Here is a 144179-nt window from a genome sequence, read left to right as displayed (position 1 = left end):
CTTTCAATAAAGTGTGTACCGCACCACTTCAGACATAAATTAAAGAACTTGCAATGAGTATATCACGTAAAAATGGCAGCATCACGACCCATATGCAGGATAATGCCGTGTATCGGCATTGAACTTCATGATGCCACGCCACCCGTGAGTGCTTGCATTCTTTATATATGAAAGAATTTGGAGCGTTAATATATATATATATATATATATATATATTACCTACTGGCGGTCGCCAGTAGGTAGTTATAGTTAGGACCACGTTTCCATAGGAAATCCTCAACATTCTATTTTGAATAACTTTGGCGCCGGTTGACGAATCCTCGCAAATTTTTCAAAATAGGTGGGGCGCTACGCTCCGCTCCTACACTGAAAGTCTCGGGGGGATTCGTCAAGCGGGGGCTGAGATAAAAGGGGGGTCCCAAAATGCGTTTTTCCCATGCATTTTTCCATAGGACCTTTAAACACAGCTACAGCCCGAACGGCTGAACAGAATTACTTGAAATTTGGCAGAGAGGTAGTCCTCAGGTCAAGAAAGTGCCTTTTGTTGGTTTGGTGTAAATCTGTTCAGTAGATTCTGAGAAAATAGCCTTTAAATCAATATATATATCTGAGCCAGCTTACGGTGCGCTTACGGTACGCTTACCGTACGCGTACGGTGACGTGCGCGAGCGCGATTCTGATTGGCTGTTACATCTAAGTAAACATTCGAATCGGTCGAAACCAGGAAGTGGCGGCCGCCATTTTCTCTCTCGCACTGTGAGGGAGGGGCTGTAAACAAAGGCAAAAAACATATAAAGGGGCTGTTTAGACAGCGCCCATGCACATAGCCATGTTATTTGAGTCCTCAAAGATCCCCCAAGGCCAAAAACGGTAAATTTTTATTTTTTGAAAATTTCGCCGATTACGCTTACCGTACGCGTACCGTGCGCTTACGCTAAAAAATATTTTTTAAAAAAAAAGACACACTCTCTGTGCATGGCATATTATTGTCATCACTTACAAATTAAATTTAACAGATTACCTATCACAAGGAAGCGCATAATATGTCCTCCATGTGCGCACGGTGCGTAACGTGCCCACCTTGCGTGTACGGCACTAACTGCGTAAAGTGGGCGCACCGCGTGCTCACTTGCGCGACCGCAATCCACAGTGTGTAATTTCAGATGTCATCGTTGATGTCATGAGTGATGTCACTGACCATGTCATGAGTGATGTAATATGTGACGTCATCAGCAGTTTATTGTGGGCGCGCAAGTTATAGTTACCTGATCTAACTATAACGTGGAATTTCATTGGTTTTTTACGAGTGAAATGTACAGCTAACTATAACATGTGTGAAACCTATGGTTTTTTAAGTGAATTTGCAAGGTTTTGTAAATGATAATTCCTAACTATAACGTGTGTGAAACCTATGGTTTTTTCAGTGAATATATATATATGTATATATATATATTACCTACTGGCGGTCGCCAGTAGGTAGTTATAGTTAGGACCCTGTTTCCATAGGAAATCCGCAACATTCTATTTGGAATAACTTTGGCGCCGGTCGACGAATCCTCGTGAAATTTTCAAAACTAATGGGGCGCTATGTAATGGGGCGCTACGCTCCGCTTCTACCCTGAAAGTCTCAGGGGGATTCGTCAAGCGGGGGCTGAGAAAAAAGGGGAGTCCCACAACGCGTTTTCCCCATGCATTTTTCCATAGGACCTTTAGACACAGCTACAGCCCGAACGGCTGAACAGAATTACTTGTAATTTGGCAGAGAGGTACTCCTCAGGTCAAGGAAGTGCCTTTTGTAGGTCTGGTGTAAATCTGTTCAGTAGTTCCAGAGAAAATAGCATTTAAATCAATATATATATATCTGTAAGCGCGCTCCGAGCGCGCACCGTAAGCTTACCATACGCGTACGGTGCCGTGCGCGAGCGCGATTCTGATTGGCTGTTAGATCTTAGTAAACATTCGAATCGGTCGAAACCAGGAAGAGTCGGCCGCCATTTTCTCACTCGCACTCGGAGGGGTGGAGGAAAAACAAAGTTGGATATCATAAAAAGGGGGCAGGCTAGACCGCTCCTAACCACCTAGCCTTGGTTATGGTGTGCCAGAAGGCCATCCAAGGCCAAAAAATAAATTTGGAGCGTTAATATTATGCGGTAGGCACCGCCGCACTTACAGCACCCGACCGGGAGTGACTCGTTTTTGGTGCAACTGGAGCAGTCTTCTATATCGAGCAGCACCGCCGCAATCATCCATGTATGATTGGTTGACTGGAGGGATCTAGCGTATCGTCGAGTGGAAAGGAGGTTTGCGCTACGATCGACCCAGCCGATCGTGAAAGTAACGAAGGATTTAGTTGCAGATACATTTATCAGCGGCAGGTCGAGGGTACCGTGTCACGGGCGCATTTCCGGGATTTGTCACTGAACTCAGCAGTATCACCATGTTCGGTGAATCGGCACGCCGAGAAGCGGCGAAGGATATGTTTAAAACGAAGGGGCAAAGGGGAACCGAAGGGGCCGGCACAGCTGAGGCGCCGCGGCCTGTCAGCAATCTCCATAACATTCTCACGAAATTAGAAAGACTGTATGAACGTGAAACAAGAAAGTGGTTGGAGGCCACCTCTCTGCAGAATTAGGTTTCAGGGGTGTTTTAGTTAGCTGGACATCAGTGATGTCATTTGAGATGTCATGAGTGATGTCATGAGTGATGTCACTGACCATGTCATGAGTGATGTAATATGTGACGTCATCAGCAGTGCATTGCGGGCGCGAGTTATAGTTAGCTGAACTAACTATAACGGGGGAATTTCAATGGTTTTGTACGAGTGAAAAGTCCAGCTAACTATAACACCCCTGAAACCTATGGTTTTTTCAGTGAATTTCTGAGGTTTTTTAAATGCTAATTCCTAACTATAACGTGCCTGAAACCTATGTTTTTTTTCTGTGAATTTCAAAGGTTTTTTAAATGCTAATTTCTAACTATGCCTACAGAGATAGGACCTGTGAAGAAAGAAGAAAAAATGCACAGAAAGAAAAAAACAGAAGTGCAGAAAGAAGCAACAGAAGGCCTCAAAGACGAAGAAAAGTGCAGGAAGAAGGATAACGTGCAGAAAGAACAAAAAGAAGAGCAGAAAGAAGCCTTGTTGCAAAATCATCCTGTACCCCAACTTTTTCAGACGGATACTGGTGGTAACTGAGTCTGACTAACCAGTCCTAGATCCAGTGCTATGTTAAAAGACACTTAGAATACAGTGAAAACACCTACATACACTAGGGAACATTATGCGTTGGGGTCCCCCTGTGATTAGCATGACCTCCTCTGTAAGCCCCTAGTATATAATAGGGCAGGGGGATTAAAACTACCTCTTAAAACAGGCCACAGGGCGTTTTTGCACACGTTAACTCAGGCCCTGTCCCCTCCCTTCACCACTGTGTAAACACGCCCTGTGTCCGTTTTTAGTTGGAGGATTAAGTTAATTTGAATCCTGAGGGTCCCTAGGGTCCAACTAGCCCACTAGGTACCTCCAGTAAGTGCCACAGAGCTGCGTTGCAGAGAGGTGTAAAAAGTGGCACAGCCTGGACCACCTCTCTGCAATGCAGCTCAGTGGCGCTTACTGGAAGCACTTGGTGGGCTAGTTAGCCCCCAGGGGCCCTCAGTATTGAAGGAAAATTATATCCCCAATTTAAAACGTGCCATAGTGCGTGTTTGCACACGTCACCTCAGGCCCCGTGCCCTCCCTTCACCACTGTGTAAACGCGCCCTGTGGCTGTTCTAAGTTGAGAGATTAAGTCCCCTTGAATCCTAAGGGTCCCTAGGGTCAAACTAGACCACTAGGTACCTCCAGTAAGAGCCACAGAGCTGCATTGCAGAGAGGTGTAAAAAGGGGCTTGGCCTCAGAACACCTGTCTGCAGCGCAGCTCCCTGGCGCATACTGGAGATGCCTGTTGGGCTAGTTGGCCCTCAGGGACCCTCAGTATTGAAGAGGAATTAATTCCCCAACTTACAACTCGCCAGAGGGCGCGTTTGCAGAGTGCTGCAAGGAGGGGGCGTGGCCTCCGGCATGATGCCAGTCTTTTATTTATTTTAATTTTTTAAGAAGGGGGGCTGTATGGTTCCCCTTCTTATTCTAATTTATTGGCCCCGATGACCCCATCCCCCAGGGCCTGTCTCCTAATTATATTTTTTTGACCCCAATCCCCAGGGCCGGCCACTGTTTTTTATTATTTTAAAAAAATATATATTTATAGACACACCTAGGACATGCTGGACAAACCGTACGTACCTATCACCATGACGATTTGCGTGATATTCATTAAAAGGCGACTATGCATACAATAAATCCACGTGGAATGTATTTACACCACTAGTGAAGCTCTGACATGTCTGATGCCCTACCGTGCCTAATCCCGGTAGACACCCTTGTCGTTTATTTATACAAACATGGGTAGCTATTGACGGGCACATTTAATACACATGCATACCAAGCCATTCAAAGGGGATTCGACAAAAATTCGACAAAAACTATGCAAGAAACCCCCCTCACGGTTAATAAAACACACATCCACTGCCAGATGTGTAATACTTTTTATTTTACTCTCTGGAAAGGGGACGAACATCACTTGAGAGTCACAGCGCGCTCCTGGCAGAGCCCAATGCTGTGTTACACCCACCATTGCCTGCTGAGTGCCACACACCTCTGTGTTGTATTCCACTAGCTAGTGCATATGCTATGACACTCTCTAGCCCAGGTGCACTGTAACACCCCCCAGTGAATATGTCATGCCACACTTGTCTTCGCACGGGTTATATTGCCCCATCTAACGTGCCTTCCTCGATGCCTATGTTATAACGCACAGTGCTATGCCATACATATTACAATCTGGGATCCATATCTTTGTCACAGTGCATATGCAACGTTACACTCCCCAGCACATATTTTATATTACAACTTTAGAGACTAGTTAGGTTACACAACACTGCCCTGTGCATATTACACTCCAAGGCGCATATCGCATAGCACGCGCTAGTGCCTGTGCTATCTCGCACTCTCCAATGAATCTGCCATTGCGCACAATGTATTGCATATTATATTTCAAGCCCGGTTCATCTTATATCACACTTTTTGGTGCATAGTTTATACCATACACTATATCTAGTTTTCATTTTCAATCGTGCTCTCAGGACTAAGTTCTATATAACACTGTGTTCACCTACCCTTTTCACGGGTATTACATTTTGCGATAGGGGGTGGAGGGTCAGGGGGTGTTTCTGCCTAGTGAGCCCAGAGTCACAGTCACAAACGTTCTCTTCTTCCTGAATAAAAGTGAGATCATGCTGCATACTTGTTCATATTTTAAGTAGTTCGCACAGACACACGTTTTAAAAACAATAAAGTTCCTAATACTCGCCTTCCCTGAACAGTTAGCTTGTTGCCCCATCACCCTCCTCCCTATCCTCTGTTGTGTGAATCCATGGACTAGCCTCCTCCCTCCTGCCATGCATGGTCTGATGTGCTGCCACTGCCCTCAATTTAGTATGATGTACCAGTCCACTCCTCCTGCCCTCCATTGCCCAATTCTATGCCCCATCATTGACCTCCTGCTTAAACTCTGTGCTTAGCTTGCTGCCCCTATTCTCCTTCCCCCTGCCCTCCGATGGTCTTTGTGCATGCCCCTGCTCCATCCTTTTTGCCCACCATGTTCCATGGACCTGCCACTCCTATCTACTCTGAGTGTTCTGTTGAGCTGCCACTCCCCTCCCACCTGCCTAGCATTGTCAGATGACTGTAACCTGTCCCTGCCACCTCCACCCTGCCTGTCCACATGCCATGCCCCTATCCTCTTCCTCGTGTCTTACATGGTCCATTGTACTGCCACACCCTTCTGCCCTCCCTCGTCTGTTGTGCTGCAACTGCTCCTCCTGCCTGCCCCGTGCGGTCTGTTGTGAGGCCCCTTCCCCTGAACGTTCTTGTCTGTGCACAGGTCCTGACCCTCCCTTCTATCATCCATCGTCCTTTGTGCATGCCCCTGCACCCTCCTTCTTGCCCATCATATCCATTGTGCCACTAACCCTCCCACTTGCCATGCATGGTCTTCTGTGCTGCCATGGCCCCTCCTACCTTCCCTGTGTGGTCAGTTAGCTGCCCCTGAACCCCTCCCACCTTCCCTCCATGGCCTGTGTGTATGCCATCACAGTCTCACTGTTGCTCTTCATGGTGTGTCTTGCTTCTAGTGCCCATCCTGCCTGACCTCCATGGCTATCTTGCTGCTCCTGCCCTGCCCCCTTGCCCCCAGCCCTCTGTTTAAATGTGTAGACCCCTACTCCCTCCCTCCTGGCTTGTCTGTTCCATTGTAATGCCCCTGATCCGTCCCTCCTGCCCTTTATGGTCTGTTATGCTGCAGCTTTCTCTCCTGTCTGTCCATTATTGTCAGCTAGCTACCATTGCCTCTTGCCCCTCTGTTCTCTGTTGTCCATGTGCATGGTCCTGTCCCCTCCCTCTTGCTTTCTATGGATTGTTGTGCTGCACTCCCGTCCCGCATGCCCTGTGTGGTGTATTTTGCTGCTGCAAACCCTGATGCCTGCCCTGCAGGGTCAGTTTGGTGCACCCCTCCATGTCCCTCCTGTCCTCTGTTATCCAAGTCCATGTCCCTACCCCATTTCCTTCCATGATCCAATGTACCATACTTGCGAACATTTTGAACTTGGTAAGAGGGAGATTTTGAAAAAAACTGGGGTATTGATTTTCCCCTTTGAGTTACATTGAAAAAGAGGAGATTGTAGACAGGAGACAGATCAAATAAAGCCCATTTGAGCTTAAAAACATTGGACGTTTCCTGGCTGAATCGGGTCTGTTGGCATGTATGGTTGTACTACCATTGCCTCTTCCTTCTGCCCACAATGGTCTATTACATTGCCACAGCCTCTCTTGCAAGTCCTGTATTGTTGGTTTGTTGCCCCTGCCCCCCTTTCCACTGCCCTCCATAGTCTGTTGTGCTGCCACAGCCCTTCCTGCCTGCTCAGTGTGGTTAAATTGTTGCCTTTGCACCCTCCTACCTGCCTTCAATTTTCAGAGTCCGTGCCCCTGGCCTCTGCCTCTCAACAGTATCCTAATGAACAACTAGATTGCTAACATTCTATATTTATTACAAAAGTGTGGAACGCCTGACGTCATCTTGATGTAATCAAAACTGTAATACCTAGAGCATTTCCTTTAGAAATTACATATATGAGAGGGTCTTATTGGCATCAAAATTATGGGTAGTGCTCTAAAAGACTAAAATAAGGACATATTTTCTGAGTTTTCAAATAGCGACAAAGCACTTTTAAATTATTTGTTACCTTTATGTTTTTTTATCCAGTTGACCACTTGATTAAATGTTGCACTTAGGGGAGAGGATGTGGTGTTACTTCCAGAACTGCAGACTTTGCAACTGGGGAACCAGGTTGGAGTTTCTGCTTCAGCTCGACATTCTGTGATTCTGGTCAAATCACTTAGTCTCCCCATGTCTACAACCAAAATGAATTTGTTCTTGTGTGATGTAACCAATGCTCATGTAAAGCACTCCAATACCTGACAAGTCTGCACTATAAAACACTGCAAAAACACAAAATAATAAGTGTTTTGCACACTTCTGTCATTGGGCTATATTTGGGCTACATCTGGGTGATTTTGGGCTACATTTGGGCTCTTTTGTCTCCGGTGGCCATCTTGGGAGATTTATTTGTTATGAAGTTTCCTAATTTCCTCATGTACTGCAGTCTCCTCAGTAGGAAATGCTTTCAGTTTTTTACTTTGATTCCATCATGAAGGTATTCAGATATGTCACACATTTGCCATTAATTCTGAATGTTAACACTCTAGTTGCTCATTAGATCACTGTAGTAAAACTACTGTTCACCATGGAAGTCTGCTCCTGGTATTAAAAGTGCATGTTTCAGTCTGCATGTCAGAATTTTTTAATGAAATAGAAGAGGATTTGAGAAGTCACACAAAATGTGCCCCAATTTTCTTTCTTCAGCATTAATCATAATTTCTATGGCAAAATGAACCCCCTCATTGTGTTCCTTTTTAAATTAAATGTTTTAAGTGTTACCAGTTTATTCCAATCAAGATGGCTTCAGGTGTGCCATACTTTTGTCATAATGAAGACAGTAAGCGCTCTAGTTGTTTTTAAGAACACTCTGGGACATTCTGTCATGGGGCTATACTTGGGCTACATCTGGGTGATATTTGGGCTACATTTGGGCTCTTTTGTCTCTGGTGGCCATCTTGGGAGACTTATTTGTTATGAAGTTTCCTAATTTCCTCATTTACTGCAGTCTCCTCAGTAGGAAATACTTTCAGTTTTTTACTTTGATTCCATCAAGAAGGCATGCAGATGTGTCACACATTTGCCATAAATTCAGAATGTTAGCACTCTTTTTGCTCATTAGATCACTGTAGTAAAGCTACTGGTCACCAGGGAAAACTGCTGCTGGTATTGAAAGTGCATGTTTCAGTCTGCATGTCAGAATTTTTTAATGAAATAGAAGAGGATTTGAGAAGTCACTCAAAATGTGCCCTAATTTTTCTTTCTGCAGCACTAATCATACTTTTTATGGAAAAATGAACCCCCTCATGTTGTTCCTTTTTAAATTAAATGTTTTAAGAGTCACCACTTTAATCCAAGCAAGATGGCTTCAGGTGTGCCATACGTTTATCATAAGTAGGACTGTTAGCGCTCTAGTTGTTCTTTGGAACACTCTGGGAAGCTGCAGTAGAACACAAAGGAATCAACTGACAGTCTCTGCCCTTGTTGGATGTACATGTTTTACTGAGAATGTCAGACTTCATTCTCACATGACTGAGAAAGATAATGTGAATTTACAGAAAATAAGCTCTCAGTTTAGCTTATAGATCACCTTCCAAACCTCTGTGGGAAAAGCATGAGAACATATTTTTCTCTCAATCATGATATCCCAGCAGAAGGCTTTTTCACATGGTGAAACCACCTTAGAACATAACACAGTTCCTAAAATGAGTATGGTACCATCAACAAATGATTTATAATGTAACTAAAGTCTTAAAACCTTCTATTAACTGCAATGCTTTTTAATGAGGTGCTATCATGTATATTGGTCCCAAGATGGCTGCCAACACTTCTTGGATGAAGTGCTGACAGCCAATCAGATCTCAGGATGAGATGTGTGGTTAGGCTCCGCCCGCATATATATATGATTTTACTTTTGATTTTCTCAGGAACTACTGAACAGATTGACACCAGACCTGCAAAAGGCACATCCCTGACCTGAGGACTACCTCTCTGCCAAATTTCAAGTAATTCTGTTCAGCCGTTCGGGCTGTACCTTGGACTAAAGGTCCCTATGGAAAATTGCATGGGGAAAACGCGTTTTGGGACCCCCTCTTTTCTCAGCCCCCGCTTGACGAATCCCCCCGAGACTTTCAGGGTAGGAGCAGAGCGGAGCGCCCCACCTATTTTGAAAATTTCACGAGGATTCGTCAACCGGCGCCAAAGTTATTCCAAATAGAATGTTGCGGATTTCCTATGGAAACACGGTCCTAACTATAACTATCTACTGGCGACCGCCAGTAGATAATATATATATATATATATATATATATATATATATATATATATATATATATATATATATATATATATATATATATATATATATTCACTGAAAAAACCATAGGTTTCACACATGTTATAGTTAGCGGAAATTTTACTGATAAAAAACCAATGAAATTGCCCCGTTATAGTTAGTGCTGGCAACTATAACTCACGCGACCGCAATCCTCTGCTGATGCTAATACTGTATTTAGACACTTATTTGCCCATGTCTTCTTCCATACATTTTTAGCTATACATATATTACAAATATTTTTTTTTATAAAGACACATATGTCATCAGCAGAAGATTGCGGTCGCGTGAGTTATAGTTGCCAGCACTAACTATAACGGGGCAATTTCATTGGTTTTTTATCAGTAAAATTTCCGCTAACTATAACATGTGTGAAACCTATGGTTTTTTCAGTGAATTTGCAAGGTTTTTTAAATGCTAATTCCTAACTATAACGTGTGTGAAACCTATGGTTTTTTCAGTGAATTTGTACGGTTTTTTAAATGCTAAGTTACTTTACGCCATTCGAGGCGTGCGCGCCCACTTAACGCAGTGCGTTCCGTGCACGGTTTTTATCAACTTTAATAAGCCCTGTACATTTGGTGGCCTTCGGCCACCAAAAGCACAGGGGGTGGGGTCAATGTGGATAGTGTTTTTTTTATTTCGATTTTATAATTTCATGTTGCCAAAATATAGTTTTTTTACTGATGTAAGAAGCCATGTACATTTGGTGGCCTACGGCCACCAAAAGCACAGGGGGTGGGGTAAGTGTGGATAGTGTTTTTTTTATTTCTATTTTTTACCGTACGCTTACGGTAAGCGTACGGTAAGCGTACTCGGCGAAATTGCCGAAAAAAAAATAAAACCGTTTTTGCTCTTGGGGGATGTTTGGGGACTCCCTCAACATGACTATGTGGGAGGGAGTTGTCAAAACAGCCCCGTAACATGTTTTTGGGCATCATGTTTGATAAATAACACTCAGTGCGAGAGACAAAATGGCGGACGCCGCTTCCTGGTTTCGGCCGATTCGAATGTTTACTAAGATCTAAGAGCCAATCAGAATCGCGCTCGCGCACGCCACCGTACGCGTACGGTAAGCGTACAGTAAGCGTACCGTAAGCGGGCTCAGATATATATATTGATTTAAAGGCTATTTTCTCAGAATCTACTGAACAGATTTACACCAAACCTACAAAAGGCACTTCCTTGACATAGGGACTACCTCTCTGCCAAATTTCTAGTAATTCTGTTCAGCCGTTCGGGCTGTAGCTCTGTCTAAAGGTCCTATGGAAAAATGCATGGGAAAAACGTGTTTTGGGACCCCCCTTTTATCTCAGCCCCCGCTTGACGAATCCCCCCGAGACTTTCAGGGTAGGAGCGGAGCGTAGCGCCCCACCTATTTTGAGAAATTCGCGAGGATTCATCGACCGGCGCCAAAGTTATTCAAAATAGAATGTTGCGGATTTCCTATGGAAAAGGGGTCCTAACTATAACTACCTACTGGCGACCGCCAGTAGGTAATGTATATATATATAGATATATATATATGTATATATATTAATGTATAATATATATATTAACAATTTAAAATATATATTGTTTATTTAAATGTTTCTTTATTCGTTTTTGTAATTAACAGACGCATTAGCCGTCAACACATTAAGCTAATATATAAACATGAGCAGTGTAATAAAACATCGCCCGCTCTATCAGCAAAGAAAAATGAGGAATGGCAAATCATGTGCAAGCGTTGTACAAACAAGCCTAGCGTTTCCAACTAAGCATGAATAGTAAACCGAAAACTTAAATTAACAGAAGACCTTCTAGGCCTTTGTGACTATAACAACAGACAGTAGAAGCACCCTACAGGCACATCCCCGTACCACCTTTCACCCCAGTCCATATAAGAGTATAGTTTACATCACTTTCCCACCCTACCCACCCCCTCGAGGTTAAACCCTATTTCTGCCAAATAAGACCATGTTCATACGCAAACAGCCCAACACGTTTACAGGCGCTCCCCACCATTCAGTGTCCACTGCCACCACCTTGTCCAGCAGAAGAACCCCTCCCTTCAAGAGGCAGCCAGGCATTAAAACAATAGACTCAGACACTGATTTTACACTTAGGGTGGCCTGTCATCTGATTTTGCTTTCAATTTCATAATGTACATGTCCCAAATTTGAATTCCCTTTGTCTCCTATTTTGTCACTTTGCCAGTGTATTAATAGTGGCTGATTCCCCAGCCACCAACTTTTACACCTTTTTAAACACCAAGAACAAAGCCACACTGGTGGAGCCATCTGTGACTTCCAAGCCATTGCAATGCTTAATTTGTATACTATCAGTGGTAGGACTACAAACCCACTTTCCTGTCCGTTCTTTTAGGGATTGAGCATCACACCCGGCTGGCAAATTCTGGGATCCAGTTCCAAATCCTTCCCAACTAATTTGGAAATTAGCTTCAAAACTTTTCCCAATATCTGTGCCACCACTTGGCACTCTCACACCATGTGGCAAAAGTGCACCCTCTGTATAACCGCATCTAGGACACAGGGAAGATGCCCTCACAAATATACACGCCGAGTGATATAGTCCCAATGCAGGTAACTAAACTGCATAAACTTGAATCTAGAGTTCCTGGACACCTTCTTAGTGAATCCCTTGACTGCCACCCATTGTTTTGTCAATTCCAGATTCATGCAATTGGTCCATCTCTTCCATACATTAATGCAGTTGTGTGACAGTTGTGATTGCAGGCCGCTATATAACATCGTGGCGATCTTTCTCCCACTTCCATTTGTCATCAAGCACTGCAATGTTGCTCCATTACTCGGCTCCTCTGGGCCCAAAAGAGGGCGTGTCCTACGCACCATTTTGTTGTGTGCCAAGAATTGACCATGCCATACCCTCTATTTCCCCACCATTCCCTGAAATCTGTTAAGTTTTCCCTGTTCATACATGTCTCCCAGGCTGAGGAGTCCCACTTCGGACCATGGCCTACTATCATATGTAGTTGCAACGTCTTTGCATTCTGGCAATATCCAAAGATGCAACTGTGGGGTAAACAGATATGACCCGACTTTAGGTTTCATGTACCTGCACCGACAGGTACTGCTACCCTACAAAATCTGTTCATCCCGAATGCTGTCTAGGCTGACACCATCAGTCACTCCCGTACCAATTTGCGACCCGACCTAGCACATTTAACAACTCTGCCTTCTCTGGACTGCTCATGTCCCCCAGAAACCTCATGGACCATTTAAGCTGTGCTGCCATATAGTCATAATTTGGGGCACCCAGGCCTCCTGCCATTAATGGTAACTGTTTTTTATGTAGAGCAATCTTTTTCACTTGACCCATAATAGGTCCGATAGCATACCATGCAACTCCTTCAAAGAAGTTTATTTAAGCACCACTGGCATGGCCGAGAATAGGTACAGAACTTGCGGCAGCACTAGCATCTTGTCTATTGTCAAACAGCCTGGTGCACACAGTGGTGTATGCATTAAGAGGACACTGGTTGTCATGACGATGGCAGAACTCTGCTGGAGTTTATTTTTTTAGATCCTCCTCAGCATGGTACACATTAACACTTAAATACTTAGGCAGTCACTTCTTTCCATTCTAATGTATTGAGAAGCTTAGCTGTTTGCTCTACTGATTTACTCCTTCTAAGAGGAAAAATGCAGGACATGGCCCAATTTATCTTGAGGGCTGAAAATATACTGAACTATTTAAATAGATCATTAACGCCACCAGGGACTCTTGTGGTTTTCAGAAATACACAAGGGCGTCGTCCACATACAGCGATATTGCATGAAAGAAGATCCTGGGCATTATCCCCCAAGCTGGACAACCCTGGTGCAGCAGGCATGCCGGTGGCCCCCTTGCTATGGCAGAAACGATGGGGGTGAGGGGCCGCCACTGTCATGTGCCTCTACCAGTCAAAACTACTCAGATATGACCCATCCAGTTGTACCCAGGGCATCCGTCTTGAATATAAACACTGTACCCATCCAAGAAACTAGAGCTCTAATTGCATCCTCTCATGTATCGTCATATGGTTAGGCCAACCAAGAGTATCAAATACCTTTTATATATCCAGAGATACCACCACAGTGTTATGAGAAGGGATGAAACCATTATGGGGGAGTGGATCACTATCGACAGGACCAGGAGGAGCCTACTGGTCTAGATTCAGTTCAGAATATTTTAATCCTGTTGCAAAAGTTAGAATGGCCTATAAGATCAAACATCTAAAGGATCTAGCATCTAAAGGATCCTGACCCTGTTTTTGCAACACCACTATCAGTGCCTCCCTCATAGACCTCACAATGAAGCATACACTGAAGTATACCTCTCTCATAGACCTTAGCAGCTCTCCTCTTTGTTTGGCAGCCTGCTAAGTTAGCAGTATCCGGTTCACAATAATAGGCCAATAAGTGACATAGAACTCTGCAGGCACACCTTCCATACCAGGTGTCTTGTTCCTTGCCATTTGATCTATGGCACGGCATTTCAAACCTGCACGGCACTGGGAGTGACAAGTGTTATGGCCACAGCTCACCTTGACGAAGTAAGTGGGGCTACCCTGGGGGTCGGAGAGAGTTCGGATTTGGGCGCAAACACACCGCTTGAGTGGACATAGCCTGTTGCCACTCGCAATGTTACGATACTACCATGCACCATCTCGTGGGGCCAACCATACCCGGTTTTTCTCCTCAAAGGGGGTGCTATGATACATTAATTGAGCCTCCATTTACTCACCTTGTTAGTTTTTTATCCTCATGTCTCGCAGTGTGTGACTATAGGGAGCTGTCCTCTCTCCCCCGAAAGTTCAAGTTTGGATTTTAAATGAACTCGGTGAGCGTTACTATATGCATGATGGTGTTCCTGTCTCCTAGCAGCGATGCCTGATTATTATGATTATTGTTATAACCTTTATGTATATCTGAGTGTGAAATGCGCGCCCTCTCTGGGACATCAACTTTAATGTATACACACCGCTGGGCCCTTTAACTTCTCACTCCTGGCCTTTGTCGGTGTCATGACGCACATGATAATTAGCTGTTTTCATGGGGTGGGTGCACACCACCTTAGATGTTTAGTTTGTCTTTGCACAGAGGGCACTGCACAGTTCATTTGACACTTGTTTCTACTAATTTTATTTTAGGTTCCTCTTGGAGAGAAAGGTGCTCTACCACATTGTATCTGAGCAGTTACTCAGAAGGGATCATTTCTTTGTGAATCCTGATGAAAGCCGGGGTATTTAATTTTGCCGGCTGAAACATGTCGACGGGTTTGCAGAGTGGAGGGGTTGGCGACTCATTATAAGTTTCCCATAGCACCATCCACTGGTCTTGTTCTGACCATTTTACTCTGGACAGGGTACCCAATATTAAAATTGCAATAGGGATTTGCTTTGACCAGTTTTAATCACTGTTTCTGCCCCTATGTTCAGTTGTGATCCCATATCATTTTCACTTACGTGCTGTATTATCCTCCCCCTCCCTATTGCTCCACCTCCAGCGTTAGTCTGTGCGGAGGTGTGTTAGCAGCCCTATGATGCAGCATGACACAGATCGCTGTGAGTGAGGGCAGTTTTAACACCCTTGTGTGTTTTAGCCCCTACCTGTGTTCACAGCACTTATGAGTACACAGTCCCTCTTCTATATTGTGGGAATATATCCAATATTGAACAGCCTGGCCAGTATTGGCCTGGGTGGAGCACCTGGAAAAGGAGGACCCAGTGGATCATTTCAACTGAGACAAATGTTAGGATTTACCTAGCAGGACCTCTTGCACCCACCAGTTTTTTATCAATAGTTCCATATTATGGCCTGGCTTCCTTTCAAGCACTCAGAATATTTGTATGTTGTTATGCCTGGAGCATCCTTCGGAATCTTCAGCTCTAACCTTTAGTACTTTAACCTCCTGCTAAAGACCCTTGAGCTATGTCTGGTTTTCCTGCACAATCAGCCGTATGAAAGTATTAGTCGTATGAAGGTAAGAGCTGATTTATCAGTGGCGGCTGGTGCCATTTGAAAGTGGTAGGGCGTAAAATTCTTGTCGTACTGCACTGCGGCGAGCGAGCGAGGCCGAACATCCTACAAGGGGGCCCATTGGGGTTCTCCCCGAGAAAATTTTGAAAAGAGAGTGGACAAATGGTGTATTTTCAATCAAATTTGAGGAATCAGGAAGGTTAATAAAGCAATGCGATTGAATTATTTATCATTTAAGAAATTGCCAATTTTTTGAGCTATAGAGGACAATCTTTGAGTATGCTGTTATCATTTTCTGATTGTCTGCTCCTTGATTGCCTTCTCCTTAATTTACTGACACATAGAAGGTAGTGCAGCATGCTTTGGCTAAAGTAGCTTGGTTCATATTCCTGTGTAACCATAGCTGCTGTGTGCTATCACATGATGTAGCCTCGAAAGCATTCTAAGATTTTTATTGAACAGCGCGTTCCATTTTGGGGGGTTTTGCCTTTTGAGGTTTGTAATGGCAAGGAATGGGTAAAACACACATGCACAGGGGCTGAAGCTTAAAAAGCTCAACAGTGGCTCATATGGTTGCACGTGGCATTGAGGCCCATGACACCTGTGTGCACCTGCTTTATAGTTTTGTTCTCCATCAAATCCTGGGAAGTGAACCATGGAACTGAACTGATGGGGACTGTAAAGACACAAGCTCCTGCTTAATAACTTTGCTGCATTTGGGAAAGGATAGATAAAAAGGATCTTTGCCCCTTTAGAAATAAATTGAACTTTATTCCAGCTACTGGTTCAAGCAGTAATTATTCAAAGCTGTCATCGGTGTCACTATGTGTTTTAATGAACCAGTGCATGCTCCCTTGTTTTTAACACAGGTGAACAGTGGCGCAGGTCATACACAGATGTCCAAAAATACACCCATCTTCTGCAATAGTCCAAAAATACACCCATCCTCTGCATTTTGATGGCCAGAATCTATTAGACAGCTCTTTCACCGATACACCCCACCTAGGATTTTAAGATCGTCCTCCCAGGCCAATATGGTTGTACCTAAAATCAAGAGAGCCACTAGGGGAGGCAAGAGTTTTGTGGTGGCCACCGCCAAACTTTGAAATTTGATGCCTCTTAAATTAAAAACTACAGGAAATCTGACAATCTTTCGTAAAGCACTTAAAACTTGGCTGTTTAGTAATTAGTACAATTACTCGCCCTACTCCACACATGTAGTCTTGGCCTTCACTTTCTATCTCTTTTCCAAGTGGGAGTTCAGCGCGTAGACACCTACGGGTAGTAGGGCATTTTATAAATCTCGATTTCATTTCATCTAGCCTAGCTACCAAGTAGACCAATGATATATGTAACACCCTTAGTTAGTCCTAACGTTTTAGGCAACAAGGTTTTGCATGCTATGATTTTTGATTCCATACATATAATGGTAAGAGGAAAATCACAATTCCCATAATGCTCTATGTTGTTCGCTAAACCCCAAATATGTCTGAAAAAGTTACATGACATGGAACTTCACTTGGCAGCGATTCACAATTCACTGGCTTAGTGTAGTGCCCGTTTTTTGTGCTGGGCCCTTAATGCGTTCTTTGAGCACAGTGAGGTGAAGTGGCAGAAGCAGGCAGGTAGGAGACAAGCTAGGCCCCAGGTGGAGGGAGGGTGGGCACCGTCCTATCCATCTGGGGAGAATTGGGGAAGGGAAGACACAGATGCAATAAAACGGAACCGCGCAGCAGCCCTCATTCTGTCATTGCGTGTTTACCTGCAACAGAGCAGTCAGTGCCTCTGAAAACTGTGACAGTAAGCTGAGGGGGCAGGGTTTTGAAGGAAGTAATGGATGTGAAGAGGGAGAGGGGTGTCGCTGGGTGTGAACGGTTAGGACGAGACAAGAGGTAACAGGAAACTGGACGAAGGAAATAAAAGAGCGAAATGGAAGGCAGACTTAGCCCAGGGTAGGGAGACAAGGAACAGTGAGTGCAGGAGGAAAGCCAGTGTCGGAGTAAGACACAAACGGAAAGCGTCAAGTTGAAGTTGTAGAGTGACATGGGGAGTCGGAACTGATAAGGGCCAGAGTATGGGTTAGTAGATATCTGTTAAAATAGCAGGAACCCAGTCGCGGCTCGCGGGGGGTCGCGCAGGGGGGGGGGGGAATGAAATATTTTTTTTTTTTAAACGTACCTCACAGCCAGTCCGGCACTGGAATAAACTCCTTCCTCACCCCCTCCACCCTGGATACTGCTGCTCCAATAAGGGGAATCAAGTAGTACATCATGGGTTTCTCAGTCTTGGACCGGGTTGAAGGAGGAAGCTGGTTCAAGGAAGGAGGGAAATGGAACTCAGCGCAGGAAGCAGTACTCTGTACTTGAAATCCCGCCTCTTGTCATAGGGTGACTCTGTATCAACGTCATCCAGTCAGGGGAGGAGGCGGGATCTTAGAACTAGAGAAGAATGTTCTCTGAGGCTGAGCTGAGCTACGTGACTACGTCAGATCAGGGCGAGCCGAAAATCCGACCGAAGTCCTGGAAAACCAGCTGCTTCAGGTAGCGCCTGCTTGCCCTCACCACTGACTCACAGACACACTCTGCACATGCGTGACTTGGGCGATATTGAAGTCGAACGAACGTCCACCACACGTCATGCGCAGGGTGTGTGTGTGTTTGTACAACAAGGCTGGGCTGCACTGCAGTGCTAACACTGTTTCAAGGTGTCTGTCTTAGTGTCTTGTCTTCCTCCGCTCCGACCCCGATCCTCGTCCGTCCGGAGGCTGGTGGGGCAACGCCCCATTCGCCCCTATGCACCAGCCGCCCCTGTGATTTATTACTGCCCACCCTGCCCACCAGTTTCCTGGGATCAGCTTTCAATAGGCTCACATCCAGCACCACAGATTTCATATGGGCCTCGAGCATCAATTCAGTGTCTAACATAGCTTGTAATATTATGTCAAACTTTCTGGTCTGCTTGACCAACATTGACTCCATGTGGTTCAGTGAGTCAGTTTGGTGTGGGGATGGACCCCGTTTCTCCATGGTGACGTTATCGGACAGCAGCATCACCAGTTTAGGCTTACCCTTATTTGCTTTCTGCTTTAGCCTCTATAGACTAATGGGGGTCAATAGTTGAGTTACCAGGAAGCTCTTATTCCCTCTCCTCTTGTCTCTGATTAATCAGTCCCCTAGATCCCATGCCTCGTACATGGGTAAACTCGAATGGCATGCAGCACTGCTTTCTGGGGACCCAAATGATGTTCAAGTTGTTTTATGCCAGCCTCTCACATAATTAGCACTGCAGTGCTCACCAATAATATCTTACAGCCAGCACTAGCCCAGCATTAGAAGAATTCACTTGATGGGTCGCCTTATTGCTTCATGCACTGCTGAGTAAGCCCAATCCCAATCAAAGGCACTACATACATGGGGACTCTTTGCTCACTCCTGGCTCCAGCCGCAGCCACCTCAGAAAGGCGGAGTCTATTATGTCTCATGAGCTCCTGTGCCGTGCAAAGCATCCAGAGGGTGAGCAGAGGACTCCATGCGGAAGGTGCCCCATGTAAATGTGCTGAACTCGAAGCCCACGCCACTCCTTCCTGGCCCATCTCGAGCTCAATTCCCAGTGGTCTATGTCTAAACCACCAACATTTCCTCTCCCATTGACACCTCCATTGGGAACCAGAGCCCTCACCTCAATCGGCTGTCTATCCTCTGCAGCAGTAGGCAGAGCACCAAAGACGTGACTGGCACCAATCAGGGAGAGCTGCAGCCATCCATCAGCACCCCTGGTAAGGGCACTGCCCCCAGTCAACAAACCAGCAAAAAAGCTTGCTTGCTTACACTAGGGGCTTCCTCACACTGTCAATGGGATCCGATGCTGCTCTTCAATGCAGGATAATTGGTGGAGCTGGGTACGCTGTGTCAGAGCTTGCAGGCTCGAGTTCTCCTTGGCCAGCATCTTGGTCACGCTCCCTCCTAAAATATTTACTGTTAACATGGAAATTATAAAATAAAATTTTACAGCACATTAACACCTCAAACTAAGGGCCTCATTACGATGGTCTGTCACTGATTCAGAAAGGGGACCGCCCGCCTACAAGGCAACGGTTCCACACCCCGGATTAAGATGCGACCGCCACCGGTGCAGTCGCAATGCCTATATTTTGTATTGTGGCGGGTGATGCGGTCTGCAGCACCCACCGCAGTACAAAAAATAGACAGTTTACATGTCTCTGCGCTATGTGGCAGGCACCATGCGGCGCCTGCTAAATTGTGCAGGGATAATGGTGCCCCCAAGTGCTTGAGTTGAGGCCCAGGAGGAAAGGGGGGCCTGCTACGTGCCCCCAAATCTATTTCCACCAGCCATTTCATGGCAGGTTGACCACCGCTGAACGACCGGTGGAAAGGAATATCCTTATCCCCACAGAGGTGCCTGGAAGGCACTGCCACCATTCAGGGGATAGCAGGCGGTCCGACGGGTGGTCGGATTGACTCCGACTGCCACCGATCCGACTGCCATCATAATGCGGCAGTCGGATGGACCGTTCCACATGGCGGGGGGACCGCCACCGAGGGCCTGACAGTGGCGGTCTCCCCGCCATCCTAATCAGTCCTTAAATGTGTATTAAATGATACAATAATTTAAATATATTCATTTAATTTATGAATATTATTAATTTACTATTATTCTAAGAAATTACTTTAGTAAACATGGTTAACCGTTATATATTTAACTAATTTTAAAACATTTGACATGTTTTAAAGAAGCTTAAGAGTTTATTGTATTTTTAAATTAAGTCTTTACTCATAATTTAATTATAATATTTATATATATTTAAATGTTGAACTAAATTAATTTATTTGACATTTGTTCCTAAGGGGTTGTATTTTTATACCCTGCGTCAATTGTTTTCTAAGGGACTGCCTTGCACTACCAAAAGTTTGCCTTGTGTGGTGCTTGACATAATCTAGATCTGGACTGGATTACAATTGAGCCTGTTCAGGGTTCACCTGCACAGCACCTGTGTTGTGCTTGCAAAATCTATTGTAATGAAAACAAGCATTGGCATAGCCAATAGGTCTCGCCTTTGGGACCTTATAAGTGTTTCGCCATGCAACGGTTGATGTTGTTGCACCAAGGATACTGTGCTGCATAACTAAATGCTTATAAGGTTCCAAAAGCGAGACCTATTGGCAAAGCCAATAGGTCTCACCTATGAGGCCCATAGCACCTCAGCTTTGCCTCATGGGACATTTCATTAATACTGATTGTTTGTTTATAGCGCTTGGTGCTACACCACTTCATCTTTCCGAGACCATAAACAAAATGTGTCACTGTTACCCAAGTGGGCCACCTTCATTTTCTTGACCTCAGAAGAGAAGACCGAGTCAGCCCTGTGATGGCAGATAAGCTGCATATACGCTTTCGTAGAATATTTATTAACATTCTAAGGTAACTTTGAACTTTCTGATCAGGGCCATGAAGAAATCAACTCGTAAAACAGTAGTTTTCTTAGAGTTATTTTTTTACAATATTGCAGCTAGAAAATGGTGTTAGATCCCTTTTCAAAGGCACTGTACCAGTAGAGATGACCATGGAGAAAAAAAATGAAACCCTACAAAATCCATGAAAAGGACAGACAGTATGTGGTCAGCCAGTCAGTCTCCCATCAAACTGTTGACTTATACAAGATACGCCAAGAAAAATAGACATGATGAAGGCTGTAAAGATAGCTCAGTGGGTTGATATGTCTGCTCTGCAAGTCACAGGTTCAAACTCCAGCAAAGTGGGTTCAGACTTCCGCGTCCAATGAAGCTCGGATGCTCTTTAAGCACAAACAAGAGGCTTATTTGACAATGTCTGTATTCCACTAAGTTAATACCAGGACACTTCAACTTTGTTGATTGAATGTTGAATTGAACAGGGAAGCTTAGGTCTGTGGCTAGAAGCCTCAGTTGAGCTGTGTGCAGCACTACACCAATACCTAAAACCCTGTGCGGATTTCACACAGGTAAACTGAATGTGCAGCTGCCTTAAAACAGTTTGAACAATAAGCATGCAAGCGCAGAGGGTTGATCTCTGTGGCTCGAGGCACTCAAAAGTCCACACAAACATGCAATTAATAGCTCATGCGCTTTCCCGTGAACCGGAAGCACACTGACACTGGTTAAAGGCGATCCAGGTGAAAGTACTACTTTTCATTTCTAGGCCCAGTTTCTAATTTTTTACCTAGATATGGGATTATCTTACGAGCATCTCCTATGCATGTGAAGTGCCCACTATGAACTGAATGTATGCAAGCACAGATGTACAGGATCTGGTAGTCCACAAGGCATGGCTCTTTGTCACAGACAGGTCACTAGCCTAGGTAGGGGGTCAGGCCAGTTTGCCAACAATTAATCGTGCTTGGGCCCTAGAGAGCACACATGCTTCTCTTTCATTTTGTAGACAATTTGACTCACTCTCCTGAGTCTTGGTTATCCTCCAAACACTGGTAGGCAATGAAGTTTGCCAAGGGGGTGGGGCAGGGGGACTTCGGGGGTACATGAAAATGTATTCATAGCCTAGTTGTCAAAGGTCAACCGGTGCTATTAGTTAAAAGTGTGCCGATTTCATTAAGATATTAACAGTACTTTACTCGCATCTATGAGAAAATCGAAATTAACTAAACAAAATGCCAGAATGCGTGTGAGTTTTCACAATGTTTTAGACAGTACTAGTTGCTTAGTTTCATTGCAATAATTTTTGTATTTACTCTTTTACACAGCATCCAAAGTAGGTTACCTAATCCCAAAGCCCCGAGTTGTTAAATGACCCACAGAAGGGAGTGTTTTACAGTTGAGCAAATGTGTCCAAATGTAATTTTGGTGGTGCCATGGAATGATCAGACAATAAGGTACTCGATGAGCAGGTATTTAACTACACGTTCAAAATGTACGGTATTGTGGCTGTCGTTTGTTTGTACACAACCACCTCTCTGAATGTGTTTATTAACACAGAGCTCCATCTACCAGACAGTGCTCACAGAGGGGCGACTAAAGCACAGAACAAAATGTATTCATTTATCTTGAGTGTGAAGGCACCCGGAAGGCTTAGGTGCCCACCCGGAGAGGCTAGGGATCCCAGCGCTTCTTCAGACTCTGCCGTGCTCCTCTGCACCAGCAGGACACAGCTCAAAATCTGCCGCTTTTGCTAAGAATAGGTGAGGGGGATGAGGTTGGGGCATGTGGAAGTTGCTGGCAGATTTCCAGGTTATTGAAAGTGATGGTTCTGACGTGAGGCAATGGAGACTGACTTTGTCTGTTTGTCTGCACCAGTCTATTTCTCTACCATCTACCAGGCTCACTGTCATGTATCCATTCATCTCTCTTTGAGAAGTGCGCGAGCCAATATATTAATTAGCAGGTAGAGCCAGCCGGAGACGAGCCAAGCGTATACGAGCCAGTGAGCGAGCCGTGAAAATGATCGGCATGTTAATCATACAGTAAACATGATGTAAATGTGCGATAATGTCCCTTCAGAATTCGAAAAGGTGCATTTATTTAGCGCGTCACCTCAGTACACAAGATTATAGCACTGAATTGAGAGGAAGTTATTAAAAGTGCTCATTTTAAAACACTGCCGCTCCTCCCGCCCGACAACAATGCCATTTCTGAACTAAGAGGCGTCAGTTGCCATGCATACCCCGAATGTTGCCTAGAGTCTTATTATATTTAGAGTAACATTAAAATCTAGTTCATGAAACACGAGAAGATTTTGTACAGCACGCATCTTGAACTTGCATATTTCAAGGTGGCAATAATAAAGATGAAAACGGAAGTGCTGGCAGTCAAGAAAACACAAACGGGAGTGAGGGGGGGTGGGGGAGTGTGAGAAGTCACAGACTTAGGGAGGGGGCAGTGGGGTGGGGAGACAGGGAAGAAAATAGTGTTAGGAGTTAAGGGGCCAAGAGGCGGGGAAGGATACAAATGATGAATGAGGAGGGACTAACAAGACTCAAACCAATCGGAAGGCAGCATTTAAGACAAAAGCCAATGGGCAGAGAGTGGGCAGAGCTTCCACACTACAGTATATACTGCATGCCTCGCAAAACGATTGCAGCACATTCGCGCTGCAACGTTAGGAGAGACCTAAAAGAAAATAGTGTTAAGAGTAAAGGGGCCAATAGCCGTGGAAGGATATAAATGATGAATGAGGAGGGACTAACAAGCCCCAAACCAATCGGAAGGCAGCATTTAAGACAAAAGCCAACGGGCAGAGAGTGGGTGGAGTTTCCACGAAGCTTCCACACTGCAGTATATACTGCATGCCTCGCAAAGCGATGGCAGTGCATTTGCGCTGCAACGCTAGGCGAGACCTAATGAAAAGTGGCTTAGAGCCCACTTATTACTTATCTTAGCTTACCATTGGCTAGCTCTTACTTCACTTTGGTGTCCTTTCTTCTTATTGGTCAGAGGTTCCTTCTGGCATCATACTTCCTCCTGGGCTTCAGAGTCTTACTCCAAGACATGTAGCTTGGACACAGTACTTCCTCCTGTGGCCGGTGTCCTTCCACTGGCCACAGGTACTATATTTTTAATTTTACACATGCACTCTTTAGGAGTGCATGTGTCCAGTCTCCTCTCCCCCTGCGCTGCGTCCGTCCAGTCTTCTTCTTTACCATCGCCCACTCCCATGGTTTTATTCAAACCCTCCCCCAGGCTCTACTCACCCCAAAGTTATTGGAGCGGTTTATATGAGTGAAGCGGCCACCGTCCATGAGGCTCCCGGAGTGACAAGTAAAGTGCTACACTTAAATAGAGGCGTTTATTTAATCAAATGTTATCAGCCAAATACAAACCTAACCTGTAGCTGAATCCTTTGTCTGAAAGCCTCGGTAGAAGCAGGGTCTGTTTTTATCTTTTATTTTAGTTGTACAAGCAGGGTCTGTTTTTATCTTTTATTTTAGTTGTACTTTTGATTTTTGACGTGCTGCCGTTGCTGCGTCTCACTCAAGAGGAGGTAATCAAGTGCTGGTTTTATTCTTTGCATTCTTTTAGAATTTTATATGGCTTTCTTCCACAGTTCACCAAGTCCTTTTATTTGTAGTTTTAATTTGCATTGTCAAAGAGTTTCATGCTTTTCTATGCGATACAGATGTAGCTCAACCAGACCAAGGGGCATATCAGCAAGGAACGGCGATGAATAACGCAAAGCGCTTTCATCGCCGTCTATCTCTGGAATTTATCGCCTTGGTAGCGCGTTATCAACAACGCGTTGCTCCAGGGCGATAAAAATTCCAGAGCTAGCGGGGGTAATTGCAGTTTTGCAGGGAACATCGCTGGTTTTCCAGCGATGTTCCCTGCAAAAGGGCAATAACCTTGCTGATATGACCCTGTGGTCGTAGCAGCATAATCCACCCCCTATGTTATGGATGGGTAAGTCAGGATTTTAGCAGATGTTAGTTTTTGGAGAAAACAGCGGTTTTCTCCAAAAAGTAACGTCTGCTAAAATACTGGGGCATCCTTGTAAATATCGCGATGTACACATCAGCGATATTTGCAAGGCTGTACTGCCCAGTGACGCCCACTTTGCATCTCATTAGAGATGCAAAGGGAGGCGTCGGGAAAAAGGGTGCTAACATGCATGTTAGCACCCTCTTGTAAATAGGGCGATAGTTTTATCTCCGCTTTTTGGGCTTTTAAAGCCAAAAAAGCGGAGATTAAGCCCTTGTTAATATGCCCCCAAGTTTCTAGTTTACATTCTGGTATTTGTAGTTCTGTTTAGCCCATCATAAATTTAGAACTAAGGGGCATATCAACAAGGGCTTCATCTCTGCTTTTTTGGCTTTAAAAGCCCAAAAAGCAGAGATAAAACTAGCACCCTATCAACAACAGGGTGCTAACATGCAAATTTGCATGTTAGCACCCTTTTACTCTACGCTTCCCCTTCCATCTCTAATGAGATGCAAAGGGGGCGTTCCAGAGTAAAATAATAGGAGAAATGTCGCTAAGCGACATTTCTCCTATTATCAAGAATGTCGCTAACCCTGTTAGAGACAAAAAAGCAGCGCTAACCGCGGTTAACGCTGCTTTTTTACGTCTGCTAATTTTCAGACTTAGCCATGATATCCTATGGAAGGAGGATATCATGGCTAAATTTGCCTGTCCCTATCAACAAGGTAACGTGAGATTATCGCTGGGTTTCCAGCGATAATCTCACGTTAGCCTGTTAGCGTGTAGATTTTTATCGCTATTGAGATAAGCGTTGCTAATAGCACGCTATCTCAGCAATAAAAATTCACGCTAGCCGGCGATAATTATCCTCACGCTAAGAGCGCTGAGCGATAATTATCGCCGGTTGTTGTTGATATGCCCCCAAGAGTCCCAGAATTCAATTAGAAAAATGGGACTGGAAGACCTACTAATGCATGAAATAGGGAAACCTCAGATCTCCGTTGCTGCAGTTTTACTTTTCGTCCATAGATTCAGGATATGTCCCAGATACAGGTCAAAGCTGCAAAAAATAATAAATAGCTTTGTAACTGGGACCACACCAATGTGTGGGATGAATAGGATAGTTGGAATTGTGGAGTAAATACAGTCAAGTGGCTCAAAAAAGGTCACGAGTGGGAGGAGCAATTTTTGTTTTTGTGTCCCACACACATGCAGTGTGGCAAGAAGCATCCTCGAAGGGTGTTTCAAAGCTCTGAGGATGATTTAAGGCGCTAAACACACATCTGAGCAGAATATAGCATGCATACGATAATATTGACTCCCAAAGTATTGGACAATGCAAACTGAACTGACACTTTAAGAGCAGCCAGCATGTATTTCCTATGCCACTAATACTCCCTTTATCTACACTTATTACAAAGGTTTTGTGATAAATGGAAACAGCAACAATCTTACCCCATATTTTGCACTGCGAAAAAAATTGCTGATTGTATGCTAATCTTAGAAAAAATGGAACATATATAAAATACTTTTACGAAAGGTGAAACTGGAGCAAATAAAAGCTGCTTTCGCACGCGTTGATGGTGTCAAGCCGTGCACTCGTTCCTGACTGGGAAGCACAATAGTGCCTGCTCTCATTAATTGAGATTTGTGCAGTGACGCAATTGGCTGCCACCTATACCTTGCCTGACAACAGCTGTTTCGGAGTGCCTGGTGGTTTACAGAGTAATCAGAGATTAGTTTAGGCGTTCTGTCGCCGAGGAATCTTCATAGCTGGGCTGCAGTGGGTCAACAGCTTGCAAACACAACATCTGATGTGGACTGTTCCAACTCAATGGAGCCTTCCCTGCCACATGTTCATGATTTTCGTTCACAGACTGCGCGAGTTTTGGAACAGCTCAAGATAGTCCAGGAAGACAAATGTGACAATATCCGTTGTTTATACGAAAGCAATCATATCTATAGCAGATTTTTTAAATAAAAATAAATGGCACCCTTTCAAAGTTGGAGGCAAAATAAAAAACAATTATGGCTATAGTATTTACAGAAAAAATGCAGCACAACGTCGAGAAAAGTAAATAATTGATGTGGCTGTACATTAGTGCTAGCAATGTATCATGGCTGCGCGTCTGCGCAGTTAACCCTTCCTTCAAACACTGAGTCGTCCTACAGAAATGTATGCCTGGACTCGCTGGTCCACGACGTCACATGAGAGAAGGTTTATTGGTTGTAGTAAACAACAAAACCTTTCCAGGAATCGTCCTGGACACGTTTTGTGAATCTATAAACAGGCGCGTGCATAAGTAATACTTTCACATGTTTCTATGAGACAGGCCGCTGCTAGAGAGATATGTATTTACTCCCATGTGCCACCAATGCATTTCTGCACCATTTCATGATGAAGCGTGACCTCAGAATTGCTGTACCTTAATGTCTCTGACCCATCCGTACCACACCCAGGCAGTGCCTCCTACATGTCTAGGCTACAGTACTAAACCCTTTCGTCAATGTACACCAGAAAGGTCTCCCAGAATCCTAATTACAACCGCAGTGCTTTGAAACCTCATTGTGATAGGAAGCACTCTGTAGATGCTGCAATGCAAATCAATGCAATAGAAATGACTCTGAAAAAATGCCCTTGTATGAGTACCATTGTATGTTTTTCTTCACAGGGAAAATATGAACCCTTTGCCTCACACTCCATTTATTTTTAGGGCTATTTCCTGTTCATTCCCTCTCTGGGAAATTAATTTCTCCTGCCTGTGACAGGAGTAACATTTCCACAGTGAGAACAGGTCACGCTAAATTTAGGATTCCACACAACCATGTGAATTAGTGGGTTTCCCCAAACTTTCTAGGGCACCTCCACTCAGGAACACCCACTCTCTACTCCTAATAGACTGTTTACTCTGACAGGATGTTACGTCATGTTGGGGTAATGTTAAGACAAAGGAAATGAATTTATGAGTGCAACTTCACCAGCGCTTCTGCTGCACCCATTTGTCATATTTACAACATTGACTCTCTGTTGGCACATGTGTTAGTGACCCTTCTCAAGGCGGTTAAATCTACACCTTCTGACATGCATCAGTAATACATATACAATTTACAACACGAAGAACATTACAAATATGTGTCTCTCTGCTTTAATAGTGTATGTTTAGGAGGCTTGCATTCTGAGGACTTTAGCCACTGGGACAAGATTGCCCATCATCGGTTCAAGAGGACTTCAGACATTACAGATTTTAAGGACAACTTGAGGCTATGGTGCCCACTATGAGCCAGGTGGAGCACAGTTACCTCCTGGAATGCTGCGCTGCCTGATCTCAAGTGAGTCAGTTTTCCTACACCTGATTTATCGGATTGTGGTAGAACCAGATCTGATATTACTGTGCAGTAATTCAGTAACATTGTATGAAGCTTTGGCTTCAGCAGCAGTAAAGGCCCTTTCACCCTTAGTTTAATTGATTTTTTTGCTAACCCTCCCAGAAAACATCTTCCTCCCTTCCACACTTCCCCAAGTCCCCTTACACCCACAGCGCCACAGATCCCCACATCCATTTAGCAACTGGGAATTCTGTGTGGTTTTCCGACCGGAAACATCAGTCCCATGTGGTGATTCCCTATTCCATAGAGTGTAACTTGTAATTGCACAGTACTAGGATAGATTTACCACAAAGTAACAGTAAAAACACATGCAATTTTTTCGTGCCCCCAGGGCAGTGCAACTGGACATGAGGGTTAAAGTATATTATTTATATATGGAGTCATTGCATGTAAATATATTTCTAATAATATAATACTTTAAAATGTGGCCAAGGGGTCAGAGCTGCCGACTTTGGAACTGGGGAACCAGGTATGAGCTGGCGTCGGCTCAACATCCTGTGATTCTAGGCAAATCAGAATGTCCCCGTGCGTATTAAAAAAAAAGAATGTCTCCTTAGAGTAACGTAACTGGTGCTCATGTAAAGTGCTCCAATAGCTTCAGGTCGAATTCAGCTATAAAAAACTGTAAAAAAAAAAATACACAGAAAATCTGTTAAGGTTACCAACCTGTTGTACAACATTTATCGAATTTTTACACAAATCTGTGCTCAATGAAAGACTAATTGAATACATTGTTGGTTTATTTAAAGCGTAACACTTATAGAACAACGTATCTGGTATTGCTTCTGATGTGTGCACTTAAATAAGCTATTTTTAATGAATCTCTATTTGTTGTAAAGGATAAATATGATAGAAAGGTATGTACTCACTGAACTGATAATATTACACATATCTGTTACCTGATTCCATATGCTACCTGCACCTGATGTATTCAATGCAGCGCAAAGGCGTACGCCGCTTCTCCATCTTAACCCCTTTTTGCAGCATTCACATTTGGGTGTGCCTTAGGGCTTGTTCGTGCACAATGAAGAGCGGGAGAGCATGAAAGTGAGAAAACAGGAAAGGCAGACTTTCATGAGAGGTTTGCATAATTTACCGAAACGTGCGCCCCTTAAGGCATTTAGTCTCCCTGTGGGATGGAATTCCAAATCATTAGAGCCTCACATTAGGTGACTTGGACCTTTTCCACCCCTACCACGACCACCACTGCATCAGGTGTCACAGTGGAATCTGATCCTGCAATCCTGAGTATGTATAGCTCCTTGGTAACTACTGATCCACCTCAGACTGCACCCAGTGCATCAGTGGGTGATGTGCCATGTAGGTTAGAATCCAAATATTTTGTTTGCTCAATAGTTCTATGCCCCTTCTTTCAGAAGAGGGAGAGTCATGCCATTCAAGTTCCCTCTGCTTGCAGAAGACACCTGGGAGAGTAATCCGATAGCAAAGTTTGTTCTGGCCATGATGTTGGATCATTCAGACATGGTGATAAAAGGACACAAAATCAAATGTGCAGGGTCTGGACGTGGGATACAACAAGAGATCTATCTAAATTGAGAAATAACAACAGATTTTTTAAAAACACTTTGCATCAGGCTTGCGCTACTTTTTATCGTATTCTTGTGGTCGCAGCCAAACGTGCACCAGTCCAGGGAGGAACGCAGCCTAGTAGATACTGCGCTGTTTTGCTCTCTCCCGTTCAAGCAACGCCGCGTGACAGATGATGTCAGATTAGTAACATTTCAACAGCTGAACACTATAAGAATTGGAGCAGCAGTGTACGTTGTTGGCAAGAGCAGGCGCTGTGCTTGGAGTCAGAAGCTGTGCAACATTGCAACGGCACGGATAGTTATTGGGGTTGCAAGGACCAGTGTCTGCTCCTTTGTTTTTCAAACGATTCTGCAAAGCCCTTTGCACTAGTGCCTGTTATGTTATGTTATGTTAAAAAGACTTCTATAGCGCTCTGTTACCCAGAGGTGTCCTGGCGCTGTAAGCTATCCACCTGAGATTAGTCTGTGATAATGCTGATAAGGAAAGTTTAGATAAAAAGCCATGTTTTCAATTCTTTCCTAAAAGAAAGAAGCTCTGTGATCTTCCTGAGTTTAGGAGGCAAACCATTCCAAGCCTTAGCAGCGCAATGGCAGAAACTCCTACCTCCCCAGTTAGTTTTGTTAAAGCGGGGGAGGGTAACTAAATTAGCCTGAGCCGAGTGCAGAGCTCTTCCAGGAACATACCACTGAAAGGCATGTTTCAGAAAATCAGGACCAACTCCACTGAGTGCCTTGAAAACAATGCACAGTGCTTTAAACTGAATTCGTTGTTTGACGGGCAGCCAATGGAGTTTCCTGATACCCTTTCTCACAGAGACAAATCTTGGTGTCCCTGTGATCAGTTTGGCTGCCGCATTCTGTACAATCTGCAGTCTGGCCAAGTGTCTCTCTTGGATATTGATGTAAAGACTATTACAATAGTCCAATCGGGATAGAATAAATGCCGTGACGACTGTCTTTAGGCTATCTTCAGGGAGGAGGAATTACATTTTCCGAAGAGTTCTTAAAATGAAAAAACAGGAGGAGACAACCCTGCTAACTTGGTCACCAAAGGAGAGTTTGGAGTCGATAATCACTCCCAGGTTCTTAGCTCGAACCGCAGGTAGTGGGGGTGAGCCCATTTCTGCTGGCCACCAATCTGGAGTCCAGAGGTTAATGCTGTTCCCAAAAACGATCACCTCCGTTTTGTCAGCATTAAGCTTCAAACAGTTTGATGCCATCCAGGCAGAAATCTCCTGCATACAATTATGACAACTGGATCCAATCTCAGTTTCAGCCCCCCTTTTAATAGATAACACAATTTGTGTATCGTCCGCATATGAGGTCAGCTGAAAACCAAATGATCTAATCAAAGCTGCCAGCGGCGCTACATACACGTTAAACAAGGTAGGGCTGAGTGAGGACCCTTGTGGGACCCCACAGGGGAGAGCGAAAGGTCTTGATTTGTGTTTGCCTAGGTCTACTGTTTGAGTTCTTTTGGTCAAAAAAGACCTAAGAAGATCCCAAGCCTTGCCTGTAACCCCGGCCGCAGATAAACGGTCCATCAGAACCACATGATGGACCGTGTCAAACGCGGCCGAAAGGTCCAGTAAGACAAGTATGGCGGCACCTCCCTGATCTAAGGCTTTCCTGACCTCCTCAGTGGATTTAATCAATGCCGACCCGGTGCTATGTTCAGCACGAAAGCCAAACTGTGTCTTATCAAGCAGAGAGTTGGCTTCAAGGAAGGAACTGAGTTGCCCATTCATGGCCTTCTCAAGTATTTTCCCAGGAAAGGGAAGCCGAGAAATAGGCCTATAATTACAAGGGTCAGATGGGTCTAGGTTTTTTTTTTTTAAGAGGGGGAGGATAGAGGCTATTTTCCAAGCACTTGGAAAATGCCCACTGTCACAGATAGCTGCGAACAGTGGAGTAAGAACTTCCACGCTCACTTCCGGGACCTGGTGTAAAATAGACACTGGACATGGGTCCAAAGGGGAGCCAGAACGAATATCAAGAAGTAGTTTAAAAACCTCAGATCGGTTTGGGGGAATAAAACAATCTAATGTTGGAGTATATATGCTACCGCCAGATGGTTGAATTAAAACAACTTCTGCAGCTACAGAAGATATAGAGGAAAAGGAGGAAAAGATCTTTTCTACCTTTAGTAGGAAAAAAGCAGCCAGAGTTTCACAAAGTTCTGGTCTACTCTCGGTTTTAGGGCTAACAGGAGTGGTAAGTTTAACAATTGTGCTAAACAAAACCTTAGATGAAGGTCCCGCCTTCTTGATTTGATCTCCAAAATATAATTTCTTTGTTTCAAAAACCAGTTTTTTGTATTTGGAGAGGCATAGTTTATAGATCTCTTTATCATGAGTATCATATATTTCCCTCCACTTGCGTTCCAATTTTTTACATTCCAGTTTTTGTTTTTTAAGATTTTCCGAGTACCAAGGGGCAGATGGCACTATTCGTTTAAGGATACATTGTTTGCCTGGCGCAAGTTTCTGACAGGCAGAATCTATCCATTCCGTGTAAGCATTTGTGTCTGACTCCACATTAAATGATGGAGCCGGCCGTGATGATTCCAACAAATTCCCCAGTTCCAGTTTATCAATGTTTTTCCAGTCCCTAGTGATCGTGGACACCTTCGTGAAGGATCTAGAAAAATTGCGATTAGTTACTTCAAGATCAAAGAGAACCGCCCCATGATCCGTCCAAGTAAGAGGGACTGTTTTGGAATAAGTAAGGGAGGGGTTGTTTGAGAAAATCCCATCAAGAGTATGGCCTGCCGAGTGGGTGGGATCTGTCACTAATTGTTTAAGATCCCCACCGCTACAAATCTGCTGTAGGCTGATGTTATCCGGGTCGGACAGGTCTTCCAGATGAAAATTGAAGTCACCCAACACCGTGAGAGATTTGTTGCCTGCAGAATTAGTACTGAAATCCAATTTGTGTGCTTCAGTCACAGCACCTATAGACATTCACTGTGGAAGTCTTAATGCCAGCTGCTATCTCCCTCAGACATCTTTCTTACTGCTGTCAAATTCTTCATTTCTTCATGATTCGAAAGCCTGGGCACCACAGGTATCCAACCCTGCTCTTTAGATCTTTCAGACAATTGGCTTACATCTTTCAACTCGGAATACAGCCTCAGCAACACCAAGGTTAGGGTGGAAAGATCCAACTCATACTATGATAGTCAGAAATCAGGAAGACCGGCCCTACAAATACTTTTAAGTCTGGAATGCCCTTGTGAAAATCATAACATTGCTTGGTTGTCAGTGTGTTCGACTCTACAGAGCAGACAGTGAAGTGTTCCAAAGTTTGTCCTTAGAAAAGAATACGCCCTAACACGGACTGTCAGCTTTATAGACCTTATAGTATACTATGCAAGTTTACTTAAACTTAGCCACCCTCATCTGGCTACGCCGGGGAGACTCAAGGTTACTCTTACAGAAATTCACCCCTCCCCCTCCTCAGTCAAATCTCAGTCTAATTTTCTGTTGGGAAATATGGTTATCTGGAAGGGGAGATATGGTCTTCTGTGAGGAGAACAGAATCCTCCGAAGCACTGGAGCCAGGAACAAGTGATGTCTCCTTACAGCGTTGACTCCAAGATTCAGAGACCTTTCCACAAAGTCTACACCTATTCCAGCTCTGCTTGAGTCCCATTAAAACAACCACAACGGTTTGTCTTGTATAGAGATCACTGACAGGATACATATTTGTGAGTGTAACTAGAGGCTCAACTAGCTTTAGCTGACCCTGTGATGTCTGAAGCAGTGCACAGCCTCCAATCTGCTCATCAGGTGCCCCTTGATATATCAGAAATTATACATAATTGAAGAAGGCCTCTCCTGACACATCATCAGGATACACAGATCCCACCGCCTCAGTACAAGGGTATTTCAGGGAGGTTTTCGGCCAATATCTGTAAATATGTGAAGGAATGGCGTTAAGTGGAATTCCAAAAAGGAGCACTGGCTAGCATTCCAGGGACAACTACATGAATATTGCAGTTTTGTTGCAACACTAAAAAATCTTAGAATAACTCACCTGCTTTTAGAAGTATGTCTTTGAAAGGGACAAAAAGGAACTATTAATTATAAACCGAATTCTGGCTGTATATCAATTAACACAAAGCCGCCATGTTACAACAAGGATGGTGCATTTGCCTGCGACATATGAGGAAGCACATCTGCACGCACCCCTTTTTGTCTGAGAAGGATGTAGCTGTGACATTGTGTCAGCAATTCTGACTGCCCTTGCCCGTACCAGGCATTGGAAGAAGTGGCATGAAGTCCAGAGTCCGAGCTTGGCAAAAAGCAAGCTTGCCATATATAAGTATACTAAAGAAAGTCTTTGATATCAAACAGAATGAAAAGAATGTTCAGCTCATGCAAAATGTAAACATCAAATTGCATAATAGCTATTAGGCTTGTTTAGAGTAGGGGCGAGTGGAACTCGTGGAGTTTTACTCTGTGGAATTCCGTGGAGTTACATAAAACCTCTACAAGATTCTGTAAAGTTCTGCCCAACCCTAATTATGCTTTACATGAGATCAAAATGGGGCCTGACATGTCCCCTGGAGGAGTTGTATGCATCTGCCGCCTGTACCTTTTTGGCGAGTCTTGAGGGGAACATGGGATGATGGATGAATAGAGCCAATCAGTAATGGGTAATGTGGGGAGGCAGGCACAGGGCCAGTAGCGGGAGGGCTGACTCGCATCTCTCACCTGTAAGGGATCCAATCTGAGTGGTGCTTCGAAGTCACTGCTCACTCACCGACTGCTGCAGGCCCCAGAGCAGGAGATAAGAAACATCACTGCCCCCCTCAGACCTTGGGGATGCAGCCGCAGCATCCTCCAGGCAGGCCAGCCAACCAGGGTGGCAGGGCCCAGAGTCAGTTATCACTAACCTGCTAAGGGGTCCAGCGGCAATGATGGAAAGCTGCCGGGTCCTCTATTCCCATAAACGATACCACCAAGAGAAGCATTAGTAACCACCCCTCTAAGTGGGAGCACCAAGGGAAAAAGGGGAATAGGGTAAAACAACAAAGGCTGCAAGGGTAGAGCAGCACAGCACTAGATACCCTCGGGGACAACTGGCTTCACAAGAATGCCTCGGGGAACTTTTGCAACATTAGAATGCCCCTCTGTGTAAGACAAAAGACAAGAGGTATCATTCCTAGTACTCATACACACCCCAACTCATCTCCCATCTTCACAAGACTCACTCTTTCTTAGGGCTGTACAACATAACATAAAGGTGCTTACTGCCTAGTCCCAACGGCAAGTAGGATGTCCAGAACCTTCTTCAGGAACCTAGTTACATCACCAGATACTGAATCTATGTTCTCCTCCAGGAGAATAATGACGCAAATACCCACAGAAAACAGAGTCAGTAAAAGTCTTGCTGCAATAATTAAATCACCCGCAAGGCAAGAGCTCCCTGTTCAGTCACAGGAGCCGAGAAGCGGGAAGAAAAATGGTTCCGTACACAAAACCAAAGAAAACAAATGACAAGGAAAGCCACCCCTTGTCATTCAGGCAATCCGGGAACGGGACGGTAGCGTCTAACTCCAGGAGACTGGATAAGAGCCCCTTGCAAGGAACAGAAGACGCAGCTCGGAGGGTCCGCTGACGGAAAGGAGATTGCACGTGGACAGTCCGCCGGGGCAGGTGAAAGCAAAAGAACAGGAGAAGGAACACCGCACACACTCACAGTATGCCGGAGTAGGCAGGGATCCATAGGAACAAGACAAATCCGAAAATCCTTCGATAGAGCCGGTTGCTCTAAGTAGTCGTTTTGACAAGCCCTGAGTGACTGGCAAGGAGGGGCTTATATCCTGCCCTCCTTCCGCAATCATACACAGGTTTACTTCCTGCATGCTCCTGAGCCTGCTGGGAGATGTGGTCCTACCAGCATGCCCGTCTCCCAGTCACTCAGTTATACATTGGAGGTGGAATACTGGGATGATGTATGCTTGAACCTGAACCGCCCACCTGTTACCACCGTGACACGAGGTGAGGAGGGGAGAGGGCGGCTTCAACCATGGTGAGGGGGCGGTGTGAACTCTGGTGTCTCCTAGCTGGTCCCTGTCTTCATCTCACAGGCTTCCCTCATTGTGTCCTTTTTGTGGGGGAATCCGGGGGACTGAGAGCCTGTGGTGCACAAATCTCTGAGCTGAGGTGATATGCAATGAGATCTTCTCCTCATCAACTACCACTTAGGGGATTTTCTTCAGCGTCTGTGAGTCTGCATGCAGTGAGAGTGTGATCTCAGCAGCCTGTGCTGGGAGCACGGACCATATCAGCCTGAGTGTACTGCGAGGAGTCTTGCTGAGTGGCCACACCACTGGGGGCAGACGGGAGGTCACTGAGGCCTCTCTCATCACCCGCATTAAAGCATTGTTAATTAATTTATTAGTAATTCTGCTTTACAAGAGTAATGCGGAATTGCTAAATTTCTCCAATTCCGCTGGCGGAATTAAAAATTCCACCCACCCCTAGTTTATAGGCTGGCCGCCCAACAGCTTGAGAAAGGCTGGTCAATACATTTGGAGATAACCACAAGGCTAGGGGTTACTTTTTAATGAAACATCTCCCCCTGGGATGAAGGGAGAAGTTTAAGTGAAAAGAAACAATGGGGCATATTATCAAGCACGGAGTTAGAATTACCGCCGCTTTAGCGGCAGAAAACTGCCGCCAAAGCGGCGATAATGGGCTTGATAATATGCCGCAGAGAATTCCAATAGAAGCCCATGTTCACACCAGAACCTGGGCTGCTATGGGAATTCTCAAGGGCATATTATCAAGCCCATTATCGCCGCTTTAGCTGCAGTCTTCTGCCGCCGAAGCGGCGATAATCTGAACGCCGTTTCTTGATAATATGCCCCAATGTTAGTCAGTCTGACATGCCATGACAGTTTAGCTGGTCGGTCAGGATTGTTTTGTTGTCCAAAGACAAACCACCAACGCAGGAATATGTTTGCTGAATACAAAAACAATATTGTGAGTGACTGATGTGCTGTGAGCTTTCCAACAATACATGGAGGACATTGCTAGTTTTTTCCCGTTTGGTACCGCCATATAGTTTATGGCAGCAACCAGGGCCGGCTTTAGTTTATATTGTGCTTAAAAGCACCTACTGCCGCGTTCCTGGCCTTCAGCAATTTTCAGGCAACAATTAATATGTCAAGAAAACTTAGGTGATTAATGTTCTTCCGGGCGAGATCAGAGTTTTGTCTAGTTGAAGTTTTAACTTGTCGAAGTTTTGATTTATGGTAAGGTAGCACAGAGGGTTAATATGCCTGCTGCAAAGAACATGTACCATGCAGATCACAAAGTGAATGTAATGTAAACGGGTCAGTGGGTTACTGCTTTTGTCAGACTTCCTTTTGTTAAGTTTCAGATTACAGTGAGCTATTAATTGTCATCAAAGTACTGTGTGCAGACTTCAAGGTATAGATTAGAGATAATGGATTTTTTCCCCAGACTTTCATTATTCTAATGTTGCAAAAATGGTTGATTTGGGTACAAATCAGTTCTTGTTATTAAAGAGAGCCCCAATCCATTGTGTTAATTTTAAATTCAGAGTTTGTGCTTCTCCAGACCGAGTACTCTTCAACTATACTGCCTACCTGTATGTATAATATGTGACTCCACCCCTTGTTGTCCTCTGTGTTATGTAACATTTCCTATGCACTGATTTACACTCTTATGATTGATAGTCCCTGTGTAATGCGTGTGTTATGTAAAGTGCTCTGACACCCTTCACTTTTATGAGTGACGCTATAAAATTAATTAAATGCATCTGAGAGAGAGTAGTTATTGAGACTGTTAAAGGGTGGTAGGGAGGGAATCGATGGCGGAAGTGGTCATTGGGGGGGCGCCAAAAAACATTGTTGCACTGGGCGTCACCAGTGCTAAAGCCGGCCCTGGCAGCAACATAAGAAGCGAAAGACTAACATGGCACCAGAAGTCCCACCCATAGGGCGGGCATTCTGACACTGTGTCAGCTGACAGTTGTTTAGCAAAGAGGATTTCTCTTACAGCAGAGCTGGCGGAAGCTGTGCTGTCAGTCAAACCTGAATTACCGGCCTCTTAATGAGAAAGGGGATGCAAGGGGTTGGCACATTGGACATCCAACAGGGGCGGACTGAGATAAAAAATATCCCCAAGCACCAAAATAAAAGTGTCCCTTATCAGCGAAGCTGATAAGCTAAAAAAGTGATATTATCACAGAAATCAAGAGTAAAAGCAGCAAGTATGTGGCGTAACAGCCAGAGCTGCCGATTTTGGAACTGGGGAACCAGGGTGAATTTCGACATTGGCTCAACATCCTGTGATTCTGGGCAAATTACTTAATCTCCCTGTGGCTACCAAAAATGAATGTGTCCTCGTGAAATGTAACTGGTGCTCATTTGAAATGTTCCAATACCTTTTTGTCGAGTTCGTACTAGATAAGAACTGCAAAAAATAAATAAATGCTAAAATATGGCCTACACACTGGTCTATCAGACCAGCCAATCGGCACTGCCTGGTTGACCTATAGGACAGTCCGACCCTGACTGCCAACCTCAAAATAAGATTGTTGTTTAGCCATTCCACGGTACCAAACATAGTAGTTAAAGATTATATATTTCATTTCCAAGACGTTTTACCATAACTGTATTTTATGTTTTTAAAGCATTTGTACGTGTGCTTTACTCTACAATAAACAGCAATGACAAGGATAACAACCTGACACTGGATGGGAGCGTGCACTTGAGAGAATTATAAGAAAGTAGCCGTGTTTTTTTGTTTAGTTTCTTAATCTAGTCAGATTTGTGGTGTTAAACATCTGTTTTAAGTCATACTTGGATAATCCCTATTTGACAGGTGCAATTTAAGCGTATGTTTTACTTCAACAAAGCAGAAGTTGAAAATTAGTCATTGCATTATATACATTTTGCTAATAAGAGTTGCTGCATTCTTCGGCAAATAGAGTTAGATACATTACTATTATGTTTCACCCTTAGATCTTCTACAGCCCTCAAGCTATGAATTGCGCAGGAGTTACAGCGTTCTTCATTAATTTGTCACTGTTAAATCTTAAATTCCCTGAAAATTATGCCCATTGCAATCAATTACCGCCCATACAGCTAAAGCGGAGTTTCATTGCTTCCATTAGAGTCTAACACAATATTTTATGTTGCAGGGCCATCTTCGGTGCTAAATTTATTTTGCATAATGTAACATAGGTGCATGAAATTTAGTTAACGCAATTATTATCTGCTGATTTTCTTTCCACATGATTTCCTCCACTATTGGCTTCGGCGTCAAACTTTCCTTATGCCACAGTGTGGTACTCTGTGCTATTATGAAGCCATTCTGAAAGGTGTAAGATGTTATCTATGCAAATGAGCCTTCCCTCTTGCACAGTCTGCTAATTCATGTTCGCTCTAATATTTATCTTCTGCTCGCAGACGTGCTGAGCTCTTTCCTCCTTCAACTAACTCATGCGGAATGGAACTACTCCACTAAAAGGAACGATAAAACGGACTAAGTATTTTAAATACAGCTTGTTAGTTGCACACTTGAAAATGGATGCCCTGGTACTTTGTGGCCTTTTGAAAAGGGCAACTTTTTTTATAAACATATTTATTGGCAATTTGGTCGGGAAACTAGGACGTCAAAACTTACTTTTGCAGTAACTATACATCTCCCTCAGTGCATTGTAGCATGGCATTAAAATTTCAATGTAAAACATGCACTGGCAAAGTCAATAGATCTGGTGTTGGCTGCCAGCCTTCGGGCAATATTTGTTTTGTTTTGTCATGGCAAAACTTTATTGTTTGTGAATATGCTGGGACCTAATTAATCCAAAAAAAAACATTTGCTAGAGGCAGAAAATGTGTTTGCTCTTAAAAAAATAATCAAACATTTCCAAAGTACTCACTGGCACTGAATGGAACTACTAAGCAAGAAAGGAAGGAAGGAGAAAAAAAAAGAAGGAAGCTAAGAAGAAAAAGAAAAAAGAAGGTAGGAAGTATGGAAACAGAAAGGAAAAAGAAGGAAGGAAAAAAGAAAAGAGAAAGAAAAAAGAAGGTTGGAGAAGGAAGGAAGGAAGGTGAAAGGAAACAGGAACAAAGGAAAGAAGTAAGGACACGGAAAGAAAAAAAAAGAAGGAAGGAAAAAGAAAGAAAAAAGAAGGAAGAAGAAAGAAAATAGAAAGAAGGAAGAAGAAAGAAAGAAAAATGAAAAAGGAGAATAACTTAATACAGAAAGGTTTCAAATGGAAAAAAATCGGTAATGCTGTGAAACAGCAGCAGTCAGAAAAAGGAATTTACAACAACATTGTCAGGATATGGGATCTGATAAAGATGGAATGTGCACCAGAAGCGTCCTGCTATCACATCAGGATCTAAACACAAGGGCAACACTAAAGTAATTGTTAAGTAAAAACAAAAACACTAGCACTGAAGGAAACTAGTTTTTGTGTGGATGTGCTCCTTGTGACAGAACAAAATGCAGTCACTGAAAGTGAAGTTAACCAGTAGGCCGACTTACTGCTGCATGCTGTATGCTGTAGTAGGTGGAAGCAAAAAATGAATGACACAACAACAGACCAATAGATGAAGGCAGGCAGCTGAAATTCCCTCAATGTAAGTATATTATATATATTTTATTTATTTATTTTGAAAAATGTATATTTTGCGAACATTTGAACAAAAATGTAGTCGGAATTCTTGGTTTGATTCATGGGAGCAGTGCAAGTATACCACACAAAAAAATTATGGGCAATGGGTGTACTCAACTGAACTGTTAACAAAAGAACTCTACAAAAAAAAACAAATTTGGATGGAATGCAACCACCTCAAATGAAATACTCTGAAAGTTGAATATCACCTACTCGCCCCACCCAACCAGTCACCTATCATTGCAGAATGGATGAAACAACTAACAGCCCTAACTGCTTGCCACAAGTTATAGATTCAGTGAGATCAATAGGATTAACTCTCGACAAGAACCTTAACATGCGCAAGCACATCAGTGCTGCCACTAAAGGAGTGAACCTCTAAATAAACATTCAAAGAAATTTCAAACCTTTCCTCCCCCCAATGACTTCAAGTCTGCGGTGCAAGCATTCCCAGGTTGGACTATGAAAGTGCAGCCCTCTGCTGCTTGCCCAGATCCAAAACGGCTCCTCTAAGGGCCTCTCTCAACTCTGCTACCAGGCTCATCACAGGATCAAAAAGAAATAACCACATCACCCCTGATTTGAAATCCCTCAACTGGCTCCCCTACAAAGTAGGAATTCAGCAAAAAAATTGCCCACATGACCCTTGTTAGAACCGGCGGTCTCTAGTTGGCAGAGGTATACACTCCTGACAAATAGGGACCAACCAACTCTAGTCAGGGAAAGGGGATTACACACTCAGATAACCCCTGCTACCCCCTTGGTAGCTTGGCAGAGCAGACAGGCTTATCTCAGAGGCAGTGTGTTAAGCATTTATGACCACATACAGTAATAGAGTGAATACACTACAGATGGACACGACACAGAAGTCATTATAAAAATAGTATTTTTATATAAGGCTTAGCACAAGACCAAATAACGACAAAAATATACCACAGTCTTAATAAATACTCTTTGGAAGGAAAAATAATAGTTCAAGTAAGGTTTCTTCTTGGCAAATAGTTCTTTAGCAAAGTATTCTTCTGAGCACAGTTCTTTGGCAACAATGTAACCCCCACAGGAGTCACACGACGTCGAGTCTACAAGATTCCCAAGGTTCGGCGTCGACCGCGAGGAGCGCTACGTCGAGCCTGGAGTTGCAACAGACCCCACAAGTACAGTACCTTGAGAAACGAAGAAAACGATGATCCACGGCGTCGAGATCGGCGTCGAGGTCGGCGTCGATCGTGCCTCGGAGTCGGGTCAATCCGCAGCGGCGTCGAGGGATGTCGGGCCGGAGCAGCGCTCACGGCGTCGAGAAGGGCGTCGAGTCGATGCGATCAGCAGCGGCGTCGGGACGGGGTCGCTTGGAGGTGGAGCCGATACTCACTCCTCACTGGCGTTGATACCGGCGTCGAGACGGGGTCACTTGGAGCCGGGGCCGATACCCACTGCTCACTGGCGTTGCTGCTGGCGTCGAGACTGCAGATTTTCCCTTGTGTACTGGAAACAACACTTTCCAGCAATTCAGCAATTGGTGAAGTCCTTTGGCCCTGTGACTTCAGCAGGAGACTGGCACTCTTCCAGTCCTTGGAGATTTCCTAGCAAGTGTTCAGAGAGTACACACCAAGTTCCTCTCTCCTTGTTCCTTGGCAAAAATAAAGAAGCAGCTTTCAGGTTCCTCCACAGCAAAACAGCACTCTGGCAGAAAGGGGAGGCAAGTCCTTAGATCAGCAGGCTTCTTGTCCTTGGTACAGGTTTCCTTGTCAGAAGTGATCTGAGTTCTTGGTTCAGGGGTCCTTCTGTGGTAAATAATTTAATTACCGGAACTTAATTTGATGCGGAAAATTAATAATAATAGCTCAGAAAAATAAGAGGCAGAATCCGTGGTATTAGAGGTTCGGAACGGGCTTTATTCCAAGATCAATTCGAATTGATGGGCTCCATATTCCATCACCACGAAGGTTCAGGAAGTGAAGGACCATACTTTATTGACAAGTAATCATTTTTATACAATAGGCATTACAGTGAAACAGATGCAGGAGGCGTAACAATTGATAACACATACATGCGTAACTAAAGTGGGTGTAACTAGGCGTAACTTAAAGAACGTCATCAGGTATGATGTCACAATAGGGTGGTTCCATGAAAGAATTTCGCAATGTCAGCGGAAATACTTGGCAGAGATGCGCGCGCAGCAGCATGACGTGTGATTGACGTGCAACTAGGGGGTGAAGGGGACTTGACATTTAGCTCTACATGTGGAGACAGGGAGTCTGGGGGGTCAAGTCAACCTAATCCCAAATCATATCTAACATCCTATGTTTAAAGAACTATGTTATCCAAAAGGAAAGGTCTCTCGAACAAAATCTATTCTATACTGACTGTGAGTGCGTGTACAAGCGTCTAAGTGTCTACACTAGATGCGAGAGCAGAAATCTTCCATAGTAACAGGGCTATGAATTAATTGCATAAAGACAGAGAAGCCGGGCCCTTTGCTCGGTAGCTGGAAGAATGTTTACTTAAACTACTAGACAGGAATGCATTGGATGGGGAGCGGAGCAGATAATTTCGAAGGTGAAATACAGTTTTTGTCAGGCGACGGGCTGGATCAGGCACCGTTAGCCGCGCACGGAGTAGGACAAAGTTCATGGATACAGATGCGGGCTCAGACTGAAGCTTTCAGAGGCAGAAGGCAAGAAAAGGCTTGATGGCAGAATCAGGGCCTACTCGCCTGGACTGAAAAATGGGATAAATGAGCCATATAAAGTCGGTGGCCTTTCATACTTAGGAATGGAATATCCGGCCCATTCATGGCGGATCTGAAAGAGGACATGTTGACGGTGGACGCACATGTGTTTGCGTCTTCATAACTGGAACTGGAGGGATCATACATGTACTTATGATTTATACATGAAACCGTTGGGGTCCAAGATAGGGGACATAACTGATCATAAAAATCCATATTTCCACATTCCCTCCTTGTCCCCTACTTGCCCTTAAGAGATATCAATCTTCATCAATCCATTGATCTGTTCATATAGCATCATTTGTTCTTCTTTTTTCTTCTGGGAGGAATGAAATCTTGGTGGTGGAATACACGATGTGGCACACAGACCACAAATCGCTGGTCCACATTGTAGGCATAAGCAGCAACTGAATAATATGAGAAAGCCAATACCTAGGAAGGATAGGACCCTCCATCCAAAGGTGGATAATACACTCCAAAACCAACCGGACCAAGTCCAGGTGCCTGGATTCTGGTGTATCTGGCTTACAATCTTATGAAGGCGAGTTATGGCTTTATATACAGATGGCGAATTTTCTGGTATGAAAATGCAACAGCTTGATCCGATGACCCTGCAAGCTCCGCCCCTATCGGCCAGGATGACGTCAAGGACAAGACGATTTTGAAGCACAACGATCCGCATAGCAGACTGCTCTTCTGTTAAATTGCCTAAGGCGGAAATAGTTTCGTTCACTACTGCTTCAAGGGTTCTGGTTAATCTACGTATCAGCTTACTATTGGTAACTGTACCTATATAGGGAAAGAGACCTTTATTGAAATCTGTGTATTTTTCCCATGCTGTCTCAGTGTAGTCGACTATTGGGAGATCTCTCCGTTCTCTATTGTGTACTAAATGAGTATTTCTATGATAATCAGGAGGAGCTAGGAAAACAGGTGGCAAAAGGAATCCGATGTAGCAGGTACCATCCCAATCTAGAGGCAAACGTATATATGCCGTCTGACCACATATGAAGTAGGAATGGCGAGAAGCTCTAAATGTAGACTTGCCTTGATCACTGAATTCTATTACAGTGGTGCATCTACTATGGCCCATATGTATGGAACCATTCTTTCTTACACATAATTCACCTTTAACTGGAAATACTGACATGGCGGGCAAAATTGGTGCAGCTTCGGATTCGACATTCAGGATCATGAGATTAAGCGTGAAATTCCCTAATCCATATACTTCATTTTCTAGATCAGTTCCTGTTCTTTTGGGAAGTCCCTTCTTGTCAGGGTAGCAGATTTTGAGCAAAACTAAGTTCAGGTTTCCCCATACCCAGTTGTCTTGATAAACTGCAGAATTCGAATCTAGGGAATTAATTAAACTAAACCATGCTCCACAGGAGCCATTGTGTGTGAACGGATATGGAAAGAGAGGCAGAATTCCCTTATAGTTCTGATAGGGAGGGAGTCGGCCACATATCCAACAATTTGTAGCATTGCTAACCTGATGGGAATGATGTAACATACTAATAAAAGTGTTATTGCGCAGCGCAAATCTATAGGACAACTCATGCGGGGGTAATTCACTAAAAGAATGTTCAGCAGTAACATTGTAAATATGTTTAAAAATAGGATAATATATGTGCAACAATATACTTGCAGTGATTATTAATAGACTTAAGAAAAACAAAATTAATAACGTCACTGTGCAATGACTACGCAGTGATTTACAGTACGCATGTTGTTTCAACCGCCTTTTTCTGTTTCTTTCTCTATTCAGGTCTAGATAATACATGTCAGATACAAATTCGACCGATTCACCTTGGAGAGGACTTAAACAATCAAATTGTCTGACTTGTTAGACCGTAGTTTTAGTTTATATTGTTCCTTGTCATTCAGTTCAACCAAAGGAAGCTTTGAGTCAATCGGTGAAGACACGCGAGGTGTGTCGTTTACATCGGACGGTAGTCCATGAAATTTCTTGATATGACTTGAATGTATCCAGCCTTTTCGACCTTCGATCTTCACGGCTGTCCTCGTTGTTAACAGTACGAGTTGAGGCGATTTCCACCTAGGATCCAGCTGAGACTTCCGGTCAAAGTTCCTCACTAACACCAAATCCCCGGGCACTACGTCATGGGGTTTCACCTCGGTGTTGTCGGGAAAGGCTGCAGCTACCTGTGAACGACAAGATTGTAGTGCAGACATCAAGGAAGCCAGGTAATCTGTCAGCATATTACAGTCAACATCAGTTATTTTGCGTGGTATAGGCGTCCCCCACATATTTGGTGGTCTGCCAAAGACCACCTCATAAGGGGATAGCCCTGTTCGAGAGTGTGCTACCATTCTCATGTAAAAGAGTGCAACTGGTAAGGCTACTACCCAGTCGACACCTTTCTCTCTACATATTTTGGACAATCTAATTTTCAGGGTCTGATTATGTCGTTCCACGAGTCCTGCTGCCTCGGGGTGTCGGACACAGTGAAATTTCCACTGATAGCCTAACAAAAGTGAAACGTGTTTCATTAGTTCGGATGAGAACGGCTGGCCGTTATCTGAGTAGACAACACGTGGTAAGCCGTACCGTGGGAAGAATTCTCGAACCAACTGTTTGGCAGTAGTCGGGGCAGTGTAATCTGAAACCGGGTATGCCTCTGTCCAACGGGAAAGAGCACAGACAACTACGAGAACATATTTGAATCCTCGACATCGTTCCATCTGGATATAATCCATCTGGAGGACTTCAAAAGGGTGATCAGGAGGCTGAAATCCACCTTGTTCTACGGGAATGCTTTTACCTGGATTAAACTGACAACAGATCATACAGGTACGAACTTTTTGTTTAGCTGCTGCTCGTAAATGTTTGTTGAACCAAATGTGTTGAATGCTGTCTAGCATAGCTTTTTCTCCTAGGTGCGCTGGACTATGTACAGTATTAATTATAACCTGAACCATTGAATCAGGAAGGAACCACACAGATTTTTCCTTCGTCATCCATCCTTGATCCGCTTGGATCCCTCCTAATTCAGTCCATTTCTTTATTTCATCTGGTGTAGCATGTGTCTGTATGTCAATTACGTCAAGAGCGGGATCCTTAACCGTCATGCAATATGTTGGTGTCGGGACTATTGTCTTTGTCATGTCAGATGTTTGAGTTTGAGCAGTCTGTTTAGCTGTTCTGTCAGCTAGGTCATTGCCTTGAGAAATGATATCAGTAACTTTCGTATGAGCTTTACATTTCATAATTGATATTGCAGTGGGCAGATGTATTGCATCTAATAAGGCATGAATAAGGGGTCCGTGCTGAATGTGGGCACCGTGAGAAGTTAAATAACCTCTCTCTCGCCACAGCACGCCGAAGTCATGTACAACTCCGAATGCATAACGTGAATCAGTGTATATGTTGACATTTTTATTCGTAGCTTGAATACAGGCTTGTGTCAGAGCGATAAGCTCTGCTGCTTGAGCGGACAAGGTATTTATGCGATTTGTTTCAATGACTTCAGTGTCTGTTGTGACTGCGTAAGCGGCCACTAACTCTCCTGTACTTGTTCTCATACATGAACCGTCTACATACAACGTCAGGTCTGGGTCTGACAATGGGACGTCTGTCAAGTCTTGTCTGGGTTTCGTCGTGATAGTGATAACTTCAATACAATCATGTGCAAGTGGGTCTGTTCCATTTACAGGTAACAGTGTGGCAGGATTCAATGTACTACAACGTCTGATTTCTATATGTGGCTGAAACAATGTTAATTCGTAACCAGTGAGTCGTGCTATAGTCAGGTGTTGTGTTTGTGTGCGGTTCAAGAGAACCTCTACTGCATGTGGTACTTGTACTGTCAATTGGTGTCCTAGTACTATGGCATCGCTTTGTCTGATTGCTAAAGCTGTCGCTGCCACCGATTTCAGGCACGCAGGCAGAGCCTGAGCTACGGGATCTAATGTACTAGAAAAATAAGCACATGGTTTGTGTGATCCTGCTTGTTCCTGTGTGAGTACTGACAAGGCAGTACCTTCGCGTTCTGTAACAAAGAGTGTAAACTGTTTATTGTAACATGGTGTTGCTAAAACAGGTGCTTGACATAAAGCTTTCTTTAGGCTATCAAAAGCTTGTGTATGTTCCTGAGTCCAAGGGAGAACAGTCGATGTGGCTGCCTCCTGTGTTGTCAACTGAATGAGTGGTTTCGCTAGAAATGCATACTGAGGGATCCACTGCCTACAATATGAAGTGAGGCCTATGAAAGCCCGCACCTCCTTTTGTGTCTTGGGTATTGGCATGTTAGCAATTAACTGAATGCGATCTGGTGTAAGCTGCCTTCCCTCCTTGGACAGCGAGTGCCCTAGGTAAATAACTCGCTGGACACAGAATTGCAGCTTAGAAGGGGACACCTTGTGCCCCTTTTCAGCCAAAAATTGTAAAACCGTCAGTGATGTTTTTTCACATTCAGGTTCGCTTCTAGCGGTGATCAGCAGATCATCGACATATTGAAGCAGGGCAGTGTTGACTGGCATGTGGATACTGTCAAGTTCTCGTTTCAGTGCTTGGCTATAGATGCTGGGGCTTTCTGTGAATCCTTGAGGTGCGCGTGTGAATTTAAAGCTTCCTCCATTTAAACTAAATCCGAACAAGTATTGGCTTTCCGGATCTATTGGGACGCTGAAAAAGGCATTCTTGAGATCAATTACAGTAAAGAATGTTGCTTCGGAATCAATGGCTGTCAGTAATGAAGAAATGTCTGGGACTACGGGGTATTGTGGTACAATACATTTATTTAGTTCGCGCAGATCAATAACCAATCGATATACTGGCGGGGCTTTTGGATCAGTTCGTTTAAGAATCGGAATTATCGGTGAATTACATACATTGGAGTCGGTTTCCACAACCACTCCTTGGGTAATAAGCTCGTCAATGATTTGCAGTAAAGCCACTACAGCATCTGGGGGTAACTTATATTGTCGCATTCGTGGTAGTACCACTCCTGCCTTCAGTGTGACTCGATATGGTGTAATGTTCATGCAACCAACATCTGTAGGGCCTTGTGCCCATAAATGTGTGGGTAAAGTCTGCAGTCGGTCATCCATGTCTCGGGACACATAGTGCCCTTTGAAATCACGTAAAAACAATCTTACTCCTTCCGGAGAACAACATATTATAGCTCCTAGAGCTTTCAATGTTTTTATGCCTAACAGGTTTTCTGGACATGATTTAGTAAGCAATAAATCCGTAGTTCGTGTCAAGGGACCAATCGTAAGTGGAAGAGGCTGTGATACTTCGTTAATGATAGGTTTTCCTGAAAAGCCAAGGGAAATATTCTGTGTGCCTGAGAGGGGTGCCCCTGGAACTTCACTACGTTTTATTGTTGTTCGGCTTGCCCCTGTATCAAGTAAAAATTTTCTATCTTGGCCTAATAGTTCACTGTGTACATAAGGTCCTTCTTGATCTACAGGGACCTCAATAAGGGGTAAGCCAACTTCCCTCTCTAGGCTGTTTCATGAGTATCGTTGATAATCAGGATAGTCATACTGTGCGGTCTGATACATCTGTCGTGTCGTTGTTTGTGTGGCAGCAATAGGCTGCGGTGGTGGAGCTGGCATAGACTGTTGTGGAGCTGGCATGGACTGTGCATGCTGCGGGGCTCCTTGTTGGTTCTGATCCTGTCTAAGTGGTCTTGGTCTTTCTTTTGTGTTACCTATGGCGATATTATGTTTTAAAACGGGACAATCGTGTACATAATGACCTGGCTGTTTACAATAGTTGCACGTCCCTTTTACAGGACCTGCTGAAACACTGGACTGTGTCATACCCTTTTTATGAACGTCAGCTGGAACTGTCTGGGAAACTAGCATTTTCATTTTCGTGTCTTTCATGCGTCTTTGTTCATGTTCTTGTTCCTCTCTAATTCTATTGTGATGGTACTGTAGCATTTGTAACATTTGTGACGGAGTGTTACCTTGCCAGGTACTCTCGAATTTCAATACTCTATTCTTAACTTGGGGTAAGGAATTTTCAACTAACTTTGTCACAAACAGATGTGGATATGATTCGCTACTTGCTTTTATTCCACTATTTATACCAAAACATTTTTCGAATCGGGCATAGAAATCACTAGTGTCTTCATCTGGTTTTTGTTTACAGGCTGAGATTGCACCCCAGTCTTCCTTTTTCGTAGTTAATAAACGTGGCAGTACCTGTACTAGTAAACCTGGTAGTGTTTTGGTCTTGTCCCCGAGCCCTGAACCTGGACCTCGAGCTTTTTCTTCGTTTTCTAATGCTGTCCAATCTATCTTCTGGTCTCCCACCTCCCAATCCTTTTCCTTGAGTTTTTCGTAAATGCCCGCAGGCATTAATACCTTCAATATTGTCATAATGTCGGGGTAGGTATATTCTCCCATGAGTAACATATCTTTAATTTCACGGTGGAAACCCGCTGGGTCTTTGTCATGACTGGGTACCACTTTCTTCATTTCTAATAGTTCTATTTTAGATATCGGTGTGTATACAAACACACGTTTAAACTGATTGTCCTCACCTTTTATCGGGTGGACTTCGCGTAAGGGATTCTGTCTATCCATATAATACGTCGTTCTTTCCTTGATGGGCAGTGAGACATGTTCGTGACATACAAAAAGAATGTACTGCTTTCTGGATTCCTCTAATTAACTCAGTACCTGAACCTCTCCATTTGTTCGTGAGTAATTCAGTCAATATATCAGGTAAGGGACCAGGATCGGAATGTTGGCTTTTATATAATATAAGGAGTTGTTGAATCATATAGATACCAGCTAAACGCTGTTCATCTGGGGTGAGGTTCAAAAACGTATGCGCTAGTGTATCATCACCATATTTTCCAGGACTATCAACCCAGTGTACGGCTGACCTGGCTAATTCTTGTTCGTCCATAGAGTCGAGTATATGATAACCCCTTCGTTCTCGAAGTAATTTGTCAGCGGCTTGGAACGAATGTTCGGGGGACCTTAGATTTATTATAGGAGTTTGGAATTTTCTGCTATTCTCTGGACGTATCGGACGTATCGGATCAGTAGAGCATCTAGTATTATTGCAAGATCTTCCTCTACCTACATAGGCCACGGTTTCTAACTGTCCTGTGGGCAGTTCTAATTCTTCCTCGTCCTCGGTTTGTTCAGGTTCGTCTACTGCTAATCTTTCTTCGTGTATTCGTTCTATTTCTTTGCGGATCTTTCGGCACATAGCTACTATACATGATCGTTTATCATGTCTCCCCTCTGATATATTCTTACTCCATGTGGTAAGAATTTGCATTTCTTCCAGATTTACCCCTGGTCGGTCTTGATTTCTGATCACACAGTTTATGAGGAAACGTAACAGTTCCCCCTGTATTTCCACTTTTTGGTACTCCATGGCTCTGTTAATACTCTCAGGATCTCGCCCTGACTGGACAAAGTGATATATATTTTCTAAATGTGCAGTCATTCCTGGTATCTTCCCTAAATATATTGCAGCTCGTCGGATACGTAATGATGCCAGCACCATTTCGTCCCCTTTTCCGGGCACAGGGTCATATCTACAATCTATTAGAAGTTCCTTGAGCGTATTGGGAGTTACTAGTTTGGGCGTACGTTGGTGGGCTGATTCTTGAAAGGAAAGTTTATTTACTCTGGGTGGCGTGGAAAAAACGTTTGATGTAGCTCCGGTAGCACCACCTGGGGTGCTGGATGTGAAAGGATTTGTTGAACGTGATATAGCAACCATAGGTGTGGATACAGATGTAGAAACAGATGTGCTTGCCGGAACTTGTGTCGGAGTGTGCTGTTGCGGAGGTACAGACGGAGGAGGGTCTTGGCGTTGAACCCCCTCGGCAGGCGGTCTATGTGGCGCAGCATTAGCATACTCGGGAGCTGCGTCGTCTAAATAAGAGGAAAGAAAAACATCTTCTGCGGTTCTGGGATGCCCTTTGGGATGTACTTTTATCGGAAACAATGGGGGTGGCAAGTCTTTTGGTATCTCCGGAGTAGCCTTAGGTAACCCTTCGGCCAGAAGGGGATACATACCATTCATAAGGGCATTTCTTTGTCTGTCTATTTGTTCTGACTTTACTCGAGTACCTTCTTCAATTAATAGATTTTCTCGAACTTTATTTGAATTCTCCTTACTTTTCTCTTCCTGTCTGAGCGCTTTTTCTGTACGTCTATATGATTCTTTACGCCATAATTCAATGGCATCTTTCTGTGACTGTCTAGCTTTCTTTTTCCATAATTCTTCTTCTACTTTCATGATGCAATCTGCATCCCAGGTCCCAGCTGCGGGCCACCTCTGACTTTCTGGTAATTCCTTGGTGTAGTCCACCCATAAATCAAGAAATAATATGGCGTCTAGGCCATGTTTATGATACATGAAGTACCCTGGAGTGTCCCTAGGAGGAATGGGAACAGCTTCTTCGAGTACCCCTTTTCTAGTTTTGATCTGTCTTAATTTCGAAAAGAGCGGCATATTGAGAACTGATCTGATACCTAATTTTGAACACGTTTAATACAGCAAAACACAATAATGAACAGTCATTCACACCACAGTATGCAGAACGTATTTAAAACATTTAACATTTAACATTTAATGAACAACAATGATGGCCATTTAGGGAACTAGTCACTAAGCATAATACTCGATACTAACTAGGTAATTCTGAATTATATACTAGACATACTTGATATACTGCTAAACAGTACAGATACACTGCTGAAACAGTGCAGACCGGATTTGTGTACCCAAACCCGTCTTGACCGGCACAAACTATGTGCACGTCAGAACGCCTCCCCGACAATGGTACTCACCGGGTAGCTCGAAACGAAAGGCCTCGGAACTGAACTGAACTGGACTTGAACCGGACTGGACTCGACTCGAAACTTCGGGACCTCGGAAACTGGTGGGCCTCTGTATACCTCGGATCTTGCTCTCTCAGCTAGGCTCTGGTCGGGATACTTCGCACTTCTCACCGCCTCGTCTGGGTGTTGATCGCAGCCTCAGTTACCCCCGCTTGGCAGGAGGGAGATACAGGAAATCCTGTGGGTACGCGTTGTTGTCCGTCCAGCTGTGGCAGGAGACCGGGCCTGCAACGCACCGCCGGCGCGTGAGATGAGAAAGTGTCCCTATTCGGGCGCCATATATGTGGTAAATAATTTAATTACCGGAACTTAATTTGATGCGGAAAATTAATAATAATAGCTCAGAAAAATAAGAGGCAGAATCCGTGGTATTAGAGGTTCGGAACGGGCTTTATTCCAAGATCAATTCGAATTGATGGGCTCCATATTCCATCACCACGAAGGTTCAGGAAGTGAAGGACCATACTTTATTGACAAGTAATCATTTTTATACAATAGGCATTACAGTGAAACAGATGCAGGAGGCGTAACAATTGATAACACATACATGCGTAACTAAAGTGGGTGTAACTAGGCGTAACTTAAAGAACGTCATCAGGTATGATGTCACAATAGGGTGGTTCCATGAAAGAATTTCGCAATGTCAGCGGAAATACTTGGCAGAGATGCGCGCGCAGCAGCATGACGTGTGATTGACGTGCAACTAGGGGGTGAAGGGGACTTGACATTTAGCTCTACATGTGGAGACAGGGAGTCTGGGGGGTCAAGTCAACCTAATCCCAAATCATATCTAACATCCTATGTTTAAAGAACTATGTTATCCAAAAGGAAAGGTCTCTCGAACAAAATCTATTCTATACTGACTGTGAGTGCGTGTACAAGCGTCTAAGTGTCTACACTAGATGCGAGAGCAGAAATCTTCCATAGTAACAGGGCTATGAATTAATTGCATAAAGACAGAGAAGCCGGGCCCTTTGCTCGGTAGCTGGAAGAATGTTTACTTAAACTACTAGACAGGAATGCATTGGATGGGGAGCGGAGCAGATAATTTCGAAGGTGAAATACAGTTTTTGTCAGGCGACGGGCTGGATCAGGCACCGTTAGCCGCGCACGGAGTAGGACAAAGTTCATGGATACAGATGCGGGCTCAGACTGAAGCTTTCAGAGGCAGAAGGCAAGAAAAGGCTTGATGGCAGAATCAGGGCCTACTCGCCTGGACTGAAAAATGGGATAAATGAGCCATATAAAGTCGGTGGCCTTTCATACTTAGGAATGGAATATCCGGCCCATTCATGGCGGATCTGAAAGAGGACATGTTGACGGTGGACGCACATGTGTTTGCGTCTTCATAACTGGAACTGGAGGGATCATACATGTACTTATGATTTATACATGAAACCGTTGGGGTCCAAGATAGGGGACATAACTGATCATAAAAATCCATATTTCCACACTTCTCTTATACCCCTTTTTCCCTTTGTTCCCTTTGTCCAAGCAGGGCGATTCCCACCATCTCAGGTTTGTTGTGGGTGTTGCCAGGCAGAGGCACCTGGCCTATTCACTGAGCAGGGCAGAGTCCTCAGCCGCCCAGCAGGAGGCGGAGCCAGTATTGTCACTGGCAGGAGCAGGGCTATCAGTCGCCCAGCAGGAGGCAGAGCCAGTATTGTGTCAGGCAGGGCAGGCTACTCTTCCCTCACTCTATGTGTAAACGCCCCATTCACCCCACACTGACTCACTCAGACCTCTGGAGCCACCCAGCCCCTGACACACACACCAAACCAGCAGAGACCGGTAGATAGTTGGACAAGAAAATAGCCACTTTCTAAAAGTGCTATTTTCAAACATAGAATTTAAAAACCATCCATCCTAAAGGGTGTGTTATTAAATTCTGAGTTCAGGGATACTAAACTCGACTTGCTACCATGCTCCCTGAGTCAGATAGATTATAATGGAGTTAATAATCAGTCTGCCCAGTCTGGCCTATTGGAGGCAGGTAGCCCTTCAATAGTGAAAAACGAAAATGGCTGTAATTCACTATTAGGTCATGCCACACACATCAGGGCATGACCTACCTTTTACCAACAATGCACCCTGCCCTAGGGCCTACCATAGAGGTGTCTGAAATGTGGCAAAGTGAAGGTTTAGAGACTGGTAAGTAGGTTTCCTTACCAAGTCGACATGGCAGTCAGGGACTGCACGCAGGCGCTGCGGTGGCAGGCCTGAGACACATTTTACACGCTGCTTCCGTGGGTGGCACAACCAGTGCTGCAAGCCCACCAGCAGCAGTTAACTTACACGCCCTTGGCACACTCAGTGCACTAGACTAGGGACTGAACAGTAAGTCAACCAAGCCAATCATGGTAACACCAATCAATGTAACAATTTAACATAGGGAGCACTTGCACTGTGGCACTGATCAGCAGTGGCACAGTGCCCAAAGCAATAATCCAGCAAAAACATCGTAAACAGAGGAGGCAACAGAAAAAAATGGAGGAGAGACTCATGCCAATGATGCCAGGTCTAACACGTGTCCCCTCCAGCTGAAATGTGGGGAGAACTACCCTTCACCCAGGGAGTCCTCATCACTAAGGCGGAAAAATCTGGACAGACCATCAGCATTGGCGTGATCTGTACCAGGGCGGTGTTCCACCGTAAAGTCCATCCCCTGTAGGGAAATGGACCACCTCAACAGTTTTGGGTGCTCACCCCTCATCTGCATTAACCATCTGAGGGGCCTGTGGTCTGTCTGAACCCGGAAGTGAGACCCAAACAAGTAGGGTCTTAGCTTCTTCAGCGCCCAGACCACAGCAAATGCCTCACGCTCTATCGCACTCCACCTTTGTTCCCTGGGAAGTAACCTCCGGCTGATGAAGGCTACAGGTAAGTCTCGGCCCTCCTCATTCATCTGTGCTAGAACAGCCCCCACACCATGCTCTGAAGCGTCCGTCTGGACAATGAATTCTTTTGAAAAGTCGGGTGCCTGGAGGACCGGTGCTGTACACATTGCAGTTTTCAGGGTGTCAAAGGCTTTCTGACAGGCGTCAGTCCAGATCACAAGTCTCGGCTGCTTCCGGGAAGTCAGCGAGGTCAAGGGGTGCACAATGTTGCCATACCCCTTGACAAACCTCCTGTAGTAACCCGTGAGACCCAAGAAGGCTCTCACCTGAGTCTGGGTTTTGGGCGGTTCCCAAGCCAGGATGGTATCTATCTTGGGTTGCAGGGGGGCCACCTTGCCGCTCCCTACTTGGTGCCCCAAGTACACCACTGAACCCTGCCCAATCTGGCACTTACTAGCCTTGATTGTGAGGCCTGCTCTGCGCAGGGCCAACAACACTTCCTGGAGGTGGCGCAAGTGTTCCTCCCAGCTGGCGCTGAACACTGCTATGTCGTCCAGGTAGGCGGCGCTGAAATCTTCCAGCCCGGCCAATACCTGGTTAACCAACCTCTGAAATGTGGCAGGGGCATTCTTCATCCCAAAGGGCATCACACGGAACTGGTAGTGCCCATCTGGTGTGGAGAATGCAGACCTCTCTTTTGCCCCATCAGTCAAGGCGATCTGCCAGTACCCAGACGTTAGATCAAACGTACTAAGGTACCCGGCAGCCCCCAACCGATCGACGAGCTCATCAGCTCTGGGGATGGGGTGCGCGTCAGTCTTGGTGACCGAATTGAGTCCTCGGTAATCCACACAGAACCGAAGTTCTGGTGAAGCACCAGGCGCCGCAGCCTTTGGGACCAAGACCACTGGGCTGGCCCAAGGACTGCTAGAGGACTCAACCACCCCTAAGGCAAACATCTTGGAGACCTCCTCCTTGATATATGCTCTGACCTTTTCAGTCACCCTGTGCCTCACAGGAGTGCTGTCCCCAGTGTCCACATCAAGGACACACCACGGAGTGACACCAGGGATTAAGGAGAACAGATCAGGGAATTGTACCAACAGATGGCGACAATCTTGCTGCTGCTCAGGGGTCAGTGTGTCAGAGAGGACAACACCATCCACTGACCCATCTTTTTCTTTTGCACACAGGAGGTCAGGAAGAGGCTCACTCTCCTCCTCCATCCCAGCATCTGTGGCAAGGAGCATGCCCACTTCGGACCTTTCTAAGTGGGGCTTTAACCGGTTGACATGCAGGACCCTTAAGGGGTTCCTGGGAGACTTCAAGTCCACCAAGTAGGTGACATCGCTCTTTTTCTCCACAACCTCAAATGGTCCAGTCCACCTGTCCTTGAGCGCACAAGGTTCCACAGGGGCCATGACCCAAACTTTCAGACCAGGTTGAAGCTTAACCAGAGTGGCATTCTGATCGTACCACCGCTTCATCTCTTCCTGGCTGGCCTCCAGATTTGCCTGAGCAAGATCTCTGAAGCGCCGAGTCTGGTTCCTAAAGGCCAGCATGTAACTATATACATCCTGGGGAGGTTTCCTGGGAGATTGCTCCCAGCCTTCTTTGACCAGACTCAAAGGTCCTCTTACCGGGTGACCATACAAAAGCTCAAAGGGGCTGAACCCTAGAGACTTCTGTGGCACCTCACGGTAAGCAAACAGCAGGCATGGCAAGAGGACGTCCCATTTACGCCTCATTGGTTCTTCAAGACCCATGATCATGCCTTTTAGGGTCCGGTTGAATCTCTCAACCAGCCCATTACCTTGAGGGTGGTAAGGGGTGGTAAACTTGTAGGTTACCCCACACTCCTTCCACAGAGACTTCATATAATTTGAAATGAAGTTGGTGCCCCGGTCTGACACCACCTCTCTGGGGAACCCCATGCGGGAGAAAACACCCATCAGTGCCCGTCCCACCACGGGGGCCGTCACTGTGCGGAGAGGGATGGCTTCCGGGTACCGGGTGGCATGGTCCACCAAGACCAGGATAAACCTGTTGCCCATGGCTGTCTTGGGGTCCAGTGGCCCCACAATGTCAATTCCCACTCGCTCAAAGGGGGTACTGACGACGGGAAAAGGTTGGAGGGGAGCCTTCTGCTTCCGCCCACTTTTCCCACTTGCCTGGCAAGTTTGGCAGGTCCTACAATGGATATCTGAATCCCTTCTCATCTGGGGCCAATAAAAATGGGTGACAAGCCTGTCATAGGTCTTGTCCTGCCCCAGATGTCCAGCTAACGGAACGTCATGAGCCAACCCCAGTAGGAAGGCTCTGAAGCGCTGGGGTACCACCAGCACACGGGCTGACCCAGGTTCAGCAGCCTTAGGCTCGCTATACAGGAGGTCGTTCTCCCAGTAGACCCAATGTGATCCTGACTGATCACCTGTCGTTTGGGCTGAGGCCTGTTGCCTCATACCCACAAGAGAAGGGCACACTTTCTGTTCAGCACAAAATTCCTCCCTGGAGGGACCACCATCCTGCTGCCAATGGGTCAGCTCGGGCAGGTCTCCCAGTTCGGCCACTTGTTCTCCTGTCGGTTCCAGGGCATCCCCCTCAGGGTCTGCTCCCTCCTGGACCGCGGGGACGATGGGGGACGGTTTCCCGCGCCCCCTGCCTCTTCTCTTCACGGTTGGGACCTGGGACATACTTTCAGGCTCCAGGGCCCCATCAACACCCTTACTGACTGACATGGACCGGGTGGTCGCACACACCCACTCAGGCAGACCCAACATTTCCAGATGCGATTTCCTCTCCACCTTAGCCCAAGGGGAGTCCTCCAAATCATTGCCCAAGAGACAATCAACAGGCATGGCGGGCCTCACAGCAACCTGAAGAGTACCTGAGACCCCCCCCCACTCAAAGGGAACTTGAGCTACCTCACACTGACTCTGTGAGTTGTCAGCAGCTACAACGGGGTAGAATGCATGAGGGACCACCTGCTCTCTGGACACCAAGTGACACTTGACAGCTGTCACACTCGCTCCGGTGTCTCTGAGAGCTTCCACCCTATGGCCATTAATGGTCACCCACTGCCTATATTTCTTAGTGTTACTAGGCAGAGGGGCTGGAGGGACCATTTCCACGTCTCCTAAAGAGACCAGGGACATTTCTGCGGGACCCCACCCACCGGGGGCACCCATCTCCTCCACTCCCAGGGCTACACTCGCTACCTGCCGAGGGGGTGCACGCGGCGGTGCATTCGAATCCTTCATGGGACACTGGGGATCATAATAACGGTGTCCCACCTGCTTACAGGCATAGCAGGTCATGGGGCCCCTGTGAACAGGTTTACCTGTCGGGGCCTCTGGCTTCTTTACAGGGGGAGGCTGGGAACCCTTCCCTTGGTTCCCTTGGGGACTACTTTGGGGCCCTTTCTGAAACTCCCTCTGTTTACCCCTGTCCCCCCCACTCTTCTGCTGGGGACCCTGCCCACCTTTGGCTGAGTCTCCCACTGGACCCTTGTGGACCCTGGTACTGACCCAGCGGTCCGCCTCCTCAGCAAGTTTTCTAGGGTTAGATAGCTTGCTATCAACAAGGTGCTGGCGTAGCTCTGGAAAACAGTTATTAGACAAGTGCTCCCAAGCAAACAAATCATAAAGAGCATCATAACTATCAACCTTGCTACCCTTTATCCAACCATCCATGGTTCTGCAGAAAAAAGACACATATTCAACCCACGTAGTACCAGGCAACTTCTTACATTCTCTAAAGGTTTGTCTGTACTTTTCTGGAGTTAAGCCATATCTCAGCATTAAAGCATCTTTCATATGAGTATAAGACATCCTATCCTCAGCAGGAGGGCTCAACAAGGTATCTCTCCCCTCGTTTGTAAAGCGGCTCCACAACCCCGTTCCCCAATCCTTCTCAGGGACCCGGTGGGCCAATAACGCTAACTCATATGCTTTAAACCATTGGCTAATATCTTCATTCTTACTGTAATCTTTGATCACATCTTTAGGAAAATAAAACCTACTTTCTGCAGGCACAGATGGAGTGCTGCCACCAGAGGGATTCAACTCTAAACTCTTTTCTTTAAGTTCCATCTCCCTCAACATCTTCTCACGTTCAAATGCTAACTTCTCTCTCTCAAAATCTAATCTTTTGCTCTCCATTTCAGCTTCTCTCTTGCTTCTTGCATTCTCTAATTCCAACTGCCCTCCTAATTTAAGTTTTGCCATTTCTAACTTGTACCCCCTCTCCTTCTCCCTGTCTTCTAATTCTTCGGGGGAAAGGCTCCTAGAGGACGCACTACTGCCTGGAGATGACACTGGCCCACCTGTGGGCTCTTCCTCTTCCTCTTCTTCTTCCTCTTCCGGTACCACCACCGGATCAGAGGGATTTCTGGCCTCTAACCAGGCCTTCAGCGCTTTGAGGAAGTCGTCTTTCCTTGTGAGACCTGTGGTAGGAACTTTAAACTGCTTGCAAAATCCTTTTAGATCTTTTAGCGTGTAGGAATCTATCTTCTCCTTATCGAATTCCCCCACAACATTCTCCACAGGTGTAGCAGCTCCGGCATTCTCCATGGTCAAAACTGGCAGTGTTTTAAAAAAAATCGGATCCAGGAAAGCGGAGAACAAAAATAGAATATCCTACCAAAACCGAATGTGGCTGCGTTATGGTCTGCTTTCACTATGTAGCGTACACTAATCACTGCACATGAGTCATAAATGCAAAGTTCAAATCCTCACCGCTGACCACCAATGTTAGAACCGGCGGTCTCTAGTTGGCAGAGGTATACACTCCTGACAAATAGGGACCAACCAACTCTAGTCAGGGAAAGGGGATTACACACTCAGATAACCCCTGCTACCCCCTTGGTAGCTTGGCAGAGCAGACAGGCTTATCTCAGAGGCAGTGTGTTAAGCATTTATGACCACATACAGTAATAGAGTGAATACACTACAGATGGACACGACACAGAAGTTATTATAAAAATAGTATTTTTATATAAGGCTTAGCACAAGACCAAATAACGACAAAAATATACCACAGTCTTAATAAATACTCTTTGGAAGGAAAAATAATAGTTCAAGTAAGGTTTCTTATTGGCAAATAGTTCTTTAGCAAAGTATTCTTCTGAGCACAGTTCTTTGGCAACAATGTAACCCCCACAGGAGTCACACGACGTCGAGTCTACAAGATTCCCAAGGTTCGGCGTCGACCGCGAGGAGCGCTACGTCGAGCCTGGAGTTGCAACAGACCCCACAAGTACAGTACCTTGAGAAACAAAGAAAACGATGATCCACGGCGTCGAGATCGGCGTAGAGGTCGGCGTCGATCGTGCCTCGGAGTCGGGTCAATCCGCAGCGGCGTCGAGGGATGTCGGGCCGGAGCAGCGCTCACGGCGTCGAGAAGGGCGTCGAGTCGATGCGATCAGCAGCGGCGTCGGGACGGGGTCGCTTGGAGGTGGAGCCGATACTCACTCCTCACTGGCGTTGATACCGGCGTCGAGACGGGGTCACTTGGAGCCGGGGCCGATACCCACTGCTCACTGGCGTTGCTGCTGGCGTCGAGACTGCAGATTTTCCCTTGTGTACTGGAAACAACACTTTCCAGCAATTCAGCAATTGGTGAAGTCCTTTGGCCCTGTGACTTCAGCAGGAGACTGGCACTCTTCCAGTCCTTGGAGATTTCCTAGCAAGTGTTCAGAGAGTACACACCAAGTTCCTCTCTCCTTGTTCCTTGGCAAAAATAAAGAAGCAGCTTTCAGGTTCCTCCACAGCAAAACAGCACTCTGGCAGAAAGGGGAGGCAAGTCCTTAGATCAGCAGGCTTCTTGTCCTTGGTACAGGTTTCCTTGTCAGAAGTGATCTGAGTTCTTGGTTCAGGGGTCCTTCTCTTATACCCCTTTTTCCCTTTGTTCCCTTTGTCCAAGCAGGGCGATTCCCACCATCTCAGGTTTGTTGTGGGTGTTGCCAGGCAGAGGCACCTGGCCTATTCACTGAGCAGGGCAGAGTCCTCAGCCGCCCAGCAGGAGGCGGAGCCAGTATTGTCACTGGCAGGAGCAGGGCTATCAGTCGCCCAGCAGGAGGCGGAGCCAGTATTGTGTCAGGCAGGGCAGGCTACTCTTCCCTCACTCTATGTGTAAACGCCCCATTCACCCCACACTGACTCACTCAGACCTCTGGAGCCACCCAGCCCCTGACACACACACCAAACCAGCAGAGACCGGTAGATAGTTGGACAAGAAAATAGCCACTTTCTAAAAGTGCTATTTTCAAACATAGAATTTAAAAACCATCCATCCTAAAGGGTGTGTTATTAAATTCTGAGTTCAGGGATACTAAACTCGACTTGCTACCATGCTCCCTGAGTCAGATAGATTATAATGGAGTTAATAATCAGTCTGCCCAGTCTGGCCTATTGGAGGCAGGTAGCCCTTCAATAGTGAAAAACGAAAATGGCTGTAATTCACTATTAGGTCATGCCACACACATCAGGGCATGACCTACCTTTTACCAACAATGCACCCTGCCCTAGGGCCTACCATAGAGGTGTCTGAAATGTGGCAAAGTGAAGGTTTAGAGACTGGTAAGTAGGTTTCCTTACCAAGTCGACATGGCAGTCAGGGACTGCACGCAGGCGCTGCGGTGGCAGGCCTGAGACACATTTTACACGCTGCTTCCGCGGGTGGCACAACCAGTGCTGCAAGCCCACCAGCAGCAGTTAACTTACACGCCCTTGGCACACTCAGTGCACTAGACTAGGGACTGAACAGTAAGTCAACCAAGCCAATCATGGTAACACCAATCAATGTAACAATTTAACATAGGGAGCACTTGCACTGTGGCACTGATCAGCATTACATCAGAATGCACTTACATTTTCAGCAACAAATGCAAGGTTTCCGGGCCATTCACAGATACTGACCTCCTGTATTGCTCACACACTGATGGCATACCATGTGAATGACATATCTCTTTAAAGTATTATTTTACTTCTTCTCTGATGTACTTCATTATTGGGAACCACTAAAACTATCGTGTATATGAATGTATATTTTCTGCCTTCGTGATCTTCAGCTAAACTTTTCAATACTTCTTATTGCGTTTATTTAATCATTAGAATCAAATGTGTCTTCATGCATAGAACATGTATTCCACTGATAATTGGTTTCATGATTTGAAAATGCATCTGGATAGCTTTCACCTGTTCATAAAAATCAAGGGAAATCTTTACTATTCACCAAAGTGTTAAACAAAGTAATAGGCGTTGAGAAATGTAATATACCTTTAGCTTACCCAGAAGTATATGTTTGACAGATTTTAGACACACTAACTTCCTAACAGCTCGGAGGATGTACCCTTCCTCAACAGTATGGATTTTCACATTGATTTCCAAAACGCACTTTTTAGTTATGTGAATTATGCTAAATAGATGGAGACATAATGCTCTCCCAGGAATACTAGTACTCCTACGAACGAGTTCAAATGCCCTATTTTGGGAAATTCACAAACATTTCCAAAAGTATACCTGAAAAGCTTCACCGGCCACGGTTTTTCAGGTGTACTAATGGGAAAGTTATGTGGCATATTTCCTGAACAATTTAGCCTTGGGGAAGTGCAGCCCAATGTGCAAATGCTCATTTATGTTTCTTATTTTTTAGGGAGGAAAACATGTTTGCCGGTGAAGAAACCTGTTTTCCTTCATCATGTTCCAGCAAGGTTTGGGGTGATTTGGGCGGAAAGGGGAGCTACTTCAGCCCTAACATGGAGAAAGGGTTAGGTCAGAGTTTGTGACTGCCAGCACACCCACAGGTTTGTGTATCTTGACAAACATTTAAGGCAAATGACGCAGATTCGTCCACACCCACTTTACTACTCCAGATTTCACTGCAATTGCTGTTGACAAAGCCATAAATGTAAAATCATTTACACCTGTCAGGAATCCTTCAGTGAGGTATACATATTATGTTTGGACTGAGATTTACATTTAATGCCCAAAACGGGTTTGTGAATCTGGCAATCTGCCTTTAGTATTTCTGGGAGTTTTTCCACCCTTGTAAAGATTGCACTTTATTTTGATCCATGATGATTTTTTTTCAGGAGAAATTACATTTTCCAGGAAATATATGCATTTCACAAGAAACTCACACTTTCAGTTATAGATTGTGGTTTTGGACATGTATAGAACTGTTTTTAAATGCCCAGATTGTGGCATAAGTCTGCACGATTAGATTTAAATGGCAATTAGGTAATTTACAATAAAGTAGTCTAAGGAGTCTCAGAAACCTCAAAATTGCGTGGCTGAAACATTGAATAAATGTTACATACACCAAAAGGCATCAATATATATTCGAAAAATCTGGGTCTTGTCTTTGCTCTTTGCATATCTAACTTAGTTGTGATCAGCCGCGGCTCGTGGAGGGAGTTCCGTAGGGCGGTAAGGCGGGGCGGGGGAGGGGCAGGGTGGGGGGTTCTAAAAAGGTAAGTAAACAATTAAATAAATAAAACTAATTTCGTAGCGCGCGCTGCAACGCATTTTGCGATGCAGCGCGCGCTACGACATTCGTTTTATTTATTTAATTGGCTACTTGCCTGCAATTATCCAGAATTCCGGTTTTTAGTACCCCCCACCCTGCCCCTCCCCCGCCCCGCCTTACCGCCCCACAGAACTCCCTCCACGGGCCGCGGCTGGTTGTGATTGATGCTAGTAGTACCTTACCTAACTATTCTCAAATTTTCAGTAAAGGATATAAATTATACAATAGTTATATCATTTAAACTATTGTTATCTATGGATGGAAAAATGTGACTATTTTTTGTCTTTACCTAAAACAGAAACACTAATGGCAGGGGCACAGACAGCCGCGGCCCGTGGAGGGAGTTCCGTGTGGCGGTAAGGCGGGGCGGGGGGGTACTAAAAGCCGGAATATGGATAATTGCAGGTAAGTAGCCAATTAAATAAATAAAATGAATTTCGTAGCGCGCGCTGCATCGCAAAATGCGATGCAGCGCGCGCTACGAAATTCGTTTTATTTATTTTATTGTTTACTTACCTGCAATTATCCATATTCCGGTTTTTAGAACCCCCCACCCTGCCCCTCCCCCGCCCCGCCTTACCGCCCCACGGAAACTCCCTCCACGGGCCGCGGCTGGGCACAGACGTTTGAATAAATTTATTTTTGTGACTTTACTCATGACATTTGGCAATGTACCTGTTTTGGGTAATTGTATCTATTTGTCAGAAATGTGGGTATTATTTTGGAGGGGTGTGCCCTTACTGACTCAATAAACACTTTCTGGTTGAGTCAAAATATAATTCTGAGAGGATCTCTGCTCAACCCCTGGTCAGGAGAAGAAGAGCGTGAGGTACAAGGACAGAGCGAGAGGAGGAGAAGAGGAGCTTGAGGTACAAGGACGGGAAGAGAGAGGAGGAGAAGAGCAGCGTGAGGTACAAGGACGGAGAGTGAGGAGGAGAAGAGAAGAGCGTGAGGTACAAGGACAGAGCGAGAGGAGGAGAAGAGGAGCTTGAGGCACAAGGACGGGAAGAGAGAGGAGGAGAAGAGCAGCGTGAGGTACAAGGACGGAGAGCGAGGAGGAGAAGAACAACATAAGGCACAAGGACGGAAATAGAGGAGGAGAAGAGAAGCGTGAGGCACAAGGACAGAGAGTAAGAAGAGCAGCATGAGGCACTAGGAAGGAGAATGAGGAGGAGAATAGCAACAAGAGGCAAATTAAGGTTCCCCTTTTCTTTAAAAGAAAGAGGTAGGAGCAGAAAACTAATTTTTGGGAGTTTATGGAGCACAAACGAGACCTGAAGGTTTCAGAGCGCTTTACAGGAGTAGCAGTTGTGTTACAGACGGACACATTAATTTTTTTTGCTAGGCACAGGTAGATTAAGTGATTTTCCCAGAATCACAAGATATTGATCGTCTCGGCCAAGACTCAAACACAGTTCCCCACCTCCGAGTTCGATTGTACTAGCCGTTAGACCACATCATCTCCCGAACTTTGCTACTGAAACTCCTAACAGTAGTAGAAGAAGCAAGTAAGTAAAAACATTAATCCTTAAACATAAAGAAAAAAAAAACACGGCTTAACTTAGAACCATGAATTAAATGTGTGTTACCCTTTCTCTCCCGATTCTTGTACCAATCCAGTAATAAATCACTCGGTAAGGAGAGTTGTGGAATTATGTGGTCTCCAAAAACAAAACAGCAGGCCCTCTGAAGTACCAAAAGCTTCCATTTTCTGCATTTAAGGAAAAAAACGGCCCCAACCACCATGCTTTTAAAATAGAAAAAACCAAACCTGTGACCATCTCAGTTAAAAATGGCAGGCCAAGGGCATTTTTGATTTACTGCCTGATTAAAGAGGAACGAAACGGACATGATGCAAAATGTCATCAAATAAAACGATTTCCAAACATTATTCTTTTACACACCAGAAGTAAAAATATTATCCTTAAATATAATGTATGAAAATGCCTCACCTTAGAGCCAGGAATTAAATGTACCTTACCCTCTCCTCCCACGATTCTTGTACCCAAACAGCAATAAATCAGCCTGTAAGGAGAGTTAAGGAATTGTGTGCCCTCCTAAAACACCAGGCCCTCTGAAGTGGCAAACATAAAAGAAAAACGCATCCATTTTCTTCTGAATGGAAGGAAAAACGCAAAAGAAAAATGCTTATATTTTTTATGCATGTAAGGAAAAGAATGTGCCCCAACCACCATGCTTTTAGAGAAACCATGGCTTATCCTGATGAGCATGGTGGCTGAAAAGCACCAGGACAACTGTGAATTGGGCATAAAGCTCCAGCGAAATTGACGCCCTGCCCTGGAGGTTCAGGATGTGCATTAGTGTTCATGGTCGGGTAAGATTTACAGATTGACAGAGTGAGGCGTTGATTATGGATGGGTGGGTGGGGGGATAAGGTTGAGCCCACAGGCTGCCAGCCCCAGAACTCATCTGCCTTCCACTTTATTTCCTGGAGCCCCCAGCACCAACTCTCCCGGTTCGGGTTCCATTATTGCAATTTTAAAAATACAAGTTTAGCAAAAAAAGAGGTGGGCAGCAGCACAAAAGTAAAGAAACAGTCGCAACCGCCATTGTAGAACCGGTTCGGTTCCGGTATTGTTAAAGAGCCAGCAGTATTTTTAACCATCCAAGTTTGAAAAACACAGAGTTGGGCGGCTGCATAAAAGTAAACAAAGGGGCATGGCTGCCACTGTTGAGCTGGTTCCTGTTCCGGCATTGTTAAAGAGCCCGTTGAACCTTTAAACCTACAAGCGTGAAAAAACAGTGATGGCGGCCACCCATTGTTGAGGATGAAGCGCACGGCACGACATGCGGTTTATAAAGCATTTAATATAGAAAATATGTATTTGGGCAGCCATGCAGAAGAAAAAGAAAGGGTGTGGCTGCCATTATTAATAATAAATCCTGCGCACACCGCACTGTTGTTAAAAAAATATATATTTGCAGTGCAATAGGTCTCGCTTTTAAATACGAGACCTATAGCATTCCAAAGAAGTGGCACCGGGACCTCATCCAGCAGCTAAAGCCTGAGGAGTTTTGACTTCCATTTCAGAGTCTAAGAACAAAGGCAAAACATCTGACTGGGTTGAACCATGCTCCATCACTGTTGTCCTTTATTTGCTCCTAGGTATCAGTCAAGTGCAACTATGTCTGATTTTTGATTTTGTTTGTGCAATAGTCATATTGATCCTTAATAATCATCATTTTTTAGCTGTTTCATTATAATATACCTCATTTTTCTAAAAATTGGTTTGTTATGTCTCTTGTGCAGTGACTTTGGGCCTCATTAAGATGGCGGTGGGACCACCACCATTTGCCCGTCAGTGGCGGTCCCACCGCCATCAGACCCAGCCTCACAGCCCGCTGCATTTTGAAGGCGGGCGGATGGTTGGCTATTGGGGAGACCGACCGCCACGGATCTGATGGGCTCAAGGAGCCCGTTGGACCATTGGAGGGAACTGCAATTCCTCCAATGGTGGCGGTGCCTGCAAGGCGTCGCCATAGGGATTATGATGTCCCTTCCCTCCGGCCATTTCATGGCGGTTTACCTGCCATGAAAAGGAAGGGGGAAAGGGGCATTGAGGGCCCGTAGCGGGCCCATGTCCCCCCCTGGCCCTCAGCCATGGGACCGGCATGGTGCCACCAAATTATGCGGGTATATGCAAAATGTGTATTGGTTTGTACTGCGGCATGTGCTGCAGCCCACAGTACATGCCACAATACAGAAAATACACTTTGAGACTGCCTTGAAGGCGGTCACATTGTAATTCCCATGACAGGGCCACCAACAGCAAGTTGGGCGGTCCCATCCCCGGTATGATGGTGGTCGGACGAAAGGCTGACTGCCATCATAATCAGGCCCTTTATTACTGTTTTTGTACTGCTTAAATACCTTACACATTGCTTCTAAGTAAAGATTATCTACTCTTTGCCATAGATGCCCAGGGGTTGAGCTCAGGTTAATTAATGCGTTTGAGGGTTCACCATGACAAGGGTTATAGTAATTACTTGAGTTCGATACTCCCCCCATTCAACTAATACCCCAGTTTCTTACAGTGCCCTGATGTGTGTGGAATTCATGCGATGGTAGGATGTTCCAAACGTTTCCAAGCTGTTTTTCTCAATTTTACCTCATTTGTGGATCTTCTACATTGTTGTCACGGAGTACTTCATAGTGGTGTGCCCATTTTATGAGTCAGCAATGCTTGTTTAATAACAATTTATTTGTATTGGCATAGATTATTTTTTCATGACAATCTACTTACACATCTTTACCTGCATGAGACATCAGAATGTTTACAGTAACTAACTTCATGAAGTGAATTACTTGGCAGCCCTTTTGTGAGACATTTCTACTTTTCATTGTATTTTTGTGAAGTCGCAGTTACAATAATAGAGTTTACTCCTACATGAAGTGATTTTATTTTAGCATATCTTATTGTTGATCCTAGAGACAGTACAAAGAAAATTAAAGTATTATTGAGGTTGCTTTCCAAACCAGATAAATGAGAAAGTGAGCTTGTTAGAAATTCTGTATTTCACTCTTTAGTCAGGGAATCCTAATTATTTAAAATACCTTAAAAAAGATTTGCATATTTCTAACATTACTTGGTCTAATGGTCTATGATTCAGTTTGTATATACCACACGCTCGCTGAAGTTTCTTAGTGCTGGCTAAGAAATTGGCAAAGTAAGACATAGGAAGTTAATGGGGTGTTGAATATGTAACATTTAAGTTATCTTTATTGAAGCAAATCAGTTTGAGTGTATAGATAAATTGGGTTTAACTGTGCCTAGGAAAAATGATCTGGCCTCATATGTAACAATGAGAGTACTGGGGAAATTTAGAAAACAGCTTTAAATATAGTTTAGGAATCTAACGATTTTTCTGCAAACATCAGCTTATGATTTCTGAAAGTGCACACATTTTCACCTTGAATACCTGCTTTTCAATTTTAGTATACATATATTATTTCAAACAAGCAAAAGCTTCTAATTTAGTTTACTAGACTGCACTTAGGAGAGCTACTTACAGGTTGCTGGAGAGCTACTAGTCTCTCACGAGCTACACGTTGGAGAAGTCTGGACTGCGGTCCTATTAACCATGACATAAAGATGTTTATCTAAGAAAAGAAGACACAATCATATAATTTTGCAGATCCTGAAACATGCCTTGGCTACCCTTGATACTTAGGTCTTGAGAGAGAGAGATCAGAATGAATAAGTGTGCCAAGGTTGCCCATGGAAGTGCCTGGAGAAGGTGTCAGGCCCTAGTAGACAAAATATCCAAATGAATAAGTAGAAGTTGGGTTTTGCAAGGATTTAATTTTAGGAAATTATTAGTCATCCACCAATGAATAAGAGACAATAAGACATTATTGGATAAGTTGGACTTGAGCCATGCAGATGGTTGCAGAGGCTGAAAATCAACCAGGTGGCATCTACATACATGTAGAAGTGCACACCTATCTGGTGTAACCTAGCCAAGCGAAGTATGTAGATATTGAAATGGAGAAGCAAAATGAAGGAAGCCCGCGAGCCACCTAAAATCAGAGTTTTGCGCTTGGACCTAATATGAGTTAGGCAGCTACCTGAACATAGTTTGCTTTAGTATGATATGAGCCGTTTAAGGACAGAAACCGAGATGCCAATATTGATTAGCCTGGAAATCTGAATCTGATGGTCGATAATATTTAAGGCAGAAGACAGATCAAAAAGGATCTCATCACTGGCATTCCAGTCATTGATTATTCTGCGTAGCCCATTGAGGGCAGAAACAGCAAACTCAGTACATATGCTGGGACAGAAGCCCACCTGCAAATAGTTAAGGGTGCCTTATGAGAGCACTTTTTGTCTCTCAATATGTTTGTGTACTCACGTAGAGTGGCACATGTCACGTGATTAGTCACTCACCTTAAGGTATTTACGCATGCGTGTATCTTTTCATTTCTTTGCTTTATGCTCTCACATTTGACCCTTTCTCTACAGTTGTATACAATTGATTGTTTTATCTTCTCTATAGGCTTTACAGCTGGAAGCCATCTAGGTAGTGGAGTGTGGCTTCCACCACACCCGCGCAGTGGTAATTTCTTGCTACCTGTTGGTAAGAACGGAGCCCTATTTTGTAACTCTAGGTCCTGATGAATGCCCTGGACCCGCTCGGGCCAACTAGGCAGAAACATGTCGACCTTACACTAGACGGCTAGGGGACATTAAATTCCCCACTCACCGTCATTTTGTTTTTAGTATCATATAGTTACTGAGCACATTAAAAATATTTTGGTAACTATAATGATTTTTAACCTCACGTTCCACCCCATGGGCCCCCACTCTTTAGTTTAGAAGTGCATCCCTGTCTCCAGGTGTATGCCCGCCCTTCATCAAACGAAGGTTTTGGAGGGCGAGGACTGGCCGATGATGAAGCATGACACCAGGTGGTGTGTGAGGCCAGTCCATCACTTTTTGTGAGATGTCCCAACTCACAACAGTTCTACAACTGGAGTAGGGTCACACTACTCTAGGAGCAGCTTCTTGTGGTAAATATTATTAATGGAGGCCGCTAGTTCCTAGTACCCCGCGCCTCCCGTTCCCCCCCTTCACACCCTGTGGAGTTCCTCTTGTGATTGCTATTTATGTACAGCCGCTGGCTGTGGGAACATAATAGGGGTATTATTCCCTTAGAATAGGGTGATGTTCTGAGCCGCATATCCTTACGACCAGAACAAGCGGACAGACCCTTCTGTGTCTGCCCTCCAAACTAAAACAGTCTATCCTAGAGTGTGATAGGATTTCACACTTTCCTTACCCAATTTTGCACCATGGATACCGAACTCTCGTTCGGGGATGAGATTCTAGCGGAGAACCTTAACACACCATCTCTACTAGCAGAAACCATAGTCACCAACACGGTAAAAAACTCGGATGAATGGGAAGCTCTCTCTTCTAAGAAAAAAGAACAAATACGCACTGCACTTCATGGGGCGTTTATGAGAGAGTACCTCCGGAAAAACACGGCCCGAGGGGCCTCATCGTCACCAACGAACCAAGACTGTTCCTTAATAATAAGGAGTTTAGAATTAATTGGTCGAGCATAGCCTGGAAGTGCACAAAGGACTGGCTCATTCTTATTATTAACACCGCCAGACAACTGGCAGATGCCCTCCTTATCGAGATTCAACAAAGTGAGGGTAAACTTAAGGCAACGGTACAGCTTTCAGCCTTTAAGAAGAAATTTGAGGAAATCAACAAAGATCACTCTGATTACAAAGAGTACCTCACACAGTCGAAACTTACGAAACTCCGGAAGGATGTACAAAAATTCAGTAAAGAAACAGTTTACCCGTATGTCACGGACGAACACTATGACAAACCAGCCCCCCAACAACCAGGGAGGAAACAACGGTTCAGACCCACCCCCCAGAATTGGACGTTCAGCTCTGGAGATGAAAGAAGTGACAGTAGCAGTGATGAGAGCCAAGGAACACAATTCCGAAAACCTATGGGCTATCACCATCCGATGATGCAAGTTCCACAACCCCTACCTCCACCCTTTGGTTTTTGGCCACAACCATTTTACCAACCAGGGTTTGGTTTTCCACAAGGCCAACCGCCTTTTTTATTCCAGGGCCGTGGCAGAGGGAGAGGCTGCCAAAAACGAAGAAACATGAGGGTCCAATGGGAAGATCAACCACAACAACCACATGGAGTAGTAACCAGGAGCAGAGGGAGAGTGGAGATGCCCTCGACGAGCAGGGAGCAACCAACATAGTGAATATCAGTAAATACACACTTTCGCATGATGAAACAACCGTCCTTTCTAAAGGGCTGGGATTTGTTCCCACACCCCGAAACGACCCCTTTGTCTTACATATGGAATTGGCTCAATTCTTCCGGAAAATCAAACTCCGTGACTACTTCGGAGACACAGAAGAGGGCACGGAAGAAAGAAGAAAGAAAAAATCTACGGGATTGAGGAAAAAATCTACCTTCCAACCTCCTAATCATAATATTTCTTGCCACATACTTGCTTTTGAACAGGCCGTACTAAAAGACATTGAAGGCATTGACTTCCAGAACACTCGTGGGTTCAACAACCTAACTGGAAAAGAGCGCACGGCCCTTACGAATCTAAGTAGTAATAAAGACTTAACCATTAAACCAGCTGACAAAGGGGGTGCCATAGTCATCATGGACAGTGATATGTACCGAGAGGAATGCCTGAGACTTCTCTCTGACTCCAACAGCTACACCATACACAGAACTGACCCTACAGGTCCATTGATGACCAAGATCAGAATCATGGTCACAGAAGCGCTTGACAACGACTGGATCACCAAACAAGAGGCTGACTTCCTCGTAAATGAGGAACCTAGAATGCCCAAATTCTACACACTCCCGAAAATCCACAAAAACCGGACGCCCCCTCCAGGGAGACCAATAGTGTCCGGGATAGGATCAGTATTAGAACCATTGTCACAGTTTTGTGACTGGTTCCTCCGCCCTATTGTTCAGGAATCTACGTCCTACCTTAGGGATACGAAGGATGTCCTGTGTCTCCTCAGAGACCTCACGGTGGACACGACCAACGATTGGCTGATAACCATGGATATAGAAGCTCAGTATACGAGCATACCACAGAGACGCACATTGGAAGTGGTGGAAAACATCATCCTTAATAGAGAGTGGGATTTTCTAACCCCACAACATTTTGTGATGGAATGTGCTGAACTTGCATTAATGGAGAACTTCTTTGAATTCGAGAAAGTCATCTACCACCAGATCTCTGGTACTTCAATGGGGAGCACTTTTGCCCCCAGTATGGCTTGCCTGTACGTTCAACAGTTTGAGGACGACTTCATTCACAACCCACACAATCAATTCTTACAAAATCTCAGACTTTGGAAGCGCTACATAGATGATGTGCTGATAATATGGAGTGGATCAGAGGAAGAAGCAATGAGTTTTGTCCAGTGGGTTAACACCAAAGATGTACACCTTAGGTTCACCCACACAATCAATAAGAACCACGCTATCTTCCTCGATCTGGACATTACTATGAATAACGAGGGGATTTCCACAAAAGTGCACAACAAACCCACAGACAGGAATAGCCTTCTACTGTACGAGAGCTACCACCCCAAGGCCCTGAGACAGAACCTCCCGGTTGGACAATTCCTTCGAGTGAGGAGGAACTGTTCTGACACCTCCACATACAAAGAACAAGCATCCCACCTTGAGAATAAACTTGTTGCTCGCCACTACCCTAAAAAAATGGTACGTAAGGCTAAGAAACGAGCAAGGAATAACCCTAGGGAAGCCCTTCTGGAGGATATAGCAAAGGAGAACACCGAAAGAACTGTATGTGTTACAACATTCACCCCTGTCTCAAACACAGTACAGAAGATAATCAAGAAAAGATGGAATATTCTGAACAGCGCAGGAAAGCAGTGGGATCCCCCACTTTTTGCTTTTAAACGGAACAAAAACCTGCGGGACCAACTTGTTCATGCCACCATGCCAACCACAGAGGGCACGGAACAACAGAGACTTTGGGATCAACCACGAGTGGTGGGACATTTCACGTGCGGTGGGTGCGTCTCCTGCAAGCTCACTACCAACACCAAAGAAGTTAATATAGGCACAGGTAGACCGTGGCAACTCCGCAAATTTAGCAATTGCAATACTGAGAATGTTGTTTACCTTTTAACATGCCCCTGCAATCTCCAGTACGTTGGCATGACAACCAGAAAGATCAGGGTACGCATCAATGAACATTGCAGCTCCATAAGATGCAAGAAAACGAATACTAAGCTCACACGCCACTTCTTGGAGAAACACCATAAAGACACTGATCTCCGATGGACCGTCCTCGAAGTCATGAACAAAAGCAGATTTGATCTCTCTAAAGCCCTTCATATCAGAGAACAACGTTGGGTGTTCCGCCTGAGGTCCCACGAAAAGGGCCTTAACGACGATATTCCTTGGCTTCAACTGCGTAGATGATTTATCTACCCATGTACGTCTACCATCCCTGATTAGAGCCTGGCCAGCCTTTCCCCTCTGTGCCTGTTTCTATTGTCTCAGAATATTGAATTTTTTCAATGGCCACCTTCACCCCCTGCATTTGCCATCAGTGCGCCCCTTTGGGTTTTGTAAACATCGCCCCTAAGCACGCCCCTCGCCCTCTAGCACATGATCAGAGTAACTGGAGCGGCTCGTCACAACACTCACTCCATGCACGTATCAGTGACAATTTGGTCTGTCTACGAGTCGCCTTCTCTTATTTATCCATCCGAGTTGTATGCAACTTTAGCTCAGAGTGATGTAGAGGACATGGTACTGATTATTACTGTTGCCGTAAACAACCGTCACATCACCTTGACTACCCCCCACGCTCTCTTCATTGCAACGAGCACTACGGGCTTTGCATGTTAGCCCACGCCCACATCTACATCCTCCTTTGGGCTCCGTAGCACGTGATATCATTAGTCACTTTCGCGTTCCCCAGACAACTCAGGACGCGCACGCTCACACGTGACTACTTCCTTGGGCGGGTTCGCTGACTCGCTTCCCTTATTTGGGCTCACGGTACAGCCAGGACGACTTGATTGGCCAACTCCATCGGCCATTGCACAACCAGGCACCGCACTGCATGCATCGCCTTCACGGTCACTCCTGACTCCGGAAGTATCGCACCAGGAACTGCTTCACAGCCGCAATCACCTCCGGCTGATTCCTATTTTATCATTAAGCACATCATTTAAACCCGTCTTCGCAGCCTCACTTCCACATTCGGGCGGACGAGGAGCTACACCTTAGGCTGAATACGGGACGCTCTGCCTCAGACAGTAAGAGTGTGAATGTTGGTTTGTGGTTATTTAACCCCTTCGGTGGTTTCTAGTCGGAATGATTGTGGTCTCATCCTGCGTGCAGGCTTGCAAGGGTCCTTACTCGGGGTACCTATAGTCCGTTGACTATTACATTTTCTTCTCTCCTTTTAGATTGAACAGGAGTGTCTCCTCCCCTTCCCCCCATGTGGCAAGTAGTTTGTCTAACTAGGGTAAGCCTTATGAGAGCACTTTTTGTCTCTCAATATGTTTGTGTACTCACGTAGAGTGGCACATGTCACGTGATTAGTCACTCACCTTAAGGTATTTACGCATGCGTGTATCTTTTCATTTATTTGCTTTATGCTCTCACATTTGACCCTTTCTCTACAGTTGTATACAATTGATTGTTTTATCTTCTCTATAGGCTTTACAGCTGGAAGCCATCTAGGTAGTGGAGTGTGGCTTCCACCACACCCGCGCAGTGGTAATTTCTTGCTACCTGTTGGTAAGAACGGAGCCCTATTTTGTAACTCTAGGTCCTGATGAATGCCCTGGACCCGCTCGGGCCAACTAGGCAGAAACATGTCGACCTTACACTAGACGGCTAGGGGACATTAAATACCCCACTCACCGTCATTTTGTTTTTAGTATCATATAGTTACTGAGCACATTAAAAATATTTTGGTAACTATAATGATTTTTAACCTCACGTTCCACCCCATGGGCCCCCACTCTTTAGTTTAGAAGTGCATCCCTGTCTCCAGGTGTATGCCCGCCCTCCATCAAACGAAGGTTTTGGAGGGCGAGGACTGGCCGATGATGAAGCATGACACCAGGTGGTGTGTGAGGCCAGTCCGTCACTTTTTGTGAGATGTCCCAACTCACAACAGTTCTACAACTGGAGTAGGGTCACACTACTCTAGGAGCAGCTTCTTGTGGTAAATATTATTAATGGAGGCCGCTAGCTCCTAGTACCCCGTGCCTCCCGTTCCCCCCCTCCACACCCTGTGGAGTTCCTCTTGTGATTGCTGCCTTGATACTCAACATACTCCTAATTAGGACTGAAGACAAGTTTCTCTGGGATTTGTCTCAGAAACGAGAGCAAGGAAATTCATTTGAAATTTCTCCTGTCACTGGGGACAAGACAAGGATTTTTCAGAAAAGCTTTAACATCAACGATTTTCTACAAAGTTGCCATTAGGCCATTTTTGAGTGATAACTTAAAGATAATGGTAAAAATATCAGGAGTGGCAGAGATGAAGACCTTCATCCATTTAGATAGCGTACGCTTGTCCAGAGATCCCAAGGGCTGCAAAGAATCAATAACTTTTTAAAGAGAGTAATCCATGACTACGTTAAATTCCTAAACCAGCTTCTTCTAACTCTGCAACCAATAGGTCCAAAAAAGATGTTAGTCACTTCTTCTGGTGAAAAATAAAAAAGGAAACTCCTTCACCAATTTACTAGTCTTCATGTCGGATGATAAATGTCTTATTGGCTAAAATGTTAACCTTGAAACCTTTTCTGGATAAAAGCAATGGGGCAGATTTATGTTTGACTTGCGCCTCATTTACGCCGCTGTTGCGTCACTTTTGTGACGCAGCAGCGGCGCAAATCCTGCGCCATGGTGCGGGGTATTTACAACGTGATGCATCTGGGAGATGCGTCACGTTGTAAAGCCCTGCGCCACATGTAGGCGTTCCAGGGCAGGTGGGGGCGTTCCGGCGCAGGAACGCCTCCTAAAAGTGGCTGAGTGAAATCTACAAGATTTCACTCAGTCACTTTTGAGCCCATGCTGCGTCAAAACCCTGCGCCTGCATGAAGCAGGCTTAAGGATTGACGCAGCATTGTGCAGATAGGGCCCCCCCAGAGCATTGCTGGAGCAGCGTCGCGCTTGCGACGCAACTCCAGCAATGCGCCACTTTTACGGCACAGATGCGTGATGCATCTGTGCCGTTTTTGCCCCATGGTGCGCCGCATTCTAAATGCGGCGCATCCATGATGGCGGAGCTGGGGCGCAAAATAACTAGCGCATCCCTGCTGATATGCAGGGATGCGTCAGTTATTATAAATATGCCCCTATATATCAAATTGGGCAAAATTGATGATAAATAGTGCCTACAAGTGGTTTTCTGAAGTGGAAGAATGCATAACTTATTCCAGTCAAAGGGCAAGAGAGGATATCAAAACTTAAATACGACATTGTAGATCCTAAGATTCACAATTGGGTTTTTTGACTTTTTCTTTTTGCTTTGCTTCATTATTTCTCCGCTACTTCTATTACGGTGGCTTTTGTATCCTTCATCTTCATGTTCCCTTTTTGTAGGTATGGTATTCGTTTTGTCTTTTGCTACGTGTTTTTCAATACATTCTTCTATTTCTTTACTTTATTATCTGACCTCTATATTTATTCTTTCTTATGTGACTATTCTCTTCTGCCATTCCTGCTCTTGCTTACCTTTTTTCTATTTCTCTCAATGCTTTGAACTCCTTTCCTCCTTTCTTTTTTCTTTTATCTCTTTCAATGCTATACTATGTTTTGCAATGAATTGGACTTTGGTATTACAAGCTCGGATTATTCTGTTTTTGATTTCCTTACCCTACTGAATTGGATTGTTACTTTATACTGTTTTTCTTTTCCTTCCATTTTGATATCACATGTTGCTCAAATTAATCTCATGGAATAATAGGGGTCTAAACTCTCCTATCAAGAGACAGAGGGTTTTGTCACACTTGGCCAAGTCAAATGCTGATATTGTTTTCTTACAGGAAACACACCTTACGGATATTGAATCTTTGAAATTGAAAAGAGGTTGGGTGGGTGAGGTTTATTTTTCTCCAGGAGATGGTAAACAAAATGGAGTTGTGATATTATGCTGCAAATTATACCAATTACGTTATTATCGCAAGAATCAGATGTTGGAGGGAGGTGGCTCATTGTTAAATTATCATTGAAAGGTGTTCCAGATTCTCTTCTTAATGTTTATGCACCTACGGGTGGAGATGCCTCCTTCTGGCCTGGCCAGTGCAGTGAAGATAATTATTTTGGCTGGAGACTGCAACCAAGTGTTTGACCCCTTTTTAGACAGAAATTCTAAAGTGCCCTTTACCCCCAACAAGTCACATAAATCTTTCACTCACACTATAAATCAACATAAACTGCTTGATGCTTGGCGCCTTTGTAACCCTCCCACCATAGAATATTCTTTTTACTCCTCAACCCACCACACCCAATCAAGAATTGACTATGTTTTTGTTTCCCATAACATTTCGCAGTCCCTCACACAAGCAGAAATTGGTCCTATTCTCCTATCAGATCATGCACCTGTTTCAATTGGCTTTGATATACTGCCTAGAAATAACACTCCCAGAAGATGGTGTTTTAACAACACACTCCTGTTAGATCCCAAATTCACTGTAGCTTTTACCTCCTTCTCCACGGATTACTTTGAGAGAAATCATGCAGAGTCCTTATCTCTCGCGACCATTTGGGACGCCTTTAAGGTGTCAGCAAGAGATTTCATTTTAGGCTTTGTTGCGAAGCAGCGAAATTCTGCACGTAAGATCACCAAAGACCTCCTTCAAGACATTAAGGCATTAGAACACTCATATTACACATCTCACTCAGAGGAATGTTTAAAGACCCTCATCAATGCTAAATTGGAATTTAATAAAAAGTCAACAGAAGATGCCTCACTTTATTTATTAAAATCCAGCGCAAAATGTTATGGAGGTAAAAATAAGGCAGGGAAAATTTTAGCCAACTATCTAAAGATCCGCCAAAACAAATTAAACATTGATTCTATCTTCAATGAGCACTCAGTTTTAAAATTTAAAGATGATGAGATTTTAAATGAGTTCTCTCTCTTTTACAAATCATTATATTCGTCAGAAACCCAATCTACAGATCACTCATTATTGCAGTTTTTCTCTAGTATCCAAAAGCCCCAACAGGTCCCTCTGGACTTATCCCCCTTAAAATTGGATATCTCCCAGCTTGAACTTCTAAAAGCCCTTCAAAACCTCAAAAAAGAAAAAGCTCCTGGCCCAGATGGTTTCACCGTCGAATTTTATACTCATTTATCTAAGCTTCTAATACCCAAATTAAATTTACTTATAAAAAAAATGTATGCTTCAAAAAGCTCTTCTGGTTCATTTTCTGAAGCCCATATCTGCCTTATCCAAAAAGACTGTAAAGACTCTAAGTATTGTAAAAACTATAGACCTATTTCACTGGTCAATGTTGATTACAAAATTTACTCTAAAGCTTTAGCCATACGTCTCGCTTCTTACTTACCAAATTTACTAGGAAAAGAACAATCTAGCTTTGTTAAAGGGAGAGTTATTACAGACAATACACAGCTCTTTTTCGATGTCCTACCAAATCTTCACATTTTAACCATCCCTCGACGGCAATTGCATTAGATGCCGAAAAGGCTTTTGATAGAGTTAAGTCTATTTTACACTCTTAAATGGTTTGGTTTTGGTCCCAATTTTATAAATTTATTATCTCTCCTCTACTCTTATCAGCGTGCAGCAGTCTGTGCCAATGGCTTCATTTCCCCAATTTATAACTTGGGCAGAGGAGTACGTCAGGGTTGCCCTCTTTCTCCTTTCCTTTTCAATTTAGCTTTAGAACCATTTTTATCAAAATTGCGTCAGAATTCAAGTATTTATGGATTTCAAGTATCGAATGTTCACATCAAACTAGCAGCCTATGCTGATGATATTTTACTCTTTTTGTCCAAACCAGAAGAATCAATCCCAGCTTTTCTAGCGGAGGTGAAATCTTATTCTCTCATTTACGGATACAAATTAAATAATGATAAATGCGAAATATTACCTCTAACAAAATATACTTTTAGTTCACAATTCCAAGCTTCTCAATTCAAATGGAGTCCAAACCACATTAAATATCTTGGTCAACACTTTACACCTTCAATTTCAGAAACGGTAACATTATGTATGAATAAATGCCTCCAAAAGATTACAGATCTGACCTCTAAATGGCATCCTCTTTACTTGTCTTGGTGGGGTCGCCTAGACACCATAAAGATTATGCTATCGCCCATAGTTTTATACACTATTTCGAACATTCCGGTTCCCATCACCTCCAAATTATTTTAAAAAGTCAGCTCAATTCTATCTTCTTTCTTATGGAACAATAAGAAACCTTGAATGTCTTTACTAAAATTAATACGCCCTAAAATAGAGGGTGGAGTTAATTTTCCAGATTTCCAGGCTTATCAGAAAGCTTTCTTACTTCGTCAGGCCTCTCTCTGGTTGCTTGACTCTGCAGATGACTGTCCTCTCTGGACTTCAAAAGAGCGCCTGTTTTTGGCTCCCTACTCATTTTGTGAATATCTTTCTTTTTCGCGCAAACCACAATCCATTTCTACTCCTATATTAAAGCTCACTTCCAAATTACTCGATTTACCCCCTTATTCTACTCATGGTTCTAGGGATTCCTTTTTAAACTCAACAATCTGACATAATAAAAATGTGTTGATCCATAACAAACCATTCTATTGAAGGACCTGGAGAGAAAGGGGTTTGATTTGGATTTATCAATTATTTTCAGAATCAGAATTCTTGCCTTTTGGTACATTCATGCAGATATTCAATTTACCGACCTCCTTTATACATAAATATAACATACTCAAAAAAACAGTACTGGAAACTTATTCTCACTTCCGTACCATGCCCAACACCACTAATATCCCAGAATCCTCTTCACGACTTCATGCCCTGTTAATGACCACACCCAGAGCCTCTACTATTTATAGCCACTTGCAAGGCATTGATATTGATAGACAGAAAACAAAAACTGAAGAGGCATGGGAACGAGATTTTGCTGTGTTTTGGTCACCCTCACTTTGGAAAAGCATTTGGTCTAAAATACACAAAGCCTCTAGAGCCGCAAATACCATGCAAACATTATTTTTTGTTTATAACAGACTTTTATTCACGGCAGCCACTTTATGTAAAAGTTTTTAACCACTCCGGACACATGTTGGACTTGCTCTTCTCCCAATGCTGACTTATTTCATATGTTATTTACTTGTCCACAAGTACATCAATTTTGGAAGCAAGTATGGTCTCAAGTTAACTTAATTTATGGCACCACATTTCCTTTTTCTTTCATTCACATCTTCCTAGGCAGTCTTTCATCTATCTGGGATGAGATTTCACTTAATGTCAAGATTATTGATTTATTATTAGCAATTGCCTTTCAACAAATTACTGTCAATTGGAAAGATTTTTCGAAACTTTCATATAAAGCTTGGTGGTACACTGTCTGCCATATTCACAGATTAGACAATGCCTTTGTGTACCCTCCTCACATGGCTACCAAACGTGCTGACTTGTGGTCGCCTGTTACAATATATATTGATGCTAGTGCTAGACGATATTCTTTACCAAAGCCCTCTCAACCGGAGGTTCCCAAACCACTCTGACTTTCCTAATAGTTCCATAAGTCTCTTTCATGTTCCTTGAATGCATATACGTTTAATTTATTATGCTTTTTTATGTTTCAGTTTTGTATTATTAGTCCATTTCTTCTTTTATTTTCTATGTAATAAGCTTAGAACATGATGATGTAAGATTTATAGTGTATACCTTGTAGAGTCACTTTGTTTTATTTTCAATAAAATTATTTGAACTTAAAAAAAAGATACAGGATGGGGATGTACAGTACAGAAATCACAGGAATTACCGTGGAATATATGGGTTCATGTAGAGTGGGAAAGGGAATTATATGACTCCTTCAAATAATTGTTTTTACGTCAGCTTTTAAGGGTTCTTGAACATTTATCTATTGATATTCAGACAGCTCATACACTTGGAAGGAAGTATTTCAATATCAGACAGCTCTCCAAACAAGAGGCATCATCTTTTTTTTATAACTCCAGGATTCAATGTCCTGTTGAAAGTGCCTACTGCAATAAATGAAAAGGGTCATCTCCGAGGACGTGGGTGAAGTTAGAGCACAGAAATGAATAAATTAATCTACTTGAGATCTCCATTAAAATATATTAATACTAGACATTGTCTTGTACACCCATGCCTCTTCTGAGTTACTCATAAATATAAGACTATTACTTATAGTGATCCTGACAAATTTAAGTCTTATGTTTATAGTCCGAGGGAGGATGAAATAGAAATATAAGATTTTTCTAAGTAACATATTGCACAATATTTGATTATCTCTTTTTCTGAAGATTAAAGTACTATGTTCTTCTGTCTGATTGTTTTTCATCTTCTATTTGTTTCCTTTTGTTTAACCTTTCTAGATAAAATGTTATTTGTGAAGTATGTTGTGATGTAATTATATTATTTAGAATGTGTTCCTTCCCTTGGACTAATACTGGCCAATGAACTCGGATCCACTGCCAGAATTTGGGGAGATTTGCTTGGTAAGTAGCAGACTAATTACAAAAGAGGACCTGCTCATGGATGTGTCAAGTGAAAAACTTACATCAGTACCCCTTTCTCATTCAAAAACACCTATGTTTCAAATAATCATAAGGTGGCCATCTTTTTATGCCGTCCATAGATAGGGTCCAGTATCACTCAAATCTTTTAAAAAAACCTTTTCGTGTCTGTATGAAGTGCCTCCCCCACTATCCCTCTACCTGTTGTATGTAAGAAGGAAAGACCGTGTGCAAACAATATCTAATGAAAAAGGATGGCAGTGCCTCACGGAAGTAACACCATGGAAGATACGCAGACAGGTTCTCGCTTGCTACCTCACGTTCTCATCATTAGCAACTGCCACCCAGAAAACAATATCAAAAATAAAGAAATAAAGAACAACATATAGTGCTGAGTGTAAACACTAGGCTACGGTATGTGTATCCGAGCTCAGGACAATATCAACCCTTGAGGGTGAGACGGTGTCTGATCAGAACCCTCATCAAACCACTTTAACACCGAGCTAAACAACACTGGCTGTCTAGTATTTATTCCATGCTGTGTGTTTGCTCACTTAAAAAAACAATATGTTTCATTGCCTCAGAGAACTTGCGGCAATTTCATCAGGGCCAGGGTCGACTGGCCACACTGCACCTTTCGTTAAACCAGTTTTCTTTTTATCTGCACCTAAGGGAGACACAATCAACAACACGCAATCAGCCATCTCCATCGCATTAACTCGTGCTATTAAAACCTGGTGCCTGTAACAAACCAGAATATTTACCACATGGTCGCTCGCCTGTTGCATACCTTTACCCCTCTTACTGGTGGGTATCTGTTGTGTAAGAGTGTACTCGTCCACTCAATTACAGGCCGCCCGATAGCTGCGGGTGTGTAAATCTAAAGGGCAAACATCAAAATATCAAAACGTATACATCGATGTCAGTGAGCAAACAGCGTAACCAGATCCATATCATCTGCATGTTGGGTGTGACTGTTGATACCCCATCGTAATCATATCTTAGCCACTACACCGTTCAGAGGTCAGTTACTCAGCCTCCCATTAGTATCAGATAATGCCATTATCCTCGCTATTGTGGTTGCCTTTCTATCGCCATAAGGATTGCTATCGCTACATCCATCTCTACGGCACCGGGGACGGCGCATGTGTACATAGCGCTATTCCCCTTCCCTTAGCATATTAAACACCCTCAATCCACCTTGTTTACAGATAGTAGAACAAGGACCCAGCTTCTTCTCTTTCTTCATCATACGCTCACCTCGTAAGCCTGTAGTCAGGGATAGAATTCAGCCTTGAAGTACAGCTGAACGCCCTCATTTTTTATATGCGCGGCGCATTCGCGCATGCGCAGACGCTTGTTGACTGATTATACTTCTGTTGAGGGACTCAGAGGCCATATTGCGTAGGTTTTAATGTACGCGCCGGGCTGAATAACTATTCTCCCGTTTATTAATTGCTGTGAGGGTCAAATAGCTTGAATCACTCAAGATCATATTTGAAAACAATTGAAAACACATTATTGTTATGGAAAAGTTACAAAGTTTAATTTCTAAGGGAATACCTTTATTGAAGACAAGGAGATGTGTGCCTATATCAGCTGTTTATTCCATTTACGTATAGTTCTCATGTCGAAAGTGCTGGTCATACACATTATTCATATTCCCTGTTTATCTTTTTTCATACGGTCTATTTTCATGAATAATAGTGTACTATATACACATTGCTATGAAACAGGAGGCACTAGGTCCTGTACCTCTCCTATAATCCCTGTTCACAATCAGGGACAGACACTGGAGCTCTACATCGATGTCAATGTGCTAAAGTTCTTTCAACGAGCCGCGACCTTATGCCATTCAATGTAATCATTCAGCCCCTGTTGGTCCACCTTCTCCTGGTAGATCCAACGTGCTTCTTTCGTAGTCAATCTTGTCTCCATATTGTATTGATCCCCCATCAGTCTTTCCAGCACAATCCATCGCAAGTCTTTCGGACTATGTTTGGCTGTGCGAAAATGTTGCACCAGTTTCGTGGTCAATTTGCCTATTCGTAGGGTGCTGAGATGTTTTTAAAGCGGTTTGACGAGGGTTCTGATCAGACCCCGTCTCTCCCTCAAGGGTTGATATTGTCCTGAGCTCGGATACACATACCGTAGCCTAGTGTTTACACACAGCACTATATGTTGTTCTTTATTTCTTTATTTTTGATATTGATTTCTGGGTGGCAGTTGCTAATGATGAGAACGTGAGGTAGCAGGCGAGAACCTGTCTGCGTATCCTTCATGGTGTTACTTCCGTGAGGCACTGCCATCCTTTTTCATTAGATATTGTTTGCACACGGTCTTTCCTTCTTACGTACAACAGGTAGAGGGATAGTGGGGGAGGCACTTCATACAGACATGAAAAGTTTTTTTTAAAAGATTTGAGTGATACTGGACCCTATCTATGGACGGCATAAAAAAGATGGCCGCCTTATGTTTATTTGAAACATAGGTGTTTTTGAATGAGAAAGGGGTACTGATGTAAGTTTTTCACTTGACACATCCATGACCTGCTCAATTTACCCCCTAAGCTCCTTATTGTTGATGGTAAGTAGCAGAGTCAGGTACTAAACTGCACCCACAAATGCTCTGATAAAGCAACTTTGCATGCTAAAAAGCATATGACCAATTCACAAAAGTGAACTTTGAAAATGAAAAATGTCAGGCAATGAGAGAGGTGATGATTTTGGGGTTCCCCCTAATCTAGGGGGAGGACCAAGCAGATGCCCGGAACACAAAGAGCATATCATGCTGAACGATTCAGTGGTGGTCCCATCCTCTTAGGACCACCCCAAGCACAGTTTTGGGCAAAAATACAATCCCAACCAAAGGCCCTGCAAAGCATTATGGGACGAGATTAGCAGTGGGCAGTGAATATTATAGCATCCAATATCAAAATAATTCTACAAAGAGCTGCAGTAAAGCATGTAAAGATAGAGATACTTGTTATTTTACCAAAAATGTATGAGATTTCTGTTTAAGTGGGAGTCCCACAGAACGAAGTTGCGAAATTCACAGAGTTTATGTGGTATTCCGTAGTACTCCACCAATTACGCCCACCCTTACCTTGGACCCACAAGAGTTTGAAGTTTCCTGTCATCTCCATCCACAGGGATTCATGAACCATCAGAAGAAGACAGGGCAGGAAGAAAGGGGAGAGGAGATTGTGGAGGGTTGGTCAGTGGAGGGTAGGGGCACAGTGGGATTAGCCAAAACTTCAAGGTCAGACTAGCAATAGGATATTCAGAGCAGGGACCTGATGGAAGGCAGGCAATTTGAGTACCACTTAAGAAGAGACAGTGTTATTGGTAATTGATTTGCAACTGCTTAGTTGAATGTTTCCACAACTGTAGTTTGCCATAATTTTCCCTTTCCTGCAACTTAATCTTTTAGCCATTTCTTCCCTGTTTCCACTCCTCCTGCAGGTAACATGGTTTGATGTGCCCATGTACTCCAGTACGTACAGAGTTTTCTGACTCCTCTTCACTTCTGACTGAACTTGCTGATGTTTTTCTTGGCATAATTCAGTCTTGGTGTCCTCCTGTCCCCATACCATCCAAAAACCTGATGACAACCTCTTCCAGTTTCCCAATCCTCTGAGTTGCAGGGGGGATTCTCAGTACCCCTTGGCTCATTACTGCCATTCCTCTGGCAAGACCTAATAATTTCCAGATATGAATGTTCTCTATGAAATCCAATAAGCAAGATGCGGTCTACTTTTCTCGCTCGATTCCTCTCCCCCATTTTTTCCAATAAAGAGCACTGACTTACAAGCTCACTCAAAGCTCATGGCCACTTACCTCTCCTGGGGTGGAAGCTTGGAGATTTGACACCAGATTCCAAAAAGTTGTCCCATATCAAAATCAGATCCTCACAATGGCTTTCACTATTCCCCATCCTCATGTTTTATACTCAGGTATGTTGTTTAGTTTATTAAGTGTTTTTTTTATCTTCGTATACTGTTCTTTTGTAATTTTGTTTTCTGTTGCTTTCTTTTTTCACTTTTATTAAGTGTTTAGTGTTTAGTATCTCTCTTTTCTCACTATCATTTCTTAATGCATTTTATGTTACAAATATTCTTTATTTCTGGCATGGAGTCTTATTTTGCTATATTGTATTTTAATTGTGAGATGTTCAGAATTAATACTTGGAATGCAAAAGATATTTCTTGCCTCTAAAAGACAAAGGGGCACATGCATCAAGCCCGCATTTTGTGATTTCAAAATAGCGAATTTTAGCGATTCCCTATTTGGGAATCACAAAATGCTACGCATGTAGGAATATCAAAAAATGTGCGATTCCTTAACATTACCTGATAGCGTTTGGATATTGCGACTCGCTATTAGGTGTTGTGACTCCATTCATTCCTATGGGACATTAGGCCCATAGGAATGAATAGTTTTGCATTCGCTAATTGCGATAAGCAAATTGGTAATCGCAAATAACAAATGCAAATCCAAGGGTGCCAGGGTGCCTACGGCCCCCTTGAAGCACCCCTCAAAAAAGGTAAGTGTGCACATGTAAAGCACACACAAGTCCTGTGCGCTACATGGCACTTTGAAAAATGCACAAAAATGCATTTTTCAAAGCATGCATATATTACCATCAAATTGAAGTTGATGGTAATTAGCGTTTCCTAAATGCACAGTTTGCATTGAGGAAAGGCTACATGCATCACCATTAGGGAAACGCAAATTGTGATTCCCTAAATGCATTTGCATTTTAGGTAAACGCAAAAAATTGTGATCACCTAAATTGCGAATGACAAAACCTACATGCAAAGGAAAAGGCCTTTTTCCATTCACAAACGGGCCAATTCTGTGAAAGATATTTTTCCAGTTTAAGTGCTAAAGTTGCTTTTCTTCATGAAATGTGTCTTTAATAATAATAAGATGCAACTAAACTGGGGAAATCTAGTATGGGCAAAGTTGTTTGCTCCCCCAGCTCTGGGAAAAGTAATTGATATATTAATTTATTTCATAAATCCCTCAATATAAAAGTAATTTCCAAGGAACAAGTAATAGATGTTGGTGGCTCTTTCTGGGTTGTTTATGAGATAAACTATCCTTAACATTATGAAAGTGTATGGTCCCATTGGTATGGGATTTACTTTTTAAACACGTGTAAAAAGTATTATTGCATTATACTGATAATATGACTAGGTGGAGATTTTAATCCATGTTTGACCCTTTTATTGACAGGAAATCTTTTTGCAGGATTGTCCCTGAAATAATGTACAAAGCTTTAAACATGCTATCACTCAGAATAATTTATTGGATGCAGGGAAAGATTGCCATCTGAACAAATATGCATTTTCTTATTATTCTCCAGCCCATTCTACAAATTCCAGAGTTGATTATATGTTTTACAGCCCTAACCTTTCTAACTACTTAGTTAAACTGGTGATTGGCTTTATTCTTATTTTAGAGGATAAAACCTTTATCTCTGATTTTGATTTCATACCACCTTTAAATAGTAGTAATAGAAGGAAGTTCCGTATTGAATTGCTGAATAACTCAAACCTGCATGAATTACAATCATTTGCCGAAAAACCTATACGTTTTAATTCACCCCATGAACCGCCTATACACAATAATTGGGATACATGAAAGGCTTATGCCAGAGATTTCATTATTAATTATACCTTCAAAAAAGTAAATTGCTAACATGTAATCTAAAGAAAAAGTCAATAATAATTAACACCTGGAGTAGGGGTGTTTTACCTCTAAACTGAAGTCTTCATTAGATGATTTAATTGGAGTTGGAAATTGAAGTTCAGCAAGTATACCAGAGGAAAATGTTCAGAAGTCTTGTATAAAATGAAAGCAAAGTTTCATGATGATCAAAACAGAAAAGGAAAGTTGTTGGCAGATTATCTTCATGTTAAATAAGAAAGATCAATAATCTCGTCAATTATTGATGAGAATGGAATAACCAGATCTGCTCATTCAGAAATATTTGTTTTTTAGTTACATTTTACTTTACAGAAATCACATAGGCAAATCTTGGCAATAAGTTTCAAGGATATTGACAATTATTTTACTTTTATCCCAAGAAGGTATTATTCTGAGGCTGATGTATATTATTGTGACTAGATATTACTCTGGAAGAGATAAAAAATATATAAATTATTGCAATTTTTAGAAGACTAATGTAGCACTCCCACACAATATACGGGTAAAGTACCCAACTGATACAAGTTGTCAGTTCTTAATCAAATCATATATGCCTGTCCTGATGTCAAGGGAGATAGAGTTAATTTCTTCAAATGATTAAGCTGTCACATGATAAATCCAGGACCCTTGGAGTAATAGTTGTTTTTCATCCTTTCTTTATTGACGCATGATAGTAAGTTCCAAATACACGGACCAGCCAACACGTGTTTCGTCTTACAAAAGACTTTTTCAAGGCTGGAAAAAGTAAATACAAGAACTAAATGCAACCATTTCTTGTACAAAATCTTAAAATAGGATAAAAAATTCACTATACACGAAATCATAACTAAGTGTTCACCCTAATAGGTGATAGTCGGAGAAAGGAGACGTGGGTAAGAAAAGAACCAAACTTCCCAAAATCAATTGTTTGGTGTTAGAATCCAGCAGAAGATGAAAAGAACTTTGGTCGCGAAGCGTAAGTACCCTATTGAAGACACCCAAAGCCTATAATTCTAGTGGGTCAATGATGACAAGACGAAAATTAAAAGTGTTAGACGTGTGTCTTAAACAAACAAAAAATATATCTTTATGTCAAAAGGCTGACCAAAGTGCATAACTCCACCTCCAGTTGTTAAAAATGAAATACAGCTGATTTTGCTCTCTAATTCTATCATATCTTGACTTCAGCAATGCTGTTCTTGTGGGCACCTCCCAATCTGCCCGTTTGCCTCTTAAACCTGCGACATCCAGAATCCTCTCTTTATCAAGGAATCTTGACCACATCATTCCAGTCCTAATTGAGCTCCTCTGACTGACTATTGAGACATACTCAAATTGAATCTGGGATGTCTAGCCTACAAAGTAGTCCCTAAAACTGTTCTCATTGCCTGGCTAGTCTCATCATGCTATCCGGGTGGCATGAGAGACCACAGGAGGAAAAACATCCTTCTTCTGGAAATCCCTAATGTTCTAATGTTCTAACATCTTACGAATTGCATTTGTTTTTCTCTGGAGATGACTCTTTCGTCTGGAACTCTTCTGTCATCTTCTAAAGACTCTTCTCTTTGAATTGTATCTGATCCAATAACCCAACTGCAATTGGCTGCCTGTGTTCTTACAAAACTATGCTGCAGTCCACTCTCACCAATAAGCCTTATCTGCTCCCTCTTGCTCCCACATGTCTCTTCCTTTTCCTCCCCCTCTCTCTCTAGCACCACTCCCTACCATAGCCCTCCTAAACCCTTTTCCTCCTGCACTCTCTCTCTCTCTCTCTCTCTCTCTCTCTCCTTCATGTCCTTCCTCCATGAAATGTCACCCCATCCTGCTCTACCTGTTTCTAACATATTATCCGTCCTGCCCGTCTCCATTCGCTGTTCCATGTTCCTCTCTAATCTCTCCTCTTTCTTACCGATGCCATCTCTACCTCTTCTCTACACTGCTGTCCTGCCTAACCTCTTACTTGGCTTTTCACCACAGACATAGCTATTGTACCTTGTCCCTTGCACCTTTTATCCTTCCCTCATTAGCTCTTCTCCTCCACTCTCTCTCCCTTTCATCTCCTCCCTCCCTGTTATCCCTCCTGCCACTTCTGCCCCCTCACTTTCTTCTACCTATTTCCCCATGTGCTTTCCTTTACCCCTTTTTATGCACTCTATCTATGCTGTCTCCTATTTAATTATATCTCTTGGATTCTCCCTTCTTTCTTGGCCCCTGTTCCCTTTACCATTCATTTTTACCACACTCTCCTCTTTTGGAGATGGGATAGGACAGTTTAAATCATTATCTTGCCATTGGTTTGGACCACTTAGTCTTTATATTCTTTATATGATTTCCAGTCTATATTCTAATCCACATGGTCTCTTATATTGTCACATGGTCAGGCTAGGCCAGGCAGAAACACCGCCATTTACTGGCTTGCATTTCTTAAGTTGCCTTTAATTTTACACATGATGAATTTTGATATACATTTGCATGTGTGTCAATATGGGACAACATTCTCTGAATCTGCATTGCTTACATTTCTACTTCCTGGGTACATTATCATGATACCTTGGACATCTAATATGAGGGATAAAGTTCCCTTCGCAAATGTCATATTTGTTATTTGTCCCGTTGGCAACTCCGCTATCCAACTAGAATAAACAATTGTGACGAAACAGGGGTTGTGGAATAGCCACATGGGTACTGTTATTATAAATACACAATCACTACCATGTTTAGGCAGAGGAGCACACAGTTGATACAGCGAGATCACTTCACACCAGAATTCCAGCTCAGTTAGTTCCTGTTTGCCAACAAAAACGATGTCCATCTTCACACCAACACAGACTGCCTGAGGACTCATATCCACAGGTATTGGGGAGTTAGTTCACCTAGCAGGTATTTGGCAGATGACCCACCCTAGGCAAGACTAGGTTAGGGAATGCTAGGTAGGAGTTCACTATACACAGTACTTATATGTTTGCATACAGTCATATATTCACTGTCTTATCACAATTGTGGACATGTTAATCTTTTTCACTAATCTTGTAATGCTAATTGCTCTAATTAGTTTCATTCTATTGATTATCATAGTGCACATACTTAGCACAACAATCACCTGCTTCAATATATATTGAAACATTTTGCTCAGTATTTCTTGTGTACTTCTTTGGGTATGCATGAAGGTCCAAATGAAAAGGTTCTAGATATGATACTTCAATTTCCTTGGGGGATCTGGATTGTCATGTTCTGAGGTTGTACACACATTTGTTACCCTGTAGGTTTAGGGGTTTGTATGGTTCACTGTGAGCTAGCAGAACTCTAGGCCAACATATCCTGAGGGTGTGCACAGAATCAGTCTGGCACAATCCTGACATTTATGTTGTCCAACAAATGCACAGTTTTACCAAAGAAGGTACAAGCCATACGACGATATGTAAGTGATCTACACTCACCATAATTTGACTTACAGAAAGGTACTTGTCATGGATGCTCACTTTCTCCCTTACTATTTATTTTATTATTAGAGCAATTGTCTTAGGAAGGATTTCTTATAATGTCCTTAATAAAGGTTCTCAATAGGCATAATACGCTATTTAATATTCTGCTTGTGCAGATGATGTTTTCCTTTATGTTGATTACCTTCAGGAATTGCTGACTGTATTATTTGAGGGTTGTACAATTTTTCTACCTATAAGCTTGATTTATATAGATCCAAAATATTACCTTTAAATACATTTTTTTAAAACAATTTCTGCACTTGCTCTAATATTGTATCAAATAATTCTATAATTAAATATGTAGGATTATAGTTTACTAGTTCTATAAAGGAGGCAGCCAAACTGAACCTGAATTGTATTAAATACGTGATCTCTAGTTTGGATTAAAAGAAATGGTCATGGTGGGATAGGTTAGATACAGTCAAGGTGACGGCTGTTCAACTATTTTATATCCTTTATCAATGTGTTTCATTAATTGATCAAAATGTATTTTTTTCCAAACCTTTATGGAACTCACCAAATAGCAGAATTGCTTTGGCAAAATAGAAATGAATTACATAAGCATACTAGTGCAGTTAAAGTTACTACAGTGACTACAAATGGGAAGTGGACGTTCATTAGGGGTGGTGCGAGGAAGCCCAAGCAAGCAGGTAGTGAAGCCTGCAACTGCTGTTTTTGAACATCGATATCATCTCAGACAACCTCGGGACTGGCAGTGGACAGTCATGGTGGAAACAAACCAACCCCACCAGCCCACCCTTTGGCCTGTCTGCAGCCTTTAATTGTGACTTGGAGGGTTTGATGATGTTTTTACTGGACCCCAGCAGTGACAAGAGGATATGAGGTGAGCACTTGTTTGGGCCACTCTGTGAAAGTCCTTCAGTAAGGGGGGGGCTTTGCCAGTGGGGAGAGAGTGAAGGCAGCGGAGGCAGCCGAGTTAGGATTCAGTGTGGCTTGCTGCCCCACGCTCCCTTTGACCTTCTCCCTCTTTCCCTCCCTTACCAGAAAGCTGCCAAGCAAATAGCAAGCAACTGAAATCTTTGTGAGCAGTACCCAACATGATTTTTCCAACACACTAACGCTTGCGAGGGAGCCTCCTTGAAGGACCGGCACATGACTTGGTCGCCATTTCTTTTAGGAACCTCCAGGGTCTGGATAAAGAACCCAAGCCCTAGCCTATTTTTCCTGCCCTTTTTAGCTTGCCTCTACCTGCCTTGTATGTAAAGGGATCCCTGGGGCCTGGACCCACAGCATTTTTTTGTTTTGTGTCATGCTGGGGTTGTTCTAAACTATATGTGAAGATGGTTTTAAAAGTGACGGCTGTCTGCTGTTGCGATTGCTCTTCTGCCTTAGAAACCTGCAGGTGCTTCCATTAGGCAAGGAGTGTTGGAGTTGTATAGTGCACCTTCTGAGGGTAGGAGGTGAGCAGCAGCAGCCCAGCTAGGACTGTGGGGCAGCTTGCTCTACGCTGAGTGCTCCCCCACTCATCTCTGCCTGATGATATAGTATCAGGAGTGATTACTGTAGCCACACAACTTCCTCCCCCTCAAGAAGTGTGATATTATAATTGGAATATGTGGATAATAACTATAATGATGGCATGGAAATAGAGATCTGGGCGTTTGATTATGGGGAGGGCCTGTACCAAAGCCAAGTCCAATGCCCTGCAGAATAGAGCCCCTCTCATTAATGTGCTGAAAGGCAAGAACTAGATTTTCTTCCTTTGGGGTACAGAGAAATTGACTCAAGAGGAGTTGAATGATAGTACAAAACCCACTTTGGGGCAAAGTGGGGTTAATCCCCTCAAACAGCCTGCGCATTGAGCTCAGTTTTGGATATGCCAATAGTAAGGTCCCCCATTGTGAATAATTCAACATCAATACCTCAAGAGACAATTGTCTCAAAGAGAAACATTTTGCATATTGAATGGGAATTTCTCCGGAAATATATATAGAACTATGTAGGAAATGCAGGCAACAAGATAAGGATAATAAACTGCATAACCTGGTCACACATTTACTGACAATACCCACTGGCCAGCAACTTTTCAGCAGTATGCCCTCAGAACCCTCCTCATTAATTTCCCAAATATTGGTTATGTTAGACTTGGAAGTAATCGGCAAACAGTTGTGTAATTCTCCTGACCCGGAGGCAAAGGTCTCAGCTTCGCTGTTTTGTTTAGAGAGAATTTAATTTCAATTTAGATCTACTAGAAAAATTGGGGGGGTCTAACTCTATCCATAACACTGTGATTGCGATATTGAAGGTATTGATTAATGAAAAAGAGGAGAAGGGAAATGTAGCACAGGACAACCTCTGTGCGACTGGCCAAATGGCCTTTATTGGTGTGGCCTCAGAAGTAAACATAGAGGGTGACCCCAAAGATGTGAGTTCACGAGTTGCAAGCTCTGAGTTTGGCTCACAAGTAGGAAATCTACAGTTGAAAGATAACCCCAAAGAAGACTCTATGTTAGAAAGCCCCAGTTGCTCTATTAGATATATTTTTGACTCTGGTTTGGTTTACTCTGAAGTAGTGGGAAACCCAGTGAAGGCCCAAATATAGAATGTGAAGCGTTTCCCAGTTTTAAATAAAAATCTTTGCAGGAATCAAGGATGGCAGCTCTATGTTTCTCCCAACCGAGAGGGAAGAAAAGACCTAATCGACAAATTTAAAAAAAGGGTCATAAAAAACTTTGCTTCAGAGATGGGGTGGATTCCCCACAAAAACTAGAGGGCTTAAGTCAAGAGCATCAATTAGAACCTCTGGCGGTGGACCCACAATCATCATCAACTACAAGCTCCTCTATTGAGTGGAATGTTGTGGAGTTAGTAGCAGTGCCTCCCATTTTCAGACAATCCTTAATCCAGTGGCTGCTCCGTTTGTGTATTCAAGTAAGAAGAAGGGTCTCTCATCAGTACTCAACCCGGAAGTCAACTGTTTGCTTTTTTGCAACGCTAATGTTCTCATGCTACATTTTGTTCCACTTTTTGATTCCGATTTAATTTTGAATCGCGCATCCTTACTAACTTGTCTCATGGACATGAAGATATCTAACTTAATTTGTAGTAGTGACATTTCAATGGTTACTTTATTGCACATTGGGTCAGGGACCAAAACAACGATAACTTTTTATTCAAAGATAATTGCAAAAGCGATACTGCTAAATTGTAAAAGTTTGCAATGCAAAGGTATTGATGTTTGTCCGGTGTTTGAAGAAGTTAGCGGGTGGGATGAAGGTTTGGTTCAACAGCAAAGAAATGGGGGGGGGGGTTAACTCATCTTATTCCGGTAGCGGTGAACCTGAGGTAAATTCTGTGGGGCAGAAAGGCCACTTTGGACTGAATGGGGAACCGGTGTCGTTCAGGCAATTCGTGAATACTTATGATGAATGCACGAAAGATGAAATTCAAAAATGGTGCTGGTGAGTGTTCTAAATAGAGCACGCACGTCTAGTTTTTCCCTGATGCCCCATAATTAGCAATGAGCTAAAAGCCCTCTCCTGGAATGTAGTGGGAATAAAAAATAGTCGAGAGAAGCTACATTTTCTATGTTTGTTAAATGAGACATGATTTGCCTCTGGAAACTTGGTGTGATGGGGAGTTTCTTACACTGAAAAGCTAGGCCATGAAGTGTCACACAAAAGAGGGGATAGAGATTCTTCTGACTAATAAGATAAACTTGAAATATGCTTGCTATAGAGATCCCCAAAATCTCATTTTGGCAGCAACATTGTTCCATTCCAGTGGGGAGATAGGATCATTACCCCTTTTATTGGTAAATGTCTCTATTCCACCTAATGCCTCCTATGACTCGTTTGTGCGTAATTCTTTACATTTATCAAAAATTTTCAATATAAGGAACAGACCTCACACGTAAAATTGGTAGGAGACTTAAACAGAAAAAAGTCCAATCATGCTCTAAATCAATTGTGTGATGTTGAAAAGAGGAAGCATAGCACATCTCCCCATAGCATTCCAGGCTAATGTAAGAGCTGATCAATTGAGAAGCAATGACTACCTAATTTGTCAATGGGAGATTACCATCCGATTCCACAGCACAGAATACGCATAAATCACGAGGAGGGAGGCAATTTCGGATTATGTGGCTCTTGTATGCTCCTCATTCTTTTTGCTGGGTGACCTAAAAATGATTGAGTCTATTCTTAGCAATCATCACTTGGTGGCCTTTACCCTAGGAATAGACATATCTCCCATTTGTCCTTGAAAGTTCGATGGGGCCTCCTCTAAATTTGATTTAAAAAAAAAAAAAACAGGGAGAACGCAGTGGGACCCCAGAATGATTTCTATTCTAAATGCCCTGTATTTAAAGGAATCCCCAGGGCCTGGACTTGGAGTCTTTTTTAGTTTTGTGTCTTAACAATTTAGGTACTTGGGTGGGTGATGTATTTAATGGTTTTAGCATGTTTATGAAGCAGATTGTTATATATTCCACTTGAAGATTGTCCAAGGGTAATTCCAAGGCTATTCCTTTCTTGATCCTCCTATTAAATTGAGAAATAAATGGTTTAGTCAGGAAACAATATTTATTATACTCGTCTGAAAGGAACATCCGTGTGCCTCTGTTGAAGAGGTGAAGGAGCCGTCTAAAGGCTCATCTAAAAAATAGACAGGTGACCGGCTATGGGTTGATCTAAGGGAAGCCATTGTCAAGGGTCAGGTGAGAACAGTTTGGGCTTTAGTAGCAAAAGATTGTGCGTCAAGCTTCAGATCCTTTCCCTCTACAATTGAGAAAGTTAGCTGGACTCACTTTATTTCCACTTTATATGCAACAAATAGAGAGTTGGATAAATACCTTGTGCCAGAAGCAAATTTCTCCATTCATATCTCTCCATTGATAAAGGAAATTGGGCTGGACATTTGAGGAATGCATTCTTTTGCCATGATGGGTCCAGATGGTGCCTCAATTTCAGTAAAAAAATCAGGAATTAATGCTTTGGAGTGAAATACTGTTTGCAGTCTGTAAAAGCTGTTATGAGGATAGGAAAGTCCCCCTTTTCTGGAACGGAAGCATCATAGTTCTACTATTTAAAAAAGGGAGACTGAAAACAGCCAGGAAACTGTTGTCCCATGACCTTTTTAGATGGAGTTGGTAACGTTTTTAAGAAATGCTTATTGTCACAGTTAAGCACATGGGCAAAAGATAATAAAATCATACCACTTGAGCAAACAGACTTTAAGAGAAATCACGGAACCACAGATAATACAGCTGCCCTACAATTGATTAATGAGAAACATGTAACTGTCAGAGGGGAGGTGAACTTTGTGACCTTTATCGTTTTCTCCACAACATTTGATAAAGTGGACCGATCAATGCTGTGGAGAAAGTTGTCACGATTAGGTATGCCGAGCACCCTTTTGCATTTAGTAATAGCCCTCCACTCTTCTATTATTAGGTGCAGATCAGGCCTCTCAAAAGAAATAATAACACAGAATGGCCTAAAACAAGGATGCCTCTAAGCCCAGTTACTCTTTTCTCTATACATCTTGGAATACCTGCCCTTCTTACACAGAGAAGGGGTATATACCGACTGTTAGAGGAATATCAGTAGCATGTTTTTTTATATGCGGATGACATAGTAATTCTGGATCTCACTCCCAAAGGCCTTAATATTTGATTGGAGGCATTGCAACAGTTTGCCAACGCACATTATTTGAAGAATAATGTCTCTAAAAGTAAAACACTGTGCTTCCACGGCAAGAAAAAACCTAGACATGTAAAATTTCTTTGGCATCTTGGTGCCCATAAATTAGAAGTTGTGAAGTTCTACACCATATTGGAGAAAATAATGTGCTGTAATTTGAGGGATATGGATTATCTCGAAAATAACATGTGTAAAGTGCAGTCTCGGGACAAGGGTTTGGGAGCTCTCTATAGGGTGACAGGCAGAAGACATTTTCCCTATCTTTTAGAGGTCTATTGAGCTAGAATTTTTGCCTCACTGCTTTATGCATTAGAGCTTATAAATGTTGCTCAATGGGGTTTCTTAAATAAAATAGAAGGGCAAGTGTTAAGGAAGCTTACCTCTTGAAATACCTCGATTTCAGTGACAGCATTAATGCGGGAAATGGGAATGAAATCTCCTTTGCTCAGGGCCTGGAGGGGATGGTTTGCTGGGTGGATAGCCTGGAGAGGAGTGAAAAGGACACACTAAGATACTTTATGAGAAGAGTAATTCTTGTAGATAAAAAGGAAAAGACATTAGTCTACAGAAATTTCTTATATGCTGCACCCCATCTTGGACTTGACCCAAACTTGGCCATTTCACTACCTGTGTCACAGCTAAAGACTAGTCTAAAACCAGTCTCGAGGGCCTTAAGCTTACGCCGGGATAGTGAGGTGTGCCTTAAAAAAGGGCATTGCCAAAAAATAAAAGATTTGATTTTAATGAGTACAACCTTATATAAAATAAAATTTGTCTCACGGAGTGAGACGATTTTGGAGTTTGTTGCGGTTAGGCATGTTCCCTCTGAATTGTCTTACAGCTAAATGGTATGGAACCTCTGCAGAATGTAATTTATGTCAGAATGGGACTCTAGATCCAAATAATGTCTTATTTGTCTGCCCGGCTCATTTATTGTACTTTATTGTACTGTAGAAGATGTCTGAGACCTATGTTCTTGAAGTTGTCTATGCGAACATCCTCTGAAGTTTTGCAATCACTTTTCGACCCCCAATGACTTTTTTTATTGTAGAATTTTAATTTTTTTTACTGTTTTTTAAATTTGTACTAACTTTACTGTATATTCAGGATTTTTGTCTTGAACTTGTATGGCCTTAGATGAATTTCATGAATTTGAAGGTTTTTAGAGAATCCATACCTTTACTTTTTATATATAATTTTATTTAAATCTTTTTATGAGGATCTCTTCAGAGTATCGTAACATGTATAAAATAAAACTTGAACATTTTAAACTTGAGTTGAAGTTCCCTATTTTATATTTTATCACTTATACTGTTTGAAAGAATCAGGGGTTGGGTTGTTGGATTCATAGAAGAACTTACATGTATGGTTAAGATTTGAAACAGCATTTATTTTTGCATTTCCATTTGCAGGGTATCTGTTAATTTCTCAAAAACCTCCAATATGTTCTTTGCCAATTTCTAAAATCACTTGCAGAATTCTTACCTCTTTTGCTCAGGATTTTGTACCCAAAAGAGACGTTTAGTCTCACCAATTTGGTATAACAAAGATTTCAAATTTACTTATAGGATTTGATTTCTAAATATATGGAGAAATTGGAACATTCAAAGGATCCACCAACTCCTTCATGCAAACATGTTACTTCCTTTCTACAGTTATAAATTAACTACACCTTTCATAATTCTTGTTTACAGCAGTATGAAAAATTTACAGAGGCTTTAAATTATTCCCAAAATTTTCCACTAATACCGAAGATGTTATTCCTACTATTAATTCAGAGTTGTATCAGAGTCTGGCTTCCCTTAAAAAATCAAAGATTTTAATCTCTCCTTGAATCGTTTTCTTATAATAAAGTCTAAGTGTAAACTAAGTTGAAAGATAGATTTGAAGGTTGAATGGTCCATAAATTAAGCCTGGGCGAAGCACTACGCTACGCTCGCGTAGTTTGCGAAGTTCGCGCTACTTCGCACTACGCGAACTGCACGTAGCACAGTGCGAACACGCGTAGCGTAGTGTTGCGTAGTGCTGCGGTCATTTTTTGCTTGCTCGCGGTCCTCAACGTCAAGTTGGCGACCGCGAGCAAGCAAAATGACATCCCGGCAAGACTTTTTCCTTGTTCGCGATCAGCAACTTCAAGTTGGCGATCGCGAGCATGGAAAATAAACCTCCCGGCGAGATTCCCAACGCGAGGAGGTCAGGTTTCTCATTGCGAGTGGTCGCGTATGCTCGCGACCGCTCGCGATGAGAAACTACCAGTTCGCGTTGAGAAAGCTGAAGCTCGAGTAAAAATCTACTCAAGCAGCAGAAAACTACAGCTTGCACTGTGCAAGATGCCATTTTTAATGATTGCACAGTGCCGGTTGCTTGTCCGCACTGTGCAATCATTGAAAACGACATCTGGCACAGTGCGAACAAGGTACTACGCAGTTCGCGAAGTGCTACGTGTAGCTCGCGTAGTGCGAACTTCACTTTGCGTAGCTTCGCGAAGTGCTACTTCGCGAACTACGCCCAGGCCTAGAATAAATAAATGTATTGCAATGTGAGAACATTTTTAAGCATGTCTAGATAAGCAAGCATAAAAAGAGTTTAACTATCTTTCCTAATAAAGGTTTTACTACCCTATTTTTTTTAACAAGATGATTGCTTTGAACTCCAATTAGTGTTGGTTGGGAAATTTGAAAGATGGCTCATTGTGGCTTTTTGATTGTTCTAAAGTTAAATGAATGTGGTCAATGTTATGGAAGAACATTACCTGTATTTTTAATAAGCAAGATCATTTTTATGTTTCTAAGTTTTTTACTAGGTAGTCTTATTGATTATTGCCGTACTTTACCAGATAGTGGAAAATGTATTGACATTTTTATTTGATTTGCCATTCAACAAATAGCTACAAATTGGAAAAACAATTCCATTCAATCTTTTGTTGCTTGGGGGGAAGGCATTTCTTTTAACCATAAACTCGATACTTCAGAAACCTTCTACTATAGGATTTATTTTACTGATTATCTTTCTAGCACCTGTAGATATTCATCTTGAATCATATGATTAAACAGGAAATTTCGAAATCTCCATGATTTATTATGATTGCTAAGATTAATATGCTTCTAAATGTAATAATGCATTAAGTATGATTAGAATTTTTATTTTCTTGCAGTGAGTTTGACTTTATCTTTATAATATAGAAATGACACCTATGTAGGATTTTGTTCAAGTACATCTTTATTATAATTAACTGATTCATTCAAGATATAGTGTAATACTTTTTTCAACATTGTTTCCTATTCTTCAAAATGTTATCTTTTTCTGTAGCTTATTGATGTGTTAATCAACTTAATGACATTGTTTCAAACCTAAAAAAAGATGTGACTATATGTGACATGATCCTTGGCCTTTACTTCAATTTCAAGAACTCCATTGATACTTTCCCATACCACTGAAATATATTTTCCTTAGTTCTGGATAGTTTGTTGATTTCTTCTTCTAGCATTCTGTCGGCATCTACTCTATGCTCTAAAGGTGATCAAACATTTTCTAACTTTGCAGCTACTTAAAATATTGAAATGGGCAGTGTGGTCTAGATTGTGTCAGTAAGCTTTGAGTGTGTACTCTTACACCCTGGAGAGTCTCACAGTGCTACCATGTTAGCTGTAACATATGAGATCTGTATAGAGGAAGTGGGCAAAAACATTGGTTAAAGTCCCAGATGTTACCAGCTTCCTAAATTACAATGGCTTGCTTTCAAATGTATATTTGAATACAAAGTAGTTCAACAAGATGTTGTCTGCGTTCTGATGGTTCTGCCTCTTAGAATGTCTGGGATAACTAGCAGACTCCTATAGAAGGCTTTAGTAAGAGACAATGGTAGATAGTGTTAGAAGCATCTAGAGAGGATGGTAGATAGTGTTACATGCAATTGATAGATCTGGTCAAAATAGCACACCTGCTTGGGTCTTAGTTCAAAGGAAATATAAAAAAATGTAAAACCTTCAGATTCCACATGAGCAAACCTGTTGAAAGCCCCCACCATCCCTGAACACCTGCACAGCTGAGTAAAGAAAACAACAGATATGTTGTATGGATTTGAGGCGTTTCACAGTAACTAGCACCCAGGTAAACTTGGCAACTTGCCCAAGAACTATAGAAGTACAAACTTCACAGTACTGGGCCAGCTGAGTTGTGCAGTATTTCAAATCAGGACCCCAGCATGGAAGATAAAGGTATAACATACACTAGAAACAACACTAGATCACAATCAGTGAACACAAGGTAGCATGAGGAATCATGGGAACCCTGGGGGCAACACCAAATGTGTGTGAACGAAGTTGGGTGCAAACTAATATGAAAGCGAAAAAGTCGTAACAACCACTGTTGCAGACACTTAAAATCAATGAATCTAATGAGATGTCATCTGTGTTCTGATGGTTCCACTTTCTCCTTTAGATGGGCAAGCAGTTGGGAAACTAGCAGACTCCTGTGGAAGGCTTTAGAGACAATTGTAGATAGTGTTAAAAGCAATTGAAAGATCTAGTCAACATAGTGCACCTGCTTCACCTCCTTAGGTATTCAATGGAAATATCCAAAATGTAAAAAATGTCCAGGATTCAAGACAGCAGATCCATTGTAAGACCCTCCCTTCTCTGAATACCTATGCAGGTGAGTGAAGGAAACAACACACGACCAGGATGGATTTGAGGAAATCAGGGACAAGAACAACCATTGTTGCCAGACACCCGTCCTCAGTCCAAATGAGTCTTTATAGGGCTCTATTCTACATTCTGCCCTGGAGGTGCCACTGATCTCTACTACCCCTGTAACAGTTGGGGCAGCATGTAGTTAGTAATGACCTGGAAGTGCCTGTTCTGAATGACTGCAGTTTCCATTGACCGCCCTCCATCTCCACCATGTGTTAAGTTTCTCAGGCCTTTACTGCAGAACTTATCTCAGAGGTCTGACAGATCCCCGGTAAAAAAACTATTGCAGGCTGGAATGAGACAGTAAATCATAAGAGATAAGTTGCTATGTTGAGCCTTCGGCAGACATGGATACCAGACAAAGAAACCAGGACACAGGCAGTATTATTGTCTGACCACTTTAGGGATGGAATATAAACGTGCAGAAAAAGGGAGAATCCCCAGAGAAGTGTGTAGAAAATTATTGTACACAAACTCAACAAGTGGAGTTCATCGACACCAAGCATTCAGATAATCCATCAAAAACACCTCAAATAGAAATCAAATGCTCTATCTTCCTAGCGATCTGCAGATGTTAGCTGATAGACTCAGAGTGTTTACTATCCAGTTTTGTTCATTATTACTTTCCAGAAGAGGTCTGGAAATGTGTTCCCCTATGAGTGATGATGATATTGGGAAAACGATGTAAACAAAATATGTGCACTAAAAAGATTACAGCTACTTCTACCAATATGGTTAATTTCTCAAATAGAATGATGTACACCACTTTTGAGAAGTAGTACGCTATTAACAAAAATATAGTATATGCACTGGGTGGAGGCAGATCCACAATACAGTCATTTGTAATCATTTTCCAAGGTTTAGTCCCAGTGGGTAAGGGTTGCAAAGATCATGTTGTCAGTTTGCAAGAGGTCTTGTATGGGTGCACAGTGTGCTCCTAGCATTTATATATTTATCAATTGTTTGTTTAAGGCCACTAAAACTATTGACTTACCAACTCTAACATCTTCCTTCGGCCCAGATGCTCATCTGTAGGAAAATCATGATGTATTTTCCTAACTGCTTGTTGAGTAGTACTTCAAAGAAGATATAAAGCTTCCCCTCAATTTAATAATTCCTTCACCGGTGGCATATTTTGAGTTCTCTTTGTATCCACTGTTGGAACTTTGTGTTTTGCTACATTTTCTGGATCATTCTAAAAAACTGTAAGGATCTTCTTAGATGCTTGGTATTGTATCAAGGATGTAAGATGATACGGAGGGCACTTGAGCTTCTTCAGTTTATCTTGAGAGAGCATCAGCCTTACTATGTATATTTTCAGGCCTGTAGATGACTACATTGTTGAATCATTCTTCATTCAATAAGGATACAGTAAATTATTATGGTCAGTCCAAACTATGATCTTATGGTGTGCTGTTCCCAGTGCAAGAATTACTTTTTCCTAGATGTTTTCTGTCATAAATGGTCTAGAGTCTGTCAACTTCTCTGTGTGAGTGGGAATAATAGGCTCCAGGATGTAAAGCTTGAGTCTTGGAATCACATTTTAATAACACAGCTCCTATTGCAAACAAGGATGAGGATGTAGGGAGAGAATGTAGCCTAACAACTAGGTCAGTGGATCTTCAAATCTGGGGAACCAGGTTTGAATCTCGGTATTGACTCTCAACATCCTGTGATTCTGGGCAAATCACTTAATCTCCCCCATGCCTAACAAAAACGAATGTATCTTTGTGTACCGCAATTGGTGCTCATGTAAAGCGCTCTGATACCCGACACCTTTGGGTCAATTTCGTGCTATATAAAACTCTGGAAGAAATAAAAAGAATGCAGATGTTTCTACTACATAAAGGAAATAGTACATCAGGTTGTCTCAATCTTAGTGTAGATATAAAAGCTTCTTTTACTTTCAGAAATTCTTGTATTGTTTTCTCTTTTCTTAGTCAGATGGACAATGGGTTGCACAATGGTAAGTATTGTATGTACTGCTAATTTAAAAAAAATTGCAAACAGGGAAAGGGAGGGAGAGACAAGCACTGGATCAGATGTCTCTCTCAGAATGAAATCATCAATAGTTGAAAAAAACATTTAGGAGGAACGGTACATCACTGCACTAGTTGCAAGGTAAGTGGAAGAGGTATAGGCCACAAAGAGACAGCATATCATAAGAGAGACTAAGGTGTACTAGTATAAGCTGTGGATGTTGTTGTGTTAACCCCTAGCAGACCACAATACCAGATGAAGACCTCAGGGTACCACCGCAACGGGACTGTACAGGAAATGATGAAGTTAGAAGGAGACAGGCTACCTGAAGGTATCATGCACAATAACAAGCACAGTAACGGAGGGAAATAGAGGGATTCCTGTACTTGAGAGGACAAAGAAGTAACAAAACAACAAACGTGAGGGATGCTTTAAAGGGAGCAAGCTAATACATAGCCACAACAAGAAACAAGAAATTGCCAGACGCAAACTCCATGTCAGAGTGGCCATTAATACTGACTCTATCACTTTGGCCTCAAATGTGCACTAGAACCAGGAAATGAGTGTGCAAATGAATCAGTCTGTTTGGCTGTCCAGTGTTTAACTTTTCAGTTTCCCTTATTCGTTTTGGGACAATCACCAGCCCCAGTTAGCCCTATGCCTAAATCCATATCAAGCCTTAAAACCATAAAAATGCTAGGCAAAAAGACTCATATCTGTCAACAGAAATTTGTAAATTGAAAGACAATATTTATTTTTTACTATTTTACGAAGTTAAGTATCTGACTTCCACCTATTTTCAATCTTTTGTAACATCAAAAGAGCAGGGATTTATTTATTTATTTATTTATATAGCGAGACATTCATCCCTTAAGATTTCACGGCGCTGAGGATAGCAGAATAGTGGTGCGTAGGGTCGGTGTAACTAGTGCAGGTGGCGTCAGTCTTTAGGGAATAAGTGTGTTTTACATTTTTTCCTGAAAGTAGTGTATTCTTTAGTCATCCTAAGTTCGACTGGAAGCTCATTTCAGTGCAGTGCTGCTAGATGCGAAAAGATACGGCCACCTGCCCTGGATTTTTTAATTCTTTTTGTTTCGGCAAATGCTTGATGATGTGACCTTAGGCATCTGGGAGGGATGTAGAATCGTATTTTGTTCTGAAGAATCTTAGGGCCCGTGTGGTGGAGTGCCTTGTGGGTATGCCCTAAGAGCTTGAATCATGCTCTTTGGCGCATGGACAACCAGTGAAGTTGTTTTAGGCAGTCCGTCGCTGAGCTATATTTGCTCTTGTTGCACACCAGTTTGGCTGCAGCATTTTGCACCACTTGTAGGCATTTGAAGTGGTAGTCTGGCATGCCCATAAAGAGAGCATTTCCATAGTCCAGCCTGCTAATCAGTAGGGCCTATGCGACTGTCCTTCTGCTTTCTAGGGGGATCCATGGAAAGAGCCTTTTTAGGAGCTTCAATGTGGTAAAACTTTTTTCACATAGTGTCCGTACCTGGTCCTGCATAGATAATTTGTTGTCAATTATCACTCCCAGTTTTTGCGCACTACTTGGGGGCTGGAGCATCTCCAAGTGAGTGGGGCCACCAGGATGGGTCCCAGATATGGTTGGCTTCGCCGAAGAGTAGGATCTCAGATTTATCCGCGTTCAACTTTAGACAGTGGTCCTACATCCAATTTGCCATTTTAGTGAGACAGCTGTTAAGTTTTCTTTTGGTGTCATCGTGTCCATCTCCAATGGCTATTGTTAATTGTGTGACGTCCGTATAAGACCACACACCGAAACCCCACTTCATCTCAATTTTTGCTAAGGGTGAGACATAGGCGTTGAATAAAGTGGGGCTAAGGGATGCTCCCTGTGGGACGCCACAACTTAGTGTTTTTAGACTTGATGAAAAGGCACCTAGTTGCACGGGTTGAGTTCTGTTGCTCAGAAATGAACTGAGCCTTCGCGTGTATCCCCTTCCTGTGTAGGTTTTCTAGTAGGAGGTGATGGGAGACCGTGTCGAACGCTGCCGACAGGACTAGTAGGATCAGGGCAACAGCCCTACCCTGGTTCAGTAATGTTCTTATGTTGTCCAGGATGGCCAGCAGAGTTGCTTCTGTGCTGTTGGCGGCCCTGAAACCCATTTGGGAGGGGTCTAGCAAGTCATTTTCTTCTAAGTAGTTGGACAGTTGTCTATTGACCAGCTTTTCCATTACCTTGGAGAGATATGGGAGTTGGGAAATTGGCCTATAATTGACCGGGTTGGTCACATCTGAGCCCGCCTTCTTCAGCAGAGGTGTTACTATGGCCTGTTTCCAGATCTCAGGGAAGACTACCGTTTCCAGAGATTTGTCAAATAGCTGCGTGATGAATGGGGTAAGGGTGGATATGATCTGCCTGAACATGAAGTGTTTACAAGGGTCAAGCGATGATCCTGATTTGAGTTCGTCCATAGTCTTGGTGACTTCTTTTTCAGTGAACGGGGCAAAACTGCCCAATTGTGCATGGGATTCAGAATGCGGGGTCCTACTTTCCCAGCTGGTGGGGTGTGCTGGGTTGTTAGTAAGAAATGTTGATTTAACTGTATTCATAGTTATGAAATTTGTCAAATGCAAGCCAGTCTTCATTATTATTATTATTATTATTATTATTATAAGAATCTTATATAGCACACAGCTACCCCCAACGGGGTGTCCCGGCGCTGCGAGCAGCAGACATTCATAAGTGTCACTAAGCAACTAAAGGAAGGTAAACAGCCAGGTTTTTAAATTGCTTTGAAAAATGCATTCCGATTCCGACAGACAGAGGGACAGTGGCAGGTTGTTCCAAGCTTGGGCCATGATAACTGCAAATGCTCTTCCCCCATGCTAGAGCGGCGAAAATGGGGAGTACGTAGGAGGAAAAGATGGTTGGATCTAAGAGAGCGGGACGCCTGAGCATGCTTCAGTCTGGCTCTAAGGTAGGCCTGCCCCTGACCATGCAATGCTCTAAATGCCAGTACCAGGGATTTAAACCGAATGCGGCTAGTCACCGGCAACCAGTGTAATTCTTTTAAGTGCGGTGAAATTGAGTGACGATATGGAATGTTACAAATCATTCTAGCCGCCGCATTCTGCACTATCTTCAGATGTTTGATCAGATAGGCAGGTGCTCCGGCATACAGGCTGTTTGCATAATCCAGATGAGATGTTATGAGGGTGCGGATGATGGTTTGTCGAGCATCCACAGGAAGAAAAGGAAGAATTTTCCAGATCATGCGGAGTTTACCAAAAGAAGCCGATGTGACCTTATTTATTTGAGCCTTACAGGATAGCTCATTGTCAAATATGAATCCCAGGTTCCTGGCCGAAGTCACTGGAGCAGGAGGGGGATTTAATTCAGGGGCCACCACAGTAGGGAAGGGGGGGATTTTTTGATTAAGAAACAACACCTCAGTTTTGTCTGAGTTAAGCTTGAGAGTGTTGAGTGACATCCAGGCTGAGATGTTGCTGAGACAGCGGCGGAAGTTCAAAAAACTGGCGTCAGAGTGATATCGAAATGAAAACACTAATTGTGTGTCATCAGCTTAAGAAATCACTCTGACCCCACAAGATTCCGCCACCGCAGCCAGTGGTGAGACATAGACATTGAAAAACAGAGGGCTCAGGGCGGATCCCTGAGGAACCCCACAACTAAGCGGTTTCTTCTCCGAGACAAAAGGCTGGAGGAGGACCTGTTGGGTACGATCACTTAGAACAGATCTGATCCAAGCCAGAGGGGTGCCCTGAATCCCGATATAGTACAGTCTCTCAATCAATATATCATGAGAGACCGTATCGAATGCCGCGGACAGGTCAAGCAGCACTAACATTGCTGCCTCACCTGCGTCCACGCATTCGCGAATGGTCTCTGATACCTCCAGAAGTGCCGATTCGGTACTATAGCCGGATCTGAAACTGGACTGTGAGTTGTGGAGAAGAAGGCAGGGCTCAATATAGTTTGAGAGTTGTTTCTGCACAACTTTCTCCAGAATTTTGGCTGGTTTAGGCAGGAGGGAAATGGGTCTATAATTACTAAATACGGAGGGATTGGCTGCAGATTTTTTTAAGATGGAGATAAGCAAGGCCTGTTTCCAGGGTACGGGGTAATAGGCAGTTTGTAGGGAGGTATTCCAGATCAGGTTCAGTGGAGCCATGATGAGAGGAGCGAGAGTGTTGAACAATTGTGCCGGACAGGGGTCAAGAGGAGAACCCGATTTACATGTCAACATTATTTGAGAAAAAGTATCCTTGGAGACAGCCTTAAAGGAACTGAAAGCCTTCTTCTTGGTTGCCCTTGAGACCGGAGCTGGGGTGTCAGCAGACTGATCAAACGTCAAGAAAATGTCTAGTATTTTATCATGAAAAAAATTGGATAAACCATCATAGAGTGCTTGGCTAGGGGAGATCGGACTGGATAGTACGGCAGGTTTAGATAATTCTTTCCCTATATTAAACAGCGTTTTAGAGGAATTAGTAGCGGAGCGGACTTTCTCAATATAGATCTATTATCTTGGTTATTTATGGGACTAAATAATTGTGTTCATTCATAAGACTTCCAGATTACTTAAATCTTCATATTTGTTTCTCAAACTCTCCCTCTATATGTATAGGAATGAATAGAGAAAGCAAACAAGTTTTTTTTAATGCAGGTGAAAATTACTCCACAACCGAATCTAAAATATTTAAATGTCAAATCAATGTGCCCCTTTCTGGTACGATGCCACCATCTATAGATAATAGCTGGCAAAATAAATGCTGCTCCTTTGATCATTTTTCATCTGTGATCTCATTACTTTCCAGTACTCATCATTACTCATAATCCTAGTCTTCCTCATCACAGTCCTAACAGTACGTAGTCCTGCCTCATAACACAGCAATTATTTAATTACCCTAGCTAAAGAGAAAACATTTGAAAAAATAAAACTCTGAACCTGTAAGCCATGCTCTGCCTCCTCCAGAACCCATAAAAGGAGGATCCAAGCTATGGCCCTGATTTAGAGTTTGCCAGACAGGGTACTCTGTCGCAACAGCAATGGAGTACCTTGCCTGCTAAACTCTTTGTTCATCCACCAAGGTAGGCGGGCCACAAGGTTTACGCTGATGGAATAAAATGTACTCTATTGGCATAAGCCTTTCTCTGAGAGCCCGAGGGAGTAGAGGCAGTTAAATGTAAGCGATTACACAATCTGCCCTATTTAGAGTGGTTGCTCAGATTTTATTTTTACTGTGCATCACCCAGTGGCGTAGCAAGGTCAGGTGATACCCAGTGTGGAAATTTTTTTGTCACCCCCCCCATCCCGAGTACAAACTGCAGAGACTTTGGCGGAAAGACACACCCCCTCCCCTTCCTTATCCATACGGTCTCCACCATTTTGTCACCCCCCTCAATGATGACACCCGGGGTGGCCCGCACCCACCGCACCCCCTTCCTAGACCGCTGGCATCACCACTAATAATATTCTAGCAGTGAGGGACAGGAAAATGAAACAGGCATTAGAAATGCAATAGGTTTCGCATTTGTTTGAGTTAGAGTTAATGGCATTGTAAACGCCAATGTCTTTTACCTCTGTGTTATGGAGTGTATGTATGTGGTCAGTAATGGAAATATGTGGGTTGGATTGGAATTTTTAGTTCTGGAATTGTGTGGTGTGGAGTGGATTTGTGCAGCGGAATTACGTGGTTTAGTGTGCAGTGGAATTATGTGGATAGTAATTATGTGTTATTAAGTGTACTGTAATTGTGTGTTATGGAGTGTAATTATGTGGAATGGTATTTTGCGTAGTGGAGTATGCTGGGATATTTACTTTTATACCCCACGGGGTGATTAGCATGCTATAGAAATGCTGATTGATAGATTTTATTATGTTTTCTTCCAAACTCAAATCCACTGATCAACAGTAAAATTTGGACCTAGACACAAAATCTACCCTTCAGTGTTATTAAACATGGTGCAGTAGTGTAAAAATGTGATAGGCAGAAAGTCTCAGGCTTACTAGAAATGCACAATTTAATCCCTTATTCAAGCTCAATAAATCAATCAATCAATCAGGGGTTAATAAAGTGCACTACTCACCCGCGAGGGTCTCAAGGCGCTAGGGGGCAGCTCCGGGTCAGTCGAAGAACCAGGTCTTGAGGTCCTTCCTGAATGCGTGCAGGGTTGGGGGGCGTCTGATGTTCACGGGGAGCTCGTTGCAGGTCTTGGCTGCGATGTAGGAGTAGGCCCTCCCGCCTGTTCTGTTTCTGTGGATGTCGGGGACCTCTGCCAGGGCGAGGTCGGCGGAGCGGAGGTTTCTCTTGGATCAGTGTTTAAGGCTGAATGGAAAGCAATCAAAACAAGGTATTGCAGTAGTTGTCCCCAGTTTTGCACTTGTCAATAAAAGTTACCCTTAACCAAAGTTTTAGCCAATGTCATGAATAATTAAAGCTAATGAACAACCATTGAATGGCAATATACACTTCTGATGCGTGATAATGTTCCCCATCATACAGCTAGCTGTGTGTCTAGCAAGGCCTGTGGATTATGCATGGCAGTAAATAACGCAAACAAAATTAGATGACTTGCCAGCTTCTTCCTTGTATGTCTCCAGGCATCAGAAAGATTAACTAAAGGACAGGTTTTTAAAATGATCTTTAATGTTCGTTGTGTGTTTCCAGCTTTTACCGAGATTCCAGAGCAGATTGTAGCAGTCGCTGGGCACAGGACAAGCAGGAGGGAGGGGCGGGTGCAGGCACCAAAGGCTAAAGGGGTGGGGGGCGGTTGTTGAGAACCAAATGGGAGAGAATGAAGAAGAAGGAGAACACCAAAAAGAGCACATGTATGTTTTCAGCCGAGTTGCGATGATAATATATGAGTAACGCTATTTGTCAATCGGGTTCTAAAAGCATTTTGCGGCACTGTTACAACACTGAACTGACAGTGTACTGGAGCAGCCCGATTGCAATACATGATCTGAAAATACCTGTCCCACTTAAGAAGTGTTATAGTTTTGAATGATGGTTGGCTCATTTCTGCATGGCTTTCAAAGGGTGGGGTGTGAGTTGAGATGCAATGTTCACAATATGGAAGCACTGGCACTTTTACACCGCTCATTTCCAAGCACCAGCTATTCAAGGATAGGTTGGAAATACCTGCATTTCTCTGCCAGGCCACTGTACTCAAAACATACTGGCAGCACCATGTCTCAGCTGTTTGTCAACACTGACACTAGGTGAGCGCAGGCATGTCTCGCCTGTCTTGTAATACTGATTAACACTTCGCCATGTTGCCAAAAATAAAAGAGAGACTTTACAAGCAGAGAGTGATTACTGCGTTGATGAGCAGCCTTGGGGCTGGGCTGCCCTCCTGCAGGGAGGAGTTATAGAGGCAGGAAGGCACAATTAACTGAGACAAGGAAGGAATTTGAAAAGATAGAAACAAGATGGAATTCAGTAAATGGCCAACAGCGCGCCGGGCTCACACTTACCTGGCCATGTTTGTATGCCTTAGTGGACAATGTAGTTACAGAGAATGTTCGTGCATGGGTTGGAATAGGACCCACGAAGAGGCAGCAACACAAGGGAGGGTGGCAGGGGTGGTGCAAACGAGGGTGGGGAGAGGGAAGTCTGACTGGAAAGCACCGGTAGGAGGGAAGCGAGCGAACACAAAAAGTTTTTTTATATTAAAAAACACTTTTATACCTTAACAGTGTTCTTACAAATGCAAACGGCCTGTTAAAAATGAAAGACTCCTGGAGCAACAGAGCACCCCAGTCATGCAGCTCAGATCGGAGCACACAACAGCTGTTTTTTTCCAGCTACGGCCGATTAAGAAAATTAAAGGGGGGCAGAGCGAAAGCCTCAACAATTAATACAAATTACTTTCCATTCCAAGCGGAGCCTGGGAGCTGCCTTACAGTTTTTGCTTTTCTGCTTAGATTAATTTCATCAACACTAAACATTTCTGAGCCCTCTACAATATTAAGGTTTCAAAGTGACAGTAATCTTTGGTCACATTGGTGTATGGCAGTATACGCAAATCTCCCTTCACATCGTGATGTCAGCAGTAGCAAACCGTGAAACTAAACAAAGTGTGCATACTGGATAACTAGCAGAGCATGAAGAAAACCAGCAGCAAAAGCCACAGTTTACCACAAAATAAAAGCTCACGACCAAAGTGGCACCATGCATTAACAACAGGGGAAGGAGGGAGTGAGAGGGAAGATGAAATAATAAAATGGCCCCGCAGATGAGCATGCACCCACAATGTAACAAGAGCAGGAAAGAAATAGAAAAAGAGTCCCCGAAGAACAGATAAATAAGCAAGGCATAAAAATACAGTAATTAGTCCCTGCTCTGTGGGAGGAAACCAACCACCGAAAGGAGGGACAAAGAAGAAGGATTGACCAATAGGAAGCAAGGATTTTTAATGGACACTGAAACAAACAAAGGAAAAGCAGAGGTGGGATTTTAAGCCCTAAAATAAGTAAGTATATAAAGTATATACTAAAGTATATAGAAGAGGTCTTGAAAGCTCAAACTAAAAATGATCCCCACACCATGGGTGTAAGCTCCCATGGTGTGGGTACTATTAGTTTTTTTATTTTTCAAAAATAAACTTGCGCTTTTGAAAATGAAAAACTGGCAAAGTTTGTCGGCTGGCCCTCATGTTTGACAGTGCAATCAGTCAATTGTTTCCTACATTGACAGGAACTGCATGACAAACATTCCTGTAAATGTTCAGAGTTGTGCGTTGGGCCGGCAGACTGACCATAATTTGGCAGGTGGAAGCCCCTCGGAATGGCTTAGATAAATTCCTCCAACATCCCGACGGACTTACCTTGCTCCACCAAATTCAAAATCATGCCCTATGTCATTTTCTGAAAATATCATAACAAAGTAAAAATCATAGAAGCAGAACTGTGACAAGGAAGCCTAGGATTTGGAGTGATGAAGATTACCATTGAGTAAGCAGGCCGTTACCTCTTCGTCTGTTTTCCTCATCTGTTTTTTGATAGTAAGATGATATACCCAAGTAGTTAAGTGGCCCACTGTCCATTTTAAAAAGCCTATAAAAATATTATTATATATTTGTGTACACATGAATAAATAGGCTGTAACATCACTGAATCAAAAAATGTAAACATAAATGATGCATCACTCAGTGAACATTTAATAAGTATAATCACCAAAATATAATTATTGATCTGACTCTACAGATAAAAGAATATAAGAATCAAAATCAGAAGACAAACAGCCCCGCACATGCATACAATAGTGTGGTTTAGAATCATGAGAGAAAGACTAAGGGGCTGATTACGATGTTGTTAGGAAACTGTCCCTAGCAAATTGGTTCCGGGCTCATTTCCTACCAACTTGTGTTCTGCTTGGCCGGATGACCGATTACGATGCTTCCCAACATCGTTCGGTTGAACTCGCATTGATTCCAATGGGAGCCTGCGTTCTAACTGAGAACACAGGCTTACGTTGGAAAAAGGGGTGGTTGGGGTAAACCTTGCACCCTGTGGTGGGCACCCCACAGCGCCTGCCACATTGTGCAGGGTTCGGAAGAGGGGTTCCTTGGGTACCCCTACTGGCTACATTCGTATGCCCCCGGGTGAAGGGGGCCCTCAATGGGCCCCCAAAGACCGATTCCAAAAGCTGTTTCATCTCGGGCAAACCGAGTCTGAACAGTTGTCCGAATCGGTCATTGTCATCGCTCGTCTGGAAACCGTGTCCATTGAGTTGAACTATTCGGCTCCAAAAGACTCGGACTGACCCAATGCCTTTCGGAACCGATTCGGACGGCTCGTACAGTTTCCGGACATCGAAATCGGTCATTAGGAAAACTGTACGAACTGTACGATTCGGTAGGAAACAAGGGTTCCGAATCAGATTCTGCAAAACCGAAACTCATCCGGAGTCAGTCCTAATGAGATCGTAATTGGTCCCTAAGTTGCCACTTTGCAAATCTCCTTGAAAGATGATCCTTTAAATGGCAAAAGTTTGCCTCCCCTGCAGGGCTTATTTTTTAAATCTCTAATCAGAAGTCTGGGTCCGCTGCAATTAAGTGATGGCATGCTGAATAATGAGGCCGCACACTCTTAGCACAGAAAACTCTAAGCGCTATATTTGAAAAAAAATAATGGACAGAATTACAAACACTGGTGAATCCCTGCATAAGCAGGGATGTTCCAGTTATTTTGCGTGACGTTAGGGACCCCTTGCGCCACCATGGATGCGCCGCATTTACAATGTGGCGCACAGTGGCGCAAGGAGAGACAGATGTGTGACGCATCTGTCAGCATATACGTGACGCAGTGTTGGAATTGTGTCGCAAGTGCGACGCAACTCCAGCACTGCTCAGGGGCGGCCCATACCCATAGTGCTGCGTCACTCCTTACACCTGCTTGTAGCACGCGTAAGGTTTTGACGCTGCAGGGATATAAAAGTGACTCTGTGAAATCTTGTAGATTTAACTGCGTCACTTTTACGGGGCTTCCTTGCGACGGTCCGCCCACTCTGCATACATTATACCTGAAGCAGGTATAATGTAGCGCAGGAATTTACAACAGGATGCATCTCACTAGATGCGTCAGGTCTTAAATGGTCGCATGGTGGCGTTTGTTTATGATGCCACTGCATCACAGAAGTGATGCAACGGTGTTGTAAAAATGTTGCAAGGGGCTTGTAAATCTGCCCCTACGTTTTTAGGCAAATCTGCATTGGATACCCACACAAGGGAGGTATCCTTTTTATCAGGAGACCAAAGGGAAAGTGGAGTGGTAGGACATTTGTGCAGGTGCAGTGATACTACACAGGAAAATGTCATTTTTCTTCAGCTAAATTTGAGGTTTGTAGGGGATTCTGGGTAGCAAAGCATTGCAGGATCCATGCAAGCCAAGCCATACCTCCCTGAACTCCCCCGGGTATCTTGTTTTCAGAAATGTCTGGATTTGGTGAGTTTCCCCAGGTGTCCGCTAAGCCCGGGACCAAAAATGCAGATGCCCCCTTTGCAAAACCTGGTCGTTTTGCGGAGATCATTTTTTTTTTAACTTTTCGTTTTATTGATGACAACAATAATACATTGCATCTGTTATTACAAATATCACACAGAGCAATGCATTTAAAGTGAATCATGCTTTGAAATTCCCTTCTCTGGTGTCTACCATTGATGATACTGTTCATATACTCTATTTCTCATTCTATGTTCGAAGTGGAGTGCTGCGTTAATTGCGGAGGCTCACAAATGTTTCCTCTATATTCATTCCACTTTCCCCATATTCGTGACCATCTTTTTGGACAACCTCTTGATTCATATATTGTCCTATCCATTAACATGCACCAATCCATGTCTCTCTTCCATGCAGTTGCTGTTGGTGCTTCTTGTGATCCCCACATTCTGGCAGTGTTTCGCTGAGCAACTATTATCCCCAGCGCCACCCAGACTTTCACCCTAGCATTTAGGTCTGTGGGTTCCCATACATTCAGAAGACATAATTTTATATTGGGTCCTATCCATGCCCCCAGCACATCCCCATACACTGGGTCACCTCTGCCCAATAACGTCTGATGTGAACACATTCCCAGATAGCATGGATGAATGTTCCCTCCTGTCCACACGGACTCCCACACCCGGGGTCATCTCTGTAGCCCATTTTTACATGAGCTGGAACTGATAAGTATATTCTATGCAGCACTTTAAGTTGTACCAGCCTTAATCTCTAGAAAATCGTGAATTCTCTGGGGGATGCTAAGGCCTCTTGTCAGTCCTAGTCCTCCAGATCCTCAATATCTTTTCCCCAATGTTTGCAGAGTTGTAGGAGGGAGTCAGACATGTTATTGATTAATTTCTGATATGTCATAGAGATAGCTTTGTTGGGCATATATTCTTCAAGGATTCTGTCCTCAAGAGGAGAGGACTCTGGGATCGACTGCTGCCTTGGAATAACCGCCTGAAGGGCGTGTCTTATCTGCAAATATTGGAATGTTTCTGTATTAGCCAGCTCAAATTCCTTTTGTAACTATGTGAAGGGGATTCACCCCTCCTTTTTTCCATAGGTCCCCAACCCAGGATATTCCAATCATGTCCCAGCGATCGAAGCCCTTGGTGTTTCTCAGGGTGCCAAATATCTCCGCATCCCATAGGGGGGTGACTTGCGGGATTGTCCCTGCCCATCCCATGCTCTTGTTAACTTGTCTGAACCGCGTGTTCAGTTCGTCCCGTTAATTGCAATCTTGCGGGTTCGGAATAAAGTGCTCTGGAATAGTTTCCGTCCGGAAGAAGCCACCTGTCCATTTTGTATCCAGGGTCATCTTGGGGCCTATATATGCATTGATTAATAGCTGCTAGTTGTGCAGCCCAGTAATATCTTCTAACAGCTGGGAGTCCTATGTCACCATCATACCATCCCCTTGTTAGTTTTTGAGTTGCTATACAGGGCGACTTACCCTCCCACAGGAGTTCCCTCAGTTCACTGTCAATGAATTTTAAATAGTCAGTGCGTACTGGGCCCGGTGAATTTTGTAGTATGTATAAGAAGCGAGGTAGGGACATCATTTTGAATAGTGCGTCACGGCTTACTAATGACAGTGGGAGAGACTTCCAGTGTTTAACGTCGCTCCTGAGCCTCTGCAGCGGGGGCAAGTGGTTTTGTTCATATTACAATACTGGGTCCTTAGTGACATATATGCCCAGGTATTTAAATCCCTCACTTGCCTATGTGATCACGTAACCTTTGGGTAGAGGGGAAAATCACCCCTTAATACGTCGATAACTGACTTGGACCAGTTTATAGTGTATTCAGAATATTTCCCAAAATTGGTAAAGATGTGAAGGACTCTGTTTATTGAGCCTCTCGTGACGCCAGATATAACAGCATATCGTCGGCATACAGGGAGATTCGGTCCTCCCAATCCTCCAACCACTCATGATTGGCTCTTTATGTAGCCACAGGGCCAATGGCTTCAACATCAATGTGAAGATTGGATAGGGGCAGCCCAGTCTGGTCCCCCTCTCTAGGGCAAACACTCCGGATTTCCTATTGTTAACCACTACTTGCGCCAGTGGTTCCCTATAATGAAGTTTTATCCAGCTGATGTAGTTGGTACCAAATCCCATTTTCCAGAGAACTGCAACATGTATGACCACTCAATCATGTCAAATGCCATGGTGGCATCCAGGGACATCACCACTGCATCCTCCCTCAATGTGTCTATTCTTCCCATTACTCCGTACAGGCGTTGCTGGCATAAAGCCTGATTGATTGGGGTGGACGAGTTACGAGATAACCTCGAGCAGACGGGTGGCCAATAGCTTAGCCAAGATCTTTACTTCAGTGTTGAACAAAGATATCGGCCTATATGAGGAGCATTTATTTTTAGGTTTACCGCTTTTGTGGTTGACCACTATGGTGGCTAGTCTTTGGTTTGCAGGAAGCTTCCCTGGTTCCCGACTTTCTAAGAACATCTTGGTTAGGTGTGGTGCTATCTTATTGGGAGCTAATTTATACAATACAATGGACAGACCATTGGGGCCCATCACCTTTCCGGACTACAGGTCCCCAATGGCTCGCTCCACTTCTGTGTTTGTGAGTTCACTATCTAGCGTTGAGGAGTCCTCTTCTGAAAGGGTGGGAAGGGGCATGTCTGACATTAGGGATTCGATTCCTCTTCTGTGGAGGCTGCATGGGACTTATAAATTTGCTAAAAGTGATTCGCAAATTCATCTGCTATTTCCTGTGGGTCTCTCAACAGTACCTCTGACTCATCCCTTAATTCTGCAACCGGCCTGTTGGCCTGTTCTCTTCTGTCGAGCCATGCCAGCAGTTTCCCTGCTTTATTCATGGTTTCTTAGGCCCTACAAAGCATGGCCCTGTGCTGAGTCTGCACAGCATCTGTGGCAAGGGTCCTGTAATCTTTAATTTTCATCTCTAGCATATGCTTGATTTCTGCTACATCTTCCCTCCGTACGCTCCCCTCCAATTGTAAAATGTCAGCTTCAAACCTGGCAAGATTTGCGTTTTTCTCTTTCCGGATCCCAGCGATCTGGGAGACCGCGTGGCCCCTGATTACTGTTTTAAAGGCTACCCGGAGCATTTGGGCAGGTTCAACCGATCCCTCGTTCTCATGTAAATAAAGCTCAATTTCTTGTGATATTTTTGCTTTGACTGATTGGATCTTCAGGAAAAAAGGGATTTATTGGCGCTATTAATCCTGATTGTGGTTCTCTCATCCCTACCAGGGCCCACACTGGGGAATGGTCTGAGATACCCCTCGCTATGTGGCACACCTCTTTGACCTGTCCCATCTGAGTTGCCGGTATTATTATGTAGTCTATTCTTGAGAGACTATGGTGAGCTCCAGAATGGAATGTAAACCGCGTCTCAGTGGGGTAGAGATTGTGCAATGTGTCAGCTAGTCCCATAGCTCCCATAAAGTCACGAAGTTCTGTCTGTGAGGGTGGTACTTCCCTCAGGGGATATAGGTCCAGTTGTCCCGACATGATTGAGTTAATTTCTCCACCCATTAATAGGTCACCCAAATCTTTAAAGGCAAGTGTGTGGAGGCCGGGTAGGACATACAAGGACACTAGTGTCAGTGTTGTGCCTTCCCATCTCCCCAAGACTGCAGTGTATCTGCCCTGGTCGTCGGTCCATGCATGATCAATTGCTGTTAGGACGTTTTTAATGATCATTATCATACCAACTCCCCTAGATCCGGTGGTAAATGCAGAGTTTTCCACTAACTTATATCCCCACCTGGTGAGTGTTGTTTTATGTATTGGAGCACTATCCCCCGATTAAGCTTTTCCCCCAAACCGTTCACATTCCAGGACAATAATCTAATGCCCTTACTTGCAGATGAAATCATCATTGTAAGAGTCTGTTCCACTCTGTGATCTAACCGGTTGCACTTGACACGCCTTCTTATACATGGACAATAGTTCGAGACAGGTTGGTGCGTGCATTTCTATGTAAAATGTTGAGGAATTGATCTCCACTTCTGCTTTGAATCAGTGTCACCTAAACTATGTGTAAAACTTAACTGTAACCCCAAACCCCCCTCCCTGCTTCCCTGCATTCTGGGCTGGAAACTGCCCCTATTCCCAACTATGCAGAGTGCCTGTCGCGGGGATGTATTTTCTATACCTTCGACCACCGCTATTACATTTTAAAATCATATATTTCCATGCAGTTACGATAGTTATAATACTGAAAGTCACTTAGCCAGGTTTCAGAAATGCTTCTGCAGGCTGTTCCTGGCAGTCCGGTATCTCCGCTTCCATCTATGCAGCTCTGCAGTCTTTAGACCAGCCTCTAATTCCTACTCTTCTGAGTCTTTCTCATCATTTAGTCGCATTGGTTGCGCATCTAGCCCTGTTTGCCTTTTGGGGGATTTTTCCCTTCTCTGCCGGGAGCCATTTCCATTGACCGGCCTCCATCTGCCCAGCCATTCCTGTGCCGATTCCGGGGTATCAAAAAACATGTTTTCTCCTCCGTCACGACCCGCAGTGTTGCTGGGAACAACATTGAGTACTTAAGTCCTAGGTCTCTGAGCCGACTTTTAGTTCCCTGAAAAAAGAGTCTCTGTTTCTGTATATAACAGTGAAGTCGGGGAAGAAAGTCTCAACACTGTTGTCAATTTTGATCGACAGGGCGGCACGGGCAGTTACCAATACAAAGTTTCGGTCTCTAAAGTTGAAGAGTGTCACCAGCAGTGGCATTTCTACTGGAAAGAAGTTGGATACATTTTTAGGTTGCAGGTGTTTGGTGATTAGGCATTCATGAAGAAGTCTGGTGTGGGGCCCCTCCGCTCGTTCCGGCACTCCAAGTATTATGACATTGTTTCGGCGTGACCTTCCTTCTTAATCATCTAGCTTACTTTCCATAGCTTTGCTCGCTGCTTGTAGGTCTTTGATTTGTTTTTGCATCATCTTAGAATCGAGACAGAGATCTGTTGTGACTGTTTCCATTGTTTTAACCTTTTCACTCATCTTCTGTAGGTCTGCCCTGATGAGCGTTACTTCAGTTGTTATTGAGTCCATTCTATTCTCGAGCGCTGTGCGCACTCCGGTAATGGCGTCCATAATGTCTTTCAAAGAGGGGTCTTCTGTCTCTTACCGTGGTCCTGTCCTCATCTCAGCCTTAGCTGCTCTGTCTGTATCTGCAATCTTCGACATAGTATATTTCTCGAGTTTTGTTTGGTAAGTGCTCTTTGCCCCTCTGTTCCCAGACATTGCTCTACTTTACGACTAGAGGTTAGGGGGGAGAATCTTCAATTTTCTTGGTTTCTTGTCCCACTGGGATACTGCTCGCCAGCGGCCTGTGAAGAGCTATCAATGCGTGCCTCACGCGGCCTTTTGGGGTTCTCCCAGGGGGGGTCAACTAGGATCTGCCATATCCAATGGGTCCCTCACCCCCTTTTGTTGTTTGCTTCTCTGGGTGATGGATTTATGCAGTCACGTCGTTTGTTGCGGCTTACCGCTGTGCGCGAGCCGTCAGACTAAGTGCCAACAGTGTTTCTCTTGTGTGGTCCCCGGGGTGACAGCTCGCTTTGAGGGCCCCACTTCCAATTTTGGTGAGACTGGCTGTTTCTCACTGTCACCCCTCGACTGCCCAACTCAGCAATGCCGGTACTCCTTGATTGGGGATAGGTCACCGGTATATTTGCCGTTCGTGGTTGACTGACCTAGAGAGGCCACAAATTGCGCAGCAAATATCATCTTTGTTGGGCTTAATTACTCGACTTGCTCCTAGACGTAGGCATAGTGATCTTTGCGGCACCCTGCCATCTCAGTTGATAATTTTTGAAAAGTCACACTCGAGGTGGTTATTAATAGGGTGCATACGCTGTCACAGTACTTCAAGGCCACATATCTGTTATTCAGGCTGTTGCACTTTTTGGAGAGTTACGCCCCTCACCTCGGTCTGCAGACTCCCCTGAACCTCATACTCCGTGCAGTTCCAACTGCTATGTGAGTCCGCGGTCTCCAGCAGGGCTCAGGCCTTTCTGCATCACTCGGTGCTGCTCCTCTGTTGAGGGTATCACTTCTTTCCCAAGCACAGCACTGGTGTCACTGCGCTAAAGGCATGAGGTGCATCTGCTGTCGCTGTACTGAAAATCCGCAGCTCTGTTAGTTGGGCTATTGTGCACCTACAGGATTGCGCTCCTCTCTTCTGTCTGCCAATTCTCCCAGCAGTTCCGCTCCGATTACTACGCAAGTCCGTGGCTTCCCACATGATGTTACTCCGCCATTAAGGATGTCTCATTTCCTCGGAGCGCGTCATTGGTTTTACTGCGCTAGGGGCTGCACCTGCCATTGCATGGATCGGATTAATTGGACAGATAAATCAGAGGCGGCAGTTAGAGATTGCGTAGCTCTTCTAACACGCGTCCATCTTTGCCAACACGTAGCCATGCTCCCCCTATTGTTTAGATAATTTTGGTGTCTCCACAATACATTTTGGGCCCTTGCTTGCTGCGAATACTTGGCCCACCTGCACAAGTGAGTTACCATTTTTATTGAGAGACCTGGTTGAACTCTGGGTGGTAGGAAATTTGTGTCAGCCTGGTGATCTTACAATTTTCCCACACAGAAATGTGAGCATACATGTGATTGGTTCAGCTAATTTGAGGTTTGCAGGGGATTCTGGGTCAGTAAACATTGGGGGATCCACGCAATCCACACCTTGCTGGACTCCTCAGTGTGTCTAGTTTTCAGAATTGTCTAGGTTTGGTTGGTTTCCATAGATCCCACTGAGCCCGGAACCAAAAACGCCGATGACTCCCTTTTTTCCTGATCAATAATTTTGAAGTCTCCACAGTACGTTTTGGTCCATTTCTTGTCGCGGAGACAAGGCTAAACCACACAAGTGAGGTACCATTTTTATCGGGAGACTTGGGGAAATGCTGGGTGTGTGGAAGTTTGTGGCTCACCATACATTCCAGACCTTTCCATCACAGAAATATGAGGAATGTGTTTTTTTTAGACAAAGTTTGAAGTTTGAAGGGATTCTGCATAACAAAACCTGGTGGGAGCCACACAAGTCACCATATCCTGGCTTCAAATGGGTGTCTAGTTTTCAAAAATGTACAGGTTTGCTAGGTTTCCCAAGGTTCTGGTGGTGCAACAGTCTCAAATCCACTGCTAGGCACATTGCAAAAAAAGGGTCAGCTTTCTGTGAAAAAATTTGATTTGTCCACGTTGCGTTTGGGGCCATTGTCTCCCCACTTACGCATGTTGAACTCGGAGCAGGAGTTCAGAAAGACGCTGAAATCTGGCTCTTTAAGCAATGGGAATAGTTGCTCAGGTTCCTGTACTCTGCTGCCTGCCGTGCTAGCGCCGGGACACCTCGCTGAAGGTAGACATGCGCTTTGTAAATGCTCTTTATTATTAATATTTCCTGTCATGGACACTAGGTCTACCCACACAAGTGAGGTATCATTTTTATCGGGAAACTTTGGAAAATGCGGAGTGGGTGGAAATATGCGGCTCCCAGCAGATTCTAGAACTTTCCATCACAGAAATGTGAAGATGATGTGTTTTGTTTTTACAAAGTTTGAGGTTTGCAAGGGATTCTGGGTAACAGAACCTGGTGAGAGCCACGCAAGTCACCCCATCCTGGATTCCCCTGGGTGTCTAGGTTTCAAGCATGTTCATGTCTGCTAGGTTTCCCAAGGTAATGGCAGTGCTAGGGCCCAAAATCCCCAGCTAGGCACATTGCAAAAGAAAGTCAGTGCCTAGTGGGCTTTCTGCTGCCGGGGGGAACAGACCGAGGGCTATTGCCCCGATATGCCTACAAGGGGAGGGCAGAAAAACTATGCACATTTTTTGTGGGGCATTGGGTCATTGGCATGCCCATTCAGAGCAGCCCCCACCCCTACGTATAAAGAAAAAGCACAATCCCAGGTGCCCAGTGGGATTTCTGCCCCAATGGGGACAGATTAGGGGTTATTGCCCCCATCTGCATCCTGGGGGAGGCAGAAAGTCTGTGGATAATGTTTTGGGGCGGGGTGGGGGCATTGCCAGTCCCATTGTGGGCAGCCCCTACCTCTATAAACATAAATAAAATAAATCCATGGGGCCTAGTTTCTGCCTCCCTGGGAGGCAGATTGGGGGCAATTGCCCCCATAGGCCTCCCAGGGCCTATGTATATATATATATATATTCACTGAAAAAAACATAGGTTTCAGGCACATTATAGTTAGGAATTAACATTTAAAAAACCTTAGAAATTCACTGAAAAAAACATAGGTTTCAGGGGCGTTATAGTTAGCTGGACTTTTCACTCGTACAAAACCATTGAAATTCCCCCGTTATAGTTAGTTCAGCTAACTATAACTCGCACGCTCGCAATGCACTGCTGATGACGTCACATATTACATCACTCATGACATGGTCAGTGACATCACTCATGACACCACTCATGACATCTTAAATGACATCACTGATGACATCACTGATGACATCATCCAGTGAATGTGTGTTTTTCTGAAAATTACATATGTTTTATATATGTATATCTCAAGGTCGATGGAAGAATAAATGGGTATATAAGTGTCTAAATGGATGATTTGTTTTGGAAAAATTGATTGTATAACTGACTGATTAAGTGTATCTTAGTGAATACATGGCTTAGGGCCTCATGTAGGTCGCCAAATACCGGTCGGTAACGGCCGATTTTCGGTAATTATACCGTTACCGACCGGTATTTTGGCTATTGGTATGTAGGGGGACAATTTTTGGATTCGGAATTTACCGAATCGGTAAAATTACCGAATCGGGAAAATTACCGAATCGGTAATGTTACCGAATCGGTAATTTTTCCGATTCGGTAATTATACCGATTCGGTAAATTCCGAATCCAAAAATGAGATGTAGGGGGAGTGTGTGGGTGTGTTTAGGAGTCGGTATTTACCACCAACTAATAGTTGGTGGTAAATAATTAATGTATGTGTATCAGCATTTTACAGCGCTTAGCAGTGTGCAATGTGGCAGACATACATGCCCTTAGGGCATGTATGTGTGCCACATGTGCACACATGGCCGAATCAGGGGTGCAACAGGGTGTCAATGTGACACCCTGCCACCCTGCCACCCTTGCATGTTCTCCACAATTACCGAATCGGTATTTACCGATTCGGTAATGAGGCATACCTTCCCCTCAATGGGAAAGTATGCCTCATTACCGAATCGGTAAATACCGATTCGGTAATTACCGAATTGTAACGAATCGGTAAAAATTACCGACTCATTACCTACATACGAGTTACCACTTCTTAAATGCCGATTCGGTACGGCTCGGTATTTAAGAAGTGGTAACTGGTATGCTACCTACATGAGGCCCTTAGTGAGTAATGTTTAAATATGTAAATATCTGTATCAGTCTCTCACTTTGTGTATAAGTGGCTGCATGGGTTGGTGAGTAGCTACATGAGTGTCTATATAGGTTATTAGTTGGGATTTTGAGAATCAGTATGAGTGTCTGAGTGTCTGTATGGTTCGGTGGGGGTTATTACATAGTGCATAGGTGCATGAATAAGTGACTCACTGTTTGTATGTGTTGAAGACAGCATGTGTGCAGGACTGTATGGGTGGATGAGTGTGTGCATGGGTGTGTTAGTGAGTGAATGACTGTCTCAATAGTGTCTTTATGAGTAACTACATATGTTTTAAACTAGTATATGTGACTATTGGTGTATATAAGTGAGTATATGTGAGAGTGAGAGATTGGAAGAGTTTCTGTATGAATAAGTATGTGTTTCTATAAGTGATTGTTTAAAAGACTAAGTATGTGCAAGTTTCTGTAGAAGTAAGTGTGGTGGTGTGTGTATAACTGTATATGCAAGTAAATGGATGTTTGATTCTTTATTAGCATGACTATGTGTGTGATTAACTCTATGGATGAGTGGCGTTGTGTAACAGGATGGATAGGTGTATGAGTACATATGATGAGTGAGTACATGTATGAGTGTCTGTATAGGACTGTTGGTGAATGAGTGGATGTGTATGTGGATCTTAGAATTACTGAATAGGTTGTTGTAACTGGTATTGGTATGTCCATTGTTTTGAAAATTTTAGTTTCTATTTTTGAATGTGTGTATCAAAGGTTATATTAGGGGGAGAGGAGGTCTGCCACTCTATCACAAGGATGATGTCATCATTGATGTCATCAGTGATGTCATTTGAGATGTCATCAGTGATGTCATGAGTGATGTCACTGACTATGTCATGAGTGATGTAATATGTGACGTCATCAGCAGTGCATTGCGGGCGCGCGATTTATAGTTAGCTGAACTAACTAAAACGGGTGAATTTCAATGGTTTGGTACGACTGAAAAGTCCAGCTAACTATAGCGCCCCTGAAACCTATGTTTTTTTCAGTGAATTTCTAAGGTTTTTTAAATGCTAATTCCTAACTATAACGTGCCTAAAACCTATGGTTTTTTCAGTGAATTTCAAAGGTTTTTTAAATGCTAATTTCTAACTATGCCTACAGAGATAGGACATGTGAAGAAAGAAGAAAAAAACGCACAGAAAGAAAAAAAAGGAATGCAGAAAGAAGCAACAGAAGTCCTCAAAGACGAAGAAAAGTGCAGGAAGAAGGATAACGTGCAGAAAGAACAAACAGAGGAGCAGAAAGAAGCCTTGTTGCAAAATCATCCTGTACCTTCAACTTTTTCAGACGGATACTGGTGGTAACTGAGTCTGACTAACCAGTCCTAGAGCCAGTGCTATGTTAAAAGACACTCAGAATTAGGGGTGGGTGGAATTTGCGAAAGCGACTTTCGCAAATTATCGCAAAAATGTTACAAATCTCCGCAAACAGGCGGAAATATCGCGAAGATGCAGAAGTTTTTTTCCCGCCCGTTCGCGGTATTTTCTGCGTGGTCGCGGCTCGCCAACTTACCCATGCAGTTGCTCGCGGGCGCGGCCATCTTGTTTTCACTCTTCTAGCGGTGCATGATCGCGAGAAGAAAGACGTGATCGCGGACGCGAACTGTTGCGAGACAGCGCAAATGGCTACCAACAATCCAACATCTCGTGGAGAATGCGACCGGATCGGGTAATCTTGTCGGCGACCGTGGGGATTCAGGTAAGGCAATCGCGCGCGCGTGAGAATGTATTATTTTACAGCGCGAGCAAGAAACAAATTATCGCTAAGCTGCGGAATGCGGAAATGTTGACATTTTCACGCTCTCCGCGGAACGCGAAAATGTCAAATTATCGCAATTTACGCGAGCGGAACGGAAATTTAGCCCAGGCCTACTCAGAATACAGTGAAAACACCTACATACACTAGGGAACACTATGCGTTGGGGTCCCCCTGTGATTAGCATGATCTCCTCTGTAAGCCGCTAATATATAATAGGGCAGGGGATTAAAACTACCTCTTAAAACGCGCCACAGGGCGTGTTTGCACACGTCACCTCAGGCCCCGTCCCCTCACTTCCCCACTGTGTAAACACGCCCTGTGGACGTTTTAAGTTGGGTGATTAAGTCCCATTGAATCCTGAGGGTCCCTAGGGTCCAACTAGACCACTAGGTACCTCCAGTAAGCGCCACAGAGCTGCGCTGCAGAGAGATGTAAAAAGGGGACGGCCTAGACCACCTCTCTGCAACGCAGCGCAGTGGTGCTTACTGGAAGCACCTGGTGTGCTAGTTGGCCCCCAGGGTCCCTTAGGATTGAAGGGGAATTATTTCCCCAACTTAAAACGCGCCACAGGGCGTGTTTGCACACGTTAACTCAGGCCCCGTCCCCTCCCTTCACCACTGTGTAAACACGCCCTGTGGCCGTTTTTTCTGTTGGGAGATTAAGTTCATTTGAATCCTGAGGGTCCCTAGGGTCCAACTAGCCCACTAGGTACCTCAAATAAGTGCCACAGAGCTGCATTGCAGAGAGGTGTAAAAAGTGGCACGGCCTGGACCACCTCTCTGCAACGCAGCGCAGTGGTGCTTACTGGAAGCACCTGGTGTGCTAGTTGGCCCCCAGGGTCCCTTAGGATAGAAGGGGAATTATTTCCCCAACTTAAAACGCGCCATAGGGCGTGTTTGCACACGTAAATGTAAATGTAAATGTAAATGTGGACCCCGTCCCCTCCCTTCCCCACTGTGTAAACACGCCCTGTGGACGTTTTAAGTTGGGAGATTAAGTCCCCTTGAATCCTGAGGGTCCCTAGGGGCAAAATAGACCACTAGGAACCGTCCAGTAAGCGCCATTGCAGAGAGGTGTAAAAAGGGGCACGGCCTGCACCATCTCTCTGCAACGCAGAGCAGTGGCGCTTACTGGAAGCACCTGGTGGGCTAGTTGGCCCCCAGGGTCCCTCAGGATTGAAAGGGAATTATTTTCCCAACTTAAAACGCGCCATAGGGCGTGTTTGCACACGTCACCTCAGGCCCCGTCCCCTCCCTTCACCACTGTGTAAACACGCCCTGTGGCCATTCTAAGTTGAGAGATTAAGTCCCCTTGAATCCTAAGGGTCCCTAGGGTCAAACTAGCCCACTAGGTACCTCCAGTAAGCGCCACAGAGCTGCGTTGCATAGAGGTGTAAAAAGGGGCATGGCCTCAGAACACCTGTCTGCAACGCAGCTCCCTGGCGCATACTGGAGATACCTGTTGGGCTAGTTGGCCCTCAGGGACCCTCAGTATTGAAGGAGAATTATTTCCCCAACTTACAACTGGCCAGGGGGTGCGTTTGCAGAGTGTTGCAAGGAGGGGGCGTGGCCTCCAGCGCGATGCCGGTCTTTTATTTATTTAATTTTTTTAAGAAGGAGGGCTGTGTGCCCCCCCCCTTCTTTTTCTAATTTATTGGCCCTGGAGACCCCATCCCCAAAGGGCCTGCACCCTAATTTTTTTGTTGAAAAAAATTAATTTGAAAGGGGGCTGCGTGGCCCCTCTCCTAAGGCCTTGATCGGCCCCAGGGAACCCAACCCCCGGGTCATGGCCTTTTTTCTTTTTAATTCTTTTGCAGGGGGTCTGCGTTGCCCCCTCCTCAGGCCACTTATGGCCCCGGGGACCCTATCCCCCAGGGCCGCCCTTTGTTTTTTATTATTTTAAAAAATATATATATTTATAGAAACACCTAGGACATGCTGGACAAACCGTATGTACCTATCACCATGACGATTTGCGTGATATTCATTAAAAGGCGACTATGCATACAATCAATCCACGTGGAATGTATTTACCCCGCTAGTGAAGCTCTGACGTGTCTGACGCCCTACCGTGCCTAATCCCGGTGCCCCCGCCAGGGGGTACTCTCCAAGTAGACACCCTTGTTGTTTATTTATACAAACATGGGTAGCTATTGACGGGCATATTTAATACACACACACACCAAGCCATTCAAAGGGGATTCAACAAAAATTCAACCAAACTATGCAAGAACCCCCCTCACGGTTAATAAAACACACATCCACCGCCGGATGTGTAATACTTTTTATTTTACTCTCTGGAAAGGAGGCGAACCTCACTTGAGAGTCACTGCGTGCTCCTGGCTGAGCCCAATGCTGTGTTACACCCACCAGTGCCCGCTGAGTGCCACACACCTCTGTGTTGTATTCCACCAGCTAGTGCGTATGCTATGACACGCTCTAGCCCATGTACACTGTAACACCACCCCGTGAATATGTCATGCCACACTTGCCTTCGCACGGGTTATATTGCCCCATCTAACGTGCATTCCTCAATGCCTATGTTATAACGCACAGCGCTATGCCATACATATTACAATCTGGGATCCATTATCTGTATCTTTGTCACAGTGCATATGCAATATTACACTCCCCAGCACATATTTTATATTACAACTTTAGAGACTAGTTAGGTTACACAACACTGCCCTGTGCATATTACACTCGAAGGCGCATATCGCATAGCACGCCTGTGCTATCTCACACTCTCCAATGAATCTGTCATTGCGCACAATGTATTGCATATTATATTTCACGCCCCGGTTCATCTTATATCACACTTTTTGGTGCATAGTTTATACCATATACTATATCTAGTTTTCATTTTCAATTGTGCTCCCAGGACTATGTTCTATATAACACTGCGTCCACCTACCCTTTTCACGGGCATTACATTTTGCGATGGGGGGTGGAGGGTCAGGGGGTGTTTCTGCCAAGTGAGCCTGGAGTCACAGTCACAAACGTCCTCTTCTTCCTGAATAAAAGTGAGATTATGCTGCATACTTGTTCATATTTTAAGTAGTTCGCACGGACACACATTTAAAAAACAATAAAGTTCCTAATACCCACTTTCTCTGAACAGTTAGCTTGCTGCCCCATCCACCTCCTCCCTATCCTCTGTTGTCTGAATCCATGGAGTAGCCTCCTCCCTCCTGCCATGCATGGTCTAATGTGCTGCCACTGCCCTCCATTTAGCATGATGTACCAGTCCACTCCTCCTGCCCTCCATTGCCCAATTTTATGGCCCATCATTGACCTCCTGCTTAGCATCTGTGCTTAGCTTGCTGCCCCTATTCTCCTTCCCACTGCCCTCCGATGTGCATGCCCCTGCTCCATCCTTTTTGCCCACTATGTTCCATGGACCTGCCACTCCTATCTACTCTGAGTGTTCTGTTGAGCTGCCACTCCCCTCCCACCTGCCTAGCATTGTCAGATGACTGTAACCTGTCCCTGCCACCTCCACCCTGCCTGTCCACATGCCATGCCCCTATCCCCTTCCTCCTGTCCTCCACGGTCCATTTTACTGCCACACCCTTCTGCCCTCCCTGGTCTGTTGTGCTGCAACTGCTCCTCCTGCCTGCCCCGCGCGGTCTGTTGTGAGGCCCTTTCCCCTGAACTCTCTTGTCTGTGCCCAGGTCCTGACCCTACCTTCTATCCTCCATAGTCCTTTGTGCATGCCCCTGCACCCTCCTTCTTGCCCATCATAGCCATTGTGCTGCCACTAACCCTCCCGCTTGCCATACATGGTCTTCTGTGCTGCCATGGCCCCTCCCACCTTCCCTGTGTGGTCAGCTAGCTGCCCCTGACCCCCTCCCACCTTCCCTCCATGGTCTGTGTATGCCATCATAGTCTCAGTGTTGCTCTCCATGGTGTGTCTTGTTTCTAGTGCCCATCCTGCCTGACCTCCATGGTCATCTTGCTGCTCCTGCCCTGCCCTCTTGCCCCCAGCCCTCTGTTTCCATGTGCAGATCCCTATTCCCTCTCTCCTGGCTTGTCTGTTCCATTGTAATGCCCCTGATCCGTCCCTCCTGCCCTTTATGGTCTGTTATGCTGGAGCTTTCTCTCCTGTCTGTCCATTATGGTCAGCTAGCTACCATTGCCTCTTTCCCCTCTGCTCTCTGTTGTCCATGTGCATGGTCCTGTCCCCTCCTTATTGCTTTCTATGGATTGTTGTGCTGCACTCCCATCCCGCATGCCCTGTGTGGTGTATTGTGCTGCTGCAAACCCTGATGCCTGCCATGTATGGTCAGTTTGGTGCACCTCTCTATGTCCCTCCTGTCCTCTGTTATCCGAGTCCATGTCACTACCCCAATTCCTCCTGCCTACCGTGTTCCAATGTACCATACTTGCGAACATTTTGAACTTGGTAAGACGGAGATTTTGAAAAAAAACTGGGGTATTGATTTTTCCCTTTCAGTTACATTGAAAAGGAGGAGATTGTAGACAGGAGACAGATCAAATAAGGCCCATTTGAGCTTAGAAACATTGGAAGTTTCCTGGCTGAAACGGGTCTGTTGGCATGTATGGTTGTACTGCCTCTTCCTTCTGCCCACAATGGTCTATTATATTGCCACAGCCTCTCTTGCCAGTCCTGTATTGTTGGTTTGTTGCCCCTGCCCCTCTTTCCACTGCCCTCCATAGTCTGTTGTGCTGCCACTGCCCTTCCTGCCTGCCCAGTGTGGTCAAATTGTTGCCTCTGCACTCTCCTACCTGCCTTCAATTTTCAGAGTCCGTGCCCCTGGCCTCTGCCTCTCAACAGTATCCCAATGAACAACTATATTGCTAACATTCTATATTTATTACAAAAGTGTGGAACGCCTGACGTCATCTTGATGTGATCAAAACTGTAATACCTAGAGCATTTCCTTTAGAAATTACATATATGAGAGGGTCTTATTTGCATCAAAATTATGGTTAGTGCTCTAAAAAACTAAAATAAGGACATATTTTCTGAGTTTTCAAAGAGCGACAAAGAACTTTTAAATTATTTGTAATCTTTATGTTTTTTTATCCAGTTGACCACTTGTTTCAATGTTGCACTTAGGGGAGAGGATGTGGTGTTACTTCCAGAGCTGCAGACTTTGCAACTGGGGAACCAGGTTGGAGTTTCTGCTTCAGCTCAACATTCTGTGATTCTGGTCAAATCACTTAATCTCCCCATGTCTACAACCAAAATGAATTTGATCTTGTGTGATGTAACCAATGCTCATGTAAAGCACTCCAATACCTGACAAGTCTGCACTATATAAAACTGCAAATCCACAAAAAATAAGTGTTTTGCACACTTCTGTCATTGGGCTACATGTGGGCTACATCTGGGTGATATTTGTGCTGCATTTGGGCTCTTTTGTCTCTAGTTTCTCATTAGATCACTGTAGTAAAGCTACTGCTCGCCACGGATGTCTGCTGCTTTTATTAAAAGTGCATGTTTCAGTCTGCATATCAGAATTTTTTAATGAAATAGAAGAGGATTTGAGAAGTCACTCAAAATGTGCCCTAATTTTTCTTTCTTCAGCACTAATCATAATTTCTATGGCAAAATGAACCCCCTCATTGTGTTCCTATTTAAATTAAATGTTTTAAGTGTTACCAGTTTATTCCAATCAAGATGGCTTCAGGTGTGCCATACTTTTGTCATAAGTAAGACAGTAAGCGCTCTAGTTGTTCTTAAGAACACTCTGGGACATTCTGTCATTGGGCTATACTTGGGCTACATCTGGGTGATATTTGGGCTACATTTGGGCTCTTTTGTCTCTGGTGGCCATCTTGGGAGATTTATTTGTTATGAAGTTTCCTCATTTCCTCATTTACTGCAGTCTCCTCAGTAGGAAATACTTTCAGTTTTTCACTTTGGTTCCATCAAGAAGGCATTCAGATGTGTCACACATTTGCCATAAATTCTGAATTTTAGCACTCTAGTTGCTCATTAGATCACTGTTATAAAGCTACTGCTCACCAGGGAAGTCTGCTGCTGGTATTCAAAGTGCATGTTTCAGTCTGCATGTCAGAATTTTTTTATGAATTAGAAGAGGATTTGAGAAGTCAAAATGTGCCCTAATTTTTCTTTCTGCAGCACTAATCATAATTTATATGGCAAAATGAACCCTCTCATTTTGTTCCTTTGTAAATTAAATGTTTTAAGTGTCACCACTTTATTCCAATCAAGATGGTTTCAGGTGTGCCATACCTTTGTCATAAGTAAGACAGTAAGCGCTCTAGTTGTTCTTAAGAACACTCTGGGACATTCTGTCATTGGGCTATACTTGGGCTACATCTGGGTGATATTTGGGCTACATTTGGGCTCTTTTGTCTCTGGTGGCCATCTTGGGAGATTTATTTGTTATGAAGTTTCCTCATTTCCTCATTTACTGCAGTCTCCTCAGTAGGAAATACTTTCAGTTTTTCACTTTGGTTCCATCAAGAAGGCATTCAGATGTGTCACACATTTGCCATAAATTCTGAATGTTAGCACTCTAGTTGCTCATTAGATCACTGTAGTAAAGCTACTGCTCACCAGGGAAGTCTGCTGCTGGTATTCAAAGTGCATGTTTCAGTCTGCATGTCAGAATTTTTTTATGAAATAGAAGAGGATTTGAGAAGTCAAAATGTGCCCTAATTTTTCTTTCTGCAGCACTAATCATAATTTATATGGCAAAATGAACCCCCTCATTTTGTTCCTTTGTAAATTAAATGTTTTAAGTGTCACCACTTTATTCCAATCAAGATGGTTTCAGGTGTGCCATACCTTTGTCATAAGTAAGACGGTTAGCGCTCTAGTTGTTCGTTAGAACACTCTGGGACATTCTGTCATTGGGCTATACTTGGGCTACATCTGGGTGATATTTGTGCTACATTTGGGCTCTTTTGTCTCTGGTGGCCATTTTGGGAGACTTATTTGTTATGAAGTTTCCTCATTTCCTCATTTACTGCAGTCTCCTCAGTAGGAAATACTTTCAGTTTTTCACTTTGGTTCCATCAAGAAGGCATTCAGATGTGTCACACATTTGCCATAAATTCTGAATGTTAGCACTCTAGTTGCTCATTAGATCACTGTAGTAAAGCTACTGCTCACCAGGGAAGTCTGCTGCTGGTATTCAAAGTGCATGTTTCAGTCTGCATGTCAGAATTTTTTTATGAAATAGAAGAGGATTTGAGAAGTCAAAATGTGCCCTAATTTTTCTTTCTGCAGCTCTAATCATAATTTATATGGCAAAATGAACCCCCTCATTTTGTTCCTTTGTAAATTAAATGTTTTAAGTGTCACCACTTTATTCCAATCAAGATGGTTTCAGGTGTGCCATACCTTTGTCATAAGTAAGACTGTTAGCGCTCTAGTTGTTCGTTAGAACACTCTGGGACATTCTGTCATTAGGCTATACTTGGGCTACATCTGGGTGATATTTGTGCTACATTTGGGCTCTTTTGTCTCTGGTGGCCATTTTGGGAGACTTATTTGTTATGAAGTTTCCTAATTTCCTCATTTACTACAGTCTCCTCAGTAGGAAATACTTTCAGTTTTTTACTTTGATTCCATCAAGAAGGCATTCAGAGGGGGGAGGAGCCTAGCGCTTGACCAAGATGGCCGCGTGAGCCTTGAGCTCCCGCGACCCTCGCGCCCTCCTGCAATTATCCTGTCCTAAATCCTGATTTTCATGCACGGAATCCTGCAGATGAGTCATAGCTGGGGCGATTGACGTTGTCCGGGCTAAGATCGCCCACCGGGGACCGAAGTTGTGCATGGCGGAAGACTGCGGCCTACCTCCGAAGGATGCCAGGGGCTTGCGTTGGCAGGATGCCCGGCCACTAATTGAACAACAACGGCCTTGGGAGGTGTGAACTGGCGGACGGGTGCCGCTGCACTTTCACTTTCGCTTTCTCGCCCTTGGCTTGCTCTGGGTTGGGAGCGCTTCGTGCCGATCCCCTGTTAACTGGAAGACCTCCACTCGACTCGACCCTGGCTGGCTGCTGAAGTCCTAATTGACCCTGTCTCCTCTGGCTGATTGAGGGACGTCTTTTTGCTACTGACCGCCCAGCCGTTCGAGATGTCGACCAAATCGGAGGCAGACAAGCCGAAGTCTAAGACTACCAGACGGGGAGGCTATATCCAATCCAACAACATGGATCGCAATGCCCAGCAGAAGGGGTCGCCTGGAGGATCGGGACAGTCGCTGGAAGCACAGAAGGCCAATTCATCCCCAGCCTCGGAGTTATCATTGCAGGATATCAAGGGGGCGATAGATGGGATGCAATCTTCGATTGGGCGACAGTTCGAGACCCTGGCGCACAAGGTGGACATGATTTTGGTGGATGTCAACTTGATTCGCGCGGACCTGGGCAAAACCAATGAGCGGGTCAAGTCCCTGGACCTCAAGGCTAATGGCCTCGCGGACGATGTCTCGGAACTCCAGGCTGAGGTTCGTAAGTTACGAACCGCGAGTGACCTCTCCGCCCGCCGGCTCGAAGACTTTGAAGGTCGGGCCCGGCGCAACAATGTGCGCCTTATTGGGGTCCCGGAAACTTCGGATGAGCTCTCCGTGGATTTACTCGTCGAGGACTTGGTTGTGAATCATCTTGCGCCTAAGGGACTCGGCAGGTTCTTTGCGGTTGAGCGAGCTCACCGAGTGCCTGGCAGACGGCCTAAGGTGGGAGCCCCCCCGCGGCCGATTGTCGCCCGGATCTTTAATTTTCGGGATCGAGACGCTATCCTGCAAGCATCGAGGGTGACAGGCCCGGTGCCTTTTCAGAATGCCTCTGTGAGCTTTTATCCTGACTTCACCCAGATGGTGCAGAAACAGAGGCAGAGTTTCCTGGGGGTGAAGCGGCGGGAGATGGACCTGAAGTATGCCATGCTTTTCCCCGCCAGGCTGCGTGTGGTGTATGAGGATCGGACTTTCTTCTTCGAATCACCGGACATGGCAGGGGACTGGTTGGATGCGCTCCCTCTGCGACAGCCCGGCCGGGACCGCGTGGATGGAGCGGAAGGCGACCGAGATGGACAAAAGTGATACCTCCGGTGTCGGTCTGTTTTGACTCAGCCTCGGACAGTGACTCGCACCCTACTGCAGTAATGGGAGGGCGGCGGGGGGAAGATAGGAGCTCTTTCCTCCCTTGGGGTACTTTTTGTAGATTTGTTTTAGATAGGGCGACAGGCACACTGCAAGTTGGGGGGGCTTTGTAAGCTGACGCAGGGGTGCAGGGAGGGGGGGCATTCGGGATGTTGGGGTTGTTGTTGGGGGGGGGTTTTCTTGCAAGGCGTAGCAACTGTTGTCATTATTGTCCGATCGTGGTTCTCCGGGGAGGGTGGAGGTCTCTTTGTGTTTGGGGATGGGGGATAGGGGCTTAAACATAATTAGCTGGAATGTTAATGGCTTAGGGGATCGTATTAAACGGGGGATAGTCCTGCAATTCTTGAAACGGACCTCGCCAGATGTGGTCCTCCTGCAAGAGACCCACCTTATAGGGAATACATGTTATGCACTTAACAGAAAGGGTTATAAATTCATTGCTCATTCGGGGTTCTCTTCGGGCTCCAGGGGTGCGGGCATACTTGTTAGAGCTTCCCTACCATTTGAGGTTGACTCCACCATCGCTGGCGACAGGGGGCGATTTGTGGCTGTGGCGGGGAGGTGGGAGGGTAGAACGTTGGTATTGGTTTCTGTTTATGTCCCCCCTGCCCTGCAGGCCTCCACGTTTGCTGATCTGGGCAAGGCCTTGTTGGAACTCCCCGAAGGGCTGCTAATAGTGGGAGGAGACTTCAATGCGGTTGGATCTGGAATGCTCGATAGGTACCCACCCAGGGACACCGGGGGTGCTCAGAAGTGGCTTCCCGACTTTATAGATACTTTTGGTCTGGTAGACTGTTGGAGGCTACGGCACCCCACTCAGAGACAATATACCTTTCATTCCGGGGCCCACGGGAGTCTCTCTCGGATTGATTACTTGCTCACTCTGGCTGCGCACGCCTCATTGGTGTCTGAGGCTAGGCACATGGCGCGGGGCATATCTGATCATTCGCCGGTGTGGGCCCGTCTGGATGTTGGCCGGGTGGTGGGGGGCAGGGTGGCTCCCATTAACCCCTGGTACTTTCGTGACCCCAAGCTGCGCAGTGCGTTGCTGAAGACTGTTGATCACTATTTTCAAGATAATCAGGGTTCAGTTGCATCTGCGGTGTCCTTGTGGGAAGCTTTTAAGACTGTATTGAGAGGGGAGGCCCTTTCCTTGGTAGTGGCCGCCAAACGGCGGAGGGACGCCGAGGTGACGCAAGTAGAGGACGAGATAGCGGCTTTAGAAGTGGCCTTGGAAGAGGATGTTGCACCGGCCACACTGCATAATTTGAGTTTGAAGCAATTGGAATATAGGGATCTGGTGACGAACGCTGCCAAGACCCTCAATAGGGAGCAGCAGGGTCGATTGTACGATGTTGGTGATAAGGCCGGGAAATTGCTGGCGTGGTTGGACAAAAAAGAGCGTGTTAATCGAGTGGTGCCGGAGTTGTCGATGGATGGGGGAGAGGTCGTCACTGACCCCGACGGTATAGTTCAGTGTTTCTCGGACTATTTTCGTACGGTATACACCTCGGTTTCGGATAGGCCGACTGAGGACTCGTGTGACCTCCTGCACGACATCGCTCTGCCCTGCCTTTCTGCCATCGATAGGGATGACCTCGATGGAGACATAACTGTAGACGAAGTGGCGTGTGCTATCCGTGCGTTGCGCTCCGGAAAGGCCTCGGGCCCAAATGGTTTGCCGATTGAGCTGTATAAGCTTCGTCCGGATAAGTTGGCTCCTCACCTGCGCGCCATGTTCGTGGAGGCGCGGGTGACTGGATTTCTTCCGCTCGATCAACGGCTGGCGACGATTGTGGTAATACATAAAGACGGTAAGCCCCGGGACAAGTGTGGCTCCTATCGGCCGATATCACTTCTCAACGCCGAGCCGAAAATCCTTGCTAAGATCCTTGCTAACCGCCTGGTCCGGGTACTGGGCGACTTGATCCACCCGGATCAGTCAGGCTTTATCCCGCACCGTAACACTGCACTGAATCTTAGACGCCTTCATGGAGTGATTGCGAGGACGGGCACGATACGGGAGCCGGCTATTGTGGCGTCCCTCGATGCCACGATGGCCTTCGATACGGTGGAGTGGGCATACCTGTGGGCTGTGCTAGCCAAGTTCGGCTTTGGGCCTGGATTTGTAGGCTAGGTGAGGTTGCTCTTTGAGGGGCCTCTTGCTAGCGTCGTGGTGAACGGGCGGGCGTCGACACCGTTCGAGCTCGGGAGAGGCACCCGGCAGGCCTGTCCCCTGTCGCCGTTGTTGTTCGCCCTTGAGCCGTTGGCGGCGTGGATACGATGGCACCCGGATATACATGGGCTTTGTTGGTCGCCAGACCACGAAGACCGTATTTCACTCTACGCCGACGATATCCTGCTATACCTCGCCTCGCCTAAGAAATCTCTGATAGTGGTTTGTGACGTCTTGACTTCTTTCGGTAGGAACTCTGGTCTTGTCATCAATTGGGGGAAGTCATACTTGTATGTCCTGTGTGGGGATGTCCCGCCTGTCCCGTGCAACTGTTCGATCCAGATAGCCCGGCAGGGCTTTTTGTATTTGGGGATCTATATTTCCACCGACCCCATTTTACGATACGAGAAGAACTTGCTCCCTCCCTTGGCACGTCTGCGACGGGACGTGGCGGGCTGGCGGCGGTTACCGCTTTCCCCCCTTGGCCGTGCCGCCCTGTTTAAAATGATGTCTCTTCCCCGTTTCCTCTATGCCCTGCAGAATACCCTTGACTTGGTACCGGCCAGTTATTTCCGTGAGGTCGAAAGCCACCAGCGCGCGCTATTGTGGGAAGGGCGCCCGCGCATAGCGATTGCTAAGTTGACGCTTCCGTGGTATGACGGGGGTATCGCGCTTCCAGACATTCGACGTTATTATTGGGCCACTCAGTTGAGCGCGATTAACCATGGTGTATATGGTCCGGCGCTGAGCCCCGGCTACGCCATGGACCGATGGTTGCTTCGTGGGGGTAATTACCACAGAGCGTTGTACTCGAAGTCGTCGGACTTAACCCTTACCGGGCCCACCAGGGTGGCCGTGCATGTATGGAAGGTGGCGACGGATTCACTGGGCTGGAAGGGTGAGCTTACCCTTGCCACCCCTCTGTTTGACTCCGATATTCTGGGAAAGCTTTGGCATACAAAAGGGTTTGAGAAATGGGACTTGATCGGTATATCCAGGGTTGGAGACCTTTTGGTTAAGGGTAGGGTAAAGTCATTCGCGGAGCTGCAGAAGGAATATGGGCTAGGGAGTACGGAGTTCTTCCGATACGCTCAAGTGTGCCACGCCTTGCGGTCAGTCCTTGTAGAGGGGGAGAAGGTGCCCGAGTCCTCTCCGTTAGAGGACCGGATCCTGGATGGCCATATGCCAGAGAGTACGATCTCGCTCATTTATAAGAAACTAATTAATGTTCGGGCGGATCTTCTTCTAGGGCTGCGCGATCAATGGACCAGGGACGGCCTCGAACTAGATGATGAGGATTGGCAGTATGCAGTTTCTTCTCCCAAAGAGGTTGCGATCCCCGCGCGCCTGCGGCTGGTGCAGCTTAAAATACTTCATAGGATCTACGTGACAGGGCCCAGGCTGGTCCATATGGGTTTCTCTGAGGAGGGCTTATGTAAGAGAGGCTGTGGTATGGTGGGCACCTTCCTACATAATATTTGGGAATGCGGTGCGATTATGGAGTTTTGGAAGCGAATCCACGCTGTGATGGGGAAGGTGACGGGCATCGTCATGCAGCCGGAGGCGCGGTGCTGTCTCCTGAATGTTTGGGGTCTTACTGACCACGACGCGGCACAGACTCAGTGGGTGACCCTAGGGAACATGGTAGCCAAGCGCGACATCGCTCGCCTGTGGGGCTCTCCTAGGCCTCCTACATTGACAGCGTGGATGGAAAACATGGATTGGAGCATGTTTAGGGAGAAGACAGTGTACTGTGCTCGAGGGCGCCCTCGGAAACGGCACTCTGTATGGGGGCGATGGAACCAGTACAGAGGGGGCATATGCCTGCCCCCAGACCCGGACCCGCCTGAGGTGCAGCTCTCCCCTTAGCTTTCTTTCCGGCTTTGTACTCCTCGCTGGTATGTGTTTGTCTTCTTGAGTCTCTGACTTCCCCTCCTTTCCCTTATCATAGACCTGTGTCGGATGGACGAAATGGGGCTCGCGCCCCCCGATGGGAACCCCTTTTTGTGCTTTCAGTACTTATCGCCTTGCTTATGTTCAGGTTTGGGTTTGTGTTTATTTAAAATAGAACCTTTGATTCTCCTGTCTGTGTAATGTGGACACTCGCAGGTGTTGTGTTTCTAAAGCTGCCGTACCTCCGGGTTGTCGGCTGAATAGCTGTGTCACTGATTTTAAAAAATAAAGGTTTTTAAAAAAAAAAAAAAAAAAAAAAAAGAAGGCATTCAGATGTGTCACACATTTGCCATAAATTCAGAATGTTAGCACTCTAGTTGCTCATTAGATCACTGTAGTAAAGCTACTGCTCACCAGGGAAGTCTGCTGCTGGTATTGAAAGTGCATGTTTCAGTCTGCATGTCAGAATTGTTTTATGAAATAGAAGAGGATTTGAGAAGTCACTCAAAATGTGCCCTAATTTTTCTTTCTATGACCAATACTGGGTGTGGCCCTAATCAGCAAGGCTGAGCCGGAAAACCAAGTAAACAAGGGAGTGCCAATGCTGATAAATACTGTAGCTCATTCAATGTGACATGGAAGAACCATCAAACAACCACGCTATTACTACTGAATAGTATTTATTTCAATTTCTTTTCATGTAATTGTAGAAACATCTTGTATAGCAAATTTTGTGTGTACAAGAATCTGAAGCCGTCTACAGGTTTAGTTACATATTACAGAAAACACATAATGGAAAACAAATTTTGGAAGACTGTCTGCCAAAAGGGTAGACCCAAAATTTTAGAACACCATTCAAACACCACTCCTCATTCAACAACCACACAATCACACACAAAATGTCCTTTGGAAACCTTTTTTTTGCTTGAAATTAACCAAAGGAATAATCAACCTGGTGACTCTTAAAAAGGAATTATACAAGGGTGCATAACAACTAATGTTGGTAGAAATCTTAGTAGTTCGAATTGATTTTTTAACGATGCACCAACTTGTTAACTTTACACCAGTGTTTGATGTTTATACTACAAATAACAAAACAAAACAAAGGTCGATGCGTTTCGAACCCCTAGTCCTTGAATGGGGGGTTCTCCTCAGGACCAAAACACAGGGTGGTAACGTGAGACAAGCTGTGAAAGCTATGGGCCAAATCCAGTGGCGGGGATCGTTCCTTAACAAAGAAACGGGGAGATTATTCCGTAGTAATGAGTGCAAATCTCACATGATTGGGAAGGAGCAAGGGAACTCTCAGTCTTCCCTTCTTAGTCCAGCGGAGTAAAAAGACACCTGGGTGGCAGCGGAGCCGGATCTGAATCTCGGCGCGAATTGCTTTGAGTGCTTGCATTTGCTGCCACTCAAAGCGAGCAAGGAAACAGGATGATGAATGGAATTTCACCATCAGGACATGCTTGAGGAAAGGTTTAGTAAGAGAAGTAACTACATGTGCCACAATGCACCAGGTTAGTAAGGTGGAAGCCAAGGTTGGAATAAAATATGGAGCAAGGTGTGAGATTGTGATGGAGACTGTTATAACATGGTCCAATCTAAGGGCAGGACCACAGAGGGCCTACATGAGTGCCACCTAGCGGCCAGATGGCAATCCTCATGAAGAACACAAGTTCTTGAAATTCAGCTTAAAATATACTTTCAGAATTGCTGGCGACATGATTGCTGAATATATTTGTTTACCTCAGACAAACATCCCTGGGCTGGTGTTGTTAACCTCTTTGGCTCCAAACCCGTAAGGGAAGTCGACTTAGAGATGACTCTGGATTTCACAGAGAACTGAAGAAGCAGGGAGTACCACAGACAACAAAGCGAGTATGGGGCTATCAATAGTACATCTCCATGATTCTCCTGAATCATGCAGGAATCTTGTAGCGCATGCTGTCAATCAAAGGGATTAGCGGGAAAGCATACAATTGTCCCTGAGGCATGGGTAGAACTACTGGGCATGAGTCACAAAGGTAATTTATACTTTTTAGTAAGTTTTTACACTTTTGAGTAAGTTTATTACTTTTTGGTATTCACAAAATCTGAGAGTAAGTTACTAATAAAAAAAAAAAGCAGAAGTACATCCAGCAATACACATGGCCAACCACCAGTACTGCAATACCTTCCCAAAAACTAAATCAAAAACATTTAAATAGTTAAACATAAAGAAATATAAATTAACATTTACAAAATATATAAAAATACTACAAATGTATTAGTCAATTTTAAAATAATTTAATAAACTATTTTGAATTAAAAAATAATGCACCAATACATTTTAAATGAGTTTTAAATAATTATTTCCATCACCTTTAATAAGTGTTCAAGCACATTAAAACATTTTTTATTTAGGTGGGAATTTATTTTTTAATAAATAATTTTAATTTAATTTGGTATAATTCCATTAATTAAAGTTTTAATTCAAAATTAATTTAATATTGCTTTAGCTTTTTATTTTGTTCAACATTTAAAGTAAATATTTATAATGAATTTACAATTATATTTACGCTAAAATATTAGTAATATAGATTTTCAATTTAAATAAACTTTTTAATTTTTCCCTCTACTTGACCATGTAGAGATCTACGCTCTGGAGCTCAGTACTAGACATGAGAGTATCTGGGTTTTTAGCAAATTATAGGCATTTTTTCTCTTGTAGAGCAGCGGCTCCCACCTATCATTGGTCGGCTGCATTACAGACATCAATGGTATCTTCTATGGTGCAAAGGACTATTCTCCAAATTGGTCAGCAAGAGATGAATCAGAGGCTGAAATGAGATGCTTAAAGAAAAAATACTAGCTGTTCTTGCAACATTTAGGGGAATATTTACAACAAAGTGACGGAGTCCAGTGTTAGCCTTTCTGGCTTAACGTTGCACTCTCAAGTTCAAAAAATGAGGTTCCCTTTGGATGGGATATAAAAGAATCCACTCACACTACTCACAGACCTCTCTTTCGCCCTTGCTCTAAAGGTTAAGAATTAAGGCACTTATAAACTCATCAATGATATAAATCAAATAATGTTTTACAATTTTATTCATAAATAACAAATACATATTATACATCAATAGTATTAATCAATTGTTAAAAACAATTAAAAAGGAGAATCTATAAAGACAATAAACTATGTCTTTCATGTGATAATTAGGCCAAAACATGTAGACAGCATAGAGCATGGATACAAATTTCCTGTCTCTAATTTGGTGCTGGCTCTTGCCCAATTTGAACACCCTTCTATTCATAAGCGTCGACGCGTTTCGGTGGTATGCTCTTAATAAGACCACCTTCTTCAGGACATGAACATTCTTTCTCCTTCAAAGTTAAAAACTCATATACACAGATCTGTAGTATCAGACCTAAATGAAAAACATAACAACGGACATGTCACTCCATGAAAATCAATCCAACTTTAAAATATGTATGTGTTTATATATACAATACACCTCGAATGTGGAACCAAATTAAAAAATAATGTCTACTTTAAAACTATATCGGTTGTACATAACTAGATATTTTTTAAAAAAACCTTCTATTCATTCATTGTTATACAATAGTATTGTTCAATACCTACATCAGTTTCCTATATTTACACTCTGACATTTATATTAAGACATTTATAAGTGCATCAATCCTCCACGGTCACTCATATACAAGGCATAAGGCAATGCATGCACCCATCCATTCATATTCCACCTAAATTCCTTAAGGTACCCTGTAAACCACACTCACCGGTGAAAACTGCACTCAGTTTTAGTGTTTCAGGTTGCTCAATCAACTGCTTGGTTTTTCAATGGTAATCCTCATAACATCTAAAAAGGTAAGTAAAAGGCATATAGTGCTCATTTTCTATTCTCTTTATATTTAAGTGTTTACCTATATATAGGTTCAGACAATTTTTTGTATAAATATATATACATTTTTATTTAACGTTGCACTCTGCCACTTCAGAAACGCAGGGCTGCACCATATTTACAACAATATGTTGTGCTGGAGCTAAACTTAGCAGACTAGCGCCAACGCAGGCACACTTGCGCCATAGTGCAAGGGTGACTGCGTTGAGGGAAAGATTGTTCATGTGCAGGAAGGTCTCCCTTCCTGCACGTAAACAATCTTTAAATTACGTTTTGTAACTGTTATGTGTGCTGCTCAATGCAGCACACACAGAAGTTGAAAAACTTCATTTTGTTTAGATTGTTTATGTGCAGGAAGGGTCATCTTCCTGTATATAAACAATCAATGGCAATTTGCTGCTTCTATGTGTGCTTCACAAAGCAGCACAGAGGGAAACAGCAAAAACGAGGAGAAATAAAGCATTTCTCCTCGTTTCACCTGTTTAAGACCCGGTTTTCCCTGTTCTTAATTTTGGTGCTGCCTCCTATTTACGCCACCGTTGTAAATAGGGATCAGACTCAGTGGATGTAGCGGTGGAATGCCCACTGCAGCATCCATTGTCCTCCTTTTTCACTCTAAGTACAGCGTGAAAGGGTGCCTTATTTACAAGGCAGCGTTAAGCCACGTTAGGTCAGTGTACTTGGGACTCGTTTGCAATAACTATGTCCACAATGGAGAGACACCTGTGTACGTACAGTAGGGCAGCGTCTGCTACTAACAAACACAGCTCCCAGCTTATCAGGCTCAAGTTGATGTCAGTAAGTCAAAGACTGCACACGCACTATAAAGAGTCTGCTGATTTATTTTGAGGAGCTGCACCACTTAGTTTCCAGACTATGTTGCCTTGTGCTTACCATGTGTCCTCTATGACTCAGTCATTTTATGATTCAGTCGTTTTATTGATTTGATTATGCACAGTTTTCTCGAAACGGTTGCAATGTATTAGACACTGATCTACTTGACTTGAACTTGACACTTCTTGACATTTGACCCCTGCCCTGGTGAACCACTGTCGTTTGAATTTGCCTCACCTTCTTCTTTATTATATGCACTAACTTGTCACCTCCCTCATTGGCTGCCTTTGTCCTAGTCATTTGCCGAACACTTCTCCTTACCAACTGCTTAGTTGATGAAGGATTATTCTGTTTGACGCCTTTTGTTGGATTTATTGAAATACTGGCTTTTTGATTTTCTACCTAATGACTTATACCAGTGTCAGTGATTTTGGGGGCTCTGGGCAAGACATGCTTTGGGGGACCCCTTTATTGAAAAAACTTGAATTTGATTACCCATATACTGCTAATTCAAACCTGCATGATGCCAAACAATACCAAAGAATAACTAAAACTTTAACAGGGTCAAGAGAACAGTTGAAATGTGCATTGTGGGGCCTCAAAAATCCTTACGATTACACTGGGCTCAGAGACAGTCAGAGACAGATGTAAGCAGAGAAGGAGAGGGGTTTAAATAGAGAATTAGACTAGACAAAGGTCTAATGGACCGAAGGTTCACTTTCCTAGTGGGCGTCTAGGAAGGTCGGGCCCTGGGCAATTGCC

This window comes from Triturus cristatus, chromosome 3_2 (assembly GCF_964204655.1).
Source record: "Triturus cristatus chromosome 3_2, aTriCri1.1, whole genome shotgun sequence".
Lineage (NCBI taxonomy): Eukaryota > Metazoa > Chordata > Amphibia > Caudata > Salamandridae > Triturus > Triturus cristatus.
The sequence above is the reverse complement of the archived record's forward strand: the minus strand, read 5'-3'. Positions refer to the sequence as shown.